General features: G+C 42.8%; 1 protein-coding gene across 6 annotated transcripts; it reads right to left on the bottom strand.

Moving 5' to 3' along the window:
• Positions 1-17,479: 17,479 nt before the first annotated feature.
• Positions 17,480-131,975, bottom strand: PRRX2 (paired related homeobox 2). 6 transcript variants are annotated; one of them, XM_056540989.1, is made up of 8 exons: positions 131,828-131,975; positions 64,154-64,259; positions 60,839-61,000; positions 60,093-60,158; positions 59,250-59,957; positions 20,415-20,602; positions 19,625-19,800; positions 17,480-18,837 (listed from the first exon to the last, which is right to left on the bottom strand). In XM_056540989.1, the coding sequence occupies exons 5-8, from the start codon at positions 59,482-59,484 to the stop codon at positions 18,687-18,689; spliced, it is 750 nt and encodes a 249-aa protein (XP_056396964.1). In that variant the 5' UTR covers positions 59,485-59,957; positions 60,093-60,158; positions 60,839-61,000; positions 64,154-64,259; positions 131,828-131,975; the 3' UTR covers positions 17,480-18,686. The 6 variants fall into 6 exon arrangements, with proteins under 6 accessions (XP_056396964.1, XP_056396965.1, XP_056396967.1 ...); XM_056540990.1 differs by having other exon boundaries at positions 64,190-64,259; XM_056540992.1 differs by lacking the exons at positions 64,154-64,259; positions 131,828-131,975 and adding an exon at positions 63,618-63,879.
• Between the last annotated feature and the right edge of the window lie 6,739 nt (positions 131,976-138,714).

Genomic DNA, 138,714 nt, shown 5'->3' with positions numbered 1-138,714 from the left:
CATGTCAGGCTATGTTCACACGGCAGAATGTCTGACCGGAAAATTTCCAGGCAGACATTCCACATACAACGGGCGCTGGCAGAAATGTCTCCATAGATGGGAATGCATTTCTGAGCGGAATCTGCAGAAATAATAGACAGGATTATTTTTTCTGTGGATGCCGGAATCGGGATTTCTGCTCCTCTTATCATATCAGTGCCACATACAGTCCCTCTCTCAGTAAAGTTCAGAGCTTGTTTTAGTGGGGGGACAAGATGGACAGATGAACAAGCGCCCCATTTCCTAGTAATATTAGTGAATGAGCGGGGGGGGGTCTTGCCAAGTGTTCTAAATGGAAAGGTGAGGGGTAATCTGCTTCCAGACTCCAGATGAGTTGGAAGGCCCCCCCCATACTCATGGTTGGTCCCCCTTAAATTGGCAGGTTCAGCCAACAACATCTATATAGCGGTGTATGACCATATAGGATATGCCTAACAAGTCAAGAATAGGCATGCTGATTGTAAAAGCTTCTCTCTCTCTCCCTATTAAAATATTGTCCAACTTAAACTCTTAAAGGAGATATCCAGTCTAAAAAAAAAGTATACTCTATCCACAGGCTGCAGATCGAGGAGGGACCCATTGGTCGAACCCCACGCAAACTATGAATAAAGTGGCAGGAAGCGGGGGTTGACATGCACAAAGCAGGAGTGGTCTTGCCCCCTCCATGCATAGAGATAGCTAACTGTGGTATCCACAGGGGGTGCTAGAAAAGACCTTATCACTTTGTGACGCCAGGACACCGTTAGCCTATACACCGTCAAAGGTTGGAGATAGCTTCTCATGGGACAGACACAGGGAGAAAAGGAACACACTGACGGGTTACGGATAACTGTCTTTACTGAGCAGGGTGCAGATGGTATTACGGTCTGGTGCAGAGGGGAGAGGAAGCAGTGTAACCCCTGGGAGCCCTGTTGCTTTGCTGGGACTTATGGTATTTTCACCCAACAGATTAATACTGACTTGATATAAGACTGAAGATGGTTCCAGGTCGCTAAGGTTCTGTCAAGGTCCTGTAGCTTTCTCTGCCAGGGCATGAACTTCCACCGTGCGGGGGATTCCTTGCAGAATGACTGTATAAGACCTGAGATGAGATTTTGTCCTGGGCCTTCCCTCTGAGCTTCTCCACATACAACACCTTTACCACACTTGTGCTCTGGACTGGGGCAACTACTCCCCCACTACACTATATAGCTAGCAATTTAAGGGTTCCCATTGGGCATACAGGGTCATATGGGCTTGTACTGCTTCTTACTTAAGGATATGTTCACACTACATAATTCCTGTATTCCATAATTCAGTGTGAATGGGTTTCCGCGAGACCCATTCACACTGCGGAATTTCAGCGGCGGACAATTCCGCCGCTGATATTGTTCCGCGCAAAGAAAGAACATGTTCATTCTTTGCGTGGAAGTCCGCAAACACTGCATAGACGTCAATGGTGAAGGCGCAGTGCTGTGCGGTCCTACCGCCGAAGTATTTTGTCGGGAGCCGCCAGAATGGAATCTCCGCTCGCGGAATTCTGCAAGCGGAGATTCCGTTCACAATCCATAGTGTGAACATACCCTAAAGGTTTAACACACATATAAATAACAGATAACATAGTGCTTATGGATATATATTTCACATCTGATAAAGTGCTTAAACACAATAACAACCAGTCCTTTAGTGGGCCCAACACCTGTGCCGCAGGTCTGTCCAAGGAAGTTCGAAGCCCACAGGACAGCGCCCCGGTGCTGGGACATCACATAACCAAGCATTGAGACATCTTGTGTGTGGTCACTGCCTCCTACACAATCAACATCACAACCTCCTCCGCTGCTCATCCATATAACAATTATACCAATTCTTGTATTATCGTAGATCCTTATGATACTGTCAGTTTTGAACAGAAGACCCACGAAAAGATCAGAAATTGAGGCTGTAATACAGAAAGTGAAATATCTGAAACCGGCTAAGGCTAAGTTTCTACTTGTTTTTTTTAAACGTCAAGAAAAACACCAATTCTGCCATATGGTGGTTTTTTGGCCAAATAACACTGCGGCTAGATGTTAGCTGTAAATCAATGAGAAATCGCTAAATTCTTATTCCACTTGGCGTTTTTCACTTTGGCGTTTTTTTTTAATCCTTTTGGCGTTTTTTCACTCTTTTTTGGCGTTTTTCAGCTCCTTGGTGGTTTTCCAAAATCCCAGCATGTTGAGCCACTGGTGATTTTTTTGTCAAAATCCTGGCGTTTTTCTCCCATAGAGGTCTATGGGAGTGAAAAAACGGCAAGAAAAACCATATGTGTGTTTTAACTTTGGCTTTTTGCAGGCGGTTTTTATTCTTTTTTTGGACTTTAGCGATCCAAAAAAGTGATGGAGATACCTTTTTTTAATAAAATTTCATAGGGTATCATTAAAAAAAAATTATAAAAAAGATACAGTAGTGATGGAAAAAAATTGTGTCTAAAGAAATTTATCTTTTTTATAAAAATTTTTTTATTAATTTTTAAAACAGGGATCAATTTATGTGGGCGGGTGGGGACCTAAAAATATAGCTGACAATAATAAAAATGTAGTGTGTGTGTGTGTGTTTTTCACTTTTTTCTTTATTTTTTACATTTTCTTTTTAGGTAGTACTACTACTCCCAGCATGGAACACACTGTCCCATGATAGGAGTAGTAGTACCTGTACTAATATACAGATTGCCCATTGCGATCCTTCTGTATAATGTATAGATGCGCCCGCTCTTCTATGGTCCCCTGCACTGCCGTATATATATACCTATTCATATTTCCCGCAGAGCTGTGATTGGCTGCAACCATCTGGTCAATCACAGCTCTCTGTGGGGAAATAGGAATATGTGTATATATACGTCAGTGCAGGGGACCGGAGAAGAGCAGCCGCAAGTATACATTATACAGGAGAATCACAGCGGGTGTCAGGAGTGACATCCGCTGTGATCTTTCCTTAACTGCAGGTACTACTACTCCCAACATGGAGCACACTCTGCTCCATGCTGGGCGCTGTAGTACCTGCATTAATAGACAGATCACAGCAGGTGTCAGAAGTTACACTCGCTGCAATCTGTCTATTAATGCAGATACTACAGCTCCCAGCATGGAGCAGAGTGTGCTCCATGTTGGGAGTAGTAGTACCTGCAGGTAAGGACACATCACAGCGGATGTCACTACTGACACCCGATGCGATCGTCCTGTCTGTTGCAGAGATGGAGCGGCTTTCTCCTGCGCATCTCTACACTATACTACGGCCACTCACTCATTCATATTTCCCTCTGAGAGCAGTGATTGGCTGCAACCATCCGGCCAATCCCCACTCTGGGTGGAAAATATGTTTTGTTCTATTCATATCACTGGCCTCAGTATAGTGCAGAGATGTGAGCGCTGTATAGAGCCGCTCCACATCTCTACTATGTTATGGACGATCACATCGGGTGTCAGTCCTAACACCCGGTGCGATATGTCTATTAATACAGGTACTACTACTCCCATCATGTACTACCTAAAAAATGTAAAAAATTTAGAAATATAGTGAAACACACACACTTTATTTAAAAAAAAATTATTAAAATTTTGTTATAAAATATATATATTTCCTTGAATAAAAAATTTTCTATCACTACTGCATCCTTTTTCTTTCTTTTTTTTGGTACCCAATAAATTTTGGGTACCAAAAAAAAAACTGCCAAGGTGCAATTTCCACACAAATGAAAAAACGCCAGAAAAAAAAATGGCAGAAAAAACGCCAGACGCAGGAAATTGCGTTTTTTTCAACCCAAAAAAACGCAGGACAAAAAAAACAAGTAGAAACTTAGCCTCAAGGTGCGGCAATATGCCGGAAACCAGCCTCAACCTGATCCCATTATCCATGAACCACCTCCAGGTTTGTTTGATCTTTCCACCCCCTCAAATATCTAATGGCCCCTTGGAATTCCTCTAAAAAAATGCCGCCATATCGTCACTGAAAATGGTACTAAGCCAGTGTTTCCCAAGCAGGGTGCCTCCAGCTGTTGCAAAACTACAACTCCCAGCATGCCCGGACAGCCGAAGGCTGTCCGGGCATGCTGGGAGTTGTAGTTTTGCAACAGCTGGAGGCACCCTGCTTGGGGAACACTGTACTAAGCTCATCATGGAGGCCGCCATGGTTGACCTGTAAAAGAAAACCGGAGAAGCTTGTATAATAGGAGCCTAGGGGTGACACACCAAAGTAAATAAAGCCTGTATCTGTAAGCCAGAGCGTAACGTTGTGTTAGGAAACATTATTCTTCAGGACCCTGGGGTACAGTGTTGGCAGAAGAGCCCGGCGCCCCCTTCCCGGGGCCTCTGGTGTTAATGTTCTCTATGGCAATCACATTCCCTTTCCTAGTCTCGAAAATGCCTTTAATGTGTTTATATGCAGGAGACATTGCTCGCTGTGGTTATCTGGATCAGGTTTTACGGGCACAATGGAGTCTACATTCTTGGGACGCTTTTTTTTTTTTTTTAAATATTCGCTCCGTGTAGATTTAACCCTTATGCATGCAGCAAGGGATATGGGTATTACTAACGCGCCTTAGGTCTCCCTGGGATTTCCTGTGACGTCTGTTGGATTAAGTGTGACGTGGAGAGAATCTTCGTCTAGACTCCCGTCGGCTTCTTACAAGACTCGCTGTGTGGTAATAGGACACTTCGTGGAGACAAATAAGTAGAAAACACCAGCATCTTCTATCACGGGATATACGTCGTACATCTACTGCCCAGCATGAATTTACAGTGAACCTGCGATGTGTATACAGTATATACATTGCTGGTTCATTTAAAGGTGTACTCCGCCCCTAGACATATTATCCCCTATCCAAAGGATAGGGGATAAGATGTCTGATCGCAGGGATCCTGCCGCTGTGGACCCCCACGATCACCCTGCTGCACCCTGATCACCCTGCTGCATTCCTTAAGAACGGTGGCTGCTGCACCGGAGGCTCGTGACATCATGGCCACGCCCCCTTTGTGATGTCACGACCCCCCCCAATGTACGTATATGGGAGGTGCTGGATGACTAGCGACGTGGCGCTGATGTCACGACCACGCCCATAGACTTGCATTGAGAGGGAGAGCAAGACGTCACGAGAGGGGCATTGTCGTGATGTCAGAGCTGCATTGCTAGTCATCAGGCACAGAGCGAAGTTCAGGAGTGATGACTGCGGTGCTGCAGCAGAGATCGCGGGGGTCCCAGCAGGGTTACCCCCGAGATCAGACCTCTTATCCCCTATCCTACCCCTTTAATTGCCATTGCTGTCCCCTCACATGGCAATGTCAATGTCCATTCTTTTTGCGGTTGCATTTCAGAAATATCTGCTGCTAAAATTCCGCAGTGTGCACTGTGCAGCGGAATACTATTGCAGTGTGGTGAGCCACGGGGTGCGATGTGAGGGGATGGGACAGATGTTATAGCCCAGGGGCAGATGGTATCAACTCCTAAATGTTTGTGACACCAGGGCGTGGTTTTACCGATAACCACCTGAATGGTAGCGCCGCTAGTCCTAGTTAGGCAGGGCAAATAAGAGTCCAAGGCCAGGTCATGGTTAACGGTAGCTTTACTGAGGTAGACAGATGGTACAGTCTTTGCAGCTAGGCCAGGATCCCAGAGAGGTGACCAGTAACACAGGGGACCTCGCAGCTTGCTAGGACTTGCAGCGACTTGACAGACTTTAGGCGAAGGCCACGCTGACTATAATAGACTTGACTGAAGATAGTGACAGCAGACAGAGATGACTTGACTTACTGACTTGTGACTGTTATTTAGGCTTGAGGCCTCCAGATGTGCTGGACACCGGCTCTGAGACGTCTGAACTGGACTTGACCTCAGGATCTAAGGCTGGGTTCACACTGTGGAATTTCTGGGCAGAATTTCCACAGTGTCAACCTTACCTAAGAGCAATGAATGATCTAAGAGGCAGATTGCAGCTCCTCCCTTCCTTATAAGGGGGGCTGTGCAAGGAGCCCATAGGCTAGCTGCAGGTCATCTGGTCACCTGGTGCTATCTGGGTAACCAAACATGTGACTTGGGTAATATGTGACAACTATTATCATGTGATCAATTACCATGTGACCATATCAAAGGTCCTTTACACGTAAAATACAACTAATTACATTATGGGGGAACATTGCAGGTGAGCCCTGGGGACGTGCAGGGACTCAAGCTGATAGGACTGTAGGAGCATATATCGTACTGGGACATCACACCAGCAATGGGACTCTGCTGCAGCGGAAATTCCAAGTGGAATTTCAAAACAGTATTACACCCTGAAAATCAATAGTGTGAACCCGGCCTATTCAGGAGCTTTAAGTTTTGCCTCTGTTCAGGACAAGAGCTCTCATTGGCTCCACCCTTTGACACGCCCCATCTTCCTACTGGGGTGACACACTGTAACAAACCTCCTTGTCATGTAATCACCTTACTACTGGGGTGACACACTGTAACAAACCTCCTTGTCATGTAATCACCTTACTACTGGGGTGACACACTGTAACAAACCTCCTCCGTATGCAATTACAGTGTTTACTGTCACTGCGTTCTTCCAGCTGGCGGAAGAATGCAGATTATTATGGTACCAGGGTCCGACGGTGGTGCTGGCTGGACGGGTGCTTCGGATGCTGGCTGGCTAGTAACTTTCTTGCAGCGGGCAGAACGACGCCCCAATCAAGAGGGCGCTCTAGGCGGCTGCATATTTTGCTAATAGGCAGAACCGGCCCTGCTTAGGCAGCATTCACATCTCATTTTTGCAATACGGTTCCCGTAACCGATTTCAGTGTAAAAACCGTACGGAACTGTATTGCAAACCGTATGTATAGACATGTCATTGAAAACCGTAAGCCAAATATAGCATCCGGTTGTGTACGTTTTGCATAATTTACGGTTTTATCCATTTTTTTCCCGTACACAAAACCATAGTCTACTACGGTTTTATGTCCGGGTGAAAAACTGGATATGACCCGTATACTTATTTATTTATTTTTTTAAATGGTGGTCAATGGGAACCGTACAGAACCGTATGTGCGTACGATTCCATTCAGTTTGCACAATACAGTTTTGCAGTTTGCACATGCGCAGTGCATGCCGAAAGTTCTTCACACAAATAGAACAAGAAGAACTTTATTTAATGAAGGACAAACATAAAATCCTATCCGATTTTTTTCTCTTCAAAAAACGTATTAAACCGTATGCAACTCGACATCTGTTTTCAAACCGTACACGGTTTAAAACTGTACAGAGGTATATACAGTTGTGCCCATTTGTATACAGTTCGGGCCGGTTTTGAGATATATGTTGTTGTTTTTTACAAAAAACCGGAGACGGGAACCGTATTGCAAAAACGAGATGTGAATTCAGCCTTACAGCAGTATTCCCAAACTTGTGGTTCACCAGGTGTTGCAACACTACAACTCCCAACATGCATTGGCAGCCCTCTGCTGTCAGGGAATGCTGGGAGTTGTGCTGTTGCAATGGTTTGACAGTGTTGGGGGAATACTGCTTTACAAGTTAGGAGTAAAACCTTTAAAATGACAATGAAGTAATGTGCATTTCTGAACACTAGATGGCGACAAAGTCCTCGTCATAACACAGAATGAGAAATGTTTATATATAAGTTCATTTCAGGCTAATGATCCAAGATTGCAGTAAAAAGTCCGGCACAGTCATCACCGCAGCGGTTTTTGGCTATGTTCTTTTTTACAACACACCCCGTTTTTTTTGTTTGTTTTTTAATCATTTTTTACACTTTCTGCATCCGTCACAATTCATAGCATCCAGTACCACTTTATACTTTCATCATTTTAGATGATTCAGCTTGCACATCTGACAGACTCCCAAATTAAAGGGAGGGGGTTCACAATGGTTTTAGGGCCAGTTATCTATGTTGGGTACAGTCACACTTAACAAGACTTTTGTCTTCTTTTAGGGGAAAGTTAATTTTTTTTTTTTAACTGGCCCCAAAACCATTGTGAACCCTCCCTTTAATTCGGGAGTCTGTCAGATGTTCAAGCTGAATCATCTAACATTATGAAAGTATAAAGTGGTACTGGATGCTGTGGTGTCCCGGTACCATATTACATACCGTACCTAGTGTGGTGGTCCCCAAAGTCAGAGTAACTACGCTCAGGTAGGGTCCCCCAGGTGGGACAGCCCCTAGTCGCCTCTCCTCTACTCTAATTCTATAATGTTGATACATGTACATATTTAGTAATAATGTATATTTAATATAATGTATAGTACTTACCTTGTTTAGTGTCGCAGGACCATCGGTCATGTGACTATGTTAATATCCTCTATGGTATGTTGGAGGACCTTTGGAGGTCCTTGGGTCACATGTTACCCATAATCCTTTGTAATGGTGATTGACACAAGTATTGGACCAATTAGCACTAGTCCAGCCCCTGCCCATATAAGGGAGCTGTGGCCAATTATCGCTCTTGGGTTGCTGCTCTCGTGGATGCCGGACTGGCAGGACGGATCTGTGCAACTTGCAAAGACATGCTAGGCCTGAAAGCCTGCCGGCCTCAGCGGAACTAAAACCGTGAGTTCTAAACTAATCCCCGCTAAAGTTAGCGTGACTACTGGACCGCAACTAATTCCCCTAAATCCAGTGGAACAGCGCATATTATCCTAAAGACTCTAAATTGCTAAAGTCCCAACCTTTACCAATCTCCTAAGAAAGCTTGCATGTATAGCTACTGTTCCGGTTATGAAGCTTGCATAAAATCTTCAGTAAAAATTACAGCAAACTCTTCGGTTGTGGACATTACATTATTATCTACCTCCCTATCGCTCTTGGGAAGGGTGGCGGTAGGACAAGCATTACTGAGGAGCCCTCACCCTGGCGTCACAAATAGCAAGGGTTAACAAGCACCCTTTAGTCACCGCACAGCTACACTCCCCATACCCTACTCCCCCAGGCTATCACAATGCTATGAATTGTGACGGATGCCGAAAGTGTAAAAATTATAAAGAAAAAAAAAATTGGTGTGTTGTAAAAAAGAACATAGCCAAAAACCGCTGCAGTGATGACTGTGCTGCACACTCCCTCTCTATTTAGAACCTGAGCTTGCTTAGGGTTTGTTACAATGTATCATTATTGACAGGAGGAATTAGCTTTGGGATCCGCTATGTTAAAAATTCAGATTACCTCTTTTCCTACTTTCCAACAAAATAAAATCTAAACTAAAAACCATAACTCTTTTATTTTTCTAACCACAGAGCCACATGGGGGCTTTTTTTTTCTTCAGTTTTTTCCAATTAATCTTTGTAATGAGACCTTTTATTTTGCCCTAAAATGTACAGTGGAACCAAAAAATGTTTATTTGTGGGGGGAAATTGAAAAAACAGACAAACGGGGGGTTTGGGGGGTCGTTCTTTATACATGCCACCAGTGTTTCCCAACCAGGGTGTCTCCAGCTGTTGGAAAACTACAACTCCCAGCATGCCCGGACAGCCTTCGGCTGTCCGGGCATGCTGCGAGTTGTAGTTTTGCAACAGCTGAAGGCACCTGGTTGGGAAACACTGCATTACACAGTGCACTTTACGGTAAAACTGACATTCTTTTTGTTCTCTTTCTCTCTTTATCCGTGGGTCATTACGATCACAACAATAAAACCTATATTTACATTTTCTCTATGAATGCACAAATTTTTTTAAATGTCAAACTTTAATAAATATATAATAAGTATGTTTAAAATCAGCCTATTCTGACTAGAGATGAGCGAACTTACAGTAAATTCGATTCGTCACAAACTTCTCAGCTCGGCAGTTGATGAATTATCTGGCGTAAATTAGTTCAGCCTTCAGGTGCTCCGGTGGCCTGGAAAAGGTGGATACATTCCTAGGAAAGAGTCTTCTAGGACTGTATCCACCTTTTCCAGCTCACGGGAGCACCTGAAAGCTGAACTAATTTATGCAGGAAAAAGTCATCAACTGCCGAACCGAGAAGTTCGTGACGAATTGAATTTACTGTAAGTTCGCTCATCTCTAATTCTGACCTCTAAAACTTTTTATTTTTCTGTTTATGGGTGCGGTACGAGGGCTCATTTTTGGTGCCATCATCTGTAGTATTTATTGGTACTGTTTTGGTTCAGATGGGATCTTCCTTTATAAAATAAAAAATTATTTCTGATATATGATGTGACCATAAATCAGCAATTCTGTATTTTAGGTGTTTTTTTTTTTATTCATTTACACTGTTCACCATACGGGATCAATAATATTATATTTAATAGTTTGCGCAGTGATACCAAATATGTTTGTAATTTTACATTTTTTTCCTGTGAAAAATGTTAAAAGAAGTGTTTTATGTTACACATTTTAAGTCCCTCTAAGGGACTTTTATGAGCAACCATTAGATTGCTTATATTCAATAAAGCTATGCTATTGCGTAGTATTGCTCAGTTACATTGGCTCTCCGCTAGCAGAGTCTGCGATCATCTTGATAGTTAAGACGTTAATGGCCAGCGTGATTGCGGATGTTGGTCACTGAGAGGGAGTGCCAGCTGCTGATAGCAGCCGTCACTCACCATATAAGTTCTTGCGCTGTCTTCAAACACTGATTGCTCAATGTGACTTACATGAATGTCGCTGTACGCCAAGGCCCAGACAGCAGCCCTGTACATCTATATCACATGTCGTCTAGAGGATAAAATATGTTATGCATCCCACATAGTGGGCAAAGTTAATAAAAAAAAAAAATTTCCTATTGTGAAAATCACAGCTTTTTGGTCACCTTGTTTCTTAAAGGGGTACTCCGGTGAAAAACATTTTTTTTTTAAATCAACTGGTGCCGGAAAGTAAAACAGGTTTGTAAATTACTTCTATTTAAAAATATTAATCCTTCCAGTACTTATCAGCTACTGTATGCTCCAAAGGAAGTTGTGTTGTTCTTTCCAGTCTGACCACAGTGCTCTCTGCTGACACCTCTGTCCCTGTCAGGAACTGTTCAGAGTAGGAGCAAATCTCTCCTCCTCTGGAGAGTTCCTGAGACAGACAGAGGTGTCAGCAGAGAGCACTGTGGTCAGACTGAAAATAAATTCAAAAAGAAAAGAACTTCCTCTGGAGCATACAGCAGCTTATAATTAATGGAAGGATTAAGATTTTTATATAGAAGTGATTTACAAATCTGTTTCTGGCACCAGTTGATGTTTAAAATTTTTTTTTCCACCGGAGTACTCCTTTAAAAACATGAATTAAAAAGGTGGCCAAAAAGTCATATTTACCTTAAAGGTAAGGTCACATGTAGTGCAACCCCAGCATTTTTGACCACCCCTAGAGTCAGCCTCCTACTTTGCCCGTATGTCCTCACAGACATTGCGGCCACTCGGCCTAGCAGAGAGAGAGTGACCGCGATGTTCAAGTACACTGCGCATGCGCGACTCGCAGCAACAGAGTAGGAGGCTGACTCTAGGGGTGGTCAGTAGCGCATCCGAAGCGTCAAACACGCTGCAGATGCGCTACGTGTGACCTTACTCTAAGATGGTATCTTTAAAATTTGGGATTGGAATAGGGCAGTGAAAAACGTCTTCATATTTTTTAATGATTTTTTAAATGTCTAAAATATATAATATAGACTGGATTTTTTTTCCCATTTTACCTTACAATACATTATATGATAAAATAAAGGGCACATTAAAAAGTATAACGCAGGGATTGTGTTGCCAAAAATCCTTGCGGTAGAAAGGGGTTAAAATATGAAATGTCATCATCCTTGCTGCCATCACTAGGGGGAGCCTTAGAGCTAATTGTATACATTGTACTCAATAAAAACATTGTAGCAAACAGCTTGAAGGGGAACTCCGCCCCTAGACATTTCTGATTGCAAGGGGGGGGGGGGTGTTCCGGCCGCAGGGACCCCCCGCAATCTTCGGCCCGATGCTGCGGCATTACGGTCACGGAAGCCTGGGATAGGCGATAACATGTCTAGCAACGGAGTACCCCTTTAAGTCTACAATGAAGTCATAACCAGGAAATATATTTAGCATCAAAAAATATTGTGCTACAGCAAAATGTCATTTGGAAAAGTACGAATTTATTATTTTCCGTAATATTATAACAAGACAAAAACCTTCCTTGACAGATACAATTTTACACAATACAGAAACAGAAAAGCGTGATCCATAATACTGACGGTTTAATAAAATAAGATGTTTCCGCAAACGAAAAAAACTGAACAACAAAAATAAAAAACATTTTATTAATAAAAAGCTAGCTCATTGTGATCACTGTGTGCATTGTGGGGTGCAATACCTGTCACGGCCATTGATGGCGCTATTTTATTATGCTGACCGAGGGCCACACATGTTATATATTTATACCTGCATGGGAGGAATAGGGCTGTTCCTGTGCTGGTATGGATGTATCAGTGCGTGGACGTACCTAAGGGAGACAAAGTCATCTCCCTTTACTGTTAACCATTGAAGATAAAAGTGGAGAATCCCTTGAAGGAAATATAAATGTATAGGGAAATGAAATCACGATAATATCACTGGAATATTCATAAACTACATATTTGCATCTTATTATCCCCTAACCCAGTGTTTCCCAACCAAGGTGCCTCCAGCTGTTGCAAACTACAACTCCCAGCATGCCCGGACAGCCAAAGGCTGTCCGGGCATGCTGGGAGTTGTAGTTTTGCAACAGCTGGAGACACCCTGGTTGGGAAACACTACCCTAACCTCATCTGAACAAGATTAGAATTTGATTGATTTTCTTACAAACAGCGCCACTCCTTTTTATGGCCAGTGTCGGTATTTCAGCTCAGCCCCATTCACGTGAATATAGATTATCAATGTACGTCACCTTATTTCTGTAGCTTTCTTAAGTATTCAGTGTTAAAGGGGTACTCCGGTGAAAAACTTTTTTTTTTTTTTTTTTTTTTTAAATCAACTGGTTCCAGAAAGTTAAACAGATTTGTAAATTACTTCTATAAAAAAATCTTAATTCTTCCAGTACTTATTAGCTGCTGAATACTCCAGAAGAAATTTTTTTTTTTTTGGAACACAGAGCTCTCTGCTGACATCACGAGCACAGTGCTCTCTGCTGACATCTCTGTCCATTTTAGGAACTGTCCAGAGCAGCATATGTATTCTATGGGGATTTTCTCCTGCTCTGGTCAGTTCCTAAAATGGACAGAGATGTCAGCAGAGAGCACTGTGCTCGTGATTCAGCAGAGAGCTCTGTGTTCCAAAAAGAAAAGAATTTCCTCTGTAGTATTCAGCAGCTAATAAGTACTGAAAGGATTAAGATTTTTTATTAGAAGTCATTTACAAATCTGTTTAACTTTCTGGCACCAGTTGATTTATATAAAAAAATACGTTTTCCACTGGAGTACCCCTTTAAAAACTCATTGTTTTTAAAACCTAGGCTTGCTGTCAGTGAATAGCAATATTCTTGGATATATTGTGACACTAAAAACCAAGTATTGCTCATACTGCAGCCGTGTTGTTGGAATCCGCTGTACGATTTACACATCAGCAGTGCAATTCTTTCTTCTAGGCTAAATTCTCCTATCTACACCGATACCTGGTAGCAAATCCTCAGTTGTGTGAGTGAAACTAGGTCAGATCACATTTTGAGTTTTTGGCTATCATCAAGAATTTCCATTCACTGACCACAAGCGGAGATCTTAAGCGTTTGGGAGTGTTCACGCTATGGAATTTTCCGTGTGAGGAAATTCTGCACGGATTCAGCTTGAAGCAAAATGTCAATGGGATTCTTCTGCTCAGTTCACACTTCGAAAGGCCTGGGGAGGAGTGGAAAATCCGGGCAAAAATGTTGCAGTGCGAATGGGCCCTTAGGCTGCATTCACACCTCGTTTTCAGACTACGGTTGCCGGATCCGGCTGGGTGAGGGGAAAACCGGTGCTGAAATCCATTTAAATGAGCGCTCCCGTACCCCAGCCGGACCGGCGCTGAACTCCATTTACTTTAATGAGCTGATCGGATTCAAACGGTGCCTCAGGTCGGCTCATTTTTGACCCGTATGCGGTTTCCTGACCGGACGTAGTACACTACGGTTTTATGTCTGGTCACATAACCGGATATGGGTCAAAAATGAACCGACCGGAGTCACCGTTTGAATCCGATCAGCTCATTAAAGTAAATGGAGTTCAGCGCCGGTCCGGCTGGAGTACGGGAGCGCTCATTAAAGCAAATGGATTTCAGCGTCGGCCGGCTGGAGTACGGGAGCGCCCAGTATTCCCCTCCCCCAGCCAGATCGGGCAACCGAGGTGTGAAAACTGATATGACAAAAAAAAAAAAAAAACTGTTGATGATAAAAAAAACTTTTGACATGTCAATGCTGACACCCCCACCAATCATTATATGCAGCCAGGTGAAGCACTTCACTCCCCGACTCGACGCTCAATCCGTCATGGTGCAAGTGACAGGCTCAATAAACTATAATGGAGCCCATTTCCAAAGCCAGGGAGTAAAGCACGCTGCTGTGCGCTTCACCCAGCTGTATCTAGCGATTGGTTGGGGTCTCAGCCTGACTGATCCAAACTTTTGACATATCTATCTGACATGTGAAAACATTTTTTTTGTATTTTTTTTGTATTTTTTTTTTATAATGACGACAATAACATAGACCCAAACTACATATACAGGCCCAATACTTCTCACAGCTGAGACTTTGCTTCAATTGCCTAGAGAATCATCTGTTATTTAGAAGAGAATCACCAATCTATCTTTTGTTCTTCTTTTGCTACAATGTATCAGGCTTAGATAATCATCTGCTAAATATAGGAGCCCCATAAACCGTGGGTGTGTTTTTTGGTACAATGTATCAGTGCAGGTAAAATGTATTAGCTTTTTCAGCTATCAGTAGCTTGTCTATGACAGCGGTCTCCAAACTATGTACCTCCAGCTGTTGGAAAACTACAAGAGGAGTTGTAGTTTTTGCAGCAGCTGGAGGTTCACATTTTGGAGACTACTGGTCTATGATGTACACCACTGTAGCAAACCCTCAGCTTTGAGAAGTATTAAGCTTTCGTCAGGTTTTGTCAGTATTTTTCTAGATTGCTGTGATCCACAATTTTCGATCATTTCGGATAACTGGAATTTTATTGCATGTATTCGGCCATTGAACACAACACATAAGAAGAAGGGATTACACAGAATGTGAAATACCATTAGGTCAACATGGAGGCTTGTTGTCATCTGTCATGTGGGAGGCAGGATTTAGGGCCCCGCCATGTACAGACACTCACAAGGGATCGGCCTGGCCCCAAGATCTGCCCCCGCCTATATTTAAATCTTCACCAACCATCTTGTCACATATTACTTCATAACAACCATGGCTTATAAGATTTGGGCCTCTAGCTATTGTAAAACTACAACTCCCAGCAGCTATAGGCCTTGGTTACCCATAGCAACCAGTCACAACCGACCTTTAATTTCTCAAGGGCGGTTTAGAAAATGAAAGCTGAATTCTCATTGGGTATTTGGTTTTACCTCATGAGACCTTCACAGAAGACAGGCAGCCATTTTAAAAGTATTGAGTGTTCGCATGGAGCTGAGAGGCGGTAAAGCCTACTCAGCCATCCCCAAAAAATCCCAGAGTGCCTTGCTGATATAACATGTTATCTGCAAATGTATAAGACAAGGTTCACACTGCGTCAGTGCTCTCATTAGTCGGCAAACAGGATACCAACGTATACTGTTAATGGGAGCAGTGGACCCCATTGATTTCTATGGCCGAAAAGAATCACCTAGTGACCCCATTCAGGCCGCATGCACTATTTTTAGCGATCACAAAAGCGCAGCGCTTTTGAATCCGCTTAAAATAGCGCATACGTTCCAAACTAAGTCAGAAGGTGAATCTGTACGGCCATAGAAATCAATGGGGTCCATTGCCTAACAGTATACGCTGGCATCCTAGTGTGAACCTAGTCTTACCTGCTTTATCTAAATCTCTAAGGCTGGGTTCACACTACGTTTTCTCCCATACGGGAGCGCATATGGCAGGGGGGAGCTAAAACCTTGCGCTCCCATATGCCTTCGTATGCGCTCCCGTATGTAATTCATTTCAATGAGCTCATTTTTGCGCCGTATGCGCTTTTACAACCGGACCTAAAACTGTGGTCAACCACGGTTTGAGGTCCGGTCGTAAAAGCGCATACGGCGCAAAAATGAGCCGACCGGACCGAACGTTTCACTCCGGCCAGCTAATTGAAATGAATGACATACGGGAGCGCATACGAAGGCATACGGGAGAGCAAGGTTTTAGCTCCCCCCTGCCGTATGCGCTCCCGTATGGGACAAAACGTAGTGTGAACCCACCCTAAAGCAGTGGTCTCCAACCTGCGGACCTCCAGATGTTGCAAAACTACAACTCACAGCATGCCCGGACAGCCGTTGGCTGTCCGGGCATGCTGGGAGTTGTAGTTTTGCAACATCTGGAGGTCCGCAGGTTGAAGACCACTGCTGTAAAGCATCAGTGACATTCACAAAATGGCTGCCACATCCTTTATACCCATCATATATATACTTACTATGATCAATGTTTTTGCATTAGGTTTTTCCTTTGCATGAAAGAAATTTTAGATTTCCACAAGGCAATTCCTGGCAGATTCCACTTTTGCAGAATTCGATTTCCAATCGTTATTTCCGCATTAAAAGTCCATGCACAATAAGTGCCGATTATGCATGAATTCTGATGGAAAATTCAGGTTGGAAATTTCGTAGTGTGAATGAGGGCCTCATAAGAAGCAATAAGAGGCTTGGTTTTAAGCAAATAAGCATGTCCCTGATTGGTCATGGGGTGTGTCAGATGACATCTCTCAATCGGGAGTGACACGTCCTTTTTATATAGCACACAATTCCTTTCCGGCCTCCAATTTTAGGAGCCCACAATATAGATAATAGGGCCCCTGCTGAGTTTATATTATTAGAATGCCTAGATATAAGATATCCATCTGTAAAGCAACAGTAGGTGTAGTTCTTCATATTACACCCAAAAATGGGGTCTTACTCCTGGATACTGGTGTACACTCCATACTTGGTTTGTACTTCCTGTTCCAAACCTTGTTCTCAGCATAGTTACCAAAATCGGGAGATTAAAGAGGTTATCCAGGAAAAAACTTTTTTTTTATATATCAACTGGCTCCAGAAAGTTAAACAGATTTGTAAATTACTTCTATTAAAAAAATCTTAATCCTTTCAGTACTTATGAGCTTCTGAAGTTGAGTTGTTCTTTACTGTCTAAGTGTTCTCTGATGACACGTGTCTCGGGAACCGCCCAGTTAAGAAGAAAATCCCCATAGCAAACCTCTTCTAAACTGGGTGGTTCCCGAGACACGTGTCATCAGAGAGCACTTAGACAGAAAAGAACAACTAAACTTCAGAAGCTCATAAGTACTGAAAGGATTAAGATTTTTTAATAGAAGTAATTTACAAATCTGTTTAACTTTCTGGAGCCAGTTGAAATATATAAAAAAAAGTTTTTTTTCCTGGATAACCCCCTTTAAAGCTTGGCCCTGGTCCCTTCATGAACTACCCCTGAAACAGCAAATCCCTTCCCTTTGTAGTTCGGACGCTGGAATTGTCCCAGGACTGTTGGTAACTATTTATCAGCTCTATAAATATAAAAGGGGCACAGCAAACACATTGCCTATTGGGAGATTGAAAGGGTAAAATTCAGATTGGCCTACCTATACCTTAGGCCTTTTAGTAGCCAAATGGACAACCACTATGCAGTGTATACCCTTAGGAGCTCAATGTTTGAATATATCAATGGACAGTTGAAATAGAGAAGTTCAGCGCTGCAAGAGCGAGTAAAATCTTTAATATTTTATTCCATTCAATTAGGCATGATACATCACAGGAGAAGCATATGTGTGACGTGTTTCAGGTGCACATGGCTCCCTTAGTCACAGATATATGCCTTATGCACTTGAAACACATCACACATTTGCTTCTTCTGTGATGCATCATACGTATTTGGATGGAACAAAATAATGAAGATTTTACTAGCACTAACAGCGCTGGACTCCTCTACTTTGCTGTTCCACACTGTATTCCAGGTGAGCTGAAGATTCCTGTAATTTTCTCAGTAATCAATAGACAGTGATACAAGACATCATTAGATATAAAACATGGGGGAAATAAAAGATTCAGCCATCTTTCCTATCCATGGCGTGTACAATGTCTTCCCCAAGGTCACAGAATATTGTATAAAAGGATATATTTACAAAGCACGGTATGTATCTACATATATACAGTGCGTACCGATGACACCGAAACACAAGGAAAGCAGATAACAGAAGCAGTGAGGAAGGGAAAAACAAGATGGGTAAACATTCTGATTACTGATATAAAAGTCTAAAGTATAAAATATCTACAGTCACAAAAAAAATCAATGTCTCAAGAGTCCCGTCCATGTGGTCAATGTCCGGACCTTAGACATGGCCCGGCTTGAATGAATCCTGTCATGAAATACATGACACAATTGCTGGTGGGCGACCATTCTCTGGACTTCGGTCAGATTGTCACATGGAGCACAGCATCTTCTTGCAGTAACAGGAGCCACATCATTTTTGTTGGTGGCCATGGGCTCGTGTGTGGCGTGTCCAGCACACCCTGTGCCTCGTGGCTGGCTTAGTTATAGTTTTCTGTTTATCTAACCAGGGTTCAGTTGACAGTGGACACCTGGCTGTGGTGCAGACTGAACTCCTTGGCTTTAAGACGTAGGCTGGCGATGCTGTCGGCCATATTGACTCCTTGGGTAGGCAGTGTTGTAGGAGCAGAGGTGGTGTTTGGGTTATAAGGTGGCAAACTGGCGCTGATGGAATTAAAGGAAAGAAGATGTTTTAGTCATGAATGCAAAATATGGCAAACTTATCAAAAATACATATTTAACTATTTCATCCAAGACTTAATTTTTTTACCCAGGGGCTCAGCTATAGGTACAGGGGAAGCAGTCGCACCCTATCTCTGGGGGCCACAATGCTCCTATTCCACATAAGAAGAACTGGTATTATAAATTCCACAAAGGTAGGTCTGGGGACTGTTACATATTTTACATTTGGGATCAGGAACTTCAAATGATGCCCCAGTAATGGCCCATCCATATCCACCTCCAAAGGCTCCTGATGCCTGTATTGACAGTGAAGATTATTAGTCAGAAGCTTAGAGGGCTTGTAAAAGGTAATAAAAGAGGGTAGAGGGAACCTCTTACTCTGGACCGGTCCTGTCCTGCATTACATAGACAATTCACTGGTGTAAATTGGTATTGTGTGGTGGCGTTGCAGGGCAATTTCCCCATCGATTACAGTTGATTGGTGGAGGTCCCAGCAGGGGGATGCATTTCAATTGGCTTATTGTCAAAGAATCCTTTTAACAAGAAGGGAATTTGCAAAGCAGATACTTCTTTTAAATATTAAATGGTTCTTTGAGACATGTCAGAAGATGTCTTGAGTGGGAGGACACCCCGAATCACTATAATGAAGGTTCTTAAAGTACTCTTTCCATTGGATTATTTGTTCAGAGATCTTTTAACCTATTCATTTATACAACTGGCAGAACATCTCCAATGATCACCAGATTAAATGTATTCTGTATTATGTTACCTGTAGCTGTTTGAGTTCCAAGATAGGAATTCTGGAGCCAGACTGGTTGGTCGGGGGCTGATCTGCTGCTCCACAATGGGGTCTTGACTGTATGATTTCAGGAGCGAAGAAGATCGGCTAGCCAGCATAGCCCTCTCATTCCTACGAAATTTGGCTCGCCTATTCTGAAACCAAACCTGTGAATAGAAATGGAATATATTATAGCAACAAGTATTAGTGCACCAATCGGTCAACCTCCCACATGTCTATTGGAGAAGTCATACACAATATAAAGGTGAGTGCTGGATGTCATTAGGGCCACCATGTCATGTTAGAACCCTAAAATGAAATGGAAGAGCGCTCCATAGCGTAATACCACCAGCGAGTAATCCACACAATAAGTGGTATGGGCTCTTACCGCAGTTGGTTGTGTGAGCTCACACACAACAATGGTAAGCGTGGGTGAGAGCAGGGTCCCGTCTGCAGCCTTCCTGACCGAATGAACAATTCAATGGAACGACTTTGCGGGGTGCGGCAGGATCGAATCAGCGCTGACCAGGACAAGCACGGGAGATGAGGTAAGGAACAGTTTATTGGAGTAAAACGCGTCACATTTTACTCCAATAAACAGTTCCTTACCTCATTTCTCGTGCTTGTCCTGGTCAGCACCGATTTGATCCTGCCGCACCACGCAAAGTCATTCCATTGAATTGTTGGAAACCTTTCCTACTAGGAGATCCTCTGCTGGGCTACTGCGATCCAACATAATTTGTGTCAATTAAAAACAACGATTGCACTTTATTGCTCTAACCTGTACTCTGGCTTCGCTCAGGTTAACCCGTCTCGCCAGGTCCTCTCGTACAAAAGCATCAGGGTAGTGAGTCCTCTCAAACACTCTCTCCAGAGCCTGCAGTTGGCTGCTATTGAAAGTTGTCCTGTTCCTTCTCTGCTTCTTTTTTATCCGAGCGCTCTTTGCACATCCCGAGATAGCGCTTTCACCTGTAATACAAAAACAACCTGTCGTAAAACAGTACAACCGATCAGGGGAGAATTATTAATAAATATATATATAGCAACAGGAGAAGCCTGTTAGCCCAGCAGCCTGCACCTGTAAGCCAGGTCCGTATAATAGTTTGGAATCAATAGTGCTGGCCAACTTATTCTTTGTTTATATATATATATATATATATATATATATATATATATATATGTATATATATATATATATATATATATATATATATATATATACCAAATAGAAAAATAATTGCAGCACTCTTAAAGATATTATAACTGTGGTGCCAGCACCCAAACCTGATTAAAGTCCATTCAGATAGAAAAAAACGCCAAGGATGCAGCACTCCCAAAAAATATAAAGTGGTTTATTTTCTCATCTTCAGTGAAGCAACGTTTCTGCTCCTATGGAGCCATTTTCAAGCTTGAAAATGGCTCCATAGGAGCAGAAACGTTGCTTCACTGAAGATGAGAAAATAAACCACTTTATATTTTTTGGGAGTGCTGCATCCTTGGCGTTTTTTCTATATATATATATATATATATTTTTTTTAGTTGGATGTAATAATAAATTCTAAATGAATTCTAAATAAATTTTACTATATTTTAAATAATTATCATTTACATTATCATTTTACCTTATATGTATTTATTTTTAAAAATATTTTTAAGATACTGTAAAAATGATCTAAAATTTTATAAATTATCTAAAATGAACATACACATGTTAGAATTAATCTTAAGTGAACATACACATTAACATTTATGTTTTTATTTATTTATGTTTTTACATTTATGCTCCACAATGGGGTCTTGACTGTATGATTTAAAAGTAATAATAATAATAATAAAATAAATTTTACTTATGGAAATCTATTCCATGTTTGTCTCTTGGTATTGTTTACATTTTTAAACTTTTCTATTCTTTTAACATTTATAATTATTATCATTATTATTATTTAAAATTTTATTATTCAGTATTAATAAATACATTTTTCTTTTACCACATATTATAGATGTGTTATATTTTTATTTTATTTTGCTAATTTTGTAGGAAATAAGAAAAAGCAAAATACCAGATAATCTAACATAATAATCATAGGTTTTATAGCAACAAATCTATCTCCAAAATGTGGAATTAAGGAGAAGTAGTGTTTCTCCTTGAGGAGACCACTGAATTGGCGTATGGACTCTTACAAGTCATGCAATGTTCCTTCAGGAAATTAGCGACTTTTTCTTTAAAATGTCGATATAGAATATGGGATCATTTCTGTCATTTCGACCAGCAGGGGGCAGCCTTTTTGGCTCGGCACATGTCACATTCTTATGTAACGGACATTAATTTTCTTTGTTTCAGATACACAAGAAAGAATTACCATGAAACTTGATCTGTAGCCCGAGTCTATTAATTTCCTGTAATATGGCTTAGGCTCCATATACAAAGCTATCAGAGCTTGTCCTGGCCTCACATGACATTCTTTGCACAGAACGGTTACAATGCCATTGTTATTTCCATAAATTGTTTTTCTGCTGTTATTTATTGTGCTCAACATGTATACAAGTCCTCAGATATTCAGTACACCATGATCTACATCCCGCAGCTCAATAGGCAAATGCCATGCTTCTACCGTAGGATCACAGCTGTGGCATAGAAGAAGAATAAGTATATATATATATATATATATATATTTATATATGTATATATTATTTGCTATAGGGCATCTTACCACCCTTATGAAATCACACAGCCTTCCGTAAATCAGAGGTCAAACCTACAGAAGTTTAAGGAACCTATACGTAGTGTTGCCACCAGGCCGGTATTTTGCTGGCATAGCCGTTTTTTTTGGCCACCCTGCTGGTATTTTTATATTAAAATTACCGGCCATGCAATGGCCGGTATTTATCCAACCAATTCTCCAACTCCCGGAATGTTGCACCATATACTATACCAGTGTTTCCCAACCTGGGATGCCTCCAGCTGTTGCAAAACTACAACTCCCGGCATGCCCGGACAGCCAACGGCTGTCCGGGCATGCAGGGAGTTGTAGTTTTGCAACAGCTGGAGGCACCCCTGGTTGGGAAACACTGACCTATACTATATACTACTGTATACTCCAACATGCTGGGAGTTGTAGTTTTCGTTTGGGGCAGCTGATGAGCCACAGGCTGTATCAGGGCATGCTGGCAGTTTTAGTTTTGCAACAGCTGGAGGCACCCTGGTTGGGAAACATTGACCTATACTATATACTACTGTATACGCCAATATGCTGGGAGTTGTAGTTTTGCAACAGCTGGAGGCACCCTGGTTGGGAAACACTGACCTATACTATATACTACTGTATACTCCAACATTCTGGAAGTTGTAGTTTTTGTTTGGGGCAGCTGATGAGCCACAGGCTGTATCAGGGCATGCTGGGAGTTGTAGTTAGTAACTAACTGCAACTCCCGAATTTAATTAAAAAAAAAGCGATCAAAAAGTAAAATCAAAACAAAAATGGTCCTGTTAAAAACTACAGATCGGCGCAAAAAATGAGCCCTCATACAGGCCTGTATACGGAGAAATAAAAATAGTTATAGGGGTCAAAATAGGACAAAATTTCCCCCGCATATGTGTATCCTGTGATGTCACGCATATATAATTAATTATGCAAATTAGCATGGCTGGTATTTTTTTGCAAGAAAGGTGGCAACCCTATATATATATACGTCAAGCCTTTAGGAATATGGATTTAGGCTATGATCACATCATGTTTGTGGTGTATGTTCACCGATGTATATGACAAACGTATCCATAACCTATAGAATGCCCTATGGAATGTATGTTCGGGTCATATCCATCTATGCAGGGACGCCACAAGAACATTATGTTATATACATAGCAGTAGAAGTTTTGGGAATGGGAGTCACTGGGCTACATTTGAGGAGCTGCCAGGGAACTGTCTTAAACAAGTCGGAAAAATAAATCACAATGAGGCACGGGCGCAGCACACTCCGCACACTAAATAGGGGGCTGTAGGCATGTTACCACCAGGATGGATCACTTCCATGTAGATAATCCAGACGTGAACACAAAAGGCAACAGCATGCTGACGCTAAAAAAAAGGCAGAAAAAAAAAATAAAGAACTCACGGGTTTGTTTACCACATGTACTTAAAGGGGTACTCCGGTGGAAAACATTATTTTTTAAATCAACTGGTGCCAGAATTGTAAATTACTTCTATTTAAAATTTTAATCCTTCCAGTACTTATCAGCTGCTATATATTGCACAGGAAGTTCTTTCCTTTTTGAATTTCCTTTCTGTCTGACCACAGTGCTCTCTGTTGACACCTCTGTCCATTTTAGGAACTGTCTGTAGCAGGAGAGGTATGCTATGGGGATTTGCTCCTACTCTGGACAGTTCCTAAAATGGACAGAGGTGTCAGCAGAGAGCACTGTGGTCAGACAGAAAGGAAATTCAAAAAGAAAAGAACTTCCTGTGCAACATATAGCAGCTGATAAGTACTGGAAGGATTAGGATTTTTAAATAGAAGTAATTTACAAATCTGTTTAACTTTCTGGCACCAGTTGATTTAAAAAAATATATTTTTCAGAGGAGTACCCCTTTAAGCGACGTTTCAGCTCACACCAGAGCTTTTCTGGAGCAGTAACCAAGTGTTATGTTTTACATATAAATAGCAAGTTTGCACTTTGTCCTCATGGATAAATATATATAATTATAAAAACATACAATATTTCATTAAAGTGACATTAAATCATCTCCTGTAAGTGGACACAGCTCATAAATGGGGGAGATTTATTAAAACGTGTCCAGAGGAAAAGTTGCTGAGTTGCCCATAGCAACCAATTCATTTTTCACAGGCCTTTTCAAAAATGAAAGAAGAGATCTCATTGGTTGCTATGGGCAACTCAGCAACTTTTTCTCTGGACAGGTTTTTATAAAACTCCCCCATTGACTTTATATAGGGGAAGTATAGAGAGACTTCAAGGAGTCCATAAAGTGAAGTAGTTTGATGTATGTACTGTGTCTGATAAATATGTTGGTTAACCTTGTAGTTTACTTTATCTGTACAATATCAGTTGCCGCAAATCCTCTGGAATTCATGGCAAACTGGTGAATTTTCATTGGTTACAATGAGTTGACGAGGATTCACCGCAAGAACAGAAACAGTACAGATAAAGTACAAATAAACTACAAGCCAGCATGGCATGTTAAATGCATCATGTGGGATCATGTAGGACCCCTCTTAAAAGGAGTTATTCCAGGATGACAACTTATCGCCTATTCACAGATTATTAAAGGTCCGACCATCTTCAATCATGAGAATGAGGGTCCCGAATATAAACGAGAAGCAGATTGAGTATGTGCACAGCTACTCCTTCCAAACTCTTAAGGTCCCCATGCATTTTAGTCAAAAGTTGGCCAAACTCACTGATTTCGGTAGGACGGGCCAACCATCTAAAATGTATAGGGTCCTCCTAACTCTCCCCACGCAGAGAATGTCAGGGGGAGAAGGATCAGGCATGTTGGACTTCAACTGCCTGACCCTTGTGCCCTCAAAGAGAGGTCCTGCCGCTAGAGCTGTCTGGCAAAGGCTTAACCCTCCTCTCTCCATCAAACTTTCGGCTTTGTTCAACATTTATATGAATGAGGAGCTCTGGAGATATATCTTTATCCAGACATTCAGCTAACAGCTATTAAAGATGTATGAGCACCTTAAAGGGCCACTCCACTGCCCCAACATTCGGGAACATTTTGTTCCTCGTGCCATCATGCCACGCCCCCTCAATGCAAGTTTATGGGAGGGGTCATGGCGTGACGGTACATGGGAGATCGCCAGGGTCCCAGCGGCGGGACCCCCACGATCAGACATCTTATACCCTATCCTTTGGATAGGAGATAAGATTTCTAGGGGCGGAGTACCCCTTTAAGGAACTGTCAAGGGTAGCTAAGCACATTTCTCGACTACCTTCAGCAATACAATGCATGATGTCTTATTATACTCTCCCTATATGAAGTCAATCTTTATGAGCTGGGTCCATTGACAGGAGATTATTTACAGAATGCAAAATTCACTTTATTCCAAGTTTTGCACTTTGCTGAATTATTGTTTGTTGTTTTTTTTATAATTAAATTGATGAATTAATGATGATGTATTGCAAGGAATTTGCTATTCATATGTGGCACCTAACACTCTGTAGCTGCGTGAGCCAAGACGAGCACATGTGGCGAACAAACCAACAACCTCTTTTATAGCTTCAGCATCCGTCCCATTTTTTTTTGCTGATTTTTGGACTGGCGACAACATTGTTGACTGTTTTCTAGGACAACAAGTGTGATAATATAGGCTAGCGGTCTCTAAACTGTGGACCTCCGGATGTGGACCTCTGGAGGCTGTCCGGGCATGGTGGGAGTTGTAGTTTTGCAACAACTGGCGGTTCACAGTTTGGAGACCACAGTTATAGGCTATAATGGAATCAAAAAGTATACATGTAGTTGATATGAGGAACCAAGGCGAAAAAGAGAGAAGAAATCCGATTAGTCCCATTTTTTTTTTGCGCTAGTTTTAGAGTTGTCGCTATTTTTTTATGCTTAAAGGGGAACTCTGGTGGAATTATTATATATTTTTTTTAATCAACTGGTGCCAGAAAGTTAAACAGATTTGTAAATGACTTCTTGTTAAAAATCGTATTCCTTCCAGTACTTATCAGCTGTTGTATGCTTCAGAGGAAGTTCTTTTCTTTTTTAATTTCTTTCCAGTCTGACCACTGTGCTCTCTGCTGACACCTCTGTCCGTGTCAGGAACTGTCCAGAGCAGGATAGGTTTGCTATGGGGATTTGCTCCTGCTCTGGACAGTTCCTGACATGGACAGAGGTGTCAACAGAGAGCACTGTGGTCAGACTGGAAAGAAATTAAAAAAGAATAGAACTTCCTCTGTAGTATACAACAGCTGATAAGTACTGGAAGGATTAAGATTTTTAAATAGAAGTAATTTACAAATCTGTTTAACTTTCAAGCACCAGTTGATAAAAAAAAAAAAGAATTCCACCGGAGTACCCCTTTAAATCTGTACATTAAAACGCAATATAATACTGACAAATTCCAGTAAAATCTCCTTTAATCATCACTTGTTGAACACCCGATTACCTCTGCTGGCAGACAAAGGCTTCTTACAACATTCGGAACAACAGCAAAACTATGGAATTTGATGCCCACAACATAAACCATGACATAACGTCTCCAGGACCCCCCCTCCACCCCCACCCCCCTGCGATCATGGTCTATATCCCAAGACTCCCCGAGCATCATGTTATCTCTCAGTTACTGAAGATTTGTGCAAAGCAGTGTCAGTTGTCTGCACTTAACATATGATGTGTATTATTCACAGTCAGGATAGAGAGAGATAGAGAGGAATGACGAGACATCAACCTGAGCTGTATCTCCAGCCGAAAATGCAAGAGGCTCAGGCTGGGGCGACCCTCCCAACATGTCGCTAAGAAAATTTCGTACGTGGATGCCAACTATTACTTGTACTTATAGTTCTACTACTAAAGCACTGAGGAAGTGTATCTAGAAGAGACAGAAGATAAAAAGGATTGCCAAATTATGAAGCTTTGTTCATAGTGGCCACAAGGAGGCGTCTTTTTTAGAGGGGGTATTTCAAATCAGTCTATTTCTCCAAAAACATCAAAATAAATTGTTTGATTTGACAATGTATACTATATTATCATGTTTGATTTATATATATATATATATATATATATATATATATATATATATATTAATATTACCATAATAGACATGACTAGTTTGAGAACCTTCACTTCTCACTGTTCTTTTTCGGGTCATCAGGTCAGGGACTAATGGGACTAAGACTGGTTCGTAGAGATGTGGCGGGTATTAACCAGTCTTTTTCCAGTATAAATTTGAATGAAGATAATAGTCAAAGGTATAAGTAATTAGATTTTTTATCTGAAAAAAACCCCAATACATTCTACATGGTTCTCTTTAAACATCTCGAAAGACATTTTTGTATTATGGTAGACTATAATGCATGAAGACATTCATAGAGATTAGAAATAATGTGCATCTTCGCTTAAAAATTAGGAATTTTTTTTTCTCTTTTACGGACGTAGTTTCTTTCTATTTTACGGATGTGTTTTGCTTATACCACCTGATAGGCTGAGAAGAGTCATGTGGTACACAGGGGGCGTAATTTTAGGGGGTGCAGTGGTTGCAGTTGTACCTGGGCCTGTATGCCCCAAAGACCAAAGAAGTGTCATGTGGTACACAGGGGCATAACTTGAGGGGGTGCAGTGGTAGCAGTTGTACCTGGGCCCGTATGCCCAGAAGACCCCTCGTTACAGACGAAAACTCTTGTTTTATAATTCACACATGGAAAGTGGGGACCCTAAAAAATATTTAGCACGGGGGCCCAGGAGCCTTAAAGGGGTACATATCTTTATTTAAATCAACTGGTGCCAGAAAGTTAAACAGATTTGTAAATGACTTCTATTTAAAAATCTTAATCCTTCCAGTACTTATCAGCTGCTATATGCTCCACAGGAAATTCTTTTCTTTTTGAATTTCCTTTCTGTCTGACCACAGTGCTCTCTGCTGACACCTCTGTCCATGTCAGGAACTGTCCAGAGTAGGAGCAAATCCCCATAGCAAACCTCTCCGGACATGGACAGAGGTGTCAGCAGAGAGCACTGTGGTCAGGCAGAAAAGAAATTCAAAAAGAAAAGAACTTCCTCTGGAGCATACAGCAGCTGATAAGTACTGGAAGGAATACGATTTTTTTTTAACTAGAAGTAATTTACAAATCTGTTTAACTTTCTGGCACCAGTTGATTTAAAAAAAAAAAAAAAAAAACAGTTTTCCACTGATATACCCCCTTTAAGTTTTCATGCTACTTCTACAAGCATTGACAAGTAACGCATACTCCTGGCCAGCTTTTAAGATGGAAAAGGGAATACGACAAGTGACAAGATGAATGGATATTGTCACTGAAACAAAAGAAGGGACATTGTAGTAGACTATGACTAGTGTAACTGATCGAGCTTCTTAAAGGATGGCTTTTCTATTTTTCCAAAACAGTGCCACCCATGTCAGTGTACTGTGTCTAATTTTACAACTCTGTCCTATTTACTAGAATAAGCTGCAGTACCAGAAACATCCACTAATAAAGGTGGCACTGTTTCTGGGGAAAAAAAACTATACATATACCTAGATAGTTGGGGTCCTGCTAGTAGGGCTATGAGAGAGTTGATGAACCTCTCACTGTGTATGATCGGCTTTATGTAGCCATATTACACCCACCCATACATTAAATTTCATATAAAGTTGTAAGGACCCATCCTCTGGGAAACACTGTGGCCTTCACTAAATACTTCCAGCTTTGAGTCTACAGAGTGTTCTATTGAATTCCATAGCCGACACTGATGGAGCTATAATGTAAGTGTTATGAGCTGTAGGGAAGGTTTTCCTACCTCACTACTTTATGAGGGTGAGCAGGGGTGACTCCCTGACCTTGGCTAGCATTCATGATCCCTCCTACCCCCCCTACCCCCTCCCCTCCCCTCTCTCGAAAAACCAATAACTCTCTAATGCTCTGAACCTCTGACGTTAAATTTTTATTTTAATACACAATAAGTCCTTTACCCCAAGAATATTAATATAAACAGCTAACCTAATACTCTAGGTATTTTTCAATAAATAGTAAGAACATCTCCAAGAGTTCATTCTTTAGGAGGCCATGTCCCTCATCCAAAGCTCCTTTTAACTCTAGACAAGGCCGTGCTAACAGTACTGAAAGAACAATAGGGATCCCTAAAACCAGATGTCGCTAATATAGTCCTCTACTTCAAGGCACATATAGATCAAATAGTCCACCACTGCAAGGCAGATATAGGTAAGATAGCAACTTACTTAATAGCAAATATAGCTAAGATAGTCCTCCACCATAAGACAGATATAGCTAAGATAGTCCTCCATTTCAAGGCAGATGTAGCTAAGATAGTCCTCCACCATAAGATAGATATAGCTAAGATAGTCCTCCACCATAAGACAGATATAGCTAAGATAGTCCTCCACCATAAGACAGATATAGCTAAGATAGTCCTCCACCATAGGACAGATATAGCTAAGATAGTCCTCCATTTCAAGGCAGATGTAGCTAAGATAGTCCTTTACCATAAGACAGATATAGATAAGATAGTCCTCCACCATAAGACAGATATAGATAAGATAGTCCTCCACCATAAGACAGATATAGATAAGATAGTCCTCCACCATAAGACAGATATAGCTAAGATAGTCCTCCACCATAAGACAGATATAGCTAAGATAGTCCTCCACCATAAGACAGATATAGCTAAGATAGTCCTCCACCATAAGACAGATATAGCTAAGATAGTCCTCCACCATAAGACAGATATAGCCAAGATAGTCATCCCCCATAAGACAGATTTAGCCAAGATAGTCCTCCACCATAAGACAGATATAGATAAGATAGTCCTCCACCATAAGACAGATATAGCCAAGATAGTCCTCCATTTCAAGGCAGATGTAGCTAAGATAGTCCTTTACCATAAGGCAGATGTAGCTACGATATTTATCCACAGTAAGAAATATCTAGCTATGATAGTCATCCACTTCAAGGCAAATCTAGCTAAGATAGTCCTCCACCAAGATAGTCCTCCACTCCAAAGCAGGTATAGCTATGATAGTTCTCCACCATAAGACAGATGTAGCTATGATATTCGTCCACCATAAGAAATATGCTATGATAGCATAAATAGCTAAATAGTGAGACCGTTCAAGGCAAATGTAGCTAAGATAGTCCTCTACTATAAGGCAGATGTAGCTGTGGTGAGGGAAGATGTTATTACCCTAGGGGCAGATGGCATTAACCCCTTGTGTTCGTGACACCAGGATGTGGTTTTACCTCTACACCACCCAAAGGTATGGACGCTGGATCCTGGGCTAGGCACGGGGCAAATAATGACTCAGACGCCAAGTTACAGAAAACAGCAGCTTTATTGAGGTAGACAGATGGAATAGTCTTTACAGCTCAGTTAGGCCTATGGAGGTGACCAGTGACTTTAGACACTTGAGGGCTCGCTGGGACTTGTAGTGGATTTGGACGATTTGCTGCAGGCCCACGCTGACTTTATACAGACTGATCTTGACTGACTTGACTAGGACTGACTAGACAGACTTCACCCCGTATGTAGGTTACCAGGTTTTGACATTCACCTGTGGGGCACTGGATTAGTGGAAGCGTGGCTGCGTGGTAGGCCTTGGGCCTCCTCAGGACACCAGACACTCTCTCAGGATTTGACTTCACTGACCTCAGAACTCAAGATACTGAACTAGCTCCTCCCAGGGTTTATATGGGGGAGACTCTGGAGGGGTCCCATTGGTCACCCTATTAGTCATGTGTTCACTGGTGCCTTCCTTGGTTACAAAACTTAGCAACAGTGTTTAAAGGCACATAACAGTATAAAGACCTTATAGTAGATAAGACAAGATATACAGCAATTATCCATTTACAATACATAGAATAAAGAGGGACTCGGGACACATCAATAGAGTCCACCTGACAGGACAGCAAGGGTACAGGGGTGCAACTCATGTACTGGGCCACCACATAGTTAAAATAGCCATCCACTAATAGAAAAATGTAGCTAAGATAGTTCTCTTCAAGTCATCCACTTCAAATGAAAAGGTACTATTATAGCCCTCCACTAAAGGCCATAGCTATAACTTGTGGACGCTAGTAAATTCATATAGGAATATCTTCATTATGACTCTCTTGCCAATAAACAGACCAACCATTGAAGGGGACAACTCTCAATCTTTTCTAGCTGTTCTGTAGATTTAGTTGGGCCACTTTAAAGGGGTATTCCAGGAAAAAACTTTTTTTTATATATCAACTGGCTCCAGAAAGTTAAACAGATTTGAAAATTACTTCTATTAAAAAATCTTAATCCTTTCAGTACTTATGAGCTTCTGAAGTTGAGTTGTTCTTTTCTGTCTAAGTGCTCTCTGATGACACGTGTCTCAGGAACCGTCCAGTTTAGAAGAGGTTTGCTATGGGGATTTGCTTCTAAACTGGGCGGTTCCCAAGACATGTGTCATCAGAGAACACTTAGACAGAAAAGAACAACTCAACTTCAGAAGCTCATAAGTACTGAAAGGATTAAGATTTTTTAATAGAAGTAATTTACATATCTGTTTAACTTTCTGGGGCCAGATGATATATAAAAAAAGTTTTTTTCATGGATAACCCCTTTAATACAGTAAAAGTGCTGGTAGTGCTAGGGCCACTATTGTTACAATTCTGCAAGAGATCATGACTGGACCTCAGCACAAGAATAAGGAGCCCTGTGTAGTATAAATGTACCCCAATGTATTGCTGTCTGTAGCCATAGGCTTGACACCAGGACTGGACTGAGTACTGTACTTAGGTCTTAAAGCAATACCAGAGGTCGGATGATGAGTCCTACCAACAACCCTTTGCTAATGGTAGATAAATATGAAAACAACTGGAAATTTCCAGTTCTGAACCTTGATATTTGAAGTGCAAAATGAAGAATGAAAGGTGACAATTAGAGATGAACCTTGATATTTGAAGTGCAAAATGAAGAATGAAAGGTGACAATTCGATTCGTCACAAACTTCTCGGCTCGGTAGTTGATGACTTTTCCTGCATAAATTAGTTCAGCTTTCAGGTGCTCCCGTGGGCTGGAAAAGGTGGATACAGTCCTAGGAGACTCTTTCCTACGACTGTATCCACCTTTTCCAGCCCACCGGAGCACCTGAAGGCTGAACTCATTTACGCAGGATAAGTCATCAACTGCCGAGCCGAGAAGTTTGTGACGAATTGAATTTACTGTAAGTTCGCTCATCTCTAGTGACAATCAAATGTTTGGTGGTTAAGTGGAGAAATATTCCCGCAATATTTATGGCAATTGTCACATTGGACAAGGATATTATAACACTGAAATGAGTATCGTGATAATGTAAATGACATTTAACATCTACACGTTCAATACCCAATTTTCGCCACTAGGTGGCGATACAGGAAATTTCAACAAATGGAAACCGCAGCTCCATCTTGCCAGCACCGGACTCGGCAAATTTAACCAAGATGGAAAATCCGCTGAATATATAATGGACTCGATTATAAATCCATACATTTGTTCCTAATTCTTTTTCTAAAATGATGTAACAACATAATTACAAGAACCGTGAAATAACCCTAGGATATTTTACCATGACAGCTGCTCCTTACAGCCGGATAATTGGACCTTGCACCAAATAAAAGGTTTTTTTTTTCGGTTTTGTTAAATAAAAAAAAAAAAAAGAACATATTTTTTTCTTCCTTTTAAAGTGCGTGTGGCCTTTATTTGACTCAGGTAAAAAAATTAAGTAAAAAAAAAATTAAAAAATGAAGGAACGGCAATGGGGTTAACACCGGGGGCGCTGAAAGGATTTCCATACCTGTACAATACTGTGGGGACATTCTGTGTGAGAGATTTGGGTGTATAAAACGGTAATGCCTTGAAAGTGTAGCCATTCGACTTGGCTATGTTAACACTTCGACTCTATAAATAATAGCTAATCCTTTGGAATTATCGCTTCAGTACAACACCCCAGTGAGACGGCCTGTGGAATAACTGTGACACCGAGCCCCTGTGCAGGGGCTGAGGGCAATACAACATGGCGGAAAGGGTTACACATACCAGTTACAGCTCTTTAATGCACTGCTTTTTTTTTTTTTGTCGTCTGGGTAAGGGTCCTGGGAGAGGGGAAAAAAAAAACTATAAATCTTCCCCAAATATATATATATAAATAAACAGAGGCCAGGCCCCGCTATGGGAGCGTATTTCAATGTTTATTATTCTCCTGAAGGTGATGAGGGTATATAGCGTCTTATGCTCCCACCCCCCACCCCCCCCCCTCTTCTCTTCTCTTCCCGTCACCAGATCCGCCATTTAATTAATTAACAACTCCGCTGGAAAATAAACTGGAAATTCGACCGCGGACGATGACAGGTGAGGAAAAATAAGCTAATTCTAATAGGTCTCTCCGAGGATTTTACAAATTAACACAACGTGGAGTTAAACGTGAAGCGGCCCCAGTCAGGTGACCGCCTCATAGAGGAGAAACGGAGGATGACATAATCTGCATGCTACAAATACGGGCAGCGATAACTGATCGCGTAAACAATCACATTTATTTACACCTATGGGCTTCAACCCCTAGGGCAGTGGTCTTCAACCTGCGGACTTCCAGATGTTGCAAAACTACAACTCCCAGCATGCCCGGACAGCCGTTGGCTGTCCGGGCATGCTGGGAGTTGTAGTTTTGCAACATCTGGAGGTCCGCAGGTTGAAGACCACTGCCCTAGGACCTCAATTATCAAAGCTGGATGAATAGGCCTGGATGCCCATAGTGACCAATCACAGTGCAGCAAAGGAATTTCGACAGCCGTATAAGAAATGAAAGCTGATGGGTTGCCGTAGGTAACAAGGTCAGTTCTTCTGACATTTTTATTAAGGGTGCCGTACACATGCCGTATTTTGCTGCGTATTTTCTGCAGCTGATTTTGCTTCTCGGTGACTATCAAACACCTAAACAAAATTCAGCAATGCCAAAAAGTATCAAAAAAATACAAAATATATCAACAAAAATAAAATCAAAATTGACAAGCATGGTGCACAGGACTGAGAAAATACAAGGGGCATAGGCTAAAGAAACATTGGAATGCCTGGTCAAAACACATACATGTAGTGAAACAATAGTGAAATACACATGAATAACAGTAATGAGCACTACAAAATGCATAGGTAAGTAAATGAAAGTAAACCAATGTAGAGCCAGATGCCACCTGCACTTACCCCAACGTACGTTTCGCGCTACTGCGCTTCGTCAGGGGGGGGGGGGGGAATACAAAATACGCAGCAAAATACAGCATGTGTGACCCTACCCTAATAAAACATTTTGAAGACAAGCAAAAGAGGTCGCATGATACCTAAACTAATTCACGTTTCACATTTTTTCATTTATAATAACTCTCATTTTTACAGCCATAAATGATGGGGCATTTTAAGCTCCGATTCTCTTCTCTTAGCAGACGCCTCCTTTATGGAAATGTCAATAAGCCTTTTGGAAAAATGAAACTATTGTACAATATGCTATTATTAAAGAAGTTTTCTGAATTAGAAAACTTTTCTTCTTATACTGTATTAAAGGGGTACTCCGGAAATAATTTTTTTTTTTTTCAAATCAGATTTATAAATTACTGCTATATAATAATCTTAATCCTTCCAGTACTTATCAGCTGCTGTATCAGCTGCTGTTGTGTAGTTCTATCCAGTCTGGCCACAGTGCTCTCTGCTGCCACCTCTGTCCGTTTCAGGAACTATCCAAAATCCCCATAGCTAACCTCTCCTGCTCAGGACAGTTCCTGACATGAACAGAGGTGGCAGCAGAGAGCACTGTGGTCAGACTGGAAAGAATTCAAGTGCACTGGTGGCAAAATGACTATGGTACTGTCCAGGGTTGGTTTCAACACCAGAAAAACCATGGATTGGGGCCCATAATAACCTAGGTCAGTGGTCTCCAAAGTGTAAACCTCGAGATGTTCCAAAAATACCACCCCAGCACATGTTCATTCTTTCGGCGTGTGAATTTCCACAGCGGAATTTTCTGCCACTGAAATTCTGCAGTGTAATTAAAATTATTTTTTTTTAATGAGCCGAGGAGTGCAAGAAAAAGTGCAAGCGTGTCACACTAAAAAACGTGCACAAAGGATGAGGTCTATCGCTAAGCCCTTCTCCAACAGGAGAGAGCCCCCCCCCCCCCCCCCAACAAACCTACCCTTCACCTCCGGGCCAAAAGGCACCTGCAAGGATCCAGGTTCGATGCCTCTTTTCGCTGAAGCTACTAAGGGGCCACAAATGCTCCTGGCTTCAACCTAGGCATTAACCAAGGTATCAGCCGAGGAGCCGTATACTGATGGCATCTTGACCAAAGCCAAGATGCCAGGGGTTGCAGGGAGGTGAGGAACCTAATGGCCACACACACCTCCCCTAGACCGCCAGGAGGGACACCCAGAAGGGCTACCGCATCCTGACAATCCTGTGTACAAAACAAACACGTAAAAGTGGCACAGTGCAGTGTAATTGGGTCGAAGGAAGATTCATTCACACCAAAGCTAGCTCGGAATTCTAGTGTGAACATACCCTAACCATGCTAAGCTATTAGGTCACATGACAGTGGCTAAACAACTTTTTCAAACTACACCTTTTTTTATCAACTGGTGCCAGAAAGTTAAACAGATTTGTAAATTACTTCTATTAAACAATCTTGATTCTTCCAGTACTTTTAAGGGTCTGTATACTACAGAGGAAATGTTTTTCTTTTTGGATTTCTCTTATGTCACGACCACAGTGCTCTCTGCTGACCTCTGCTGTCTATTTTAGGAACTGTCCAGAGCAGCATATGTTTGCTATGGGGATTTTTGTCCTGATCTGGACAGTTCCTAAAATGGACAGCAGAGGTCATCAGAGAGCACTGTGGTCATGACATAAGAGAAATCCAAAAGGAAAAACATTTCTTCTGTAGTATATAGCCCCTGAAAAGTACTGGAAGGATTAAGATTTTTTAATGGAAGTAATTTACAAATTTGTTTAACTTTCTGGCACCAGTTGATCTTAAAATTTTATTTTTTCCACGGGAGTACCCCTTTGAGTGAGAATAAGGCAGTGTTTCCCAACCAGGGGTGCCTCCAGCTGTTGCAAAACTACAACTCCCAGCATGCCCGGACAGCCTCTGGCTGTCCGGGCATACTGGGAGTTGTAGTTTTGCAACAGCTGGAGGCATCCTGGTTGGAAAACACTGGGCTAGGGGATAGTGTGTCTCCTTTTGGAGACTGCCCAACTGCAGTATGGGGGCTTACAAGCCATGCAATGCTCCATGGGAAAAAAATATGCTAAGTAGTTATATCCAAAAGGAAAATAACTTGCTCTACAGTGCCACCTACTGGAGGTAGCGAGCCCTTCTGCTTCTGGTAATGCGCTACAACTGCACCAATCAAAGTTTAGAGAACAGCCCTGGATGTGACTATGAAATAACCTAAAATCAGTAAAAAAAAAAAAAAAAACTTTTAATTTTAATTGGGAACTTTGGTTATATGCGGAATTACACTTTAATTTTAAAGGGGCTGTTCTAGTATAGAAAAATAGGTCTAAGCTGCAATACCAAGCATATCCCATGGACAAGTGTGGTGCTGTTTCTTTTCCCGGACAACCTCTGTACAAACCTGATCCTGTGAAATCTCAGATAGCAAATGCGGGGCGGGGGGGGGGGGGGGGGGGATTTTTTTAAGTGCAGCTATATATTATTTAAACTGCTCTGCCAGTGAAGTATTTTTATTTGACAGGATGAAGTGCTATCCTTGCATCAATGTCACTTTTATTTATAATCTTCATTTAGCATCTGACTCACAACCATTTGTCATGGTGGCTTATATTCCCAAACAGGGAAATGATGATCTTTCCCTTACATTATTATGAACCGTCCCTACAGAAAATTGTTAAAACTAAGGTTGTATACTAGGAAACTGCTGTTGTGATGGCAGGCGCCACTTACTCGGCTCAACCATAAGGAGTATCATACTTGGTAGCCAAATTGTCAAATAGGTATACGTAGCCCAAATGGTATAAACTAAATAAAAGCAGAGCTGTTTTCTTTAAAAAAAATAAAACAGCACCACGCCTGTCCTCTGGTTGTGTGTGGTATTACAGCTCAGTTCCATTGAAGTGAATAGAGCCGAGTTGTAATACCACAATTTAAAAAAAGAAAAGAAAAAATACTCCAAAATGGCGCACACCAAATAATAAAGAAAATACAATACTTTCTTATTTACACATGATACACAATACACAGAAACCCACTAAAATCAATAAAAACATGGCCATGAAAAGGCAAAAAACACCACATGAGGTGGGGGCCATGAATCCCACCCCCAGGGCGCTCAAACCACCAATGCTGTGTGTGCAACTGTCCCCAATAAACTGGCTGTTTAGTATGCAGTCCTATGAAAACCCAACTCCTGCCTAGTAGAACCCAGTTGAATTAAAGGGTTTATCGGGGAAAAAACTTTTTTTTTTATATATATCAACTGGCTCCAGAAAGTTAATTAGATTTGTAAATTACTTCTATTAAAAAAATCTTAATCCTTTCAGTACTTATGAGCTTCTGAAGTTAAGGTTGTTCTTTTCTGTCTAAGTGCTCTCTGATGACACGTGTCTCGGGAACCGCCCAGTTTAGAAGAGGTTTGCTATGGGGATTTGCTTCTAAACTAGGCAGTTCCCGAGACACGTGTCATCAGAGAGCACTTAGACAGAAAAGAACAATCTTAACTTCAGAAGCTCATAAATACTGAAAGGATTAAGATTTTTTAATAGAAGTAATTTACAAATCTGTTTAACTTTCTGGAGCCAGTTGATATATATATAAAAAAAAGTTTTTTCCTGGATAACCCCTTTAACTACAGATTCAGTCGAATTATACACAACCTCACAATTTTAGGGGGTCACAAAATAGACATCAGACCAGTAGGGTGAGTTCAAAAAGTACACCAGTAGCTGCACCCAGCTGAAACCTTCATGCATTTTTACTATGAAGTTGTCATACCGCACACAAACTGAGGACAGACATGGTCCTTTTTTAAAAGAAATTTGCTCTGTTTCTCTATGCCTGGATAACCCCTTTAAAGTTAATATCATTACAAGGTTCCACTTAAAGGGGTACTTCTGTGGAATTTATTTTTTTTTTAAATCAACTGGTGCCAGAAAGTTATACAGATTTGTAAATTACTTAATCCTTCCAATACTCATCAGCTGCTGTATGCTCTGCTGACATTCAAAAGGAACTTCCTGTGTAGCATACAGCAGCTGATAAGTACTGGAAGGATTAAGATTTTGAAATAGAAGTCATTTACAATTTTTTTTTTAACTTTCTGGCACCAGTTGAAAAAAGAAAAAAAAGTTTTCCACCGGAGTACCCCTTTAAGGGGTTTCCACTTTGGACAATACTATTTAGTTAGGCTGGGTTTATACTGTGAAATCTCCAGACAAAATTTTGGGCGGAGATTGTGGGCAGCGCTAGGACCATGCAAATGGCATTGCCATCCCCATAGACGGCAATGCCTTTCTGAGCAGATTCGCTTAAAGATCTGCTCAGAAATGCATTGCTGTCTATGGGGACGGCAATACAGTCTGCGTGTTCCTAGTGCTGCATGCGGGATCTCTGGCGGAAAGTCCGTCCTGAGATTCCGCAGTGTGAACCCGGCTTTAGAAGGGCCCTGTTACTGATGACAAGGAGTACCCCAGCAGTGAGCTGTAGTGCGTCTTTACTCAACTCCTGCGAAAAAACAGATCCCCAACAGATGCCATTCAAGTCAATGGGATCCGTCGGGATCTGGTGGTGTCGGTTGTGCTCCGAGCTGTACTGAGTCCATTCGGCACACAAAAAAAGACCTGTACGAGCACTGAATGGGTTGGAGCACACCAGCAGTATGAACATAGCCTAATCTAGGGAAGAACCTAACAGTGAGCATCCAGTTCTCCTGCAGCGCCACCATCAGGACATATAAGCCACTTTTTGAGCTAGGACAATTTTGAAATTTGTCTTTTAGAGTGGGTGTGGCTCTGTATATTTTAGAGGCGTGGCTTTTTAGGCAGGACTGTCTGTCTGGTGAAAGACCACAAAAGTGAGGCATATAAAGCGGGTGCGGTCTGGTAAGTCTGTAGTATTATATGAAAGCATTACAATTCTTTACCATTTTCCAGATCTCTCTTAGGCATAGGCCTCGTCCTACTTTCACGCACCTACAAGACTGTTATAATGTATCCAGGTTGGGCAGATTTCGAAAGTATCCATCCCCCCCAGTTCTGGACTCCAGCACTTCCCTCCAATAATATCCTGTAATATACTTTGAATGTAACAAAAATGTCCCCGTCCATTGACAGGGAGTAGAAATCCTGAAAATAATAATAAATTGGACCTGGCTTAAAGGGGTACTCCGGTGGAAAGCAAATATTTTTAAATCAACTTTTGCCAGAAAGTTCTACAGATTTATAAATTACTTCTATAGAAAAATCTTAATCCTTCCAGTACTTATCAACTGTTGTGTAGTTCTTTTCATTCTGGCCACAGTGCTCTCTGCTGACACCTCTGTCCTTGTCAGGAACTGTCTAGAGTAGAAGCAAATCCCCAAAGCAGACTTCTCCTGCTCTGCACAGTTCCTGACACGGACAGAGGTGTCAGCAGAGAGCACTGTGGTCAGACTGGAAAGAATTACACAACTTCCTCTGGAGCATACAGCTGCTGATAAGTACTGAAATAATTAAGATTTTTAAATAGAAGCAATTAACATATCTGTACAACTTTCTGGCACCAGTTGATTTGAAAACATTTTTTTTCCTACCGAAGTACCCCTTTAAGTACAAGGGACCTGTCTGGCCAATAGAAAAGAAGGATAAGCCACTCATGCGAAATAGCTCCATCCAACTAGGACAGTGGTCTGAAACTGTGGCCCTCCAAGGGTACGTTCACACGGGCGGATTTTTATGCGGGTTTTCCGCTGCGTATTTGAAAGCGGGTGGGCTCTTCTCGACTGGCCGCAGCAGATTTTCCACGGTGGAATTTGCGCTGCGGAAAATCCGCCGCAGTCCCTACTTACTTCAATGGGGCTTGCAGCGGATTTTCTGCAGCATAAATTCCGCAGCGGAAAATCTGCTGCGGATAGCCGAGAAAAGCCCACCCACTTTCAAATATGCAGCGGAAAACCCGCAAAGAAATCCGCCCATGTGAACGTACCCTTAAAGGGGTATTCCAGGAAAAACCTTTTTATATATATATATATATATATATATATATATATATATATCAACTTGCTCCAGAAAGTTAAACAGATTTGTAAATTACTTCTATTAAAAAAATCTTAATCCTTTCAGTACTTATGAGCTTCTGAAGTTAAGGTTGTTAATTTCTGTCTAAGTGCTCTCTGTTGACACGTGTCTCGAGAACCGCCCAGTTTAGAAGCAAATCCCCATAGCAAACCTCTTCTAAACTGAGCGGTTCTCGCGACACGTGTCATCAGAGAGCACTTAGACAGAAAAGGACAACCTTAACTTCAGAAGCTCATAAGTACTGAAAGGATTAAGATTTTTTTTAATAGAAGTAATTTACAAATCTGTTTAACTTTCTGGAGCCAGTTGATATATATATATATATATATATATATATATATATATATATATATATGTATATAAAAAGATTTTTCCTGGATAACCCCTTTAATGTTGCAAAACTTCAACTCCCAGCATGCCCGGACAGCCGTTGGCTGTCCGGGCATGCTGGGAGTTGAAGTTTTGCAACATCTGGAGGGCCACAGTTTGAGACCACTGAACAGGGGTGTTGTATAAGCGGCGGGATTTTGCAGGCTTTTCTGGAATGGAAGGGGTTAGCCTTGGACTTGCAGACTAGTGAATCAGAAAGGAAGGGGATGTGGGTTAGTGATCATGTTGCACAAAAATGTTCTCATGGATTTTTCACCTCCTTTAGCCGTGAGGGGAACGGAGCCGCTGACAGGAATGGCTGCCCTCCCCGCTAAAACCTTTGCTGCCACCACATCTGCTCTAAGGGAAACACAGCTTTTATTATACCTGGACCACAACTGATGCCTGTAATACACTTGATGATAATTGCTTTTGCTGGAACTAGTCTCCAATTAGTAAAAGCAACATTTACAGTATAAAAAGTGGGTAGCCATGAATGGCGGCAGAGGTGGCTCTACAACACAGACGTTCTGTACTAGGTGGCTTACATGTGCACATTCACCACAGGGGAAACACTATTTTTAACCTGAAGCCCTATCAACAAAACAAGAGGGGTTTTGGTGGAACGCACTGTACACGCTCAGGGCATGTCACCAAGACTGACTGCTTTATATTAGGATGGCCATACGCATGCACTAACTGTCAGCCGAAAGCCCCGCTATGTCACCCGATACTGGTGTAAACATGCAAGCTCAGCCCAACTGAAAGTGCATGCTTATTTCAATGTCAATGGGGGTATGAGCTGCTACCAGACACCTCGCCAGACCAAAGAAACTCAACATGCTAGGTCTTTCTTTCCTTAACATCAAGAGGATAGTCCGTATACATTAGATAGTTGGTCATTCCCAACGATAGAGGATGAATAAACAGAGAGGGTCTTACACAACCACAGGCGATGCAGAGGACAACGTAAAGGTTTATTGGATATATATCTGGACAACGCGTTTCGGCACCACCGCGTGCCTTCTTCCTCAGGTCCACCAGAATTACTGATGCAGCGATCCTGTTGGGAACTCGTGCCGTCGAGGTCTGGAGAGATTGGCTGATGGCATTACGTCGTGGGTAGTGTATCACCTAATAAATGTCCCCCCAAAGATCCAAAATGGAGGGAATATGGAAGCCAATGCTAACAGGGATCACCTGCCAGGCTCTGTGGCACAGAGGCCAGTCAAGTATCCTGCACTTTTTGTGCATGCCAGTGAAGACAATCCATAAGAAGGATTGTCGAACTCAAGTGCTTAGTTTTAGGGGGTACAGAAGTAGCTGTCAAATCCAAGCCCTGATGCTTGAGGGGGCTCAGAGGCCTCTCTACCACATAGGAAGACACCAGTATTATAAATGGCACATGGTAGGTGTTAGGCACTGTTACCGATTTTTTTTTACTAGGCATTTTCAAAAGAGGCAATAGTCCTAACCATCCCCCCCCCCCCCCCCCCATAACACAAGATTTAGAAACTTCCACCATCATATGCCTGCAAACTCATTTTCATCCTCTTACCTTAAAAGAAAGAAGGTCTGGACCCCCTCAGTGTTTGGCTCAGAAGGCTTTAAAGACAACTATGTATGACGTATAGACATAATGTCTCAATGGGAAACATCTGGGGAGTGTAGCTATAGGGGGTTAATATTTACATCTATCTAGAACAGGACCTTCAACTGAGAAGAATCACACGATCGTTCATAAGGGACATGGTATGGATGCACTTGGATTGTGGGTTTACTGCAAAGGTTACAGGAAGGAAAACCAGAGCAATGATGGTGGAATGGATGGTTCTCTCCCGGCAGTGATTAGAACTGCATAGTAGTCTATAGGATAAAGGGGCAATTGCCCCCCTGTTACTTCCCATCACGATCTAAACTGCATCCTGTGTCATCTAGGGACTTGATATTGTTATTTATGAGTACTATGGGGCACTGTTATGTTCACACCATATGATACTATTATTATTAACTATATAGCAGTACTATAAGACTACCGTAAGGTACCATTATTTGATACTATAAGGATGCATTATTTAAGAATCAAATGGCACTATTGAAGAAGATTGAAGAAGTGTTCCTGCAGCGTGAAACAGCTGTTGCTGCCTAACTAAATTGCATCTAGAATTATGTAAGACCTGCTTAATTTTTTTTATAAATTGAATAAAGCTTTTTAAGTTTTTGTGATGAGTGCTGCTATCCTTTTTGCTCTTTTGGACTAACTATATAGTGATATTATTTGATACAATAGGCAAAGAAATCTTCATAACCATAAGAAAGGTAAATGAAGCTCCGTTTCATACAAATTAGTACTTCATCCGGCCATTGGCCGGATGAAGTACTAATTTGTACGAAACGGAGCTTGTCGCCTGTGGTATCCCCCTCTGCATATGTTCCCTCCTTTTCTATACATGTGAGTATTATGATCTAATAAAGAAGTCGGAAGAAGCGAAGTTGGTGAGTCGCTGTTTTTTTCTTACCTTTCTTATGGTTATGAGGATACAGCAGTATTATTTGACTACCATATGGCACCACTATTTCATACTATAGGGTGGTATTATTTAGGAATTATATGGCACTACTATTTAAGCACTATATAACAGTATTATTTGACTACAACATGGTGCCATCATTTGATACAATAGGGGAGTATTATTTAGACTTTTTTTTCACTAACATATGGTACCAATATTTGATTCTACATGTTATTATTATCAAGCCATTATATGACAACCCTATTTAGGCATTATTTAACTATATTTTTTGACTACAATATGCTACTAATATTTCAACCTATAGGGCAGCATTATTTAGCCACTTTACGGTACTGGTATTAAACACTGTCTCGCTATATGCATCTGTTAAAGGAGAAGTATTATGGCAGGGAGGCCGCGCTTTGTTTTCTAAGTAGACAGTGATGTAACATTGTTCAAATCAGGGAACGTTTTATGCAGGTCACATAAAGATTCCCCTGATATATCCAGTCATTATGACCGTTTAGTCATAAATTATCCTTACAGGCTGACTTTAGGTGCGCATACACATTAGAGAAACATGGGACAGGCCAACCATCTATTGTGTATGTGGGTGTCCTGACATATTCAGCACATAAGCATATATGGTATTAGCATGTCCAATCCTTGGTTCCCCCAAAAAATAAGCCGTCACCAGTGGGGTCTGACAGCAGTTTATTCCCCTGTCCCTACTAAAAACAAAAACATCTACACTCAGTCAAGCTGAGCATGCATGTATATGGGGGACAGGAGAAATAGCTGTTGGCTATGTGAATGTGTATGGCCACTTGTCATCACTTCAAGGAGAAAATTATCATATGAACATCCATCCTGGGAAAACTTCCTTTACAGATAAGGCTTCGTTCACAATGTCGTCGGACTCCGCTATTCTGAGTTCCATCGACAATCCGGCCAGAAGGCCGGGAGTTAAAGGGGTATTCCAGGAAAAAACTTTTTTTTATATATATCAACTGGCTCCAGAAAGTTAAACAGATTTGTAAATTACACCTTATTGGCCGGAAGAAGCGTCAATCTGTGACGCGAAACTAGTCGCCTCTGGTGGTGTGCCCCCGTATATCGAGAGCGGATGCTCTCGCTCCCCGCGTGTGTGACCGTCTTTTATTGTTCCACTGCCGGTGTGAATAAAGAACAGACTTTGAACACTGCTCCTGGTTGGTGAGTGCGACTTTTTTCTACTTCGTTCAATTGGCTGATATAAGTTACCTTTATCTATCGGTCTGCACCTCCACGTAGCAAGATTGTTAATCACACAGTCACAGCAGCGTTATCCATCCCGGAATCCTTACTGGCTGATTGGATATAGTAGTGCCGGGTGCTACACCTGTTCTTGCAAACATTTGTTAGATTTGTAAATTACTTCTATTAAAAAATGTTAATCCTTTCAGTACTTATGAGCTTCTGAAGTTAAGGTTGTTCTTTTCTGTCTAAATCCTCTCTGTTGACACGTGTCTCGGGAAACGCCCAGTTTAGAAGAGGTTTGCTATGGGGATTTGCTTCTAAACTGGGCGTTTCCCGAGTTTTTTCCTGGAATACCCCTTTAAGCGAAGAAAAAATAGTGCAAGAACTGTTTCTTTCCCCTGCTAAAATCCGGTAAAATTACCGGGTCACCGACAGACCCCATGCAAGTGAATGGGGTCCGTCATGACCCGGTAGTAGCCGTTTGCATCCGAGCTGTTTTAGGGTTCGATCGGCTCAGAAAAAAAAAAAAAAGCCGATCGGACCCTTAACGGGTCGGTGCAAACAGCCGTGTGAACCTAGCCTAAGTAAGAATTGTATACATTTATGTCCATATTGCAGAGGTAAAGCAGACCTGATTACTATCTATAAGAATAAATAATGTGAAAATATCACAAAATGATAGCGATAGCGTGACCACTATAATATGTAACATGGAGTTAAAGCATTGGCGATGCCTGGTGAGATGTAATACATCTTATTTTGTATGGAAGTATTATGGGCTCCCCCCACCTCGACCAAAGGCCCTTTCCATCAACCATGATTGCGACCAGTGAACGGCCCAACATAACTCATTGGGGGAGATTTATCAAAACCTGTCCAGAGGAAAGGTTGCTGAGTTGCCCATAGCAACCAATCAGATCGCTTCTTTCATTTTTGAAAAGGTCTCTGAGAAATGAAACAAGCGATCTGATTGGTTGCTATGGGCAACTGGTCAACTTTTCCTCTGGACACGTTTTGATAAATTTTCCCCATTGTGAATAAAGCTACAGGGGGTTCACGCTCCTGTTCACTGACAGCAGACAGAGGTCTTGAAAAGGGAGAGGAATTTATTGTTGCATTACACATAGGGTTGCCACCTGGCCAGTATTTTGCCGACACAGCCGGTATTTTGGCCACCCTGCCGGTATTTTTATGTTAAAAATACCAGCAATGCCATTGTCGGTATTTATCCAACCAATCCTCCAACTCCTGGAATGTTGCATCATATACTATATCAGTGTTTCCCAACCAGAGCGCCTTCAGCTGTTGCAAAACTACAACTCCCAGTATGCCCGGACAGCCAACGGCTGTCCGGGTATGCTGGGAGTTGTAGTTTTGCAACAGCTGGAGGCACTCCTGATTGGGGAACATTGACCTATACAATAAACTACTATATAATCCAACATGCTGGGAGTTGTAGTTTTCGTTTGGGGCAGCTGCTGAGCCACAGGATGTATCAGGGCATGCTGGGAGTTGTAGTTACTAACTAACTGCAACCCCCGAATTTAATTTAAAAAAAAGCGATCAAAAAGTCCCATCAAAACAAAAATGGTACTAAAAACTACAGATCTGGGCCCAAAAAATGAGCCCTCCTACAGGCCCGTATAAGGAGAAATAAAAAAGTTATAGGGGTCAGGATAGGACAAAATTTCCCCCCGCATATGTGTATCCTGTGATGTCACGTATATATAATTAATTATGCAAATTAGCATGGCCAGTATTTTATTTTTTTTGCAAGAAAAGTGGCAACCCTAATTACACAATGATGAAAAATGATTTTTAGATGAACACTCGCCGCTGGTCAGATATACAAGACTCATGTGCTCATAAATAGGTGTGTTCTGTGTCTATGGATTCTGTCATGCAGTTTTAGCAACATAACACGTGAAGTCATGAAAACATATAGGGCCGTACACCCACTGAGATGTGGCAGAGCTGAATTTGTCACTTAAAGGGGTACTCCAGTGGAAAACAATTTATTTTAAATCAACTGGTGCCAGGAAGTTAAACAGATTTGTAAATTTGTAAACTTAACCCTTCCAGTACTTATCAGCTGCTCTATCCTCCACAGGAAGTTCCTTTCTTTTTAAACTTCTTTTCTGTCTGACCACACTGCTCTCTGCTGACACTTCTGTCCGTGTCAGGAACTGTCCAGAGCAAGAGCAAATCCCCACAGCAAACCTATCCAGCTCTGCACAGTTCCTGACATGGACAGAGGTGTCAGCAGAAAGCACTGTGTTCAGACTGGAAATAAATAAAATAAAAAAAATAAAAAATAAACTTTCTCTGTAGTAAACAGCAGCTGATAAGTACTGGAAGGATTAAGATTTTTTTAATAGAAGTAATTTACAAATCTGTTGAACTTTCAGGCACCAGTTGATTTAAAATAAATTGTTAAATTAAACCGGTATACCCCTTTAACTCTGCATTGCTTACACATGGCTTCAGCAAAGCAATAGGTTTAACAGAGGTGTCATGTAAAAACATCTTAAAGGGGTGCTCCACTGGAAAACATTTTCTTTTAAATCAACCGGTGTCAGAAGGTTAAACAGATTTGTAAATGACTCCTATTAAAAAATCTTAATCCTTCCAGTACTTATCAGCTGCTGAATGCTCCAGAGAAAGTTCTTTTCTTTTTTGAATTTAATTTCTGTCTGACCACAGTACTCTCTGCTGACACCTCTGTCCATTTCAGGAACTGTCCAGAACAGGAGAGGTTTGCTATGGGGATTTTCTCCTACTCTGGACAGTCCCTAAACTAGACAGAGGTGTCAGCACAGAGCACTGTGGTGAGACAGAAAGGAAATTCAAAAAGAAAAGAACTTCCTGTGGAGCATACAGCAGCTGATAAGTACTGGAAGGGCTAAGATTTTTTAATAGAAGTAATTTACAAATCTGTTTAACTTTCTGACACCAGTTGATTTAAAAGAAAATGTTTTTCAGTGGAGTACCCCTTTAATGAGATGTGCAATACCCAGCTCTGCTGCATTAACATGGACGCTCACACGGTGAGAGATGTAAAACATGTTTAACCTAGATGCTGCCTTGCAATAAGATCTGTTGGTCATCTGGGTTTGGGTGGGGGTACACAGAAAAGAAGGGGTGCGTGACAAACATTTACTGTGGCTCCATTTACAACTCCCTTCATCCTAAAATAGGAGGAACTACTTCATCCATAGCACTTTGGCAGTGCCAATGAAGGGAGGCTCATGTATGGAACCAGCCTCTATAGTACTTATGCCCCTGACCGCAAACCTTTCAACCAATGAGCACTGTTTAGTCAGTTGGGGCCTGTGGTTTTCAGGCGTCGATGAAACTTGTGGTGAAGCAGTTTTTGTTAGCAATGGAAATAATGTTAACTTATTCTCAAGAACTTTTTTTTACCCCCCCCCCCTTTCCCCCCCAACCATGCGGTTATATTTTGCTAAAGCTTTCCTCGGTCCCGTTCAGTGATGATCATAACATTCGCTGACCTCATATCACCGTGTCTCTCATCCCATTACCAACAACAATCCAATGTGGTTACAATTAGTGTCTCGGTGCCGCCTCGAATCTTGTGTTTTTTCCCCCTCAGATCTCGGCCTCTGACTCTTTATCATATCCTGGCGTTTGCCTTTCTCCAAAACATCCGTCTCAGGGGGGATTTATCAAAACTAGTGCAAGGGATTAGGGTTGTCCATACAGGGGCGTAGCTATAGGGGGTGCAGAGGTAGCAGTCGCATAGGGGCCCTAGTGCCTGTGGGGGCCTCAAAGTACATCTTTCCCATAAGAGACCGGTATTATAAATGACACATGGGGCCCTGTTGCAGATTTAGCATGGGGTGATTCTGACAATGAAAGAAGCAATTTCTGCTGTGTGAATACACCCTTAGTCTGACTTTACTGTCAGCTTCTTGAACACTGGAATAAGCTTCCTTTTTCTTTTGCTGCTGGGAAAGCTGGATGACGGCATCTACGATCGTCTTTACAGCTAGGGATGTAACTATAGGACAGTGTTTACAGCTAGGGGTGTACCTATAGGGTAGTGTTTACAGCTAGGGGTGTACCTATAGGGTAGTGATTACAGCTAGGGGTGTACCTATAGGGTAGTGATTACAGCTAGGGGTGTACCTATAGGGTAGTGATTACAGCTAGGGGTGTACCTATAGGGTAGTGATTACAGCTAGGGGTGTACCTATAGGGCAGTGTTTACAGCTAGGGGTGTACCTATAGGGCAGTGTTTACAGCTAGGGGTGTACCTATAGGACAGTGTTTACAGCTAGGGGTGTATCTATAGGGCAGTGCTACAGCTAGGGGTATACCTATAGGGCAGTGTTTACAGCTAGGGGTGTACCTATAGGGCAGTGTTTACAGCTGGGGTGTACCTATAGGGTAGTGTTTACAGCTAGGGGTGTACCTATAGGGCCGTGTTTACAGCTAGGGGTGTACCTATAGGGTAGTGTTTACAGCTAGGGGTGTACCTATAGGGCAGTGTTTACAGCTAGGGGTGTACCTATAGGGCAGTGTTTACAGCTAGGGGTGTACCTATAGGGCAGTGTTTACAGCTAGGGGTGTACCTATATGGCAGTGTTTACAGCTGGGGTGTGCCTATAGGGCAGTGTTTACATCTGGGGTGTACCTATAGGGCAGTGTTTACAGCTAGGGGTGTACCTATAGGGCAGTGTTTACAGCTAGGGGTGTACCTATAGGGCAGTATTTACAGCTGGGGTGTACCTATAGGGTAGTGTTTACAGCTAGGGGTGTACCTATAGGGCAGTATTTACAGCTAGGGGTGTACCTATAGGGAAGTGTTTACAGCTAGGGGTGTACCTATAGGGCAGTATTTACAGCTAGGGGTGTACCTATATGGCAGTGTTTACAGCTAGGGGTGTAACTATAGGGCAGTGTTTACAGCTGGGGTGTACCTATAGGGTAGTGTTTACAGCTGGGGTGTACCTATAGGGCAGTGTTTACAGCTAGGGGTGTACCTATAGGGAAGTGTTTACAGCTGGGGTGTACCTATATGGTAGTGTTTACAGCTGGGGTGTACCTATAGGGCAGTGTTTACAGCTAGGGGTGTACCTATAGGGCAGTGTTTACAGCTATGGGTGTACCTATAGGGCAGTATTTACAGCTGGGGGTGTACCTATAGGGCAGTGTTTACAGCTAGGGGTGTACCTATAGGGCATTGTTTTTAGCTAGGGGTGTACCTATAGGGCAGTGTTTACAGCTAGGGGTGTACCTATAGGGCAGTGTTTTTAGCTAGGGGTGTACCTATAGGGCAGTGTTTACAGCTATGGGTGTACCTATAGGGCAGTATTTACAGCTATGGGTGTACCTATAGGGCAGTGTTTACAGCTAGGGGTGTACCTATAGGGCAGTGTTTACAGCTAGGGGTGTACCTATAGGGCAGTGTTTACAGCTGGGGTGTACCTATAGGGCAGTATTTACAGCTAGGGGTGTACCTATAGGGCAGTATTTACATCAAGGGGTGTACCTATAGGGCAGTATTTACAGCTAGGGGTGTACCTATAGGGCAGTGTTTACAGCTAGAGGTGTACCTATAGGGCAGTGTTTACAGCTAAGGGTGTACCTATAGGGCAGTGTTTACAGCTAAGGGTGTACCTATAGGGCAGTGTTTACAGCTAAGGATGTACCTATAGGGCAGTGTTTTCTAAACAGTGTGCTTACAGCTGTTGCAAAACTACAACTCCCAGCATGCCCGGACAGCCAACAGGTGTCTGGGCATGCTAGGAGTTGTAGTTTAGCAACAGCTGGAGACACACTGTTTGGAAAACACTGCTATAGGGTAATGTTTAAAAAGAAAAAAAACTCGACATTTAAGCTCAACCCCTGGAAACACCTTTGAACAACCTTAAAATGTTCACCTTGGAGGAAGGGTTGTATTTATAGGCAGTGTTCCTCAACTATAACTCCCATCATATCCTGGTGGACACATGCTAGAGAGCTACATGTCTGGGAACACTGCTATAGAGGGTGCAAGGAAGCATGATGGGAGTTGTAGTTCTGCATCAGCTAGAGGGCCAAAGATTGGGGAACACTGATATAAAGGATGCAGGGCAGCATGATGGGAGTTGTAGTTTTGCAACATCTGTAGAGCCACAGGTTAGGGAACACAGCTATAAAGTACGCAGATTTGCACGATGGGTGTTGCAGCTTTAAAACACTTAGAGAGGCACAGGTTGGGGAACACTGCTGTAGAGGGTTCAGGGTATTATGATGTGTGTTGTAGCTTTGCAAAAGCTAGAGCAGTGTTTCCCAATCAGTGTGCCTCCAGCTGTTGAAAAACTAATACTCTCAGCATGCCTGGACAGCCAAAGGCTCTCCGGGTATATCGGAAGTAGTAGTTTTTCAACAGCTGGAGGCACACTGGTTGGAAAACACTGAGCTAAAGAGTCACAGATTGGGGCACGCTGCTTTAGAGTATGCAGAGTAACATGATGGGTATTGTAGCTTTACAACAACTGGAGAGCCATAGGTTATGGAACACTGCTATCGAGGGTGTGGGGCATTATGATACGAATTGTAGCTTTACAACAACTGGAGATCTACAGATTAAGGAGCACTGCTATAGAAGATGCAGCTGTCCAAAGGCCCCTCTGCCACCTCAGTATTATAAATGCACATGATAGTTGTTGGGCCCTGTTACAGGTTTTGCATTGGGGCCCAAGAACTTTAGGTTGTGCCTCTGCAGCTTTTTTAGAGCCCTGAGAGACATTATAGAGAAGGGCATGTACTGATAAAAATTTGATCGGAAATTCCGATGCAGTAGCCGCCCATTGTTTTCAAAGGGATTCTGCTGCACTGCGCACATGGCAGAATTTCCGGGCCGAAAATTCAAATTCTGGACTCTACAGAGAGAATGAAGATGTTTATTCTTTAGCAGTATCTGCTTCGAAATTCATTGCTGCCTATGGAGACTGGGCATTTCTGAGCGGTCCTAGACATGACTGATTGCGTTGGAGCCTGATGCACACAAAATGACTGTCCGCAACTTTTCTGGGTGGACATTCTGCCAAGTGAAAGGGCCCTTAGGCTTGTCACTATTTAGGATTCTGGAAAAGACAACATGTATATTGGTTTCACCCAACTTTTCCAGAAACAAGTAATAAAGAACTTGATAACAATGACTCATAGGCTTAAATTTACAGTTAGTAGATTCCATAGAAATGGGAAATATACAAGAATAACTTTTACTTCTCCTTCTTGCCATTTCTGGCTTTAGCTCGGAAATATGCAACAGAAACCGCAGTGGAGTTTTTCCAAAGAATGCAGAGTGTGAAAACAACCGTAGAGAAGGATTTTTTATTTATTTTTATTATTGTTCTACTTTTAGATTATTTATTGCTTTTTTTTTTCACTTTCCACATTTCTCCCCCCCCCCCCCTTTCCTTCCTTGTTTCCTTTCAGATCCCCCGTTTAAATGCTTGATGCCACTTCTCTGGTTACGTTTCCCTGCTCCTGATTCCTGCCTGCAGGCACACTTTATACAGGCCCCTCCTGTGTTGCTCTCCTGCCCATGTGGCTGCACTTTCCTTGCGTGTGAGCGGCACCTCCCAACATCTGGTTTAATGTCAGATGCTGGCGCCTTTACTCAGCCACAGGCTCCATCACAGACAAAGGCTGTAAGAGCTTCTCTCTTCCCTGCCTAGACTGAAAGAGAAATGACTGAAAAATATCCCGGAGAAAAAAAAAAGTAAAATTTACCAAAAAACTCAACAGGATGCATGATGAGGATACGATGGTGGAATTGGCTCAGATAAAAACCACATAGCGGCAGCAAATGCCATATCGCCCTGGGAGGTAGGCAGAATACCTGGCACTCAGCGTTGGCATGCTGCGCCCCCCTGGCTTCTATTTATTTATGTATAAAAAATGGTGATTACAATGTTCATTTTCATGTTCAGAAGTAGCGCCAGCCAGAACAGTGTGGAAAATCTCAATTTCTACCATTGGCGTCTCGAAAAAAAAAAAAAAAAAAAAAATTGCCTGATTTAATTGTTCCCTTTTGGAGCCAGATGTATCGGAGTAGTCTCTGGTAGGAGACAGGTTAATATGCCATGCTGGGATTTCTTTTCCTCTTTCGCATTTGATCTTTTAAAATTAACACTCCATCCCCCCCCCCCCCCTCCCCCGACCCGCCGCCTTCTGTCCTCTGGCATCTGTCAAAAAAAGGGTGACTAACTCTAAATCAGAACATATTTGTCGGAAGGAGATGTCAAACCCTTTGCAGACAAAGCGCAGTGGGGCGGACTATCAATAAAATCGCAGGGGCAAATGGTGGAGCCAGGTCCTGTGATCAATGCCTAGTAGACTGGCACAAGCTCCAGGGGGTACCCAAGTTCTGTCGCACACCAAATAACAGACGCTAACCTTATAAGAGACAAACAGTACAAACAGGGCCAGGCTTGAAATAGAGAAATATAATATAGCTGCCAAATGTCCCAAATATTGGAGCCATTTTTTTTCATCTTGTGATTTTTTGTTTTTTTCTGCTTTATTATCCGTTGTCATCTGTAAACAATGGTATATTTTTCACACTATAAAATCTTGTTTTCCTGGATTTTTAGATACTGTTCTGTGTTACTGTATCCCTTTTAGAATTAGATACTGTTCCACATGATTGTATCCCTTATAGGATTAGATACTGTTCTACATCATTATATCCCTTTTAGGATTAGATACTGTTCTGCATCATTGTATCCCTTATAGGATTAGATACTGTTCTGCATCATTGTATCCCTTATAGGATTAGATACTGTTCTGCATCATTGTATCCCTTATAGGATTAGATACTATTCTACATCATTGTATCATTTATAGGATTAGATACTGTTCTGCATCATTGTATCCCTTATAGGATTAGATACTATTCTACATCATTGTATCCCTTATAGGATTAGATACTGTTCTGCATCATTGTATCCCTGATAGGATTAGGTACTGTTCTATATTACTGTATCCCTTTTAGGATTAGATACTGTTCTACATCATTATATTGCTTTTAGAATTAGATACTATTCTACATCATTGTATCCCTTATAGGATTAGATATTTTTACAATTTTTTTTTTTTTATAAATTGATATCTATTTTATTTCAACAGGACATTTCAATGTTACATCAATTTAAAACCAACATAATAAAAGTTGAAATGTAATTCCATTTTAAATTAAAATGAAAACAAAAATAAAAAGCAAGAATTATTTTTTTAATTATTCAAACAAAAATTTTTTTTTTGTATATTTATTGGTAATTTACTAATTGCCTATTCCATAATAAAGACAGATTTTTCTGTAGTTTACAGGTACAATTGCTCTTCAATTTTGCTGTCCCCTTGTGATGTCGGTGTGCTTCCCTCTATCTCGCCATCTTCCCCCCCCCCCCCCCCCCCCCCCAACTTCTAGGAACCATGTGTCTGTATTGGGCAGGGTGGAGATACAAAAACAACACTAGCCGCCGCCAGGAATAATACCGGGTAAAGTAGAGAAAGAAAAAAAGTCAAAAAGTCGTATAAGTCCAGCAGACAGTTACAAAGCCCAGGCCCTGAGCTGTTTTGTAGTGGAGCACTGTTGTTCTGGAGATGAATAAAACCTATGTATAGAAGGAGGACCATGGGCCAGGAAACAAAGTAGTCTTAATTAGGCCTAAATAAAGTGTCACCTCTCCCCCCCTCCCTGACACCTCTTTGATGTGCCCGCCTGCAGACCTGTAGGTCACTGGTTACTTGTAACGTATTGTATAAACAGGGAAATAGTGGAAACCTAATCTCTTTTATGATAACATAGCTTGTGATGTGTTTTATAAACAGGGACATCAATTATATCCACTATTTCCCTGTTTATATACCGCTTTGCAATTACCCAGCTACCTCGGCTGAGGTCTGCCGTCAAACAGAATGTCACATCCCTGTATCAAATCAGATACAAACTGGCAGGTATTTACCATGAAGATCATTCTCGTAGTCATATATTATGTTTTATGGGTATTTGTTAATGTCGTGTACAAATATATATATATACCGTATATATATATATATATATATATATATATATATATATATTTATATATAAATTTTATGAATTTTTGGCCACTAGGTGGCTCTGTGAATATTGTTTACTTATGCGAAATTACACACTCTCCTGCTATGGTTTATTTGACTGATTTGGAAGTCGGTCTCATGTATATGGAAGGAAGCATGTGGATATCGGGGGAAGATTGATCAAAACCTGTTAGGAGGAAGAGTGGTGCAGTTGCCCATAGCAACCAATCAGATCGCTTATTTTTTAGAGGCCCTGTCAAAGTATCAATCAGATTGGTTGCTATGGGCAACTGTAGCACTATTTCTCTGCACAGGTTTTGATAAATCTCTCCCATTGAGCATATACACACAGTTATAAATCTTTATATGCCCCTGTATGAAATAAGAGGTGGTACAGTATGGCGGCATACACTTTTATGCAGACCCTATTACAGCTCAGTACAACTCAGACCATTGACATGAGCCCCAACTGTGTAGGTCAGTGTCTCCCAACCAGGGTGTCTCCAGCTGTTGCAAAACTACAACTCCCAGCATGGTCAGACAGCCGTCTGCTGTCTGGGCATACTGGGAGTTGTAGTTTTGCAACAGCTGGAGGCACCCTGGTCATGAAACACTGGTGTATACATTGGGGAGTATCTGTCTCTATTGTTAAGTTACAGGCTGTCACTATGGGATGGGCCATTATAATGTGCACACATATCCCTCATCTTGAAAAGGTTCATACCATTAGTCACCTTAGCAGTAATATGCAGCTACATTTACATGGGCATGGCCATCACTTATTCATAGTGGTGCCACGGAAAACTTACTTTTACTTACTTTTGTAGGAAAATTTGAAAAATTCCTGAATTTGGTCAAAAATATTATTATTTTTTGTATATATTTTTTCATTGGCTTAAAGGGAAGCCATGACAGCAGCTTTTACAGAGGATGCCTAGTTTTATGACACCGCTTTCTGTTGCCACTTTCTAACCATTAATGGCTGGTAATTGGAAAAAGGGACGTCCTCTAATAGAACACTTAGCAGGCCCACGTGTTGTAATGGGATCAGTATTTATACACATACACTCCACATATGTGTCTGGATAAACCGCTAGAAGTACTATTAGGAAAAGGATGAGCTCGGCCCAGAGCATGGGATTATTTTTTTTTTGGGGGGGGGGGGGGGGGGTTCATCTTCTTTGGAAAATGCGTCATTAGATTGGAAGCCGATGGGCTGAGATCTGTCATTGGTTGGATGCAGAATTGTGATGTCAAAAGATTGTTGGAGCGTAGCTAGATCTGGAGGTGGCATTTACACAAATGGTTAAAATATGTAAAAGCGGCTTGTCTGAGGAGCAGGAATAAAATACTGAGTCCTACAACCAGCTATGGTTACCTGCACCCCTATGGAAAACCACAGATAACAGACTGAAACCCCAAGAGTCCTACCATATGACAGATCTATAACATGAGCCTCTCTGGTTCTGCTACAGCTTAAGTTATCTACTATTTCACATTTATCTATCTAATATCTATCTATGTAATTTATCTATCTATCTCATATCTATCTATCTATCTATCTATCATCTATCTCACATCTATCTATGTCATATAATCTATACCTCCGATAATCAATCAATCAATCTATCTATCTATTAAATATTTATCTAACTAATATCAATATATCTATCTATTTAATATAATCTATATCTCCTATGATCAATCTATCTTTAATATCTATCTATGTCATATCTATCTATCTATCTCATATCTATCTATCTCATATCTATCTATCTATCTCATATCATATCTATCTATCTCATATCATATCTATCTATCTATCTATCTATCTCATATCATATCTATCTATCTCATATCTATCTATCTCATATCTATCTATCTATCTCATATCATATCTATCTATCTCATATCTATCTATCTCATATCTATCTCATATCTATCTCATATCTATCTCATATCTATCTATCTATCTCATATCTATCTATCTCATATCTGTCTATCTATCTATCTATCTCTCATACGTATCTATTATCTATCTCTCTCATATGCATATATTATCTATCTATCTATTTAACTATCGCATATGTATTTATCTTATATCTATTTATCTTTTATCTATCTATCTCATATCTATCTATCTATCTATCTATCTCATATCTATCTATCCGGCTATGTATCCTTTTTTAACTTCCTGCCTGTCTATTTTCTTGAATATTAAAACTTATGTAACTTTCTTTAAGTTATCATCATTCCAATAGTCATACTTGTGGCACTAGTCTACAAGATCTTCATTTCACAGCAATTCATATTGGTATTGAACCTCTTTCGCACAACTATAGCAGAGTTGAATATGTCATGTGACTCGATTGATTTCGATACCTGCAATGTGTTATCTTGACTTACTGGGTACATAAACAATGCAGCCTCATAAAGTGACTTGACAAAGTTGGCTCTGCTACATCTGTAGGTTCATAGGCAGCTTTGTTATCTCGCACTAGTAGGGGGCACCTAGTATAAACAAATGCAGTTTATGGGGTACTTAGTATAAATCAACACACTTAAGGGGACAATTAGACCAAGCAGGAACTCAAAAGAGCAGAGTATAAGTAAATGGAGGCCTTGTGCACAAATAAAGCTTCACAATTTGTTTTAAATTATTATGAATCTTTTTTAGTATTATTATTACCATTGTAATTTTTGCAACCCCCATACAACAAAAATCTAATTTACCATTACTAATTTGACAGGTAAATTAAGTTCTTCCAAATGAACTTGAATGTAATGGAATTTAAAAACATAATATTTTAAATTCTTAATTTTTTTAAATAGTTTTTTACATTTTACTCTATTCGTAATCAAGGCCTCTGCGATGTTTTTATTGTTATTCAGTAAATTGTCCATCCACAAAGCCATTAGGCCTCCGCGTTTTGAAAACCGTCTTTAAATTTATTATTACTAAATCAGGGTCAGAATCAAAACCTGCATTGGGCGAAATAAGGAAATCTACCATAAAGACAAAAAACATTTCCATGTACACGGAGGATTCATTTCGATAATTGAAAATTGTCCCCCAGGGTCTATGAGCATCGGAGTGGCGGAGGGGAAGCGTCATTGAAATGTATCTGATTCGGTTTTGTCTAAACGGTACGGGAAATAAAACTGTAACCTCAACATTTTTGAAGGCCGATTTTTTGTTTTTGTTTTTTTTCAACAAACTTACAAAGCAAAATAATATCTTTACTTCTAATACATTATTTTAACATATTATTACTATTTTAATTTCCAATTTTAAATGATATTTTGACAGTCTAATTTTTTTTTGGATCCAACGCTACTGAAGGTCTTTTAATAGGTTGTCATCCTATTACAACCAGTGGTGGCCTTAGGGACTCAAAGGAATTTCTCATACAATGTCACAGTTTTTGAAAGCCAAAATGTGGCCTCTCCCAAGTCTCTGATGTAACATTTTTATTTATTTATTTAATTTATTCCAATTTCTGCAGAACAAATGTCGTAACAAGATACTTACTGAGTATTATGCAGCAAGGGGATTCATTACAAATGGATTTTTTTTTTACAATTTATTCTCTTTTCTGCGGAACAAATGTCCCGACAAGATATTGACTGAATATTTTGCAGTAACAGTTTTTTTGAACTTTTTTCTAGGGAAACAGGAAGCAATTTTACGGCAAATTTAAGGACGTAGCCCCAGATTATTCTGCAACAAATTGTCGATCCTACCAGCATAGACATTGATTGTTGACTATATACCTATATACACCTATTTACAACTCCTCCATGCTATGTGGTACCCACACCCAAAAAACATGTCACTGGTATTTTGCCCACTATGAGATTGGTCCTAGTGTGGGTTTTCTATAGGTAAAAGGATAGTAAGGGCCAAGGTGGGCCCAGGAGGCAATGTGAACGTACTCTGTACAGTGCTGCTGAATATGTGAAACTATACAAAATGACTTGACAGGTCCAACCATCATCTTCAATCAATAACTCTACATGTAAAGGTTTGACAGTCTGCACTATGCCTGCCAAAAAGTTATAACATGAATGTGGAGATGTAGCAGAGCTACTTAGGATATGTCAAACTCTCCTCTACTTTACTGACAGACTTAGCTCTGCTACATTTACACCAATTCATCAGCACTGCACATGGGATGTATTCACTGCCATCAGGACCCTCCTTGACCTAATCAGATGCCACAAAGAGATGTGCCACATGACTATGTCAGCTCTGCTGCATTCGACTGATTCATCCCTGCTACAACTGTATCTCGAAACACAATATTTCTTAATTTGAACAATTATCCAGACATGAGATTCACACACCCCCTTCAGAACGCTGACCCCTCCCCATCTCTGGGAAGCATCTGATGGGTGCAGCCCAGATGTACCATAATTTTGCCGGTATGGTGAACTTACCTTCCTGTACTGTCACTTCGCTATCACTGCTGCCCCCTGTCATCGGGTCCTTGTCCTCTTCCTCGTTGGGTGGCCGCAGATCTCGGGAGCCCTGCATCCCTGCGGCCGCCGCTTCCTCCAGGTCCAAGAGGTGGCTGACACTAAAGTTCTTCCTGCTGTGAGGAAGTTCTGGAGTTTCCAAAATCCGCATTGTGTTGGGGGGTCCTGACTTATCCAGGCCAAGATCCCTGTCCATGCCCCTTGCCCTGCGCCCTACTTGCCCTTCACCTCCCTTTTCCTTCTTTCCTGATCCTATTAAAAAAAATGAAAACTTTTGAAATAAAAACTTCTTCCCAAACTTTTGAACTATTGTCTTCTCCTGGATCTTATTCTCTTCTCTCCAATTCTTGTGTTTATCTCTGGTGTCTCCTTCTCTCACTTCCCCCACTCTCTGACTTTCTTGTGCTGTCTCCTATCTTGCTTCCTTCCTTCTCTTCTCCCCTTAACTCTCCCTGTCTTCTCTCCCCCTCTAGGGCAGGGACCAACTCTCACTCACATGCACTTTCAGCCAAGTGACCAAAAAACGCCTTTTGCTGACGTCTAGAAGAAAACAGAACTTTTTTTTTTCCTTTTTCTTTTCTCTCTCTCTAGTTCTTGGATAAATCTTTCCACACGCCCCCTCCTTCTCTGTCAGCGTTGACCCTTGACCCCCCTTCCCTTCTTTTCCCCCTGGTTAAAAAAAAAAAAAAAGAAAAAAAGAAAAGGAAAATTAGATGGTCAGAGTGTTTTTCTTTCAGCTCTTCAAGATGTGTCCTAGTGCTTCAAAACGTGAGGTTAAGTGCTTCTATCAACAAGTGGCCATACCAGGAGATGGGATTTTCTCAGAGCTTATGGGGTGACTGCCGGAGGTTGGGGTGGATCCATAAATTCCTATATTGAAATAAATGACCTTACAACAGGATCACAGCACCCAAAGGAGCGCTCAAACAAGGGTTAAATACATATAATATATACTAAGCATGCTCAGAATCATAAATAATTTTCTCTTATGAGGTTCAGCTCTATTCTGGGATCCATGTATCATTTTAAAGGAGCCCCCCCCCCCCCCCCCCCACATGACATCTGATTATGATGATATTATAAAACACTCTGTATATCAGAGGTCTCCATGCTGGGGCTTTCCAGCTTTTGTGGAACTTAAACTCCTAACATGCCCTGGTGCCTGCAGCTGTGTGAACATGATGGGAGTTATAGTTTTGCGAGCAGCTGGAGAGCCATGCTGTGTTTATGACGGCATAATAATAACCCTGGCTGGTTGGGTTCATTTTAGTTAAGTCAAAGACAAACCAATGCTTAAAGGGGTACTCCACTGCACGCCCTTTGTGACGTCAGACCACACCCCCTCAGTTCAAGTCTATGAGAGCTGCCACACCCCCTCCCATAGACATGCATTGAGGGGGTGTAGTGTGACGTCATGAGGGGTGTGGGCGTGACATCACAACCCCCCGCAACGCACACCCAGCGTTTGGAACTAAATGTTCCCAATGCTGGGCAGTGGAGTACCCCTTTAAATATTAAACAATTGCATACATGACAATTCCATAACATACCTCCATTATCAGAATAATCAAGTGTTTCTCATAAATAAGGCCATGTTCACATGGTGAATTTTGCGGCAGAAATATGAGAAATATTCTTGGATTTCTTCTGCCGGATTTGTAGCTTGTATGTTACGGTTTTTATTCAATGGAGATAATTCATGTCCAGACGACCTGCATCAAAGAAGCAACATATCACTTCTTCCCACAATGTGGATGTCAAATCTGTGTCTGAGGAAGTCTCTACTGATCTGTACTGTCAATTACAATATGGATTTCTATTTAAAACAATAGGACTCGAGTTCCACAGGTTTTTATGTAAACTGCGACCCAGAACCCATGTCAGAATCTGCATGAAAAAGTCTTTCTGTTCATATACAAAATGTGAAGAGAGGCATTCATGTCCTGTGATGGCGACAACTAGGCGGTGTTCTTCTCAAAGAAGATGGAAAATGGAAAATCAGTCATAGAAAATCTGCTCTGGACAGGCATGTGGTCTTCTCAAAGAGGTGGTCTTTTAGGGAGGTTTCACTGGGTAATAGGGGATTGCTGTATTCATGATTGTAATCAGACGTGATGCTCAGATTGGCAAAAATCTTTGACCAGCTAAAGACCGAACTGATTGCTATGGAAAACTTCCTGCTCCCTTCCCTCCCATGCATCTTGACATCTTTACCTAATATTTCTGATCAAAGGGGTGAGGGATTTCTTACACCTGAGGACAGGATATGAGGTCGGGATATGAGGACAGGATATGAGGTCGGGATATGAGATTGGGATATGAGGTCTGGATATGAGGCTGGGATATGAGGACGGCATATAAGGTCATATTATTGGAAACGGATATGAAGACGGGATGTGAGGTCGGGATATGAGGATGGGATATGAGGACGAAATATGAGATTGGGATTTGAGGTCTGGATATGAGGCTGGGATATGAGGATCATGAGATATGAGGTTGGGATATGAGGATGAGATATGAGGATGAGATATGAGGTTGGGATATGAGGATGGCATATGAGGTCATATTATTGGAAACAGATATGAAGACGGGATGTGAAGACCGGATATGAGGTTGGGATATGAGGACGGGATATGAGGACAAGATATGAGGATGGGATATGAGGACGGCATATGAGGTCATATTATTGGGAATGGATATGAGGACGGGATGTGAGGAACGGATATGAGGACAGCGTATAAGGACAGGATGTGAGGTTACAATATTAGGACGGGATACGAGGTCAGAATTTGAGTAACAGATATTAGGACGGGATACGAGGTCGGGATATAAGGACAGGATATGAGGTCGGGATATAAGAGCAGGATATGAGTTGGGATATGAAGAATCGATACGAGGATGGGATATGAGGTCAGGATATGAGGATGGGGTATAAGGACGGGATGTGAGGACAGAATATGAGGACAGGATGATGATCAGGATATGAAGACCGGATATGAGGTCGAGATATGAGGCCGATATGAGGCCGGAATGAGGACGGTATATGAGGTCAGGATATGAGGATGAGATATAAGGACAGGATATGAGGCCGGGATATAAGGTCAAGTTATGAGGATGGGATATGAGGATGGGATATAAGGACAAGATATGAGGACGGGATATAAGGTTGGGAAATGAGATTGGGATATAAGGTTGAGTTATGAGAATGGGATATGAGGACGGGATATAAGGTTGAGTTATGAGAATGGGATATGAGGACGGGATATAAGGTTGAGTTATGAGGATGGGATATGAGGACGGGATATAAGGTTGAGTTATGAGGATGGGATATGAGGACGGGATATAAGGTTGAGTTATGAAGATGGGATATGAGGACGGGATATAAGGTCGGGTTATGAGGATGGGATATGAGGTGGGGATAGGAGGATGAGATATGAAATGGGGATAGGAGGACGAGTTATGAGGTGGGGATAGGAGGACGAGATATGAAGTGGGGATAGGAGGACGAGATATGAAGTGGGGATAGGAGGACGAGATATGAGGTGGGGATAGGAGGACGAGATATGAAGTGGGGATATGAGGATGGGATATGAGGTGGGGATAGGAGGAAGAGATATGAAGTGGGGATAGGAGGACAAGATATGAGGTGGGGATAGGAGGACGAGATATGAGGTGGGGATAGGAGGACGAGATATGAGGTGGGGATAGGAGGAAGAGATATGAAGTGGGGATAGGAGGACAAGATATGAGGTGGGGATAGGAGGACGAGATATGAAGTGGGGATAGGAGGACGAGATATGAGGTGGGGATAGGAGGACGAGATATCTTTGGCAAGGTTTAAGTAGGAAGAACGGGCAATGCCTGGTACTCTGCTAGTTTTGAATAAAGCTAAAAAAACAAGCATATCCCAACCTCAAGCATTTTCACATACTTTCTCCTAATTTTCAATGTATTATGGGAAAGATTTATCAAAGTCTGTGCAAATGAAAAGTAGTTCTGTTGTCCAAAGCCACCAATCAGTTCGCTTCTTTAAGTTGTAAAAAAAAAGGCCTCTGAAAAACGAAATAAGCAATCTGACCAGTTGCTATGGGCAACTGCACCACTTTTCCACTGTTCCCCTACATTGTCGGTCTCCACAGGGCAGACCTCCAGCTGTTGCAAAACTACAACTCCCAGCATGCCCGGACAGCCAACGGCTGTCCGGGCATGCTGGGAGTTGTAGTTTTGTAACAGTTGGAGGCCCACCGTTGGGAGACCATGTACATTTTTTTTTTAATGATCTTTATTTCTAACCAACAAAACGAACAACCCATTTAAAGCACTGTAGACCTGCATGCCTTTGATGTATCTGTAATAGAAACCAGGAATGGTCCATGTTTTCGGATGACGTAAGGCGTGACAAAAAAAAAAACGTGGTATTTACCGATTGTTCTAATATGAATTTTTACACGTATGAGCATATCTGATGAGGACGGGAGGAGGGGGGGGGGGGGGTGAGGGGTCTGGCACAAGCCTTGTGCAACAGAGAGGGGCTTCAGAGGCACAATTAGATCCTAGCCGCCTAAGTGACTCCTCCACTGAGCTCCAGGTCAGGACCCCTGGGAAAACAGATCTCCTGGTAATGAGGTAATTAGGCCCCTCTCCGCAGTCGCTAACGCCACGGTATGCATCCAGTGTGGAGACTTCCTAATGAAAACCAGCCCCGCACATGGGCAACAAAACAGGAGCCTTCAATCTCTTGTCAGACTCTGGAGGTGAAGGGACACATGAGTTTGGTTTAGGGATCAGCTTGAATAAGTCCGATTATGATGACTTTGATAGTCCCGCCGTCCACGTGTAATTAGATGCGCGCTTTCTAATTTTACCTTAACGTTGGTTAATTTCGCTAGACAGAACCTTACACGAGATCTTCGTTTTTTTTTTCTTCTTTTTTCTCTCTCTCTCTCCAATTCTGGCCATAGGGGGGGATAGCTATAAAAATAACAAAAGAGTAAAATAAAATTAATAACTTACAAATGATGATTCAATTAGGGGAAAATAGGGGTTTGATTACAAGGGTCTGAACAGGTCGGGATTTATCTGCCCAATGAATCGAATTGCTTCCAAGTTTACCAAAAATGTGTGAATCTTGTTTTTTTCTTTGGCTTTCTTTTTTTTTTTTTTTATATCTGAAATAAGAAAATGGCACAAAAAAACTTTCTTGTCATTTTGCCCTCCCAAAATGTAATTTTATTTTTTTTTATTTTTTTTATAATGAGTTTAAAGGGGTTCTCCAGGAAAAAAAAATTTTTTTTTACATATCATCTGACTCCAGAAAGTTAAACAGATTTATAAATTACTTCTATTAAAAAATCTTATTCCTTTCCGAACTTATGAGCTGCTGAAGTTAAGTTGTTATTTTCTGTCTAAGTGCTCTCTGATGACACCTGTCTCGGGAACTGTCCAGAGTAGAAGCAAATCCCCATAGCAAACCTCTTCTACTCTGTGCAGTTCCCGAGACAAGCAGAGATGTCAGCAGAGAGCACTGTTGCCAGACAGAAAAGAACAACTCAACTTCAGCAGCTGATAATTATTGGCAGGATTAAGATTTTTTTTAATAGAGGTAATTTACAAATCTGTTTAACTTTCTGGAGCCAGTTGATATGAAAAAAAAATAAAAATAAAAAATGTTTTTTTCCTGGAATACCCCTTTAAGAACGGTCTGTTCACACGGGCGGAATTTCCACAACGTATTTGCGGGTTTTCTGCTGACCCATTGAAGTCAATGGTAACAAAATCCGCTGCAGATTTTCAGCAGGTAATCTGGAAATGTGAATGGACCCTTGGTCTTGGCGTTTTTTTCTCCTGTGTTTTTATCATGACAAGTCATGTAATTCTTTTATCATGTGACTCAAGGATTTCTATATGAAATAATGGGGGGGGGGGGGGGGGGGGGGAACGCCAATGTTGAACTTACATGGCGTTTTTTAGTGGCGTTTCTTTTGCTAATTCACGAACGGAATTCCGCAGGAATATTTGGCTGGGAAATTCCTCTGCAGCAGAGTTCTATTGATTTCATTGGGATTCTGCTGCACTGTGCTCATGCCGGAATTTCCGCGGCAGATGTTTCTGCAGCAGAAATCCTGATTCTAGCGCAGGTTTCTCACAGAAGTGCATTGCCGTTTATGAGACGCCACATTTCTGAGCAGTTTTACCGCCCTCTGGAACAATAAAACGTGTGGAATGTCGCCTGTGTTTTTCGGTTGGACATTCTGCACATTTTCGGTTGCGTGAAACTGGCCATAGACTTTCTATGGGAGAAAAACACCAATATTTTATCCCAAAAAACATGCCAGAGTCTCGACATGCTGTGATATTGAAAGAACTGCCACTGAGCTAAACACAGCAGAAGAACGCCAAAGATGAGCAAAAAAATGCCAAGTGTGTTTGGTGTTTCATAAATGTGCTTTCCTAGTCATACATGACTTTTCAGGGCTATCGGGCAATTTTAATTTAGATCAAATCGAATATGATGGAAAATTCTGACAAATCTAACCCTAAAAAAAATTTCGGGAAATTTTACTCATCTCTAGATTTGAGGTATAGCATTAGATTTTTCTGTGTTTTCTTTTTAAAGGGGTATTACAGACAAAAACTTTTTTTTTTATATATATATATATCAACTGGCTCCGGAAAGTTAAACAGATTTGTAAATTACTTCTATTAAAAAATCTTAATTCTTCCAATAGTTATTAGCTTCTGAAGTTTTCTGTCCAACTGTTCAATGATGATGTCACGTCCTGGGAGCTGTGCATGCTGGGAGAATATCACGGGACATGAGTCATCAGAGAGCAGTTAGACAGAAAAAAACAACTCAACTTCAGAAGCTAATAACTATTGCAAGGATTAAGATTTTTTAATCGAAGTAATTTACAAATCTGTTTAACTTTCCGGAGCCTGTTGATATATAAAAAAAAGTTTTGGCCTGGAATACCCCTTTAACCATTTTTTTCCATTAATATTTGTGAGAATGTTAAATTTTATGTTTTACAGCAATGGTTATGCTGAAATGATGTTAGATCAACGTAGGGTTATTGAAGTGGGTCATTAGTTCTGGACACCTACAGACACCCCCTTCGATCCCCAAATTTGCCCACTGAAGTATGGAGTATGAATGGAAGCCAAAAAACTCCGTAGAGGCCATTGGAGAGCATCATCCATCATCAGTCAAATGTATAGATCAGTGTTTCCCAACCTGGGTGCCTCCAGTTGTTGCAAAACTACAACTCCCAGCATGCCCGGACAGCCTTTGGCTGTCCGGGCATGCTGGGAGTTGTAGTTTTGCACAGGGGTCTTGTCCTGGTACAGAAAAGTGTGGGAACCCAAGAGTACCACTCAAGGAAGGACTGGTCCTGCAGGACTTCTACTAATGGAAATTGTGTTCCTGCTGTAAAAAAAAAAGTGCAGGAACTCAGTTCCCATGCGTTCCTGCAGGACTTGAGCCCTGGTTTTGCAACAGCTGAATGCACCCTGGTTGGGAAACACCGGTATTGATAGCTGAAACGTGGGTTCACACTGGCACTTTACCACAATGAGACATGTTTACAGGAGAACATCAATATACAGTAGTGTGGCCCTGTTACGCCTAGCGCTCCGGGCCCCCGCTCCTCCCCGGAGCGCTCACGGCGTCTTTCTCCCTGCAGCTCCCCGGTCAGTCCCGCTGACCGGGAGCGCTGCTCTGTCATGGCCGTTGGGGATGCGATTCGCACAGCGGGACGCGCCCGCTCGCGAATCGCATCCCAGGTCACTTACCCGTTCCCGTCCCCTGCTGTCATGTGCTGGCGCGCGCGGCTCCGCTCTCTAGGGCGCGCGCGCGCCAGCTCCCTGAGACTTAAAGGGCCAGTGCACCAATGATTGGTGCCTGGCCCAATTAGCTTAATTGGCTTCCACCTGGTCCCTGACTATATCTATCCTCCTCCCATGCACTTCCTTGCCGGATCTTGTTGCCCTTGTGCCTAGTGAAAGCGTTTTGTGTGTTTAAAGCCTGTGTACCAGAACTTCTGCTATCTCCCCTGACTACGAACCTTGCCGCCTTCCCCCGACCTTCTGCTACGTCCGACTTTGCTTCTGCCTACTCCCTTGTACCTCGCCTATCTTCAGCAGTCAGAGAGGTGAGCCGTTGCTAGTGGATACGACCTGGTCACTACCGCCGCAGCAAGACCATCCCGCCTTGCGGCGGGCTCTGGTGAAAACCAGTAGTGGCTTAGAACCGGTCCACTAGCGCGGCCCTCGCCATCCCTCTCTGGCACAGAGGATCCACTACCTGCCAGCCGGCATCGTGACAGTAGATCCGGCCATGGATCCCGCTGAAGTTCCTCTGCCAGTTGTCGCTGACCTCCCTACGCTGGTCGCCCAGCAAGCTCGTCAGATCGCCCAACAAGATCACCAGCTGTCGTACTTGACCACCATGACACAGCAACTCCAGTCACAACTACAGCAAGTACAGTCACAGCTACAGCAGCAACAACCATCTCCTCCGCCAGCTCCTGCACCCCTTCCGCAGCGAGTGGCCACTCCTAGCCTCCGCCTGTCCTTGCCGGACAAATTTAATGGGGACTCTAAGTTTTGCCGTGGCTTTCTTTCGCAATGTTCCCTGCACTTGGAGATGATGTCGGACCAGTTTCCTACTGAAAGGTCTAAGGTGGCTTTCGTAGTCAGCCTTCTGTCTGGAAAAGCTCTGTCATGGGCCACACCGCTCTGGGACCGCAATGACCCCGTCACTGCCTCTGTACACTCCTTCTTCTCGGAAATTCGAAGTGTCTTTGAGGAACCTGCCCGAGCCTCTTCTGCTGAGACTGCCCTGCTGAACCTGGTCCAGGGTAATTCTTCCGTTGGCGAGTATGCCGTACAATTCCGTACTCTTGCTTCTGAACTATCCTGGAATAATGAGGCTCTCTGCGCGACCTTTAAAAAAGGCCTATCCAGCAACATTAAAGATGTTCTGGCCGCACGAGAGACTCCTGCTAACCTGCATGAACTCATTCATCTAGCCACTCGCATTGACATGCGTTTTTCTGAGAGGCATCAAGAGCTCCGCCAGGAAAAAGACTTAGATCTCTGGACACCTCTCCCACAGTCTCCACTGCAATCTGCGCCTAGGCCTCCCGCCGAGGAGGCCATGCAAGTGGATCGGTCTCGCCTGACCCTGGAAGAGAGGAATCGCCGTAAGGAAGAGAATCTTTGTCTGTACTGTGCCAGTACTGAACATTTTTTGGTGGATTGCCCAATCCGTCCTCCACGTCTGGGAAACGCACGCTCGCACCCAGCTCTCGTGGGTGTGGCGTCTCTTGATGCTAAGTCGGCTTCTCCACGTCTCACGGTGCCTGTTCGGATTTCTACTTCAGCCAGCTCTTCCCTCTCAGCCGTGGCCTGCCTGGACTCTGGAGCTTCTGGGAATTTTATTCGGGAGTCCTTAGTGAATAAATTCCGCATTCCGGTGACCCGTCTTGTCAAGCCACTCCACATTTCCGCGGTCAACGGAGCCAGGTTGGATTGCACCGTGCGTTTCCGCACGGAGCCCCTCCTAATGTGCATCGGACCTCATCACGAGGAAATTGTATTTTTTGTCCTTCCTAATTGCACTTCTGAAGTTCTCCTTGGACTACCCTGGCTTCAACACCATTCCCCAACCCTGGATTGGTCCACTGGGGAGATCAAGAGTTGGGGTCCCTCTTGTTCCAAGGACTGCCTTCAACCGGTTCCCAGTACTCCCTGCCGTGACCCTGTGGTTCCTCCTGTATCCGGTCCCCCTAAGGTCATTAAGGACTCTGCCTGCCACAGGAAATGCCTCTCCCCCCCTCCCAGTCCCATCAGGCAAGCCCCTGTGTCCCCTCATGGCCCTCGTCCTGGTGTCACACTGCCCCGTGCCAGGTCTCGCCCTCTGCCCTCTCTCCCCATTCCTACTCCTGCTGTTCTGCCTGCCGTTGACGAATCCCTCCATCCTTTCCCGGTGTCCTCATCCCAGGGGAGGCAGTTACCGGATAAAGAGAAGGGGAGACCTAAGGGGGGGGGGTACTGTTACGCCTAGCGCTCCGGGCCCCCGCTCCTCCCCGGAGCGCTCACGGCGTCTTTCTCCCTGCAGCTCCCCGGTCAGTCCCGCTGACCGGGAGCGCTGCTCTGTCATGGCCGTTGGGGATGCGATTCGCACAGCGGGACGCGCCCGCTCGCGAATCGCATCCCAGGTCACTTACCCGTTCCCGTCCCCTGCTGTCATGTGCTGGCGCGCGCGGCTCCGCTCTCTAGGGCGCGCGCGCCAGCTCCCTGAGACTTAAAGGGCCAGTGCACCAATGATTGGTGCCTGGCCCAATTAGCTTAATTGGCTTCCACCTGGTCCCTGACTATATCTATCCTCCTCCCATGCACTTCCTTGCCGGATCTTGTTGCCCTTGTGCCTAGTGAAAGCGTTTTGTGTGTTTAAAGCCTGTGTACCAGAACTTCTGCTATCTCCCCTGACTACGAACCTTGCCGCCTGCCCCCGACCTTCTGCTACGTCCGACTTTGCTTCTGCCTACTCCCTTGTACCTCGCCTATCTTCAGCAGTCAGAGAGGTGAGCCGTTGCTAGTGGATACGACCTGGTCACTACCGCCGCAGCAAGACCATCCCGCCTTGCGGCGGGCTCTGGTGAAAACCAGTAGTGGCTTAGAACCGGTCCACTAGCGCGGCCCTCGCCATCCCTCTCTGGCACAGAGGATCCACTACCTGCCAGCCGGCATCGTGACAGGCCCTATGGGTTGCAATGGTTGCAATTGCAAACAGGCGGGCATAGGTAAGAGAACAGTGGCATCACCAATGGAAAGTAAGTAGGTATAACTGGCTAATGTACAATGATGTCATCATAGATGCAATTCTGTCGCAGTACAAATAAATACTTTACGTTTTTACAGTCGTGGTGACATCATACTGTATATGGTGACATATCTAAAGTGATTAAAGGGGTACTCCGGTGGAAAACCATTTTTTTTTTTTTTTTTAATCTCCTCGTGCCAGAAAGTTCTACATATTTATATATTACTTCTATTAAAAAAAATCTTAAAGGGGTAATACCGTGCTGACAACTTATCCCCTATCTAAAGGATAAGGGATAAGTTGCCCGATCGATAAGGGACCCCGCGATCTTGCACGCAGCATCCCGCTCTCATCAGGCCCTGGAGCGAAAACATTACTCCGGGTCTGATGACTGCCAATCACGGGGCCGGAGTATCATGACGTGACGCTCCGCCCCCACGCTCCGCCCCCTCAATGTAAGTCTATGGCAGGGGACGAGACAGCTGTCTCACCCCCTGCAATAGACTTGTATTGAGGGGGCGGGGCGTGATGTCACACAGGGGCGGAGCAGTGACGTCACGATCACTGGCCCCGTCATCAGACCGAGAGCGGATGTTCGCTCCGGGGCCTGATGAGAGCGGGGTGCTGCATGCAAGATCACGGGGTCTTCAACCGTGGGAGCCCGCGTGATCAGGCAACTTATCCCCTATCCTTTAGATAGGGGATAAGTTGTCAGCACGGTAGTACCCCTTTAACCCTTCCAGTTCTTATCAGCTACTGTATGCTCCAGAGGAAGTTCTTTTCATTTTGTATTTATTTTCTGTCTGACCCCAGTGCTCTCTGCTGACACCTCTGTCCAAGTCAGGAACTGTCCAGAGCAGGATAGGTTTGCTATGGTGATTTGTTTCTACTCTGGACAGTTCCTGACATGGACAGAGGTGTCAGCAGAGAGCACTGTGGTCAGGCAGAAATGAAATTCAAAAAGATAAGAACTTCCTCTGTAGTATACAGCAGCTGATAAGTACTGGAAGCATTAAGATTTTGATATAGAAGTAATTTACAAATCAGTTTAACTTTCTGTTACCAGTTGATTTTAAAAAAAAATAGTTTTGCTCTTAAGTACGTGTATAGCTTATATGAGATCTATAATTCTGCAAATAAATCTAAAATTGTTGTATTATATTTTACTTTTTTCGTTCGTTTAATTTGTAAAAAAAAAATGGACATGTTTGTGTGTGACTAGTGCAACACGTAAAACAGATTTTTTTATTGCGCTATTATTTTAGGTATGCATTGTTTTCATATTTCATGTTTTACAAGATTGCAGAAAATTTTTTACTGTATGCTATAAATGCTAAATAAAAAAAAATATATATATATATACATATATATATATATATATATATATATATATATATATATAAAAAGATCATAATAACTAACGACTGGATAACAATTATGTTTATCATATAACAAAAACAATGAAAATAGATGAAACTTGCTCTTTGAGTATCATTTATGGCAAATTCTAATGAAAAATTGTATAAAAATACATATAAATATTTTGAACAAGGACCAATTTGGGCGTCTTTATTTTTTATTTTTTATATAATAAAAGTCACAAGTGGCATGTCGCCGTGTCTGTGGAAAAAGTCTGAGGTTCTGTCTCACAAAATAGAAAAAAATAAAAAAAAGAACATATTTGGTATCAAAGAACATGATGTATTTTATGGGTAATGGGAAGAAGTTACACTGAGTAAACGAGAGAGAAATCTTTGTTTTCTGTGTGAGAACCAATTGTTCTCCTTCGCCATAAGAAACTTTCTGGAACGTTCTCTAGAGGTCTTGGTAGTTTTAGGCCAAGAGAAGACCCACCCATTCAGGAATGCCAGGAGTCCCTGAGGATAACTTGGGGTAGCGACCATCTTTTCATGCACGTCAGGAGAGGTGGAGTGTCGGGACAGTAACACATACATGACTCACATATGTCTCACAGCTAGTCGGCAGGGAATGTACATGAGTAGTTACTGTATCACTGCAATAACACTTGTAAAAGTACAAAGAGTTGCCTCCATCTTTACCTCTTGTAACTGGAGACATATAAGACAATGCAGTGATCAGGGGGGGGTACAAACTTTCCTCAATAGTCCTATAGAAAAACATAGAGCAATAGAAAATGTTCAGATAAAACAGATCAGTAAATTAAAGGGGTACTCCGGTGAAAACCTTTATTTATTTATTTTTTTTAAATCAACTGGTGCCAGAAAGTTAAACAGATTTGTAAATTACTTCTATTAAAAAATCTTAATCCTTCCTGTACTTATTAGCTGCTGAATACTACAGCGGAAATTCTTTTCTTTTTGAAACACAGAGCTGTCTGCTGACATCATGACAACAGTGCTCTCTGCCGACATCTCTGTCCATTTTAGGAACTGTCCAGAACAGCATATGTTTGCTATGGGTATTTCCTTTTACTCTGGACAGTTCCTAAAATGGACAGAGATGTCAGCAGAGAGCACTGTGCTCATGATGTTTAACTTTCTGGCACCAGTTGATTTAACAAAAAAAAAGTTTTTCACCGGAGTACCCCTTTAAAACTGCCAGAATCACAGGCAGAATGAAATCCCGACAGGCTTCTGCATCACTAACAACTGCAGCATTTCAGAAACTTAGTTTATGACCAAGCCCTGGCACTGGGTAAGAGTCTGGAAGGCGGTCTCCTTGGCTTCTCCCTGCCAGGAATGAATTGATTGACAGGTTTCTCCCTGCTTGGTGTATAAGAAGAAATACTTCAATCAAACTGAACTGGGTGGGAAGAAGATAAGGAAACCACCTCCCAGACACTTCCCCGGTGCCATGGCTCTGTTTGAAATAAGATGCAGCGTTTCAGAGTAAGACTTTGTTGTCAGTGATAAGGGAGCCAGTCATTGTTTTAAGATGCTTGTGGTTTAAGCAGAATAAACCTCCTGGCAGACTTTCTTTTAGGGCATGGGTACCTTCTGGCACTACTGAGACATGTCAGAAGATGTTGTAGTTTGGGTTCTGTGAGCCAAGAAGACCAGTGGTATCAGTGGTATGGAATCTTAAAGCAATGCTTTATGGGAATGAAAAACAAATACAAATTCACTGGGGGGAATATTCAAAACGAACCTTTTTAATTTCTGTCGGCTGCGCCAGATTTGTTGAAAAAGTGGCACAGCACACATTTTCAAACAAATTTGCCTAGTTTGCACCACTTACAAAGATTTTTTAAAGGGTGGAACCTATATTTTACTCTGAATCGTTGTGTCATGCCCCACTCCTTCAGGCCATGGACTAGGCTTGACACGGTGTATCTTTATTATCTGGAGTGTTCCTTTAAAGGGGTACTTTACTGGAAAAAATTGTTTAAAATCAACTGGTGCCAAAAAGTTAAACTTAAAAGTTAAAAGTTGAGTAGTTCTTTCCAGTCTGACCACAGTGTTCTCTGCTGACACCTCTGTCTGTGTCAGGAACTGTCCATAGCAGTAGAGGTTTGCTATGGGAATTTGCTCCTGTTCTGGACAGTTCCTGACACAGACAGAGGTATCAGCAGAGAGCAATGTGGTCAGGCAGAAAAAAAAAAAACAACTTCCTGTGGAGGATACAGCAGTTGATAAGTACTGGAAGGATTAAGATTTTTAAATAGAAGTAATTTACAAATATGTTAAACTTTTTGGCCACAGGTGATAAAAAAATAAATAAATAAATGTTTTCCACTGGAGCACCCCTTTAAGGTTGATTGCATGATATGGAGACGCACATTGGAGCTAGAAATCAGTGGGGGTCCAGGCTCATATAGAACCCAATAAAATCTCCTGGTGCAGATACCCTATAAACATTAGATTCTGTTTCAGGGAAAGCTGAGTGACAACCAATAGGGCTCAGGGGTTTCCAGTGGTAGCTATAAAGGCAGCCATGATGGTTGTCCCCCAGCTTTCTCAGAAACCAGGAATAAAGAATTTTTTGGGTTTGTACCATGTCGGCATAGAAATATAGGAGACGAGTGGAGTAGCGATGTCACCTTCAGTCAGCCAATAAAGGTATCATCGCTACTAGGGTTGCCACCTTTCTTGCAAAAAAATACCAGTCATGCTAATTTGCATAATTAATTATATATACGTGACATCAAAGGATACACATATGCGGGGGAAATTTTGCCCTATTCTGACCCCAATAGCTTTTTTATTTCTCCTTGTATGTATGAGGCAAAAATTTTGCGCCCCCGATCTGTTGTTTTTAACAGGACGATTTTTGTTTTGATGTGACTTTTTGATCGCTTTTTTTTTTTTTACAAAATTTGCGAGTTGCAGTTAGTTACTAACTAGAACACCCAGCATGCCCTGATACAGCCTGTGGCTCAGCAGCTGCCCCAATTGAAAACTACAACTCCCAGCATGTTGGACTGTATAGTGGTATATAGTATAGGTCAGTGGTTCCCAACCAGGGGTGCCTCCAGCTGTTGCAAAACTACAACTCCCAGCATGTTGGGCTATATAGTAGTATATAGTATAGGTCAGTGTTTCCCAACCAGGGGTGCCTCCAGCTGTTGCAAAACTACAACTCCCAGCATGTTGAACTGTATAGTAGCATATAGTATAGGTCAGTGTTTCCCAACCAGGGGTGCCTCCACCTGTTGCAAAACTACAACTCCCAGCATGTTGGACTGTATAGTAGTATATAGTATAGGTCACTTTTTCCCAACCAGGGGTGCCTCCAGCTGTTGCAAAACTACAACTCCCAGCATATTGGACTATACAGTAGTATATAGTATAGGTCAGTGTTTCCCAACCAGTGTGCCTCCAGCTGTTGCAAAACTACAACTCCCAGCATGTTGAACTGTATAGTAGTATATAGTATAGGTCAGTGTTTCTCAACCAGTGTGCCTCCAGCTGTTTCAAAACTACAACTCCCAGCATGTTGGGCTGTATAGTAGTATATAGTATAGGTCAATGTTTCCCAACCAGGGGTGCCTCCAGCTGTTGCAAAACTACAACTCTTAGCATGCCTGGACAGCCATTGGCTGTCCGGGTGTGCTGGGAGTTGTAGTTTGGCAACAGCCGGAGGTAGAGATGAGCAAAGTTACAGTAATTCGATTCATCCACCTTTTCCAGCCCACCGGAGCACCTGAAAGCTGAACTAATTTATGCAGGCTAAAGTCAGCAACCGCCGAGCCGCAAGGTTCGTGACAAATCGAATTACTGTAAGTTCGCTCATCTCTAGCTGGAGGCGCTCTGGTTGGGAAGCACTGGTAGAGGTTATGGTACAACATTCCGGGAGTTGGAGGATTGGCTGGATAAATGCCGGCCATTGCATTGCAGGTATTTTTTATATAAAAATATCGTCAGGGTCGCCAAAATACCGTCTGTGCTGGTAAAATACCGGCCAGGTGGCAACCCTAATCTCTACTCCACTCATCTACTATATGATGGTAAAGGGAATAGTTCTTAAAGGGGTACCCCACTGGAAAAAAAAAATTTTAAATCAACTGATGAAAGAAAGTTAAACAGATTTATAAATAACTTCTATTAAAAAATCGTAATCCTTCTAATACTTATAGGCTTCTGTATGCTCCACAGGAAGTTCTTTTCTTTTTGAATTTCCTTTCTGTCTGACCACAGTGCTCTCTGCTGACACCTCTGTTGATTTCAGGAACTGTCCAGAGCAGGAGAGGTTTGCTATGGGGATTTTCTCCTACTCTGGACAGTTCCTAAAATGTACAGAGGTGTCAGCAGAGAGCACTGTGGACAAGACAATAAAGAAATTAAAAAAGCAAGGAATTTTCTCTGTAGCATACAGCTGCTAATAAGTACTGGAAGGATAAAGATTTTTTTTAATAGAAGTAATTTACAAATCTGTTTAACTTTCTGACACCAGTTGATTTAAAAAAAAAAAAAAAATGTTACCCCTTTAAGGAAACAGCACTGACCCCCTGCTTAGCTGGACTCTATTAGGACGGCAGTGGGTTCACCCTAAAAAAGCATTAAAGGGGCTGAGGGCAGTATTATTCTAAGACGGAGACTGCTTGCTGCAGGCCTGGGTTGGTATGTAGTGTGTACACAGAGCTTCACAAAACAGACATTGCACTGCAGGGAGTCGTAACAGGAAAGCACACTAGGGCAAAAGGAATTCCTACCCAGAAGTGCTTATAAAATACCTTCAAAGTTGCTTTTAAGAAGGCAGATCCCATGTAGAGAGTGCTCAGCCTGTCCAGGTGACAAATGGACAGAACATTACATGGTTTTTTCCCCCTGAAATTCAATACCCTCTTGAAGGATTGTTCCTCTCCTTGGGCCCAGCATATAAAATGAATCTAACAGTAAGCTTACGCTTGACAGAATCCCCTGCACCATTACAAGTATGAGGCCCGGGTCACGCAAATTTGCAAATAGCGCTAAGAACAGCGGTCTATGAAAACCACAGTGTAACGTAGAGGAATGGCAACACCACTGTATCATTTTTAAGCATTATTAGATTGAGTTTTATAAGAGTGGACACTGCAAGGAAAATGTGAAAACAATTAGAGACGACGAGGCTACGAAAGGTACATGGAAAATAAATGAACGGTCATGTGATTGAGGCCCGCGCATCAATCATTGGGAAAAGTATGGAATATAAAATGTGGATTATTGTGTAGGAGGAACCGGCTACAACCAAGAACCGTAATTGCTGGAGGTGTGAGTGTGGAGCTGCTAAGGATGCCAGACGTGGTGCTCTGTTAGAATCCAGTATATGGATGGTCTAGTGTGTGCAAGAAACGCTAGTCCATAAAACAACGATATTTATAGAATGTAGAAAATGGCACTCACCATCAAAAGCAGGTAAAATCTTCTTCTTTATTTCATCATTTAAAATATGATATATCGTGCCGGCAGACTAGCTGGGAGAGAGGGGGACGAGGAGACAGCAGCGATAGCTACTTCACACACGTTCCGCGATTTGTTAGGCTAGCAAAGCGCAGAACATGCGTGAAGTAGCTACCGTCTCCTCGTCCTCCTCTCTCCCAGCTAGTCTGCCGGCACGCTATATCATATTTTAAATGATGAAATAAAGAAGAAGATTTTACCTGCTTTTGATGGTGAGTGCCGTTTTCTACTTTCCATAAATAAAATGTGGATTATATTTATCAAATTAACTAAGAACTGACTAAAAATCTATCTAAAATAAGATCCGTCAGCAGGACCCAGCCTGCTTGTTGATGGTTTTCACTGGTAGAAGTGGATATCTCGTAGTTGACACATGAACAACAAATAGGTGGTACCAATTCTTAAACCCCTGCTCTTTTTTAAGGCATAGAAGGGGAGACCCTTCCCAGTGTTGTGTTAGGGATATGTTCACACTTTCCCCGCTGACATTTTCTCGCTGAAATTCTCTTTCTGCTCCATGGTAAAATGAAGCAGAACTTAAGAGAAATTGGTGCTTATTTGGAGTGAAATTTGGCATGGAAATTCAAAGTCCCATTGGCTTTATGGGATTCTACTTGCAGATTCGGGCAGAAGAACGGACATGCAGAATTCAGGTCCTCGGCGGAAATTACCATGTGGAAATTATAGAGTGTGAACAGAGTTGAAGTCCTACTAAAACCAATGGGATTCTGATTCAAGGCAGAATTCCCTTATTATGAACTAGCCCTTAGGCCGGGGCTTCCAAGTGCGGTGAGCACCGACTGAACCAGTTGGCGCTAGAGCTGTGCAGACATTGCTGCCCCCATAGATGGCAATGTCTGCGGAGAGGATTTTGCCTAAAGAAAGGACAAGTCCATTCTTATAGGTGCGGAATTTTAGCAGTGTAATATCCACTGCTAAAATTTTATAATATGCACTTTGCAGTGAAATCCCATTGCTGCACCAGAATTTCCAAGCGGAATTCCATTAAAAAATTCTGCTCGGAAATTCTAGTGAACTCGACCTAATAGTGTTGCTGTATAAAGAAGTTGGCAATGATATAAACAACCACATTGGTCAATTCCCATCTCTAACAATTGCTCATCCATATTCCATTGCTCATGATATTCCCATTTGATGCAGCCTCTTGGGAATATCCCATGACTCTATGGATGAGCGGTGGACACTGGCTCTATTGCCAACCTCTGTAAACTTGAACATGCATAGAATATAACTTCATGGTTTTCTTGTTGCTTCCAGTTACTATATTTATTTTTCACTCCAAAGAAAACCAGTCTCCTGTTGCTGAAACCATCAGTGAACTGCTATTCATAGATCTGTCATCATTCTGTGTCTCTACTGAGTATTGTGAATGTATTATACAGTGAATGGACTGTGGGCCTTAGTATTCTCTCCAGCTCTACCAGCCCTGACCATCGAACAAGGCGTAATCAGAATATAAGGAAGCATATAATAAGATCAATCAATAGCAACTATCCTGGTTATTCATGGTTTTAAATGGAGCCTGTTATGAAAAGTGAGGACAAGCAGGGCTCTGTACACTGAGAACAAGCGTGACTCTGTACACTGAGGACAAGCAGGGCTCTGTACACTGAGGACAAGCAGGGCTCTGTACACTGAGGACAAGCAGGGCTCTGTACACTGAGGACAAGCAGGGCTCTGTACACTGAGGACAAGCAGGGCTCTGTACACTGAGGACAAGCAGGGCTCTGTGCACTGAGGACAAGCAGGGCTCTGTACACTGAGAACAAGCAGAGCTCTGTACACTGAGGACAAGCAGAGCTCTGTACACTGAGGACAAGCAGGGCTCTGTACACTGAGGACAAGCAGGGCTCTGTACACTGAGGACAAGCAGGGCTCTGTACACTGAGGACAAGCAGGGCTCTGTACACTGAGGACAGGCAGGGCTCTGTACACTGAGGGCAAGCAGGGCTCTGTACACTGAGGACAAGCAGGGCTCTTTACACTGAGGGCAAGCAGGGCTCTGTACACTGAGGACAAGCAGGGCTCTGTACACTGAGGACAAGCAGGGCTCTGTACACTGAGGACAAGCAGGGCTCTGTACACTGAGGACAAGCAGGGCTCTGTACACTGAGGACAAGCAGGGCTCTGTACACTGAGGACAAGCAGGGCTCTGTACACTGAGGGCAAGCAGGGCTCTGTACACTGAGGACAGGCAGGGCTCTGTACACTGAGGACAAGCAGGGCTCTGTACACTGAGGACAAGCAGGGCTCTCTACACTGAGGGCAAGCAGGGCTCTGTACACTGAGGACAAGCAGAGTTCTGTACACTGAGGACAAGCAGGGCTCTGTACACTGAGGACAAGCAGGGCTCTGTACACTGAGGACAAGCAGGGCTCTGTACACTGAGGACAAGCAGGGCTCTGTACACTGAGGACAAGCAGGGTACAAGCAGGGCTCTGCACACTGAGGACAAGCAGGGCTCTGTACACTGAGGACAAGCAGGGCTCTGTGCACTGAGGACATGCAGGGCTCTGTACACTGAGAACAAGCAGAGCTCTGTACACTGAGGACAAGCAGGGCTCTGTACACTGAGGAAAAGCAGGGCTCTGTACACTGAGGACAAGCAGGGCTCTGTACACTGAGGACAAGCAGGGCTCTGTACACTGAGGACAAGCAGTGCTCTGTGCACTGAGGACAAGCAGGGCTCTGTACACTGAGAACAAGCAGAGCTCTGTACACTGAGGACAAGCAGGGCTCTGAACACTGAGGAAAAGCAGGGCTCTGTACACTGAGGACAAGCAGGGCTCTGTACACTGAGGACAAACAGGGCTCTGTACACTGAGGACAAGCAGGGCTCTGTACACTGAGGACAAGCAGGGCTCTGTACAATGATGACAAGCAGGGCTCTGTACACTGAGGACAAACAGGGCTCTGTACACTGAGGACAAGCAGGACTCTGTGTACTGAGGACAAGCAGTGCTCTGTACACTGAGAACAAGCAGGGCTCTGTACACTGAGGACAAGCAGGGCTCTGTACACTGAGGACAAGCTGTTCTCTATGCACTGAGGACAAGCAGGTCTCTGTACACCGAGGACAAGCAGGGCTCTGTACACTGAGGACAGGCAGGGCTCTGTGCACTGAGGACAAACAGGTCTCTGTACACTGAGGACACGCAGGTCTCTGTACACTGAGGACAAGCAGGGATCTGTACACTGAGGACAAGCAGGGCTCTGTACACTGAGGACGAGCAGGGCTCTCTGTACTGAGGACAAGCAGGGCTCTGTGCACTGAGAACAAGCAGGACTCTGTACACTGAGGACAAGCAGGGCTCTGTTCACTGAGGACAAGCAGGTCTCTGTACACTGAGGACAAGCAGGACTCTGTACACTGAGGACAAGCAGGTCTCTGTACACTGAGGACAAGCAGGGCTCTGTGCACTGAGGCTCTATGACACGCTCCCGGCTCAAACAGCAGGATGATTGCCAGGAGCCTGCGTTTGCCCAGAGCTCTACTTGTCCCGCCCATACCTATTGTATTTCGCCTTGGCACAAAGACACACAGTCAATAGCTGCAGGGTCAGCATTTTTTCACCCAAAAATATACAAATGTTTCAACCAATGTATATTACATAGTTACATATTTCATAAGGTTGAAAAAAGACCAGAGTCCATCAAGTTCAACCTATAACCCTAATAATTCCCTACTGAGTTGATCCAGAGGAAGGCAAAAAACCCTCATATTAGAGGTAAAAATTCCTTCCTGACTCCAAATATGGCATCAGAATCAATGTTCTGTCCCTATAAATCTAGTATACATAACCAGCAATGTTCTTACTCTCCAAAAATGCATCCAGACCCCTTTTGAACTCTTTTACAGAGTTTACTGTCACGATTCGGCTTACGGGTTGTGGATCCGCTGTGTCAGCGAGGGATTGGCGTGGACCGTGCTAGTGGACCGGTTCTAAGAGGCTACTGGTTTTCACCAGAGCCCGCCGCAAAGCGGGATGGTCTTGCTGCGGCAGTAGCAACCAGGTCGTATCCACTAGCAACGGCTCTACCTCGCTGACTGCTGAGAAGGCGTGGGACAGAAGGACTAGGCAGAGGCAAGGTCAGACGTAGCAGAAGGTCGGGGGCAGGCGGCAAGGTTCGTAGTCAGGATGGATAGCAGAAGTTCAGGTAACACAGGCTTTGGACACACTAAACGCTTTCACTGGCACAAGGCAACAAGATCCGGCAAGGGAGTGCATGGGAGGAGATCAGATATAGCCAGGGAGCAGGTGGAAGCCAATTAAGCTAATTGGGCCAGGCACCAATCATTGGTGCACTGGCCCTTTAAGTCTCAGAGAGCTGGCACGCGCGCGCCCTAGAGAGCGGAGCCGCGCGCGCCAGCACATGACAGTAGGGGACCGGGACGGGTAAGTGACCTGGGATGCGATTCGCGAACGGGCGCGTCCCGCTGTGCGAATCGCATCCCCGACGGCCATAACAGTGCAGCGCTCCCGGTCAGCGGGACTGACCGGGGCGCTGCAGGGAGAAAGACGCCGTGAGCGCTCCGGGGAGGAGCGGGGACCCGGAGCGCTAGGCGTAACAGTACCCCCCCCCCTTAGGTCTCCCCTTTTTTTTGTCCGGTGACTGCCTCCCCTGGGAAGAGGACACCGGGAAAGAATGGAGGGTTTCCTCAACGGCAGGCAGTACAGCAGGAGTTGGAATGGGGAGGGAGGGCAGAGGGTGAAGCTTGGCACGGGGCAGGGAGACACAAGGACGGGAGCCATGAGGAGGCACAGAGGCTTGCCTGACGGGACTGGGAGGGGGGGAGAGGCACTTCCTGTGGCAGGCAGAGTCCCAGTTCCTGATCTCCCCGGTGGTCCAATCAAGGGTGGGAGAATGAAGCCGGAGCCATGGCAGACCGAGGAGGACCTCAGAGGTACAGCCGGGGAGAACGAAGAGCTCAATCCTCTCGAGGTGGGGTCCAATAGACATCAGGAGGGGTTCTGTGCGGTAACGCACGGTGCAGTCCAATCTGGCTCCGTTGACCGCGGAAATGTAGAGCGGCTTGACGAGACGGGTCACCGGGATGCTGAATTTATTCACAAAGGACTCCAATATAAAATTTCCAGAGGCACCAGAGTCCAAGCAGGCCACGGCTGAGAGGGAGGAGTTGGCTGAAGGAGAAATCCGCACGGGCACCGTGAGACGTGGAGAAGCAGACTTAGAACCAAGAGACGCCACACCCACGTGAGCTGGGTGCGTGCGTGCGTTTCCCAGACGTGGAGGACGGATAGGGCAATCCACCAAGAAATGCTCGGAACTGGCACAGTACAGACAGAGATTTTCTTCTCTACGGCGATTCCTCTCTTCCTGGGTCAGGCGAGACCGATCCACTTGCATGGCCTCCTCGGCGGGAGGCCCAGGCGTAGACTGCAAAGGATGCTGTGGGAGAGGTGCCCAGAGATCTAAGTCTTTTTCCTGGCGGAGCTCTTGGTGTCGCTCAGAAAAACGCATGTCAATGCGGGTAGCCAAATGGATGAGTTCTTGGAGGTTGGCAGGAATCTCTCGTGCGGCCAGCACATCCTTGATGCGACTGGATAGGCCTTTTTTAAAGGTCGCGCAGAGAGCCTCGTTATTCCATGATAACTCGGAAGCAAGAGTACGGAATTGGATGGCGTACTCGCCCACTGAAGAATTACCCTGGACCAGGTTCAACAGGGCAGTCTCGGCAGAAGAAGCTCGGGCTGGCTCCTCAAAGACACTCCGGACTTCAGCGAAGAAGGACTGGACTGTGGCTGTGGCAGGATCATTGCGGTCCCAGAGCGGTGTGGCCCAAGACAAGGCCTTTCCTGAAAGAAGGCTTACTACGAACGCCACCTTAGACCGTTCTGTAGGAAACAAGTCCGACAACATCTCCATATGCAGGGAACACTGAGACAAAAATCCACGGCAGAGTTTAGAGTCCCCATCAAATTTGTCCGGCAGGGACAAGCGTAGGTTAGGAGCGGCCACTCGCTGCGGAGGAGGTGCAGGAGCTGGCGGAGGAGATGGTTGCTGCTGTAGCAGAGGCAGAAGTTGCTGTAACATGGCGGTCAACTGCGACAGCTGCTGTCCTTGTTGGGCAATCTGCTGCGATTGCTGAGCGACCACCGTGGGAAGATCAGCGAGACTTGGCAGCGGCACCTCAGCGGGATCCATGGCCGGATCTACTGTCACGATTCGGCTTACGGGTTGTGGATCCGCTGTGTCAGCGAGGGATTGGCGTGGACCGTGCTAGTGGACCGGTTCTAAGAGGCTACTGGTTTTCACCAGAGCCCGCCGCAAAGCGGGATGGTCTTGCTGCGGCAGTAGCAACCAGGTCGTATCCACTAGCAACGGCTCAACCTCGCTGACTGCTGAGAAGGCGTGGGACAGAAGGACTAGGCAGAGGCAAGGTCAGACGTAGCAGAAGGTCGGGGGCAGGCGGCAAGGTTCGTAGTCAGGATGGATAGCAGAAGTTCAGGTAACACAGGCTTTGGACACACTAAACGCTTTCACTGGCACAAGGCAACAAGATCCGGCAAGGGAGTGCATGGGAGGAGATCAGATATAGCCAGGGAGCAGGTGGAAGCCAATTAAGCTAATTGGGCCAGGCACCAATCATTGGTGCACTGGCCCTTTAAGTCTCAGAGAGCTGGCACGCACGCGCCCTAGAGAGCGGAGCCGCGCGCGCCAGCACATGACAGCAGGGGACCGGGACGGGTAAGTGACCTGGGATGCGATTCACGAGCGGGCGCGTCCCGCTGTGCGAATCGCATCCCCGACGGCCATGACAGTGCAGCGCTCCCGGTCAGCGGGACTGACCGGGGCGCTGCAGGGAGAAAGACGCCGTGAGCGCTCCGGGGAGGAGCGGGGACCCGGAGCGCTAGGCGTAACATTTACATGACCATCTCCTTCGGGAGAAAATTCCACAGTCTCACTGCTCTTACAGTAAAGAACCCCCGTCTGTGTTGGTGTAGAAACCTTCTTTCCTCTAGACGTAGAGGATGCCCCCTTGTTATAGATACAGTCCTGTGTATACATAGATCATGGGAGAGATCACTGTACGGTCCCCTGATATATTTATACATAGTAATTAGGTCGCCCCTAAGCCTTCTTTTTTCTAAACTAAATAACCCTAATTCTGATAATCTTTCTGGGTACTGTAGTCCTCCCATTCCCCGTATTACTCTGGTTGCCAGTCTTTGAATCCTCTCCAGCTCCACTATATCTTTCTTGTACACTCGTGCCCAGTACTGTACACAGTATTCTATGTGTGGTCTGACTAGTGATTTGTACAGCGGTAGAATTATTTCCTTGTCTAGGGCATCTATGCCCCTATTGATGCCCCCCATGATTTTATTTGCCTTGGCAGCAGCTGCCCGACACTGGTCTCTACAGCGAATTTTACTATTAACTAAGACTCCTAAGTCCTTTTCCACGTCAGTCGTCCCAAGTGTTCTCCCATTTAATACATAATCCCAGCCCGGATTTTTCTTCCCCATGTGCATTACCTTACATTTATCAGTGTTGAACCTCATCTGCCACTTCCCAGACCAAACCTCCAACCTATCCAGATCCATTAGTAACAGTGCACTGTCCTCTATAGTGTTTGCCGCTTTACAAAGTTTAGTATCAACTGCAAAGATTGCTACTTTACTATTCAACCCCTCTACAAGGTCATTAATGAATATATTAAATAGAACAGGACTCAAGACTGTCCCCTGTGGTCCCCACTAGTAACACTCACCCAATCAGAATAAGTACCATTAATAACCACCCTCTGTTTCCTAAGCCAGTTACTAACCCACTTACACACATTCTCCCCCAGCCCAATCCTTCTCTTTTTATGCACCAAATTTTTATGTGGCACCGTATCAAGTGCTTCGGAAAAATCCAGATATACGACATCCAGCGATTGCCCTGGTCCAGTCTGGAGCTCACCTCCTCATAAAAGCTGATCAGGTTAGTTTGATAGGACTGATCCCTCATAAAGCCATGCTGATACGGGGTCACACATTTATTTTTATCAAGATAATCCAAAATAGCATCTCTTAGAAAACCCTCAAACAAGTTACATAGAACGGAGGTTAAACTAACAGGCCTATAATTCCCGGGGGCACCTTTTGACCCCTTTTTAAATATTGGCACCACATTTGCCATGCGCCAGTCCTGGGGAACAGTCCCTGTTACTACAGAGTCCCTGAATATTAAAAATAGGGGTCTGTCTATTACATTACTTAATTCCTTTAGAACACAGGGGTGAATCTCATCTGGACCTGGTGATTTGTCTATTTTGATTTTTTGTAGGCGGCACTGTACTTCTTCCTGGGTTAGACAGGTGACCTGTACTGGAGAGTTTACCTTATCTCGCTGTATTTCACCTGGCATTTCATTTTCCTCAGTGAATACAGTGGAGAAGAATTTGTTTAATATATTTGCTTTTTCCTGATCCCCGTCTATAATTTCTTCCTCATAATTTTTTAAGGGGGCCTACACTTTCATTTTTGACTTTTTTTTAGTTATATAGTTAATGAACATTTTGGGTTTAGTTTTACTCTCTTTGGCAATGAGTCTTTCTGTCTATATTTTTGCAGCTTTTATCAGTTTTTTTTTTACATATTCTACATTTTTCTCTTTAGTTTTTTAATGTTTCTTCACTGTTGTCCTGTTTTAGTAGTTTAAATGCTTTATTTTTGTTGTTTATTGCCCCCTTAACGTTTTTATTCATCCATATTGGTTTTATTTTATTCCTGATCCCGAGACACGTGTCATCAGAGAGCACTTAGACAGAAAGAACAACTCAATTTCAGCAGCTCATAAGTACTGAAAGGATTAAGATTTTTTTTATAGAAGTAATTTACAAATCTGTTTAACTTTCTAAAGCCAGTTGATATATATAAAAAAGTTTTTGTCACGATTCGGCAGGCTGGAGGTGGATCCTCTGTGCCAGAGAGGGATTGGCGTGGACCGTGTCAGTGGACCGGTTCTAAGTTGCCACTGGTATTCACCAGAGTCCGCCGCAAAGCGGGATGGTCTTGCTGCGGCGGTAGTGACCAGGTCGTATCCACTGGCAATGGCTCAACCTCTCTGACTGCTGAGATAGGCGCGGTACAAGGGAGTAGACAAGAGCAAGGTCAGACGTAGCAGAAGGTCGGGGCAGGCGGCAAGGTTCGTAGTCAATGGTAATAGCAGGAGGTCAGGAACACAGTAATGGTAAACACAGAAGAAGCTTTCTCTAGGCACTAAGGCAACAAGATCCGGCAAGGAAGTGCAGGGGAAGTGAGGTAATATATCCAGGGAGCAGGTGGAAACTAATTAGGGTGATTGGACCAGGCACCAATCATTGGTGCACTGTCCCTTTAAATCTCAGAGAGCTGGCGCGCGCGCGCCCTAGAGAGAGCGGAGCCGCGCGCGCCAGAGCATGACAGCCGGGGACCGGGACAGGTGAGTGACTTGGGATGCGATTCGCGAGCGGGCGCGTTCCGCAAAGCGAATCGCATCCCCGCCGGCAATGTCAGTGCAGCGCTCTCGGTCAGCGGGTCTGACCGGGGTGCTGCAGGGAGAGAAACGCCGCGAGCGCTTCGGGGAGGAGCAGGGACCCGGAGCGCTCGGCGTAACAGTTTTTTCCTGGATAACCCCTTTAAGATTTTAAATAGAAGTAATTTACAAATCTGAAGAAAAGGAAAAAAGGGGTGCAAGTGCAGCTCACAATTAATGTGTAGACACTGCCTGAGGTCAACAGGGCATGCAACTATACCACAGCTGCAAAAAATAACAAAATATGTATAGAAAAATATTGCCCGGACCTTCCAAGGTAGTGTGATTTGATTGAATAAACAATAGATAACTGGGTCGTACTCCAATAATAATTCAATGGTTATTTATTTAAAATGTATAGTGCATTACTCCTCACAGGGCCCTTGTGAGAAAAAACACATATAATAGATATACAAAATTAGATATACAAGATTAGACGATCTTGAAATGTAAAAATATTATAAAAATATATCACTGGCATATAAAATAGCTCTATATAGACAAATTCATATAACGTCTTTAGGGTATTGTAAAGGTATGGTATAAATGTCCTTTTATGTGGCAATTATAAATCAAAGTGGATACTCTGTTACCGGTCCTGAATGATGTGGCTCTGTCAGCTCCCGTGCCCAGATAGCGGTCAGCGATCTTAGATAGTGCTATGGCTTTAACTCTCAAGGTCCAGGTGTTATGCGGTAGTGGTCGTCCCAGGCTGGTGGCACTGGCAGGCGCCGATGGTGAATTCGCCGGGAGGCCGTGCGCTAGCAAGCGCCGATGGAAGATTTGTCAGGAGACCAAGCGCTGGCAGGCGCTGATGGTATCGATCTCCTCACCGCTGGACTTGGAAGCCGGAGACTACACGCTGGGTAGATGGAGTTTGCCTCGTGTAGATGGCGTGTGACGTCAACTTGAGCCGGAGCTGACCAGGTAAAATCAGGACCGGACACTAGTCAAGATCGACTAATGCGTAGGAGATCCACAATGTGATGTATTTGCTCCGTGAGCTAGAGCTTAAGTTCATGGGGAGCATAAATGCCAGTGAGCAAGATTAGTGCATAAGACTAGATGCGTTTCAGGGTTCTCAAATACGACCCTTTCCTCAGTAGTCATGACTACTGAGGAAAGGGTCGTATTTGAGAACCCTGAAACGCGTCTAGTCTTATGCACTAATCTTGCTCACTGGCATTTATGCTGCCCATGAACTTAAGCTCTAGCTCACGGAGCAAATACATCACATTGTGGATCTCCTACGCATTAGTCGATCTTGACTAGTGTCCGGTCCTGATTTTACCTGGTCAGCTCCGGCTCAAGTTGACGTCACACGCCATCTACACGAGGCAAACTCCATCTACCCAGCGTGTAGTCTCCGGCTTCCAAGTCCAGCGGTGAGGAGATCGATACCATCAGCGCCTGCCAGCGCTTGGTCTCCTGACAAATCTTCCATCGGCGCTTGCTAGCGCACGGCCTCCCGGCGAATTCACCATCGGCGCCTGCCAGTGCCACCAGCCTGGGACGACCACTACCGCATAACACCTGGACCTTGAGAGTTAAAGCCATAGCACTATCTAAGATCGCTGACCGCTATCTGGGCACGGGAGCTGACAGAGCCACATCATTCAGGACCGGTAACAGAGTATCCACTTTGATTTATAATTGCCACATAAAAGGACATTTATACCATACCTTTACAATACCCTAAAGACGTTATATGAATTTGTCTATATAGAGCTATTTTATATGCCAGTGATATATTTTTATAATATTTTTACATTTCAAGATCGTCTAATCTTGTATATCTAATTTTGTATATCTATTATATGTGTTTTTTCTCACAAGGGCCCTGTGAGGAGTAATGCACTATACATTTTAAATAAATAACCATTGAATTATTATTGGAGTACGACCCAGTTATCTATTGTTTATTCAATCAAATCACACTACCTTGGAAGGTCCGGGCAATATTTTTCTAATTTACAAATCTGTTTAACGTTATGGCACCAGTTGATTTAAAAAAAAAAAAAAAAAAAAAAAATTGTTTTCCTCCGGAATACCCCTTTAACACATTTAGATTTAAGATATCAGTCATTGTAGAATTTTGGATTTATTAAAGTATAATAGGGTGGACATTCACATAAAGATAAAAAAAAAACATAAAACCCTATACAATAGTAGAAAACAAACTGTGTATAAAACTGTATACAGGAAAGCACTAGGAGCGATACCTAAAACAATATGTTCAGCACAAGCCCCTTTGAGGATGCCCCTTACTCGTAAGACTTGCACTATTTTCTGGCACTTCAGCTAAACCTCTGAAATCCCAGGGGACCATGAAACGCATTTCAAAGCAACGCAGGTCGACTGAGATGAAAAGGCCACATATGTATCAGTTAAAAAAGCAGCATTATAAATGAGTCTATGTATATAATACATTACCTCTTCAACACCTTGCCAGCCCAGTAAGTGCTCACGTTTCCTATACTGTATGTACAGTGCCGTATGTGTGTGTGCAGAGCGCGCTGATATATTACCCTTTATAGGGTTTTATTATTTTCTTTAATAACCAACTTGGGGACATGGGATTCTAAACTGTCTTGTGTCACTGACATGGTGGCTTAGAATAAATATAGTTTAATAGGATAATGTAACCCCCCCTACTTTAAATCACCGGTCGAATAAATCACACAGTAGTTTGGAAACTCAGGCAACCTGCGGCTCAGCATACAGTGGTCCCTCAAGTTACAATATTAATCGGTTCCAGGACGACCATTGTATGTTGAGATCATAACTCTATGGAAGTGTTTCCAAACCAGGGTGCCTCCAGCTGTTGCAAAACTACAACTCCCAGCATGCCCAGACAGCCGAAGGCTGTCTGGGCATGCTGGGAGTTGTAGTTTTGCAACAGCTGGAGGCACCCTGGTTGGGAAACACTGCTCTATGGAAACCTGGTAATTGGTTCTGAAGCTACAAAATGTCATCCAAAAATAGGAAAAAGGGAGGATTAAAGAGGTACCCCGGTGGAAAACTTTTTTTTTTTTAAATTAACTGGTGCCAGATTTGTAAATTACTTCTATTAAAAAAATCTTTATCCTTCCAGTACTTATTAGCAGCTGTATGCTACAGAGGAAATTCCTTGCTTTTTTGAATTTCCTTTTTGTCTTGTCCACAGTGCTCTCTGCTGACACCTCTGTCCGTGTCAGGAACTGTCCAGAGTAGCACAGGTTTGCTATGGGGATTTTCTCCTGCTCTGGACAGTTGTTGATACGGGCATCAGGTGTCAGCAGAGAGCACTGTGGACAAGACAAAAAATAAATTCAAAAAGCAAAGAATTTCCTCTGGAGCATACAGCTGCTAAAAAGTACTGGAAGGATAAAAAAAATTTTTAATAGAAGTCATTTACAAATCTGTTTAACTTTCTGGCACCAGTTGATTTAAAAAAAAAAAAAAAAAAAAAGGTTTTCCACCGGAGTACCCCTTTAAGGAAAAAAAAAAGGAAATAACTAATACAGATAAAGCAAGTCCTTACATAGAAAAGAAAGATCTGCTGGGAGCTGTAAATCACGCTTCTTCAGGATCCTGCACAGTACACACAGTGTCCCAAAAAATGTAAAATGGAGCTGCCCCCACCTGGAGCAGCTATCACTGGCACAGGTAAAGAGTAGTACAGAACATGTAATACCTCCCTGTACTGTAGGGGGTGCTACCAGACAGTCAGTTAGTGCATACACTTCAGTAATACAGGTAAAGAGTAGTACAGAACATGTAATACCTCCCTGTACTGTAGGGGGTGCTACCAGACACCAGCCAGTGCATGCACTTCAGTAATACAGGGGTTTACCAGTAAAATGCCCATTCCGAGTAGTCGATTCTTCCAGCCATTGTATGTTGAGTCGGGTTTCAAGTTACAATGGTCCAGAAAAGACCATTGTATGATGAAAATATTGTATGTTGAGGGCATTGTAAGTTGAAGGATCACTGTATATTGCTGGGTCTTAGCATGGACTCTTTTCCACTTGTTTTTTTTTCTGGCAGTTTTTGGAGATCTGCCACTGCAGTTTTTGAGCCAAAGCCAGAAGTGTATTCAAAAGGAATAGGACATATAAAGGAAGAACTTACACTTCTCCTCCCTTATGGATCCACTTCTGACTTTGGCTCAAAAACTTCAGCAGCAGTTTTCCAAAAACTACCAGAAAAAAAAACCAAGTGGAAAAGACTCCATGCTAAGACCCAGCAATATACAGTGATCCTTCAACTTACAATGGCCTCAACATACAATATTTTCATCATACAATGGTCTTTTCTGTAGTGGAAAACTTAGCCTTAGCCACCAACTTCTCGGAGAACTAGGACTCCCAACATGAAATAGTTTTGTGGCTGCCATGGAAGGTGTATGATGAGGCCAGTAGTTCTTATGGTTTCTCTCATGTAGCTGAGTGGTGTCCACCTGAATGTTCCTCCGTGGATACCAAAAATAAAGCTGTTCCCGAATACAAAGTCCAGGAATAAGACTTCTGAAGCCAAAGTTCTGGTAAACATCTGGTAACTTTACTGAACTCCTTTTGCCATTCTAGTATCTTGAAGTGAAGCTTTGGAAAATTACAGCTTAGGAGTCAGGAGAATGATGATGATTTGGTCCCTTTTACTGAATACTCCTTTATGATGTGTGTGCAGCGTTCTCTATCTCAATAGTTCTCAGGCCCAAATAACGGAAACTACTGGACGAGGATTTTCATGAGAAGTACAGCGCGGTGCAACATAAAGGGGGAGATTTATCAAAACCTGTCCAGAGGAAAAGTTGCTGAGTTGCCCATAGCAACCAATCAGATCGCTATAATTTGGGCATTATGGTAACAAAAATTTGGATACTTCATTATACTGATCCTTGCTTACTTCATGGCAGTTTTTAAAAGACTATTTTTGTGATACAATGGAAAAGGGTAGCGTGCACTCACCGCGGGTAAACAGCTGCAGGCCCGAGGTCCGGGATCACCGCGGCATAGACGAGGACGGTAAGGGGCGCTCAGAGGCTACGCCGGCAGTTTCGGACGTAGGAACGTCCTTCTTCCGGCCTTGGAGGCCGGTAGAAGGACGTTCCTACGTCCGAAATTGCCGGCGTAGCCTCTGAGCGCCCCTTACCGTCCTCGTCTATGCCACGGTGATCCCGGACCTCGGGCCTGCAGCTGTTTACCCGCGGTGAGTGCACGCTACCCTTTTCCATTGTATTGTTTGATACTTTATCTAGTGTGTGCACCCTGCAGGTGCTGCGTATGTTATATATCGGGTCTGGAGGCTGCCAGTGTTCCCCAGTGGTATTGTATATTTGCATGCTTAAGCTATACGGTGTGCTCTCTCCTCCTCTAGCGGCTTAAGACTATTTTTGTGATCTTTCATGTGTAGCCTGGTTTTCCCCAGTTATACTCCCTTTTAGTGTTGTACACAGGATTTTCTCAAGAGGGAGGTTAAAAAAAACAATAAAAATAACATCACAAAACCATGATAACATTTTACTACATATAGTAATGGGATAATTTCACCATACTTTTATTAAATATAACAAAATTCTTATGCACAGACAAATATTATCATCATACAGTGACCATATGGTGGTACATACCAGCTCTACATGGGCTCTGCAGACCGTATAGGTGATTACAGTGCAGTTACATCCAGGTGGCGTCTTCTCTGAATAGAGATGTTCATACTCCCTTTTTTTCTCCTTCCGGCCCAGACTACCATGATGACTTTTGCAGCCACAACTGCAGAGTTTCCTATACAGTATTCAACTGTATGGACATTCTGTGGATGCCTCTACAATTAAAGAGGCCACAATGGGCGGGTTAAAACCATAACAAAAATGCATTCTTGTATATGTGGTGGCAGGGTGTGAGGTGCAGGGCAGATGTTGTTACCCTAGGGGAAGATGGCATTAACCCCTTGTATTCGTGATGCCAGGGCATGGTTTAGCTGCTGAATCCTGGGCTAGGCAAGGGGGCAATAAAGACTTTGACGCTAAGTTAAGGACAATGGTAGCTTTACTGAGGGTAGACAGTTGGTAAAGTCTATACTTTACTGGGACTTGTAGTAGGACTAGACAATTTGGTGCAGGCCACGTTGCTTGACAATTTGACAGAGACTGACTTGACTTGACTGATGATGGACAATGCTGCAGGTTTAGCTTACTTGCACTTGACTGTGGCTGCAGGACTTGACTTGAGGCCTCCAATACTCTGGACACACACTCTAGGCATGACTGACCTCAGCAAAGACTTGGTGCAAAAGAGAGAGAGAGCTAGCTCCACCCAGGGCTTATATGGGGGAAACTAGCAGGGAGCCCATAGGTCACTTATGGGGTCAGCTGGTCACTGATACCTCCTGGGTAACAATCACATGGTATATCACATGGTATAACTCTTAAACACATTTTATACAGTACAACATATTTACAATGGGGAAACTAATGCAGGGGGCCCTGGGTACACTGAAGGATGCTACCTAACAGGGCAGTGAAGGTACGGTGTAAAAAAAAACCATACTGGGCCACCACAAACTCTCCCTCTTAATTAAAGTCATCCTCGATGCCCAGTCCTCGAGGGCGGAGGACTGAAGTGGCCACTGGGGCCTGATGACCGTTCCTGGGGCATCTTAGCAAAATGTCCTTCACAGGTCTGTTAACCTGGTAGCAACAAAGGATGAGTCCATGTAATATTTGCAAATGTCCATACAAGCTCCAATGTGGTAGCAAACAGGTAAGGATAACGGAACTTGTAACTGCTTGAACAACACGCTCTTATGACAATATTAAATACAAGTTGCGGATTGGGTTGCCAGAGGCTATCTGCCCAATGACTTGGCTCCTGGGGCCCCTCGGTATTAAAACTCCTCCCCAGAGCTCTACATGTTTTTTTACACCATACAACAGTATTACCTTTACTTTTAGCAATACTGTCACTACATGCTTTATCTAGACTTCAGGTGAACCCAATAGAGTACCCTGTACACGTGGACAGAAACATGTTAGACGGCTATATACTCTAGATATGGGTGGACTGGAAAATATACAAGGCTACAGTCCTAATCTAGACATTGACATTTGAATAGACTAAATTAGTAATAAGTATACTGACTGTACTGGACTATAGGTGACATAACTTTTATACATGGTACTACAGCTTAATCTCTGTATCTCGCTGGAAGTTGTCATGGCGGTGAGGCAATTGTTACGCTTTTCCTGACTGGGTCAGGATACCTCCCATATGGATGCCATGAATAAAAACACTGTACACTTTAGACATTTCTGTACAACACATCATACACATTTTATTACAGAACACACCAACATAAGTATTTGCTTGTGCAAAAATTATGGGCAAAAATATATTACTCTGATGATATATACAGATTTTCATTGTACCGCTCTACAGTTCAGGTACATTTTGAGTCCTCAGTAAAGGGTCATGGCTAAAAACCGGGCAGGAACACTTACGCATGTGGTTACAAGTAAACTTCTTGACAAGTTTGTTAGGCACTTCTTCTTGAACGTTGCAGGAACCTATAAACAACAACAATGCTATCGCATGAAACACAGTATCACGACTCAATAGTAGTAAACATCTTGCAATCTTCAAACACTGTGGCCTGGCAACTGTCTATTCCAACCTCAATGGTCACCTTGCTTTCTAGGCTGGGATATGTACCAAGGACCACGAGACTGTGCCCCCTCCATGGGGCTGACATGAGTATCCCATGACACACTGGAGAAACTGGAATCACTGATGGTTGGGCTTACTGTGACCACCACTTGTACAGCAGCTTGCGCCACTGGGGGTCAAGTGTAGTTGCCTGTTGGGCCAGCCAAACCTCCTCAGCAGGAGTAGGCCGAGGCACTTTGGTTGGTGACGTTGGTTAGGCCAAACCTCCTCGACCACAGGAGTAGGCCTGGGCACATCTGTCAACGACCCTCGACGCAGATACTTGGGGTGCATGACAGGTGACCCAGGATGCCATTCTTCTTGGACGACTTTCCCCTTGATGCTTGGTGGCAGGAGACCAAATGTATCTGAATCCTAATCTTCACAGGGGATGTAGGTGAAGGGAATTTGTGTTGGATTGTTGGGCCTTGTGATGGCTGATGCCCATTCCCCTTACAGGCTCTGTACCAGGGAATCCTCTACAATCTCCCCGCTCTCTAGGGAGTGTAAAGGTGGAGGTAGGTAATCTCTCTTCACTGCTCTCCTGTTGACCAAAATAGTACCACCATGGTGACAGTCCATTAGTGTGACATACCCCCTCATTCTGTCGCACTTGATGACTGTGACCCTCCGCCGTTCTAGCGGTGGCTCTCCCTCTCGGGGTTACTCTAGCCTTCTAATATACAAGGCATCAAGACTCTTAGTGTCCTGCTGCTGGACATGATGGACTTCATAAGGCATGGCTTTAGGGCCATACTCCCTTCTCTTCTGCTCCCTTAACTCTTCCATGATGGCAGCCAATTCGGCCTCCCGTTTGACCTTCTCGGCTTGGGCAGTTAGAACAGGAGGATGGGACTTCCCTGGCAGGGGTAGGAGATGGTCACTCATGAACTGAATTAGTGCTTGCTCGTCGCCAAATAGCCACTTGGGTAGAGGTGGTGACTGGGGACATGCTGGGGGCTGCTGGACCTGGGGCACTGGTTCTGGACTGGAGGTAGATGGAGGGGTAGGCCAGTCTCCGTCGCCCTCAAGCAGCAGGACTTGATAGCAGGCCTCCTCAGCCCCAATGGAGATCTTCTGGAGACATTCTGCTAATTCTTGGAACATGTATGCCGTGGCAGTGGTTACTCTCCGGGCCTCCGGTGCCATCTTGGGACTCTCTGCATGTGTAGTCTGGTGCGCATCCGCCATCTTCTTGCTCTCACCAGGAACTTCCACTAAATTGAAGAAGTCTGGTTCCGCTCCGCTTCTTATACCGGTCTCCAGCAAAATGTCTGCCGACCGGAACTTCGTCATCAGCAGGGCCTGGGACCGGAAGTGACTCAGCGGTGCATCCGCTTCTTCCACTCCCACGGCAACAAGGGCCGGACCTCTCGAGTTCCACTTAGGACTAGGAACTGCGACTTGGATTCCATGCCCAGGGCGGGACACTGGCTCTGGCAGGATCCTTTTGTGCACTTTTCCTCCAACAGATTAACCCTTTCAGATATGATGGCAGACATCTTAGCATGTAACATTGCTTCATTACAGATCTTGCACAGTGTTCACGATTTTAGAATTATTCTATTTCACAAGCGCCTCAGGTAAAACACTTTTCACTGACAAGTCCCATACACTTTCTGCCGCAACTTTATTCGCATCGGAATGCGATTTTCTGACAATAATGGACACAGTTCAGACTGAGGGAGGACTTGTGGCATAAGGCACACACCCGTATCCTGTTCATGATGCCAAAAGTTGTGGTGGTGGGTTGTGAGGTGTAGGGCAGATGTTGTTACCCTAGGGGCAGATGGCATTAACCCCTTGTATTTGTGACACCAGGCCGTGGTTTAGCCTATAACCACCCGAAGGTATACCATTGGATCCTGGGCTAGGCATGGAGGTAATAAAGACTTCGACGTCAAGTTACAGACAACGGCCCTGGGGACACTGAAGGATGCTGCCTGACAGGGCAGTGAAGGTACGGGGTAATAATCTTCCGTACTGGGCCACCACATATATGTATCTGTTTCCTTCACTTAAAAAAGGAGCCTTAGAAGCCTCAGCAAACCTTGACCTGGCCTTGTCTAAATCCAAGACAAGAAGTTCTAATATGTTCATTTCTGATAGTTCATTTCTTCCATATATAGATTAACAAATATTCTGTCACATGAATGTACTGTATTTTGATAGCAGTTCTCCTCCGATGAACCACACACTTTCTGAAAGTTAGGAACACAACCACAAGCTAGACATGTCTTAAATCTGTCTTTAGGCTAAACATTCCTAGTGTATGAATCTACTGCTGCTCTTGGTTCTTTCTTCAAAACAGACAAGTAAGCCCAACAAAATGAAATGGCAGGCGAAAAGAAAAAGAAATAAGAAAAACATATTCAAGGCTAAGACCTTACAGAGGCTGTCACGGCAGGACTCTTCCTCTTCTAATGAAGTACATGACACCAGGACTAAGGACCTTACAACCTTTACAAATCTTGGACAGTCATCAGGATGAGTAAAATCCCGAAAGAATTATCTTTACCAGCAAGATCAAGACCACCATCTTTGTTACATGAAGCGTCCCAAAATGAAGGGTTTCTAGGGATTTATGGGTTCACAGGAAATCTGTCACAATGCCAGACACTAAGATATAGATTAACTATCCTAAGAAACTCCAGATCCTGTTTTCTTGAACTGATTTGCACATATATTTTCCAGAATATAAAGAACCCAATAAGAAAAAGATGACCTATTTATTAACTCATACCTATGGGTGCAAGATTTGCACAAAAGTTTGCTTGAGAAATTGGTGTGGAAATCTAGGTCACCTCGTACATGGTGGAAATTTCCATTTCAGATGCAGGGAAAACCAAATCTTTTAGGAGGTATACGCCTTCTAATAAATTTGGCACATCTTACTCTAGTAAGAAGACTTGTGTATGAAACTTCTAGATGAGACCCTGGTCACACATAGCTTTTCCCTTAGAGGTATATGCTGTAATATATACGCTTAACAAATATTTCCGACAAAAGCTTTGATGTTTAACACTGTGTGCTGCAGCTTAGCCCAGTCTCTATGACTCTTGTGCTTAGAAGAAAAACATGATTTTATAACTTTGCAAACAGCCATTACCTATGAGAAAGGTATCATTTGTATAATCTGATCATGTCTGCAGCTCTAAGCACAATACAAAGGACAGTTTGTGCCTTCACATTGTAAATGTGTTTTTTTGAGAAAGATGTATTGTGGGGGCTACATCTGTGTATTGCAGCATTTCACCAACTCTTACCAAGCATTTTACTGTATAAAACATCTATTCACATTCTAATACCCAGTTTGGCAATGAAAAATTGACCACCTTGCCTGCCAAGTCTGGGCAACCATCGCACCTGTGACTAAAGATGTTGCCATGGAAGAGCCTGGCAGCGGCGGTGACACGTTCAGTAGGAAATGGGCCTCACAGGTAGGTTCAATGAGGATGTCTTCATAAAGAAACCTTTACTTCTAGTGAATAAAAATCTGCCCAGGTTCATGTGACAATGACATAGGAGCAGAACTTGTTACAATACACAAATCTGATGTAATTGTATTGGACCATTCCTATTGAATAACAGGAAGCAGAAATCTTGAAAATAATGATGAATTGAAACACAAATTACATTGGAAAGTTATATAAATTTTCATTTACTAAAAGTGAAATACCCCTGAAATCTTCTTACATTGTCCTGCTTATTAAATCTCATGTAGTATCCCTATTGTCTGATTTCTAAATTATATTACATGATAAATGGACAAGGAGAATCAGAAGTATTATTCAAAATTTATATTGTAACTCTATAAAAAAAGAAAAGAAAATAGAAAATCATCCTGCTCAAGAACTGACTTTTTAAGGAATAAAGCAGAACAGAACGGGCATTGTTTCATTCTAAATAAACACTAGTCTACAGCTTGTTGTACAGTTGCACCATTGTTCCATCAAAGACAATTAAGACGAGGCTCAGACTCCTCTATTGTTATGGAACTGGTTTCCCCTCAAAAAAATGAAGTTTTTGACACAAGCCAGATGTAGAAAAATTTACAAAAAAACTATATTAGCCATTCAACTCCTATGTTAAACAAAGACTATCACAGTGAGGGATACGTGAATCATAGAGGGTGCAGAGATCGCCTTAGCACTGTTAAGGGGTCCATCAGGGTCATATGCAGGGGTAGAGGGCCCCATAGCAAATATTTAAATGTTGCTCCTCCCTGGTGCTTGAAGAGAGTCCTAACAGGTAAACACTTTGTGATCTACTTATTGTTAAGAGAACCTTGTAAGTAGTCACTGTCCAAAGCAGAGTACCTAAATATTGATCCATAGGCTGCAACTGGTTTTGCACTGGCTAGATTGGGATTCCTATCCACTGAAATTTTAAGAGTCAACTCAAATCTAGAACAGTTGTCAATTGGATGCAGCAAAAATGTTGGGATGTAGATCATGGAAAGGGACAATGAAAACCAAATGCGGAGTGTGGACGAAGGACAAAAATATATATAGATTAAGCTAGGTCAATAGCAGGAGAACAAAGGTAGGTATAATCCAGGAATAAAGACCCAAAGTCAAGGACTAATAACAGACCAGGAGAAACTTATCAGAAACAAGGTGGCTTAAGGCAGAATCCACAAAATTAAAAGGCTGGATGGGAGTAGAACAGTAAGTGTCTGTAGTTGACACTTAAGCGAGGAACAGGAGGATGTCGGTGGCTATAGAATAGGTGCTTGGTTTGAATGGCATCATGTGGCCATAGGGCTTAAATGTTTTTTCAGTGCCTACAATGGCCCTCTTGAGTAGTCTAGAAAAAGGCTTAGCTGCTGGGAGGACATAGGAGGGTAACATTGTACTAGGAAGAGGTGAGTAACAGCACTGATAGAACTGGGCATAACACAAGGATGCAGCCAACCTGGGCTGGGCCTTCTCTCCAGGGGCCTAAAAGCAGCCACATGGCCTCTATAATACATTGGGATCAATGAAAAAGGTGGCATGGTTTACTATTCCTCAGCATCCTCATTTTTGCGCAGTGGGAACCATAAGAAAAACATAGAATGTAGAACAAGCTTCCTTTTTGCTCTTCAAGGGATGTGGTAACAAGCCAAATGACATTGTGTCCTAGGGAGAGGATGAGATGATGTGAAAATGGGGACATATGGAGCCCATTGTTAATATTGACAGTTCCCATACACCATCTCACGCTCTGTCCTCCTTTATTCATCTCTTCATAGTTTTGCATATAAAACTTTTTTTGTGCTTCCTTTTTCTGTATGCATTTCCTCCCTTATTCCATCTGAGACTCACCAAACCTTCAAAGGAACAAGGAAAACTCACTTCTTTTGATGAGTTTATAACTAACAGTCTCCCTCAGCTGGGTCTCCCCAACCTCTTATATTATTCCATATTCCTTATAGATTGGAAGCCCATATGGAATAAGGTTATCCTAAGGTTTATGAACGATGCAATGACAATACAGTTACAATAGGATTTCTAGTTTGGGAAATATTGCCAACTATTCTTTTAGAGAAAGTCCCCATTTGGAACCCACTATATAACTGGACTTAGCACAAGCTCCGGCAAGGAATGAGGCCAAAATTCAACTTTATAAGAGCACACAAGCCCCCATAGGAGCATGTATGTGGTCCTGCTGACAAGCCCCTTACTTCAGCCAAGTGAGGATCACCATGTAATTGCAACTCAAAATGAATGAATTCAAGTAAGGAATGGACAAGCCAACAAATAAATGTATTCAATAGCTCTTTTGGAAAATGGTGCAATTACAAGATTACTTGTCCAAGCATTGAAAAAGCAGATGGAAATGCATTTGTGCACACAGTAAGGAAGCATCAGGAGAACGGCTTTTGTTCCGAAATTTTTATTCAAGAATGTTGGGCATGTATACAAATATACATTTCAATTTATTACTTGGATATGATGCGTCCCAGATGTTTGAATGCTGAGTATGTGAACCTAGGTTCTGCAGAACCCTGATATTTCATGGAACCAGGTCAGGGGTCTTATAGAAGGCAACAGCATAAGAATTTTAGCTTGTCGTGGAGGCAAGTAAATCTCGACCAGAACACAGACTGGAGAAGTTGATAAATGCATGCACCCATATAGCCAACTGAGCACCTAGGGTAGGTGTTAAGTAGAGGCCCAAGCTTATATTGGCCTGTCTAGGGGAGAGAGAAAGGTGCCTTATATCAAACTATTCTTATACCTTACTAGCTTTTGCCCGCGGCTTCTCTCGCATTAAATTTGGGGTAACATAGATCTACTTTTTACGATCCTATAGTAATGAGGCTGCTCTGGGTAAAGTCTACGGGCATCCAAACAACCCGAATTCTTTCAACTTTGATCACCGCATCTAAAGAGTTAATGCCGGACATCTGCTGGAACGGCGATGTCCGGCATTAGCCACGGGTCCTGGCTGCTGATAGCTCCTGAGCTCGCTTCATAACCCCGTTCTGCCACAAGGGGTTAATTCATACAAACTTTGAACCCCCGTTTCACCCCTTCAGGGGGGGAATTGTAGAAAACATTAAAACGTGTTTCTTTATCTCTAATTGTTAGCCTAAAAACAACGTTTCATGCTTCTAGGTTAAAAAATGACGGCCTTCCATACAAACTTTAAACCCCTTTTTCACCCCCTTAAGGGTTGAATTTCGAAAAATCCTTTCTTATTCCTCGTCTACTTCTTAAAAACATCACCTGTGAAAAAATTCAGCTTTCTAGGCCCAAGGGTTTTATGTTGCAACATGTATACGATGACGTTACAAATAGATTTTTGAGGGTGCATCTTCTAAATCCCCCTAAAGTCTTTACTGAAGCTGAAGGAGCTTTTCTGGTTACACTATGATTGACTGGGGAACAATTACATCAGCACACCTTCCTATACCACCTCTGCCTTCCAATAATAGGGGCTGCTCAGGTACTGAAGATGCTCTACTAATACCACCCATTTTCATAAATTTCAATAGGGGTTCAGAACTATGATATATGGCTTTTGCAGATGTGGAATGTTCAGCTCACCCTCCGAGATGGTTGTGCACAGATCCCACATGCAGCCTAGTGCGTAACGTAAAGTAATAAGGAAAAGGATGATCCAGCACTACCGTAAATAGAATCAACTTAATTGAAGATTTGGACAACATAGGACTCAGGTACAAGGTTATGACAGCAGACGCGTTTCAAGTGCATGTGAGCATGTCTGTTGTCATAACCTTGTACCTGAGTCCTGTGTTGTCTGAATCTACATATACAGTAACCCCCCGACCTACGATGGCCCCGACATATGATGAAATCGGCATACGATGGCCTCTCAGAGGCCATCGCATGTCGATGTCAGCATCGACATACGATGCTTTTATATGTCGGGGCCATCGCATTAACTGCTATCCGACAGCGCAAAATGCTTAAGCTGCTGTCGGATAGCAGTGTAATGTGCCCCAGCAGGTTCACTTACCTATTCCCGATGCTCCGGGTCCACTTCGTGATCCTCCGGTGTCTTGCGCATCTTCTCCAGGGTCCGGGCCTTGCTTTCCGGCGTCGTTATTACGTCACTACGCACGCCGCGCCGGCGCAGCAGCGTAATAACGTCACCAGAAAGCGAGGCCCGGACCCTGCAGAAGATGCGCAAGACACCGGAGGATCGCGAAGAAGACACCGGAGCAGTGGGACAGCATCGGGAGCCCCTGGGAGACCATCGGGAGCGGTGAGGACCCGGTCCGGAGCGACGGGGACAGGTGAGTACAGCTTCCTATACTTTACATTGCACGGATCCCTCAACATACGATGGATTCGACAAACGATGGGTCGTTTGGAACGAATTACCATCGTATGTTAAGGGACCACTGTATATAAAACTCAATGTGTGTGTATGTTCCAGCATCAGGTCAAACGGCTAAAGATATTAACATGAAACTTGGCCACATGTTACTAATATGTCAACAACAAACATAGGATATGTATCATAGGATAATAGTAATTTAACATAGGATAATAGTAATTTAACCCTTACTCACCCCCATTTGCTAGGGTAGGGGTTTTTGTTTAAAGTCCCATACATGTCTATGGGAAATATATGTTACTGCAAAACTTCCAAACGGCTGGAGATATTTTGATAATACTTGGTCACATGTTACTTATATGTCCACTTAAAATATAGGATAAATATTTTAACCCTTAACTACCCCCATTTGTAAGGGTCGGGGGTTTTGTTTAATTTCCCATGCAAATCAATGGGAAATGTATGTTCCCACATAACTTCTGTACGGCTGGAGATATTTCAATAATACTTGGTATATTACTTATATGTCAAATAAAAATATATGATAGTTAAATTAACCCTTACATACACCCTTATATAAAAGATGGGTTTTTGTTTCAAGTCCCATGCAAGTATATGGGACTTCCACTACCTTTCTCCACAAGCTCCGCTCTGCATCTCTTGGTGAATGTGTCAGTCTGGCTTGCAAACCACACCCCATCTCACAAAGACACGCCCATTGTTTAAGCCCCACCCCTTTTATTCTCTACCCTTTTCGTGTATCGGTCTGGCTTGCAAATCATGGCCAGTCCCACAAAGCCACGTCCCCTTCTATTTTCAGCTAACAAAATCTTCATCACAAATCAGTCCCACCTGAGGACAGGATATGAGGATGGGACATAAGGACGGATATGAGGACAGGATATTAGGACGGGATATGAGGTCGGGATATGAGGACGGGATATGGGTTTGGTATATGACAACAATATATGAGAATGGGATATGAAGTCAAAAGCTTCCTCCTTTGTTGATTTTCCTTCCCAACAAGGATTAGGAAGGAAAAACGGGGCAACGCTAGTCTATATATATAAAACTCAATGTGTGTATGTCTGTATGTATCAGCATCACTTCTAAACGGCTGAAGATATTTCCATGAAACTTGGTACGCATGTTATTTGTGTCAACAACAAATATAAATTAGCCCTATCCCACCCCCATTTGTGAGGGTTGGCGTTTTTTTTTAAGTCCCGTGCAAGCCTATGGGAAATGTATGTTTCAGCATAACTTCCAAGTAGCTGGAGATATTTTGATGAAACTTAGTGCACATGTTACTTTTATGTCAAATAAAAATATATGATAAATTAACCCTAACCTACCCCCTTACATGAAAGATGCGGTCCCATGTAAGTATATAGGACTTCCAGTATCGGTCGGTGAGTGCGTCAGTCCGGCCACACCCCTCCCACATGCCCCACCCCTCCCACATGCCACACCCCTCCCGCATGCCACCCCCCATCCTGCAAAGCCACACCCACAATTTAAGCCACATCTCTTTTGTTTTCTACCCTTTTTGTGCATTGGTTTGGCCTGCAAGTCATGCCCACAAAACCACGCCTCCTTCTATTTTCGGCCTACAATCTGTGGTGAGGGTGTGATGCAGGGCAGGTTGAATTACCCTAGGCACAGATAGCATTAACCCCTTGTGTTCGTGATGCCAGGGCATGGTTTAACCGCTTCACCACCCGAAGGTAGGCCGCTGGATCCTAGGCTAGGCACGAGGGCAAGTAATGACTCTGAGGTCAAGTTATGGAACAAGAGCAGCTTTACTGAGTCAGACAGGTGTAACAGTCTATACAGCTTGGCTAGACCCAAAGAGGTGACCAGTGGGCTTGCTGGGACTTATAGTGGACTTGGACAATTTGATGCATGGCCACGCTGACTTGAGACAGATCGACTTGGACTGACTTGACTGAGAATGACTATACCCTGTTTGCAGCTTACAAGGTTTTGACTTGGACCTGGGGGGTAGTGGACTTGTGGATCTGTGGCTGCATGGTAGACTTTAGGCTTCCTCTGGCCTCCAGACACACACCTAGGACTTGACCTTGCTGCACTCAGCTTAGCAGGAAGAGAGAAGAGCTCCATGAGAGAGAACTAGTCCCTCCCAGGGCTTATATGGGGGAGACTAGGATGGGTTCCATAGGTCACCCTGTAGGTCCCTGGTTACATTCACATGACAACAGTTCTTAAAGGTATAACACATTATATGTATAATACATCATATAACATAGGCACTGGCGGTGATATATATATACAAGACATAGGTGAGGGAGGGCCCAGGGGTCACAGGATAGAGTCTGCCAGACAGGGCAGCTAGGGTACAGGGGTGCAGGGTTGCCATTTGGGGGGGACAACCAGTACTCCAGTAAGGGGCCCGGGGCCCAGGGAGGCTCGGCCGACAGTCCTGCCCTACACTGCGGCTGCTGCCTGGGCCGGTGGCTGTCACTTAAGGAGAGAGAGGGGCTGAAGAAAAAGCTACATATGTCTCTCTGTTATAAATACTGGTACGTTTGCTCCATACTAGAAGACCTCCATGCTCCATTGAGAATATAATGACATGGAGGTCTTCCGGTTCTTTTTTTTTTTTTTTTTTAATAACTGTTTATTTTAAGAGTTTTTAACAGTTTAAAAAAAATATCAAATATCATAAAGAAAAATGTACAGAAAAAGGTACATGAAGAGAAGAATTTGGTGGGGTAAATCCAGGCCAATAAATCGGGTTTACAAACAGAATATCAAGTCCTTAGATATTAAATTTGGGTGAGTCCTTAACATGTACAACTCTAAGCATATGAAGAATTAAGTTATTGCTTAAACTAATGAATAAAGGGTTTTATTTAACTTCACAAGGTCAAATATAAGGGCTATTATGAATAATTAAATAGCCACCAATATAGAAAAGGAGAAGAAAGAAAAAAAGAAAGTAACAGAAGGTAAAAGAAAAAGGGAGAGCATGAAAACATTAGGAAAAAAAGGTCTAGGGTAAAAAGAAAAAAAAAATACCTCCACCCCTAAATTCGACTGTCAAGGTGCTGTCATACTCATCCCAGGATGACCAGATCTTTTGAAATTGAGTTAGTGTTTTATCTATGATGGCTGAAAGGTATTACATTCTCCTAATCTCTCTGATCCTGTCTAGTAAGGCCCAAAACGGTGGTGTGTCTCGTTGCTTCCACTTTTGAGCGATTAAGCACTTGGAAACAGTTAGTACAAGAGTAATCTAGACTGAGACCTAGGAAGAGTAGCTGGGAGGAGGTTCAGATGGTATTGTGGTGTCCCAGTACGTGATGGTGTGGCCCCGTAATGTCCTCCTGCAATCTCTCTCTTTCCTGCTGAGGTCAAGTCCAGTCAAGTTGTTCAAATGTCTGTGTCCAGAGCATTGGAGGCCTCAAGCCTAAAGTCCTGCAGCCACAAGTCGGTCATCAGTAAGTCAAGTTATCTTATTGTCTGTCACCATCTCTGTCAAGTCAAGTCCATCTGTAGTCACCGTGGCCTGCACTAAAGCCAGTCTAACTACTGCAAGTTCCAGCAAGCCTGCCAGGTCCCCCTGTGTCACTGGTCACCTCCCTGGGATATTTGGCTGTACTGCAAAGACTATATCACCTGTCTTGCCTCAGTAAAGCTGCCGTTATCCTTAATCTGGCATTGGTGTCTTTATTGCCCCCTGCCTAACCCAGGATCAGCGGTATTACCTTCAGGTGGTTCTGGCTAAACCATGCCCTGGTGTCACGACAAGAAGGGGTTGATACCCTCTGCCCCTTGGGCCATAACATCTGCCATGCATCTACCCTGCACCTCACACCCGACACCACAGTATGTTTCCTGTAGTAAAGGTATGTGGCGTACAATAATCCTCCCAAGTAAGGACTGTATTTCTAACCAGAAATGTCTCAGGGATGGGCAATCCCAGAAATGTGGGTAGGAGTGCCCACATTCGTACCACACTTCCAACAATTGGAAGGCACATGGAGAAACAAACGATGTAAGATTTCTTGCGTGCGGTATCAATACATCAATACAGTATTACATCAATACAGTATTTTATATTGGTTTTCTCTATAGGTTATGCATGAAGAGGATTTTGAGGCTTGAGCCTAGATAGTCTGCAATTGCAGCGGGGTTAATTCTCTACCGAGATAGGACTCATATTTCTCCATATATAAATGTTTATATGTAAAAATCTCTGTTGACGACAGACTTCTGGTTCTTTTTAACTATATTTCCAGGTTGATAATTTCAATTGGTTGGCAATATTCTATTACAGAACATCCATGTTTAGAAGAAAAAAACCCACAGAGACCAAGACTGACCCATTCATTGTCACAGACACTCCAACCCTCCGACCAGACCGTTGCCATATGGCCATCCAGGAGGTGTTGACAACTTGTCACCACAAAGATACAATTCCACAACCAAGCTCCATGTTGTCCCTCTTCTTGATCAGTGTGTTTGCAGAAACTATTGTGTACACAGAGACCGTATTTTTTTTCTCAATAAAATTAGTGCTGTTAATGGCCAGCCTGATGAAGGGTACGGTTGTCTTAGTGATTTCTCTGGTCTTGAGGACCCCACATCTTAAAAGGTTTTATTTCTTTAGTACATAAAGGAACACATAACTCTGCCACATGCACTGGGTTGTACCAAAGCTGCAAACAGCTCCGTTTTTATCAGACTGGCGCACAAAGTTTGTTTTTGCAAATAATTCTCATCCCATGGGACAGACGAGACAAAAAGTCACAGTCACGCAGTGTGGAGAGGAACAGAAACTTCTACTGCCCTGTGGCAATTGTGTTCAAGGGCAGACTAAATGGAAAATATGCAGAACAGAACGAGTTGACCCCTGGTCATCACATATAGGAACGTGCCAGAACTCTGTAAATTGGTTATATGGGCTATTATATTACTATGCACGGCCTACACACAAGATCTATAATTATAAGGCTGGAAACATTTAAAGGGACATTGTAGTCTCACAGCTTCTCTAAGCTGAGCATCTTGTTAAAGTTGAAGAATGGGTGGATAGTGCAAAGTACAACGAGATACTTCGAGACAACATGCTTCAGTCTACTGAGAAGCCACCTTTAAAGGGGTACTCCGGTGCTTTAACATCTTATCCCCTATCCAAAGGATAGGGGATAAGATACCTGATCGCATGAGTCCCGCCGCTGGGGACCCCATGATCTTGCACGCGGCACCCCGTTTGTAATCAGTCCCCGAAGCGTGTTCGCTTCGGGTCTGATTACCGGCGACTACAGGGCGGGCGGCGTGTGACGCCACGCCTCCGCCCCGTGTGACATCATGCTCCGCCCCTCAATGCAAGCCTACGGGAGGGGGTGTGATAGCTTGCATTGAGGGGCGGAGCGTGACATCACACGGGGGCGGAGGCGTGACGTCACACGCCGCCCGCCCTGTAGTCGCCGGTAATCAGACCCGGAGCGAACACGGGGTGCTGCGTGCAAGATCACGGGGGTCCTCAGCGGCGGGACTCCCGCGATCAGGCATCTTATCCCCTATCCTTTGGATAGGGGATAAGATGTCTAAGCACCAGAGTACCCCTTTAAGCCTGACCATGATTCCAAGCACTAACATATAAAGTCTGCACTAGCCAAGTCAAAATAAATTTAAATTCAACCAAAATTGTAATCCACAAGCGCCATACCACCAACCAACAATCTAGAGTAAATCTGCAGGGAAGAAAAGACAAACATAACTTCCAAACAAGGTGTAAAACTGCTTGAATCTTACCCTGACAAACTTAAAGGAATTGGCCAACAAAAGACTGATCTAAAAAATCTGATTGATGGACAATCACAAGAACTGGGGTCCCATGGCCCCTCTGGTTGGTGGAGTGGCTGTTGGACATTTGCACTGACACTCCATGATCTGGAGGAGGATAGCTGAGTATATGGCTTGGTTAGCATGGAAAATGTCTGACCACCATTCCACTCAACCAGAGGGACTACAAAGCCCCCATTCTCATGACTGGTGGCATTCCAAAACTGAAGGGGTTGAAAAACTGTGCAAACAAGATTTTTCAATTTCACTTTCTAATATTATTTAAAATTATCTAATAAATTGTGTGTTTTAAATTTGCAATAAAAATACTGGCTGGGAAAATCTATTAATCTTACTGATGATTTTTTAGGGTTGAATAATTTCACATAATGCTGATGGTATACAAATCAGAGCTGTATACACAAAGCTATTACAATTTTTTTATATTCGATTTTTTGTTTATTGGGGGGAAATAGTTTCTAAAAGTATACAGACCCTTTGAAAAGTTGAAATATTTTGAAATAATGACTTATGCTATATTAACATAACGGGATATTTACTGCCTTGGTAGAAATACCAATACATATAACATAACATACTTGGAACGTATACAGTATTAAGATATAACAGCCCAATGTGTGAACTATATAACCTCTATAGAAAAATTTGCCTGAAATGCAATAGTCCTAACTTTGGCAGAATACTTTACTCTCACACCCATAAAGGAGGGAGAGGGGGGTAACCCCTCATTAGGCGGGTGTGGTTGGGCTGATTTGTGTGTGATTTAAAGATGGGCCAGATGTGTGGTTTTAGCATTTGGGAAAGGACGCAATGTGGGTGTACTTTTACCTTTACGACCTTAGTCGGCATGAAATGATGGGGAAAATGCCCTCAGCTAGTTCATGTAAATTATATAAATCTAAAATAAAACTCATAAAGGTCCCTAACCCCACCCCCTCCATAAATGTTGACATAAAAAAAGTTACAAAGGGCTGCTTAGAACCAAAAACAGCGCCACTCTTGTCCCTGGTCTGTGTATGGTATTTTATGTCTGACCCATTCTAGTGAACAGGCATAGACAACATTATTGACACTGTTTTCATTTAAAAAAAAACAGACCCTTCTACTCTATATACCAAGGCTGGGGAATGCTTGGCCCAAGGGCCACATAAGGCCCGCAACATCATTTTTTGTGGCCCATTAATTGTCCCCAAACAAGTGCTGTGAGAACCCGCAAGGTGTTTCAGTGGGGGAGATGGCGACTAAATGTTCTAGGCTTCCTGTGGTTAGTACCCCCACAGGGGTCATAGCACATCCTAGGACTGATTTCCTATAGTTCGCAGAGAATCTTTTCCGTAGGGATAAGCACAATGAGTAAAGCCACTGGAGGAGATTTATCAAAACCTGTGTAGAGGAAGAGTGGTGCAGTTGCCCATAGCAACCAATCAGATCGCTTCTTTCATTAGAAAAACAGGCCTCTGGAAAATTAAATAAGGGAGCTGATTGGTTGCTATGAGCAACTGGTCAACTTTTCCTCTGCACAGGTCTTGATAAATCTCCCCCATTGTGTGTATCCCAAAGGTAGAGACCCTCCAGCCTCTAGTGGTCCTACCTGCAGGGGTCAAACTACCTACAGGGGGGTTCTATATACAGGGAACTAACTAACTAACTACAGGGGCATCCTATATATAGTGAGAAAACTACCTACAGGGGAGGTACTATATACATGGACCAAACTACCTACAGGTGGTCCTACATACAGGGAGAAATATATTTAAAGGGGTTCTATATAAAGGGAACAAACTCCCTACAGGGGGCAAACAACCTAAAGGGGAGGTTCTATCATCAGGGTACAAGCTACATATGTCGGGACAAACCATAAAAAACATTTGTGAGTAGCAACATCATAAATCCCAGCTAACATCCTACACATCACCAAAGAGAAGCGGTTCCAGCCATCACATTATGGGTGAGTTAAAGGGGTATTCCGGCTTTTGTACATCGTATGCCCTATTCAAAGGATAGAGGATAAGATGTATGATCGCAGGGTAAGAGGGATAGAGGATAAGATGTATGATCCTGCCGCAATCTCGGTGCAGCCTCTGGGATTCTGAGACAGGGATGTGATGTCACAGCCACGCCCCCTATTGCCATCACACCCCACCCCTCCATTCATGTCTATGGGAGGGGGCATGATGCCCCCCTTCCATAGACATGAATGGAGAGGCGTGGCGTGACGTCACGTCCCCGTCTTGGATGCAGCGACCAGCACAGAATGCCAGGGGCTGCACCGAGATCGCTGGGGTCCCCAGTGGTAGGACCCCTGCGATCATACATCTTATCCACTATCCATTGGATAGGGGATAAGATTTATAAAGCCGGAATACCCCTTTAATTGAATAGCGGCTAATCTCTAAGTTGATGATTTTGTATGGCTTGCAAAAGATCAAATAAACATCCAAATGGCCCTCGGCAGAAGAAAGGTTCCCCACCCCTGCCTTTTAACCACCTTGTTATGTTTGCTGCAGTACAGGGTGGGGGACTGAAGGAGACATAGTTGATGTGTACTGTTAGGTGCCTCTATTTATTGCTCACATGCAGAATACCCCAGAAACTATTGAATTGCTGACAGGTATGCTACATAAGTATTACCATGGGACCCTCTAAGCTGAAATGTAGAACATACGTTGCTTTCTACAATATACTGTTTTTATGTTTGCTGCATTGTTATTTTTTTTTTTCACAGAAATATCTGCCACATTATTAAAGACTTAAACATGACTAAGAACCCCCGGCCTGAGCCCCACATTGGCACATTCACTTCAAGGGAAAAATTTGTAACCTAGGATTATACAGATGGGACGCACAGGGCTGACCTCACTCCTCTTATTCATCATGATATCGAGTGTACTTGGGGGTCTTAACAAGCACTATTTACAGCCTGAGCCCTTGAGCCCGGCCAGTATCATACATCAAACGGCCTAATCCTTGTACAGCAAGCGTACCTTAGAAACACACGCCAATGAGTATCCAGCCCTCCTGCCTAATGAGGGGGATAAAATGGAAGTATACGGATCAGTTCTCCTGAGACCCCATCAATTCTCTGCTAGTCAAATTATATGGGAAGAAATATTATATTACCGCCACAATCAAAGTTAACTTTATTTGACAACAGGATCACTGATGACAGAAGGAGCAGAACGCTGGGGTCTCCACTGGGTCCTTCTGCTGCTCCACCAGGTACCTTTGATGACTAGTATTTTATGGATTGTACAGAAGGGGTGTAGCAAGGGGGGGGGGGTGATAGGGCAATTGCCCCAGGTGCCTAGTGCTAAGGGAAAGCGCCAACCAGCCACTCACAAGTTTTTTCCAGGGTATTTAGATAATGGGCTAGGGCAGCAAACTTGATCTTTGCTTCTAGTTAAATAAAAGACATGCAATGTCAATTATTTAAATATGGATCCAAAATGTTTATTTGTTTTACTTGTTTTTATGTTTTTCAAAAACTCCCCCCAAAAAATTAACATTTTCATGGATGTTTTTCATTTACTGATTTTTAATTTATTTATTTATTTATTTATTAACCCAGGCTCTCAATCCAGCACTAATCACATGATAAACTCCACCCCTCTACGCCTTGCAATTTGTCCTGGTCTGTCTGTTACTGGAGACAAATTTGCCCCGACAACAGGCAGTGGACAGCAAATAGCGGAGAGGTGAGATACCAAGTGGTCAAGACTTTAGATCTGTTTAGTAGCAGTTGCCCTGGGGTCCTGTTGTTTGAATATGATACTAGGGCTAAAGTAAGGACTGACACCGGAAAGTGATTGCCATGAGTGATAGCTGAGGACCAGTGCTATGGACATTGGCAGATACTAGTGAGTAGATGTGTGGTGTCCCGGTACCGTATTTCATACTATACCTTGATTAGGGGTCCCCAAAGTCAGAGTTCCTAGTAACTGTGGGATTCCGCTTCTTTAGTCATCCCCTAGTCACCCCTCAAATAGTTAATATATTACTTAAATAAATGTAAATACTGTATAGAAAATGTATACTTACCTTGCATAGCGTCGCAGGGCCTGCGGGTCATGTGACTGTGGTTTAGTCTCTATGGTAGGTAAAAGGACCTTTGGAGGTTCATGGGACATGTGATTACCCACAATGCCTCGTAAAGCTGATTGACAGATGGTGTGGACCAATCCTAAAACGGCCAGCCCCTGCCCATATAAGGGAGCTGCAGCCAATAGACGCTCTCTTAGCTCTTGTGCTCTAGTTCCTGCGCTGCAAAGCAAGCAGCATCTCTTGGGTTGCTGACACTTCATGAGGTAGGACCTCCACAACTCGCAAAGACAAATACTGGGCCAAAGCCTGCCGGCCTTGACCTGAAACGAAACCGTGAGTTCTTACAACTTCCCCGCTTATGCTAGCGAGACCTCTGGACCTAAACATAACCCTAAATCCAGCGGATCTGCGCATACTAAATCCAACTAAGCTAAAGAACTTACAAAAGTCCCAACCATACGTCAATAGACTCTGTTATAAAGACTGTTACTGTATTCTCATGTTACAGAAAATCTTCAGTAAAGTTTACGCAAGTTTTCAGCAAAGCTCTGGTTGTGGACAATACTTTATTCTGCATCTACATATCGCTCTCTGGAAGGGTGGCGATAGGCCAAGCCATACAGCATTTAACCCTCACCCTGGCATCACGACTGACAAAAGTTAATTATAACCGTGATATACGTCACAGCAACACCCCAACTGCCATACACCCCCCCAAGGCACCACAGATGATAAAGCCGTTGTCTGTCTGGGCATGCTAGGAGTTGTAGTTGTGCAACAGCTGGAGGTCCACAGTTTAGAGACCACTGCTACAGAGGGTGTAGAGGGTAGCAGGCACACCCAGATCTCAGTTCCTGAGAGGGCCCAAATGGACTCTCTTCTAGATAAGTACTACAAACAGTACATGATAGGTGACGGGCCTGTCTAAAGATCTATGATTATCAAGATATGCCCTTATACTTCATATAAGTCAAGCAGACTCTAAGCTAAGGGCTGGTTCACACTGCCATTGTGCTCCGGCAAATGGAGCTCCGTCGCTCAGTCCGTCAGAAGGAGAAAAAAATACTGCAAGTCCTATTTTTTTTTTTTGCTCAACTCTGGTTAAGTACCGGATCCCCAACAGACCCCATTTAAGTCAATGGTATACGTCGGGACCCAGTGGTGTCAGTTGTACTCCAATCTGTTTTGGGTTCATTCGGCACAAAAAAAAAAGAGGCAAACGGACCCAGAACAGGACAGAGCACAATGGCCACATGAACTTAGCCTTATTTACAATGAATAGTTTGTAACATTTTCTTGATATAAACAAGGTTGGGTCCTTTCACTGACATGAAGCAGAGATCTATATTGAATGTTATTTAGAAAAATGGCAAAAGAGGTAATGACGTCTCAGACCAAATTCACCCCTAGATGTCTGATCTGATGACACCCTGCGATCTCTGACCCGGCACCCCAGAAATCCGCCACATGGAGTGAACTCCACTCTGTGTCGGATTACAAGTGACTACAGCCGTCACGTCCTCTCCCATAGACATTAATGGAGAGGAGCCTGACGACCACGGCCGTCTGAAGCCTGGCACAGGCGGCATTCTGAACATAAATGGTCAGAACGCCGGGGTGCCAGCAACCGGAAACCCCCCCCGCCCATGATCAGTCATCTTATCCTCTATCCTTTGGATAGGAGATAAGATGTCTAGAGGCTGAGTTCCCCCTAAGGGGCTCAGACATATGAACCCCTAAAGGACATACACGCACATGCACACTCATAGCTACATGTAGAGTCACACCCTTGTACTTCCTACAAGTCCCTGTAAGTACCGCACCGCATACTGGGAGTTGTAGTACAACAATATAGGTGATGTTAGATTCAGGCTTCAGGTGTTTGCCTGTCATGGGGAATATTATGAGTTTTAGCTTTTTTTTTTTACCATACTGCGCCATTCCTCCCTTCCTGTAAATGTTTAAATATTGGGGTTCACAGGGCCTCTAGTGCATAACGGGAGATAAACTAAAAACCGTCTCATAGACGACCGTGTGCAAATATTTATCTTACGCCAGTGATACATTAACCCCCCCCCCCCCCCCAACATAATAGCTCTGTGTACACACGGAACAAAGCTTTCTCTTCTAACTCTCTAAGGGCACCAATTATGCTGGCCCAAGAAACGTTCAGCAATTACAATCAGCCTATTCTTTACAGGATCCATTCTCTACGCTGTACTTTGCATTATACAGGGATTGGGTCAGATGGCATTAAACCCTTAGGGTAGTGACACGTAATTGGGCAGTATGAAGTCAGACGGTGATTTGTGTTAACGCTCTGATGGGAAGCAGAGATATCTTATAACTGGTAACACCCACTGCCCAATCTGCTTGCAGGTCAACCAGACGGCTCAGGGCCCTGGAGTCGAAACACACCTGTAAATGACTTACTACTTACCTACCGAGATCATGTGATGATGCCCTCATTGGATAGTTGGCTACCTGATATTTTTATGGTCTCGGTCAGTGTTTCTCAAGTGCGGTCCTCAAGACCCGCAACAGGTCATGTATTTAGAATTTTACTTAGTCTTTACCAGGTGATATATTTATGGTCATTGCACTAGAAATCACAACAGTTATATCACCTGTGAAACACTAAGGAAATCCTGAAAACATGACCTGTTGGGGGGACTTGAGGACCGCACTTGAGAAACTCTGTCATTGGAAAATCAACCCATAAAAATACCCTGGCAACAAGTCATTGGCTCTAGAGTCAGTCTCAAATGGGGTTGTCTTCTGCTGGACCTTTGGGTCTATTGTGTCAGAGTGCGGGTCCACTAAGGGATCCTCTTGTACGCCAACTCTGGTACAAAGAGTCTTAGGGATGCCCCTTCTGTCCCAGGCAAACAATGAAGCCCAGTTTTGATGACCCTATCTGAAGCTCTCTTCTGTCTGTTTTACACTAAGTTTGGCATATGTACCAGAAGAATCCAAACTGTTATCCTAGGGCTCCATGTAGCCAACCCCAAAGTCCTTTCACCATCTACGAGGCTGGTAAATGTTGGTATACCCTTGTACTTTATAGTAAAGAACAGTTTGTTGCATTTTCCTATATGGAGAAATCCTGCAAAAAGTAAGTGGTATATTTTTTTTTCTGGAAGCCAACTGGTGACATATGGCAGCGTATGCCCCTGACACATACCTCCAATAAAAGGCTTAAATGTCATATTAACAACGCCTAACAATAAATCAGAAGGCATTATCTATTCTAGGCAATGCCAATGGAAAACTTGGGTCAACTTTACTCCAATCAGACAGATTTTTGTGGATGTATGTGGTTTAAAATCTTCAGGTATTAAAATGTTTTCCTAGCAATGACCAACTTTTTAAGTCTTTGCCAATATCACATGGTAGAATGCTTTCACCTCTCCATGAATGTGAATAATGGCAGCTCCATACAAATCATTGGTGGTGGGTAATAAATCTCCAAATCTGTCTGAAAATGCAAATGTAGAACTTGGCGATGAAGTTTACCAGTCAGCCTGGAGATACGATCAAATGTTTGGTAGTTCTTCAAGAAAGCTGGCGTCTACTTCATTGTCACGATGATATGTTATACATTAAACATACATAACAATGGGGGAAGACAAAGGATTTATTGCCACATGAAACACAATATAAGTATAATAGATGCTAAGCCATTTTACTGGGTGCCCACATCTCTTTATGTTTTAGAAGTTCTAGGACCATTCCTGGTCCAAAGTCCTGTTCTCTTCATGTAAAATGTTTCTTCTTCTTCCTGTCTTCCTGGAATGTCTCTCTCTGTCGATATCCTGATACCTTCCCTCCCTCCCCAGCAGAGAAACAGGAAAAAGTACAAGGAAGAAGAAAAAAAAAATCAAAGCCACACATATTGATTCCAGATGTTTGCTGCGCTCGCTGCACCCCCCTCTTTCCTTGCAATTTAATTAAATTCCCCCAGACAGCCAGGAGGAATTTTTTTTAATGATCAAATTTCCCTGGCTCCACTCCTAAAGTGCCCCCTCTCCCCGCCCTTCTGATAAATGGCCAACTACATTCTTCCTGAAATCACGGCAGCCAAAGACCAGGGAGGGCAGCTTTATCCCAGAATCCTCTTTTGTAACAAAGTTCTGGAGTCTGACAGCATCTTGTTCCCAGCAGACACCGATCCCTGTGCCATTAACTATTTCACCCCCATCTTCAAAACGAGAGACGACGATCCAAATACAAAGAACCATCCCGAGCCGTCATGTAGATTGTGCAATTGTTTTTTTTTTGGTGCCACCATAGATGACACAGCCCTGGTGCCACACTAGATGTTACTTTCTCGGGTCTAGGCTTTGAAGTTGCTAGAGCTTGTTAGGCAATCGGTAGGAAGGACCTCCACTCACCTGGATAAGTCATCAAAAATAACTAACAAGATCATTAGACGTTTGACATATATAGCAGCTACACATTCCTAAATTGCCTAAGGTTCACTGAGGGGTCAAGAAACCCGGAATTCAATGGCAGATAGAAAACACCTGACCGAAATAGTCTAGAAGGCGATTAACACTTTTGCTACCGAGAGTAACACTACCTTAATGAAAGGACTAAAGCCAAGTTTAGTGAGGTGTATGGGATGGTCCATGAAGGAGAAGGATAATCCAGTACTTAGAGGAAGGATATAGCATTAACTCAAACAAGATCAATGTAGCTTCCAATATATGGAAAAGGGTTGCATGGTGCAGCTACTGTATATGGATGAAACCCTGTCAGCATGTGGTGGCCAATGGCTGCACTAATTCACTGGCAAAATTGTGCAAACATCGGCCAGTGCCTTCAAGTGGGATTTTGCCCACATGTAGAAACTTCACTGTGGAACCATACCTTTAAATTGGCACTGTTACTTAAAAAAATTATTTTTGTTGATATGTTGTAGATTGGTCTGGGTCTGAGCATTCAGACCATGACCGATAGCTAGAAATAGCTAGAAGAAGAGTGCACTAAGTGAGATAAACTTATAAGTCTATGGGATTGTTTTGGTCAGCTGCCCGTTCTCCTGGTTCTTTCTAACAAATGATCGGGGTCTAAACACTCGCCTGATCACCTCACCCATCAACACTTTTGACATGTCTCTAGGACTTGTCAAAGGTTTTTTAAAGTGACAGGTACACTTTAATGCCACATATATAGTAGACATTTGGCCAAGTTGAAAGCACACTGGTTGGAGAACACTGGTCTGTGGGCTTGTAAACAAGGGGGAGGGGTAAGGATAGATGATATTAAGCTGACAGGGGTCCAACTGCTAATACTGTACCCCCAAAAAATTAAGGCATTGAACGTTTGTAGAAGTGCTCCATTCAGTCTCTATGGTGCTTCCAAACACTGGGCTGCACCCAATTAAGGGTACAATTTCTCTCTTATCTCTTATCTGCAGGAGTCCCAGTGGTTAATCTCCCACTGATCAGCTTGTTATACTCTATCCTGTGAATAGGCTATAACATTTGGAGATGGGAATACCCCTTATTGGTCTTCTTCTATCCTTCTAGAAGAGTAGTTTTAGGGATTGCCGAGGGAGCAAACACTCCTGGGCCCTAGTGCCTTAAAGAGGATCCAATGACCCTTTTGTCACATAAGATAATAAATGACACATAGTAGGCGGGAGTCCTTGTCCCAAATTTTGCAAGGTCCATGAGCTTTGAAATACTTTTTCAGGGTTCTGTTTTTAAAAAGGTTACGTGAAAATCAATATGGCTGCTATCTATAGCCTCTACAAATTTTCAAGTCACTCAGCTTTCTCATTCTTGAAGGGCAAATCTCCCTATTGATACTGGAATGTTGGGTGAATGATCGAACATTTAGGCAGGTTTGCTGTCCGCTTAACCTGACAGGTAAGTGACCTTTTGGCAGATAAAAACTACAACTCTCATTGTCACCCTCCTTATGTTCAACACTCATAAGCTAACAGCAGCCGGGAGCAGCTTTGCCTATCCCTCAGTTTTTGGAGGTCATAAACAATCTTTCCGATATCCACAGTCTTCCCCCCACCACTCCCAATCTGGCGCCTATACCCTCTTCACTTGTGGGTTTGAGAATTTCGTCTTTGGCTTATATTCTTTCAACAATTAATCATCAAGTTGTTATTTGCTGAGGTAGGGGGGGAAGCAGTCTTGGTTCTTAGACCTGGCCGGAGCACGCAGTGAAAAATGGCAGGATCTTTCAGCTGGGCTTTCCTGAGGGAACGCACTCGGTTGCCCAAGAGTTGGCTCTGTCAGACATGCAGACATGTGACCAACCCCCTGAGACCTTACACAGAAAAATCAGATCACACCTCAATTTTTAAGTAAAACTCAGACATTCCCTCTCTCTGCCATTTCCGCTGCTGTCTCCTCATTTCCATTTCATGGGATAGCGCTGGCTGAACAAGTCATCTCCGCCTGAGATTATATGAGGTTAGAGAGAGAATTACTGGGGGGAAAGAAGAGCCCACCGCACGCTCCGCAAGGCAGAGCTATGGCAGCCCTTACCCGATGTCTTAAAGAACTAAAGTACATTTTACTATTGGATTATTTTGTGTGCATTTGTAGCATGAACCTTCCCAAATGTTCCTAAAGTCATATATCAAGCTATGCAAGAATCTGATGCATTAAGCTGTTGCACATACTGGGCACCGTTGCACATACTGGGCACAGTTGGACGATGTGTTGCAGTAAATGAGCCCTTGGATGTCGTATGAATAAACATTGGTCAAAAAAAAGTATCTGGATGTCACTGGGTAAAACATTACCCCCCGGTTTATTAAGAAAAAAAAAAATTCAACACGCCATCAAAATGTTACCACCATTCAGTGTTTAAATAATAGTGCCACACACTGCACAGTTCTCAAATATTCATCTAATATGACAGTGGTCTTCAAGCTGTGTGTCTACAGATGTTGCAAAACTACAATTCCCAGCATGCCCGGACAGCCGTTGGCTGCCCGGGCATGCTGAGAGTTGTAGTTTTGCAGCAGCTGGAGATTAACAGTTTTGAGACCACTATATAATGAAATTGAGGACAAGTAACATGGAAACATGGAGTGTATTTGAATTTTTTATTTTTTGGGATATTTTTTCAAGTGTTAGATACTTCAATACAATAGCTAAAGCAAATACCCATACCCAGCTCCAGCTTGGCACTTTATGGCACTATTATTTGATTCATCATTTCGAAGCTTTCACCTGCCCACCATTATTAAGCAGGTGCTGTGTGGCAGAATTATTTGTGTGGACATTATATAGTATTGTTATTTAGCATTTCATGCTGCTAGTAGTTTAGCACAGTATGGCACTTAGTCTGAGCACCATATGGCATTATTTTAACACTATCAATATCGGTTCCCCAGCTTTCCTTGAATGGGACATTTTGCCTAGTGATGAAATGACCTTGTGTCTACACAACTAGACATATCTGTAGGAAAATTGGGGGGACTATAATAAAACCAGGAGCATAACTAGAATTCCTAGGGCGTCACAGGAAAATTAACTCAAAAAGATAAATAAACTTTACAATTGTATTATTTTATAGGCATTTATCACATGAACCCACCAAATGCTCTAAAGTCATATATCAATCTATGCAAGAATCTGATGCATTAAGCTGTTGCACATACTGGGCATAGTTGCACATACTGGGCACAGCTGGACAAAGTGTTGCAATAATATAGACGCATCCTTTGATTGAAAAATAGCATGGTACATACCACAGGGTAGAACGTTTATATTGAAGAAAAAAAAATGCCATACACCATCCAAATGTAACCACCATTCAGTGCATAAATAATAGTGCCACACAGTGCACAGTACTCAAATATTCATCCACTATGACTGTGGTCTCCAAACTGTGGCCATATGTTAGGATGCATTCACATTTTGCAATACTGTTTTACATCAGTTTTTTTTTTTTGCAGAACGTATGCCCTAAAAACTGACAAAACTGTATGCAAACGTGTGCTCTGAAATGAAACTGCAAACGGTTTAGCAGTTTCATTTCAGTATGCGGTTTGAATTCAGAGGTCTGGTTGCATCAGTTTTTGTAATAAATAAGTATACTTTTTCTGGTTAACATTTTAGTGCAATAAAGTTCCAATTGTTTTATTGAAATTCCAAGAATAATAGGTGTGGTTTGCCATGTACAAGAAAAAAACTTATCCCAAAAACCATATGGCACTGTAGACACATCCGTTTTTCATTGACTTCAATGTGGAAAAAAAAATGTATATGGTTTGTATACGGTTTTAAACAGGACACAAAACCGTAGTAGACTGCAGGTTTGTGTACGGTAAAAAAAACACACATAACCGTACACGACCAAAAACTTACACAACCGGATGCATCTTGTTGCATACGTTTTTGCATGGGAGGTCTATATATACGGTTTTCCATACAGTTGTATACGCTTTTCCTATACAAAACCGTATATGGAAACTGTATAGCAAAATCGTGATGTGAATGCACCCTTATGATGTAGCTCTATCTGGAGATACCATGGTATGGAATCCTGCCGTATGGTCACATGTGAGTTGGCTATTTAAGCATTTATTTGTGTCTATTAAGTCTTTGTACACAACCTTAAGCGCGCTCCTATACTGCACAGCCAGGACGCACATCCACCTCCAAAGTAAAGTAGACGGGACAGTGAACTTTTGACTAGCGCAGTTACACGTCTGTAAATGTTTTCCTGAGTTCAGTAATTAGCCATACACCTCATTTCCGCTCCTCTCCGCTTCCTCGCCGGCCCTGCTAATCATAATTTAGAGGGTGTTGTTAACACCTTACTGGTGTTGCTAGTAATGACCTATATAGCTTCACACAATCCCCGTGTATCAACACTTGCTTCAGGCATCTATGTAATAGATTTCTAGCAATCGGCACAGCAAGTCCACTATATTGATTACAGTTCCAAGACCGCAGGGGGCTCATTGATCCCTGCTGCATACACAGATTATGAGCAAGGCCCTTCACTTTGATAAGGTGTAAATTTATTTCGGGCCCACCTAAACAAAAGCTCCTTTTTTTTTCTCCATCCTGAAGCGGAAGCTAGCGGAAAAATTAAGCTCGCCTCGTAAAAATTTCTCTCTTTACCGTAATACTTGGGAACTGAGCATAGACAGATCAGTTATATTTTCATAATATTCATTATGGGCCAAGAAATATTTAGTGTTGTGATAGCAAGATGACCTAACCCAATCTATAGTCGGTAGGGAATCGTTCTGGACTACAACCCCTACAATCCCCCTTCTGGGATCCCATGTTTTGGTGATCAGAAGCCAAACCACCCCATAGATAAAATTAAGATGATGGGTAGCCATAAAAGGAGAAGTATCATGGAAGAAAACTTATGCCCTATCCGAAGGATAAGGGATAAGTTTTAGATAGCAGGGGGTCCGAGCAATAGGGTCCCCCGCAATCTCCTGTTTGGAGCCTCGGCTCTCCATTACAGTGGCGCGTTACCACCGCGCCCAAAGTGGGGGTCGCCACGCTCCCTCCAGTTAGCTCTGTGGGTGAGCAGTTCGACAATCTTCTGCTCCTCTATAGAGCTATATAGAGGGGGCAAGGTGGCTTACCCACTCCATTTGTGTACCGGCATACACAACAATGGACAGCACGTAATGAATGACAAAATATTCATGGACCCATCTGCAGCCTTCCTGTGAAGATTAAGGAGACCATGGAACTTCGGAGAGACCGGGAATTTTCATGGCGCTGATCGGGGAAAAGTCAATCACGGTGCGTACATCAAGATAAAATTCCTTTAATGGTTAAGGTGCAACACGTTTCACTGCGCAGGCGCAGCTTCCTCAGGCATAACAAGTGCAGGTAAGCTTAGGGTTATATACCACAAGGTTAACTATGTGGTATATAACCCTAAGCTTACCTGCACTTGTTATGCCTGAAAAAGCTGCACCTGCGCAATGAAACGCATTGCACCTTAACCATTCAAGGAATTTTATCTTGATCGCGCACCGTGATTGACTTTTCCCCGATCAGCGCCACGAAAATTCCCGGTCTACACTGTGAAAGAGAGACAGGGCTCCAAACAGGAGATCGCGGGGGGGCCCCCAGCGCTCGTACCACCGGCTATTTAAAACTTATCCCTTATCCTTTGTATAGGGGATGCGTTTTTTTCCATGATACTTCTTTAAAGCCAGAGCTTCATAAATGTTCAGGCAATCTCCACAGGTCTTCATAGTTCTTTTGGGGCATCAGTCTTGGCTTTATTGCAGGACATTCATATTATACTTGTTTTGACTTCATTGTTCTTGTTTTCATTGCTCTTGAGGGGCATTAGTCATGTCATCAGAGCTCTGGTGGAAAATTGATCTTATCTTCATTTCTCTTGTGGGTCGTTAGTCTAATCTTCATTGCTCTTGTAGGACATTGATCTCATCTTCATTATTCTAGTGGGACATAGGTGTTGTCTTCCGTAAGACACCAGTCTTGTCTTCATTTACATTTCTCTTGTGAGACATTGACCCACACACCTTTAATAGCCATCGTCAGAATATTTGGTCAACAGCTATCTCACCCAATTTCCACCAAAACATTCAAGTGTTCTGGCCAAGGAAAGATGCTGCCAGACTCCTGCTGTGGTGGCTTATAAAGTGTTGGGCATGATCCTTCTCTCCCCTCAACAAAAATGGTGGGATCAGCCAACGTTTGATTAATGCATGGGCCTTTACTCTTGTGGGGTATTGTCCATGTCTTCATTGCTCTTGTGGGCATTGATCTAGTCTTTGTTGCTCTAGCTGCGCTGCTTTAGGATTTTTTGTTCTGATGGGAAATTGTTTCAGTCTTCATTGCTTTTGCAGGAAACTAGTCTTGTCTTCTTTGTGCCAGTAGTTTGGAGTAGCGAGAATGTTATTGTATTTGTGAGATATTGATCTTGTCTTCATCTTTATTGCTCAATTAGGACATTATTCTTATCTTCATTGCTCTTTTGGGTATAATCATATGGTGGTCTTGGCTTTGTTTTCCATGGAAATTAACCTTGTTTTTATGTTAGATACTGGTCTTGGTTTCATTCTTGTTGTAATATATTTTTTAAATAACTATATAGTATTCTTGCAGTTATAGCCTGCTGATATGATGAAGTATATAATTCCATTATAAACAGACTCTTGTTTTGGGCTTCAGGCTTTTCTAATCTTGTTGCATGCCATTTTTTTCTCTTGTCCTTTAACTCTTTCAATCTTATCTTTTACACTGAGATCTTTTAATAATATGTTTACAATATGCATTAGTCATTTGTCATCAATTTTTCCATCCATAGTCTCCTGGAGTGTTAAGAAACCAACAATCTTGGGCTACATTTTTGCAAATTAGGGACATTTGTAGACCACTATGGCCCCCATCCTAAAGGTTCAGGGTAAGGTCACTAGTGATTTTGCCCTGAAGTTTCTTTTAGACACAGGATAACATGATTATCCACCTGATTTTCCTTCCTGTCCAATCAAGATTCAGTCAGATACAATTAGGCTTTACTGGTTTCTAAACATATGTACCATGGTTTCTGGCCTACAAGTTATAAAGACCAAAGAAGCCACATTAAAAAAATGGAACATTGTTTTTGTAACAGATCTATTGTAAAGGGAGGTCTACTGACTCAGATACCCTACAAAGTACTTAGTTACAGTAAAAGTAAAAGGCAATAAATAGATCAGATAAGTGTGTGTATACGTTTTCAGAGTTTCTAAAGAAAAGAGGGGGAAAAAGGAGGGATAATGGAGAAGACATTTTTCTGGACTTTCGTTGAAAAAACTTCAATCTGACTTGGCTTTGCCTAAAATGTCCAATAACTGGGTATGAAGAACAACAAACTAGGTTAGTCCAAGAAAGGTGACCAGGAAAGGGAATATAATGGTAGTATTGAAGGAGTAATGTGTGTAGGTAAAGAAGGCAAATGGTGCTATATGAATATGTTGAGGACCAACCATGGGTTGATTGGCAGGAAAAATTTTGTACAGTGTTTGGGGAAGGCATTTGTAGGCAGGTTTAATAGCGTATATAAGAATGGACGTAGGGCCAAGTTATATTTGAAGAATGATATTGCTGTGCCTCACTGGGATGCCTGTAAGACCTGTGATTAGGTGTCATGTGTTATATGCCACATACTGTAATACCATTGTAACTGTAATGTAACAGACAAGGTTAAGAGTGCTATTAGGGTTACCCCCCCCCCACCCCACACACACACACACAGCTATGAACCCTAGGGAAGGTCTTGTCAAGCCTCTCTAGTGCGAGGATAAGTTAAGAATCAGCCTCTCTGTTGATAAAAATGCAGTGACAGCCTATCCATGTGACATGTTGACAATGATGAGTAGTCCAAGACAACCTAGGGCAAAGTCAGTTCCTGCTAAGAAGACAGTCCAGGACACCGTCCTAAGGTAATTCTAATCTGAGTTTAGGAAGAGAAAAGAAAGAAGAAGTTCAGGCTTTGGCAAGAGGTGAAAGCACAACTGTCCCATGACATGATCCTATATAATTGTGCACACTGTGTAAAAGTAGTCTACATGTGTAATGCATCCATACCTTTGGCTGCTTATTCAGTTTCTTTATCTTCATAAAAATTATTTTATCAGAAAGTCAGTAACAGTCGGACTCCCTGACCCCAAAAGTATGGCTGCATTACACATTTAGACTACTTTTATATAGTGTGTATAATTACATAGGGTCCTGTCATGTGACAGCTGCGCTTTAAATGCGGCAAACACTGTGCCCGCGACTTTGCAAAAACATAGGCCGATTGAGCCTTGATAAATTACCCCTTGTGTGTGCAGAACTGTGGGGGTGTCTGCAGTGAAGAAGCAATGGCTGTGTAAGACATAGAGTGTAAAAACACATGGGGTAATCTGAGATCTGAAAGAAGGGTATACTGCTTTACATAAACAGCTCCACCCTTATCCATAGGCTGGGGTTGGTATTGCAACTGAACTTCATTTATGTAATGAGCTGCAATACCAGACACGGCCTAATAGACAAGAGTGGTGCTATTTCTGTTAAAAAGAAGACTTTCTTTTTCTAGTCTCATAAATGTTTTAAGTTGGCCATACATGGGGAGATGCCAGAAATGTGAAGCCTTGTTTGTAGGGTCAAAAGCCAGCCTACAGTATGTACTGTACATACCTTCCATATAATGACCCTATTTTTATTAAAGGCCCAATCCCTTCGGATCTGTTAGTGCAGATCTAAAAACAGGTCTGGAAAGAGATGACCTTTGTGTGGAAGGGGCCATGGCTTGATAAGGAGCTGGCAGGGCACATAAACAAATCACTGTTCTCAGAGAGATCACATTTCTGTACAGTCCATAATGGCCGCTCAGAGGATGCAGATGTCAGTGATCTGTACCTTGCAATCACTCTCAATCTGACGTGTCACTGCATCAGATATAGAAAACATTCAGTGTGTCTGGGATGCAGAGTATGAGCGATCCACAGGCGGATGGGTCTGTACGCCTCAATCTGCAGAATGGACCCACAGGATGGACAAAAGATGACTGTATTTTGGGCAAACTCACAAAAGATCGGAGCCTGCAAAAGATACATTCAGTATCCGGCTGACAGGATCCCCATGACTTTCCTGTTTTTGAGACCCCCGTCTATTTTGTTTTCTTTTGAAAACCCAGCGTGCCCCCCCCCCCGCCCCAGCAGCTTCATTTTCTGGCTCAGCACCATCCGAGGGGTGGCGAGAACCGTCACATGCAGCAAAGAGATCTGGATCTCCTGAGCTGCGTGCTCAGCATATGTTACAGGAAGAGAACTATTTTAGTCGTAAGTTCTTGAAAGAGAAGTGGAGCCTCTCTCCCTAGGGGAGGTGATAAGAATGCAGGAGGCCTAAGACACAAGCCTCCACTTCAAATGGTGGGGAACTGTGCTGCAAAAGCATGGCTCATATGGGCCGCCTCACGGCAGACAGTGAATGATTGCTCTTTAAAATGAAAGGGATGCAGATTTCTTGCCGTTCTAGTGATCTATGCCAATGAGACACGTTGCTCGGCAGATGGTCGCACTAAACATGACCCATGGGTATACATATATATACTGCAGGGCGGTTATGGTAGGAATGCTATCTTACAAGATAAGCATACTGCAAGGGAACACGTTATGTAAATTATGATGGCTGCGTCTGGACGCCAGAAACGTGTCTCCAAAGAAATGAGGATCCGTCATGTAGAATGCGCATGGACTCCGGCTCAACTCTCTGTTTACAAGATTACAGTGCTTTATGTTGAAAGAGAGGACCCTGTGGGGCCCCACATGAGGACAGCAGTGCTATTAAAGACATGTGATAGTTGGGGGGCCCTGTTACAGATTTTGCAATGGGACCTGGAGCCTCAAGTTAGGCCACTGTTGAAGAAGTCAGCAACCCAGCTGAATGTGTTGTGCGTGACCTTCAGAAAGATGTCTCCTTTCCTTAAAGGGGTATTTCTGATATTTGTTCCCTTATTTAACTTTGCTCAGTGAAAGTAGAATACAAAAAAAAAAAAAATTATACTTACCTCCCTCCGTCTCCACCATGACTATATTTGTGTCGGTCCCCTGATGCACTGCACCTCCTTGTGACTGTGTTGCACAAGGACCTTCCTGCTCAGCCAATCAGTGGTTGAATCAGGACAGCCCTCGGCTACTGATTGGCTGAGTAGGAAGGTCTTTGTGCGACAAAGACACTGACATCCACAGACACAGCCTGTATGTGACTGCAGGTGGTTGGAAGAGCCGGAAGCAGCCGAAGCTGTGAAGTTATGCAATTTACAAAACTCTTATTGACTTTAAAGCGAGTTGTGTAAATAGAGTAGCCTTGCAGGGCTGTATTCCCAGCTATGGCTACGTCATGCTTTTGCACCCCTATGCCATCAGTAATGGACCCCTATGCAGGGCCAGCCCTACCAAGGGACCCAGTGGGACCACTGGTCCCGGGTGGCACTTTTCAGGGGTGGCACTTTGCCGCCACCTTTTTTTGTGTGCCACCTAGGTCCATGGTCGGGCAGCCCTGCCGAGCTGTTTAACAGCACGGCGGCCACTTTCACACAGTGAGCCAGCGGCTGGCCGTCCGGAATCTGACGAGGGGCGTTGTGCAAGTGACGTTCCTCCGCAGACCCACGCAGGAGGACTTCAGTGACATCACTCGTCAGGCAGCCGCCGGAGAGAAGAAGCGATGCGCAGACCAGGTGAGTGTATCTGTCTGTCTGTGTGTGTCTGTGAGTGTCTCTGTGTCAGGGGGGAGGGGGGGACAATGCTACCTAATGTGGGGAAACTATGCTACCTAATGTGGGGAAACCGTTACCTAATGTGGGGAAACTGCTACCTAATGTGGGAAACTATGCTACTTAATGTGGGGAAACTATGTTACCTAATGTAGGGAAACTATGCTACCTAATGTTGGGAAACTATGCTACCTAATTTGGGGAAACTATGCTACCTAATGTGGGGAATCTATGCTACCTAATGTGGGGAAACTATGCTACCTAATGTGGGGAAAATATGCTACTTAATGTATGGGAACTATGCTGCCTACCTAATGTGGAGGAACTGCTGCCTACCAAATGCTTTTTTTCTTTTTCTTTTCTTGATGTTTTGGGCCGGCCCTGCCCCTATGCCATCAGTAATGCAACTCTAATAATAAGTAATAGATGCCAATGTTATCGTCTCTATGTTATCGGTAATGTATCCATATTTTATCCATATTTCATAGCAATAAAGCAACTCTTGCCTAAAAATTCTGCTAAAATTGGTTGTTGGTGAAACCAGACATTAGGTTACAGGCAGATCCTGACCAGTGGGATCCGGCAGCAAAAAAAGGTCACAGACATCATAGACAAGCCTCCATATAAAACCAAGGAATCACAAGGTTCAGTATAAAACCCATTTCAAGTTGGGCAGCCGTATTACAGTCCAATACAGCGTGTATCTGGTATATGACCATATGCATGAGCCTCATGTCACCCGGTCTTGTAAGCTGACAGTAATACGACCACTCTCTGGGTGACAGGGAGAATAACCGGCCCATGTGCTACAATAAAAAAGGGACAATCGCTCCCCAATAACTTAGTAAATGGAAGTTATGAACCGCTGCCAATAGGTGGAGGACCAGTGCAGTAAATAAGCAAGCAGAATTATCACCATGAAAGCAAGATATTAGCATAGTAGATGCAACCACTAACACAGGATGAATTATACAAAAAGACAAACAAACTGCTTCCAAAATAACTTTCACTTGACTCCCAGGAGCCCCTCTTGGCACGGTCCTTGGTAATGCTGCATTTCATTACCATAAATTGTAATCATGTGACTTTTTCCTTAAAATATCCTTAATGTAGTGTAACAGCCACAGAAAAAAAAATACTGTTGGTACCGTATGGTGCAGTCGGCCTCAACAGCTGAGCACTGATGCCCCCTACAGGCGATGGGATGTCATTATTCTCCTCATGGTGCCTTAGTACTTAGCGGAGGAAGCATGACTTAAATGAAGCCTTTTATTCAAACCAGTTGGGTCTAAATTGAAGAGCATGCTCATAAAGTAAACAGGCAATGGGCCCGGAATTGGACCCCTGTTGTCTTATCTCTCATCTGCTCCAATCTTGTTAGACGCTTAGGTAATTAGGTAATGGGCCACCAGGGCTAAACACGGGATCGTTCACATTAGGGGGCAGTCACACATGATGTTTTCATGCAGTTTTTAAAGCAAATGTTACAAGAAATTGTAGAGAAAATATATAAGGAAGACTCTTTTATCTCTTGTTAAATTCTACTTCTAATTTTGGCTTCACAAACTGCATCAAAATGGCGAAGGTTTCCAAAAATATTGCTGGAAGGAATTATGGGGAGATAGATATGAGATAGTTAGATAGATAGATAGATATGAGATAGATAGATATGAGAGATAGATAGACAGATATGAGAGATAGACAGATAGATAGACAGATATGAGATAGATAGATCGATAGATAGATTGATATGAGATAGATGGATATGAGATAGATAGAGAGATTGATTAGATAAATAAATAGATAGATATGAGATAGATAGATATAAGATAGATAGATAAATAGATATGAGATAGATAGATAGATATGAGATAGATAGATAGATAGATAGATAGATAGATATGAGATAGATAGAGAGATGGATAGATAAATAGATAGATATGAGAAAGATATAAGATAGATAGATAGATATGAGCTAGATAGATAAATAGATATGAGATAGATAGATATGAGCTAGATAGATAAATAGATATGAGATAGATAGATAGATATGAAATATAATAGAAAGATAAATTCATAGATATGAGACTGATAGATTGATAGACAGGTAGAATGCCAATATGTTGATTGACAATAGTGGAAAAGGAAATATAATTGGCTGTGTTTTGTTTGTCAGTAAATTACATATATTTTTATATATTTTTATTTTTATTTTAGTTTTCCTTATGAGTCAAAAGTCTTTTGAGTGAAAAAAGTTATTCCGCTGACTATATGGTAATCTTTTTGTACAGTTTTACTGGATTCAGTTGTTATTTATCCAACGTAAGTAAAAAAAAACATGCTGATAAAACATATACATAACATACATAACATATACATTATTATAGCTTTATGAAGCAAAAGATGGCAACTATTAGAAAATTCCCAACACCCCTGTGTTCTCTTCTTCAGTAACGATTTACCTCTAGATAAAGGTGATACCACCTCAGCCCAATGTCAGCGTGGCACACACCTTCCTGAGACTGAGAAAATTATGCAAAAACTTTTTGCAAAAAATGTCAGTCCCTGCCAATGGGGAACAGATTTTTCTCCCTAACACACATTGGACCTGTGCTGTACGCTACTTTTAAAAAAGAAATAAACTATTCCGTCAGTGTCACTATTAACAATTTAAGATGGCGACCCAGCATGGACAGCGCACGCCATGTACAATATTCCTATTTTTTTTGCGCACATACCCTTTGCCTGACTACAGTGTTTTATTTTTTTTCCAGTCCGATATGTGGATTTGTGAAGTAAACATATCTTGTTACATAAACACATTTCTGTTCCATTGGAGGCGTGTGGTGTACATATGTAGAATTTTATTCTTTTAGTATTTATTTTTATTTATTTAAAAAAAAAAAGTTTAATTTAACACTGTGGCTCCGTGCACATTTTTTGGTGACTGTTTTTAATTTTGTTTGCAAGCTATTAATACATGCTTTAACCTATAAATATTTTTTTAATCAATTTCCCATGTTTATCCAGTCGACCCCCCCCCCCCGCCTCCAGCCCATAATTCAGCACAGACATATTCTGGAATTGTCAACCTTTACAGCATAAGAAATAGAACATTTTAGGGCTTGATCTTCACCCCTTATGGCCAATGCTAATCTAGCGTTGCCTCTGCGCCCGCACCCTGAAGCACACAACCCAACCGGCTATTATTTAATCATTTTAGTTAAACTTGTCATCTTGTACTTTGAAAGGTTAATGAAAACACAAGGTGACGTCGGGTCGTGCTTAGTTATGTGACCTATTTTGCTACTAATATGTCTCGCCCCCTGGGCATAGTGTAAGTTTGCCCATTCTGTGAAATGGGTTGTTGTCTGTAATCTATTACCCAATGTGCAGTGGGACGAAACGAAAATTTGGGGCCATAGATTTGTGGATTTTGAAAAAATATTGTAGACACATAAGGGCAACATGTTCACAAATTCCAAAAGTAAAAACTGAAACTTGGCATAAAATTTTCAGTATATAAATTTATACCCAAAGTGACAGAAAATGAATTGGCATATAAACCCAGGTATTCTAGTCACTTGAAATTGTTGTCTAAAATACACTTTTTTATCAAAGATGACAATTTTTGGTTTACATTTTAATCAGATTTTTGTGCCCCTTTTTATCCACATCATTAATTAGCTATTTTCATCCAACAATTACACAAATTTAGGATGAAAAAAAAAAAAACACATAAAACCAAAATACATTCAGATTGTATCATTTAGTAAAATGTTCCCAGTTTCCAAACCATGCAATGGACAACACTTGGATCCCAAAAAAAAAGATTGTATATAAACAAAATATCAACATTTTTCTACTTTTTATAGCCCTAGTTACTCTAAAAAGCAGAAACTGTAAATATATATAAAAATGGAACAATTTGTTTTTTAATAATTTGAAAAATTTGCTAGATTGTCCGGTTGCTTTTCTGACCTCACCGCAGCAAATATTTGAAACAACCTAATGCATTTTAAGTTTGATTAATGTTTTTTTTTTTTAGTTTTTGACATTAGAAAAAAAAACTTTTAAAAAAATATAGCAAATTGAAATTTTACACTTTGTATCTTTGTATTATTATATGTGATACAAAAATATATGTTTTAGTTTTTTTTCCCATTGCTGGCTGTAACCAGCGTTTATCACTGCCCAAATTTATTTAGTAATTAAAAAAAAAAATTATATTAGTTTTTTTTTGTGTTTTATATTCTTCATGCCTTATTTTATGTTTTTTTTATTTGTTACAAATTAGTGTGTGTCTCAATGTACTTCTTATCAGAGACGCTTTATCTCCACCTTGTGACAGAAAAGATTACTGAACTTTCACAATAAGAAAAAAAAGTTAAATAGACACTAAATAAATAGAGGACAGATGCGAGATAAAAGGATAAAAGCATGAAAACAACTTTCAGTAGTAGAAACTTTTCTTGTAATTTTTTTTTTGCAAAAACAATGCCGCAGAACAATGTAGTTAAAAAATCACATTTTGCTAAAATAATTTTTGTGAAATTCTGATTGTATATTTGTCCTTACAACGTGCGCCTGTTGTTACAGCTGGGGGTTTCTATCTAGATTTCGGATAAATTACAATTCTAGTGTGGAGGTAACAAGATGTCAGGAGCGGCTCCTACATTACCTATGGCTGTAATCTTAGTCTGGGGAGTCTAGGATTACCTGAAAGTTTCAGATTTTCTGTCATCTCAGCGTAGATACCAGGAATGACTGAACACGAAGGATCCGTCTCATGATTGCCGGAGAGAACACAGGGTTAATTTTCTTGCAGAACAGAAGATGCAAAAGTATGAAATGTATTTACCATACAGGTTATTTTCACCTAGAAGATAGATATAAAATATCAGATATGAAATTGAACATAAAGACATATAAATAGATATGAGATAGATATGAGATAGCTAGATAGATAGGAGATAGATAGATATGAGAAAGATATAAATATATTAGATAGATAGATAGATATGAGATAGATAGATATTAGATAGATGATATATAGATATAAGATAGATATGAGATAGATAGATATTAGATAGATAGATATGAGATAGATAGATATTAGATAGATGATAGATAGATAGATATAAGATAGATATGAGATAGATAGATATTAGATAGATAGATATGAGATAGATAGATATTAGATAGATAGATATGAGATAGATAGATATTAGATAGATGATAGATAGATATAAGATAGATATGAGATAGATAGATATTAGATAGATAGATATATAGATATGAGATAGATAGATATATATGAGATAGATATTAGATATATTAGATAGATGATAGATAGATATGAGATAGATAGATAGATATGAGATAGATAGATATGAGATAGATAGATATGAGATAGATAGACAGATATGAGATAGATAGATATGAGATATATAGATATGAGATAGATAGATAGATATGAACAGTTAGAACAGTGACAACTACAAGTGCCCCCAAAGTCTCCTTAGAGCAGTGACAACCACTGTGCCCCCAGAACAGTACATTATTGTTTTTCACAGAATTAAGAGATATGCTTTACAGCAGCCCCATGGACATAGGCAAAAATAGGCAGGAGCTGTCCCCTTGACATGAATGGGAAACTTAACTGGACACACTCTATGACCTTTGAAGAAGACATTCTAGAGGGAGGGGAAGGTTGAGCTGTGAGCTTCATCAATTGTCTTCTCTATGTACTGGTGTCACCTTTCACTGTAATACTGTCCAGATCACTTTCCAGCAGCATCCTCCTTATCATCACAGACAGAGCAGGAAGTCTCAGCTTAGTTTTAGGCCTAGAATGGAAACTACAAGATTTGAGGAGAATTGTAACCCATTAAAGGGGTACACCGGCGCTTAGACATCTTATTCCCTATCCAAAGGATAGGGGATAAGATGCCTGATCGCGGGGATCCCGCCGCTGTGGACCCCAGTGATCTTGCATGCAGCACCCTGTTTATAATCAGTCCCCGGAGCGTTGTGACGTCAAGGCTCCGCCCCGTGTGACATCATGCTCCACCCCTTCAATGCGAGCCTATGGGAGGGGGCGTGACAGCTGCTCTCCTCCTTAAAGTCAGAATGTATTTATATTTTTCCATCCACACATCTATATGAGGGCTTGTATTTGTGTGACCAATTTTACTTTGTAATGGTACCTTTTATTTTACCATGAAATGAACAATGAAACAACAAACAATAACATTTTTTGGTGAAGGAAATTAAAGTATTGTACTACTAAATCTAACTTTTTTAACAAAATTACTCTGCTTAACAAATTGCCCAATTGACCCATTTGACCCTATTTATTTTTCTGTCTATGTCTATTTTATTTTTCTGTTTGAGGGCTCATTTTATGTGCCGTGGTCTATAGTTTTTGATGGTACCACTTTTGTAAATATGTGACTTTTTAATCACCTTTTATTCAATATTTTTGGGGATGTGACCATAAATTAGCTAATGGTTTTGTTTTGAGCGTATGCAGTTTACCATAATATTTTACTAGTTTGGACAATTCCACACAAAATATTTGTTTGTTTTTTGATATTTGAAAAATGGGAAGGAGGGGGGGGGGGGTTGTATTTTTATTAGGAAGAGGCTTTTTTCTATTTAAAATATAAACATTTTAAGTCCACCATAAAGGACTTTTATAAGCAATGCTTAGATTGCTAATACTGAAAAATGCTATCATATTGCATTACTCAGCGTGATCGGCAATTTACTGATAGAGTCTGTTTTAGGCAGACTCTATCGAAAGATCGCCCTGGGACCCACATGGAGCAGATGAGGGGACCTCATGTAAATTAAACAGACATATATCTTGAGGGGGTACAGATTTGGCAGGGTGACTTTCATTGAGGCTCTTTAAGGTGTACTCCGCCCCTAGACATCTTATCCCCTATCCAAAGGATAGGGGATAAGATGTCTGATCGCTGGGGTCCCGCCGCTGGGGACCCCCGCAATCTCGCCTGTGGCACCCCAGACATCCGGTGCACGGAGCGAACTTTGCTCTGTGCTGGATGACTGGCGATGCGGGGCGGAGGTTCCTGATATCACAGTCACACCCTGCTTGTGATGTCATGGCCATGCCCCCTCAATGCAAGTTAATGGGAGGTGGCGTGACGGCTGTCACGCCCCCTCCGATAGACTTGCATTGAGGGGGTGTGGCTGTGATGTCATGAGCGGGTAGTGACCGTGACGTCATGAGCCTATGGTGCTGAACCTGATGCTCTAAACGAACGCCGGGTGCAGCATGGAGATTGCGGGGGTCCCAGCGACCGGACCCCCGCAATCAGACATTTTATCTCCTATTCTTTGCATAGGGGATATGATGTCTAGGGGTGGAGTACCCCTTTAGGGAGTTAATGACGAAAAATCAGTGGGAACCCCGGTTTCCGCCAATGACTGTGGGTGCACGCCTGCCAATTGCAGCCATCACTCATGTTCTCCTGCGCTCGCTTCGTAGACATTAAACACTCCAGGGCATAAATGTTCATCCTGTGCCGCCCACTGGTTAAAATATAGATAGTAGAAAACATCACCAAAAATTCTTAAAAAATATGTTTAACATAAAAACTTGATTTAAATAATAATAACGTGATTATAATAATAGATAATTTTCTGATGACACATTCCCTTTATGAATGGTGACCGAGGTATAAACTATAGGAGACTCACGAGTATGAATTTTGTCTGTGACTTTGGGTTGTTTCCCCGTTGGGTCCTCCTGACATTTCGTACGTTTCCTTGAAGTATCTGATCAGGGCGCTGATATCACTATGTCCGCACATATAAGGTTCGGCTGGTTCCCCTCCGCAGAGATTACTCCCCCTCCATGACTCCATGGATATTACACTAGATCAACAACTAGAAACCCTGACAGCTACATAACATAGAGCTGTGGCCATGTCGGGAGACATAAAGTAACACTCCGGCCAAGGCTAAACAGTCGGCTCCATTTACCACTATTACTGCTTTAGTTATACATTATTCCTTCTAGGAGCCACTTTTATGGAAACCTAAGATGTGGCACTCTATGTTTACCAAGTTAACCCCGCCCACAGGTACAGACCGCACCCTCATCACGAGCCAAAGAACTTCCACCATCAGTGCCATCATAGTAAACCCAGTAACAGTGCCATCATAGTGATCCCAGTAACAGTGCCATCATAGTGATCCCAGTAACAGTGCCATCATAGTAAACCCAGTAACAGTGCCATCGTAGTGATCCCAGTAACAGTGCCATCATAGTGATCCCAGTAACAGTGCCATCATAGTGATCCCAGTAACAGTGCCATCATAGTGAACCATGTAACAGTGCCATCATAGTGATCTCAGTAACAGTGCCATCATAGTGAACCCAGTAACAGTGCCATCATAGTGATCCCAGTAACAGTCTCATCATAGTGATCCCAGTAACAGTGCCATCATAGTGAACCATGTAACAGTGCCATCATAGTGATCTCAGTAACAGTGCCATCATAGTGATCCCAGTAACAGTGCCATCATAGTGATCCCAGTAACAGTGCCATCATAGTGATCCCAGTAACAGTGCCATCATAGTGATCCCAGTAGCAGTGCCATCATAGTGATCCCAGTAACAGTGCCATCATAGTGAACCCAGTAACAGAGCCATCATAGTGATCCCAGTAACAGTGCCATCATAGTGATCCCAGTAACAGTACCATCATAGTGATCCCAGTAACAGTGCCATCATAGTGATCCCAGTAACAGTGCCATCATAGTAAACCCAGTAACAGTGCCATCATAGTGATCCCAGTAACAGTCTCATCATAGTGATCCCAGTAACAGTACCATCATAGTGATCCCAGTAACAGTGCCATCATAGTGATCCCAGTAACAGTCTCATCATAGTGATCCCAGTAACAGTGCCATCATAGTGAACCATGTAACAGTGCCATCATAGTGATCTCAGTAACAGTGCCATCATAGTGATCCCAGTAACAGTGCCATCATAGTGATCCCAGTAACAGTGCCATCATAGTGATCCCAGTAACAGTGCCATCATAGTGATCCCAGTAGCAGTGCCATCATAGTGATCCCAGTAACAGTGCCATCATAGTGAACCCAGTAACAGAGCCATCATAGTGATCCCAGTAACAGTGCCATCATAGTGATCCCAGTAACAGTACCATCATAGTGATCCCAGTAACAGTGCCATCATAGTGATCCCAGTAACAGTGCCATCATAGTAAACCCAGTAACAGTGCCATCATAGTGATCCCAGTAACAGTGCCATCATAGTGAACCCAGTAACAGCGCCATCATAGTGATCCCAGTAACAGTGCCATCATAGTGATCCCAGTAACAGTGCCATCATAGTGATTCCAGTAACAGTGTCATCATAGTGATCCCAGTAACAGTGCCATCATAGTGATCCCAGTAACAGTGCCATCATAGTGATCCCAGTAACAGTGCCATCATAGTGAACCCAGTAACAGTGCCATCATAGTGATCCCAGTAACAGTCTCATCATAGTGATCCCAGTAACAGTGCCATCATAGTGAACCATGTAACAGTGCCATCATAGTGATCTCAGTAACAGTGCCATCATAGTGAACCCAGTAACAGTGCCATCATAGTGACCCCAGTAACAGAAGTGCCATCATAGTGATCCCAGTAACAGTGCCATCATAGTGAACCCAGTAACAGTGCCATCATAGTGATCCCAGTAACAGTGTCATCATAGTGATCCCAGTAACAGTGCCATCATAGTGATCCCAGTAACAGTGCCATCATAGTGATCCCAGTAGCAGTGCCATCATAGTGATCCCAGTAACAGTGCCATCATAGTGATCCCAGTAACAGTACCATCATAGTGATCCCAGTAACAGTGCCATCATAGTGATCCCAGTAACAGTGCCATCATAGTGATCCCAGTAACAGTGCCATCATGGTGAGCCCAGTAACAGCGCCATCATAGTGATTCCAGTAACAGTGCCATCATAGTGATCCCAGTAACAGTGCCATCATAGTGATTCCAGTAACAGTTCCATCATAGTGATCCCAGTAACAGTGCCATCATAGTGAACCCAGTAACAGTGCCATCATAGTGACCCCAGTAACAGAAGTGCCATCATAGTGATCCCAGTAACAGTGCCATCATAGTGAACCCAGTAACAGTGCCATCATAGTGATCCCAGTAACAGTGCCATCATAGTGATCCCAGTAACAGTGCCATCATAGTGATCCCAGTAACAGTGCCATCATAGTGATCCCAGTAGCAGTGCCATCATAGTGATCCCAGTAACAGTGCTATCATAGTGATCCCAGTAACAGTACCATCATAGTGATCCCAGTAACAGTGCCATCATAGTGAACCCAGTAACAGCGCCATCATAGTGATCCCAGTAACAGTGCCATCATAGTGATCCCAGTAACAGTACCATCATAGTGATCCCAGTAACAGTGCCATCATAGTGATCCCAGTAACAGTGCCATCATAGTAAACCCAGTAACAGTGCCATCATAGTGATCCCAGTAACAGTGCCATCATAGTGAACCCAGTAACAGCGCCATCATAGTGATCCCAGTAACAGTGCCATCATAGTGATCCCAGTAACAGTGCCATCATAGTGATTCCAGTAACAGTGTCATCATAGTGATCCCAGTAACAGTGCCATCATAGTGATCCCAGTAACAGTGCCATCATAGTGATCCCAGTAACAGTGCCATCATGGTGAGCCCAGTAACAGCGCCATCATAGTTATTCCAGTAACAGTGCCATCATAGTGATCCCAGTAACAGTGCCATCATAGTGATTCCAGTAACAGTTCCATCATAGTGATCCCAGTAACAGTGCCATCATAGTGAACCCAGTAACAGTGCCATCATAGTGACCCCAGTAACAGAAGTGCCATCAAAGTGATCCCAGTAACAGTGCCATCATAGTGAACCCAGTAACAGTGCCATCATAGTGATCCCAGTAACAGTGTCATCATAGTGATCCCAGTAACAGTGCCATCATAGTGAACCCAGTAACAGTGCCACCATAGTGATCCCAGTAACAGTGCCATCATAGTGATCCCAGTAACAGTGCCATCATAGTGAACCCAGTAACAGTGTCATCATAGTGAACCCAGTAACAGTTCCATCATAGTGAACCCAGTAACAGTGCCATCATAGTGATCCCAGTAACAGTGCCATCATAGTGAACCATGTAACAGTGCCATCATAGTGATCCCAGTAACAGTGCCATCATAGTGATCCCAGTAACAGTGCCATCATAGTGATCCCAGTAACAGAGCCATCATAGTGAACCCAGTAACAGTGCCATCATAGTGATCCCAGTAACAGTGCCATCATAGTGAACCCAGTAACAGCGCCATCATAGTGATTCCAGTAACAGTGCCATCATAGTGATCCCAGTAACAGTGCCATCATAGTGAACCCAGTAACAGTGCCATCATAGTGATCCCAGTAACAGTGTCATCATAGTGATCCCAGTAACAGTGCCATCATAGTGAACCCAGTAACAGTGCCACCATAGTGATCCCAGTAACAGTGCCATCATAGTGAACCCAGTAACAGTGCCA

Source organism: Hyla sarda, chromosome 9 (genome assembly GCF_029499605.1).
Source record: "Hyla sarda isolate aHylSar1 chromosome 9, aHylSar1.hap1, whole genome shotgun sequence".
In the NCBI taxonomy this organism is placed as follows: Eukaryota; Metazoa; Chordata; class Amphibia; order Anura; family Hylidae; genus Hyla; species Hyla sarda.
This window is presented reverse-complemented; position numbering and strand designations above follow the sequence as displayed.

Excerpts from the sequence above, each read along its gene's own strand:
- PRRX2 (XM_056540989.1), bottom strand. The coding sequence starts at position 59,484 with ATGGACAGGGATCTTGGCCTGGATAAGTCAGGACCCCCCAACACAATG. Across the intron at positions 19,801-20,414 it reads TGAGCGAAGCCAGAGTACAG|GTTTGGTTTCAGAATAGGCG; the intron begins GTTAGAGCAATA and ends TTCTATTCACAG. Across the intron at positions 18,838-19,624 it reads TGGAACTCAAACAGCTACAG|CGCCAGTTTGCCACCTTATA; the intron begins GTAACATAATAC and ends TAATTCCATCAG.